Source organism: Cyprinus carpio, unplaced genomic scaffold, assembly GCF_018340385.1.
Source record: "Cyprinus carpio isolate SPL01 unplaced genomic scaffold, ASM1834038v1 S000006675, whole genome shotgun sequence".
In the NCBI taxonomy this organism is placed as follows: Eukaryota; Metazoa; Chordata; class Actinopteri; order Cypriniformes; family Cyprinidae; genus Cyprinus; species Cyprinus carpio.
This window is the reverse complement of record NW_024879293.1, coordinates 138,010-282,188: the sequence shown is the minus strand read 5'-3', so window position 1 is coordinate 282,188 and position 144,179 is coordinate 138,010. Positions and strand designations below refer to the sequence as shown.

The 144,179-nt window shown below is 38.5% G+C and overlaps 2 protein-coding genes across 2 annotated transcripts; one reads left to right on the top strand and one right to left on the bottom strand.

The window, feature by feature from the left end:
• Positions 1–15,436: 15,436 nt before the first annotated feature.
• Positions 15,437–24,194, bottom strand: LOC122144450 (gastrula zinc finger protein XlCGF49.1-like). Its single transcript, XM_042755360.1, has 2 exons — positions 24,140–24,194; positions 15,437–16,437 (listed from the first exon to the last, which is right to left on the bottom strand). Exons 1-2 carry the CDS (start codon positions 24,192–24,194, stop codon positions 15,728–15,730), a joined length of 765 nt encoding a protein of 254 aa, XP_042611294.1. The 3' UTR covers positions 15,437–15,727.
• A 14,301-nt stretch (positions 24,195–38,495) lies between these two features.
• LOC122144431 (NLR family CARD domain-containing protein 3-like) lies at positions 38,496–142,125 on the top strand. The gene is made up of 7 exons (XM_042755353.1): positions 38,496–38,670; positions 39,090–39,291; positions 114,747–116,519; positions 122,658–122,831; positions 134,912–134,940; positions 139,475–139,521; positions 141,433–142,125. The coding sequence occupies exons 1-7, from the start codon at positions 38,496–38,498 to the stop codon at positions 141,949–141,951; spliced, it is 2,919 nt and encodes a 972-aa protein (XP_042611287.1). The 3' UTR covers positions 141,952–142,125.
• The last annotated feature ends 2,054 nt before the right edge of the window (positions 142,126–144,179 follow it).

Sequence of the window (144,179 nt, the reverse complement as noted above, 5' to 3'; positions counted from 1 at the left end):
TAGTGTAATTCCAATTCAAATTCAGTTCAACATCCTGTAAGGTGAAGTCCATTCAAATTCATTAACTGAACTGAATTAAATTCTGAAATTCTTAATTTTGCACAGCCCTGGCAGGGGTCTGGAACCTCTTTTGCATCAGTAGGCTAGTATTATTATCACTACTTCCATGTCACATTAGCATGCTTGTTTACAGCAAAAATTCTTTGTGGCAAGGGAGAAACCTACAAAACGGTATTAAAACTAGGCAATTCAGAAACTAAAAAAAAACTCACCGAACACTTTAATGAAGGTCGCCTTGCAAACGTTCACCTCCACCACTTTAATGCTGCACAAAAGACTGTACTTGACTGATATGTTCCGGTCTTTTCATTTGTTTACGTCCAGGACTTTCGGACTCTGCCTTTTCACTCGTGTTATGTCCAGGAGATTAAGTACGGCCCTGTCCTGGTCAACCTTGTTTGGTCTTTCATAAAACTTGTTGAAATTCATCATCAGGTCGTCCGGTGACAGCTTCTTGGCCTGACAGAAACCGGTCGCACCTGCCTTGTATTGACATCCCACAGTGGGTATTAATGTGCCACCTGTGTGGCGAAGCTTCTTTTTTTTTTGTTGTTTTTTGTGATTTTCTTTGTCCAGTCGGCGTTTTCTACCACCAGGTGTAGGTCTCACTGGCTCATCCAGGCCATCAAAAGTGTTATTAGCACTCATTTTGAAGATAGCAACACAAACCAAGATCCCGTTTTAGAGCGCCGCCAAGATTGCGTCGAACGCTCGCCGAATTCTGATTGGTCGAGAGGATATATCGCATTAAGGCTAAAAACTGGTTTGGCGCTTATAGCGGTTTGGAAAGAAACTGCATCTTGCAGTACATTTTAAACAAGGAAATAAAGCGATTTGGCATGAAACATTGATGGAGCAGAGAATAAGTTCCAATGGCATGACGAACTAATTTTTTTTAATTTTACATTTGCCGTTTATCACGTTTTGGAAAAGAGCTCTTCAGATGCTTTTCATGAAAAAAATTCTTGTTTTCTCCATTTTTGTTGTGTTTTTGTTACTAAGAGGAAAGCGCACAGCACATATTTACATTCATATAAACATTGCTTTCATCTGATTGGGCGGCGTCAGAATGTTAGATATACCGCTGCTCATGTATTTCAAACTTTGTTTTACCCCTAAATGAAGAAAGAAAAACTTAGTTTTGAGTATATCGGGGCCTTTACAGGCAACCCCTCTTTCAGTAGCTTAGTGGGTAGTATTAAGCATACATGTTGCTGGTATTGTAAAGTATTGATGTATGTTGTTTTGTGCCTTTAAAATGTGATTAACTTGTATTGGTCACTTTCTGTTTTAGACCTGATCCTGCTGAAAGAGAAAAGTGAGGAACTAAATGAAATAAAGGACAAAGATCAGTATAAGAAACATGATTTCATGGGAGAAAATTTCTTTAGTTACTCACAAACTAAACAGACTTCACAAAAGAAAGCTCAAAAGACAGGAGAAGGAAACCATTTCAACTGCCAACAGTGTGGAAAGAGTTTCACTAAAAAAGGAAGCCTTGAAATCCATGTAAGAATTCACATTGGAGAGAAGCCTTACACCTGCCAACAATGTGGAAAAAGTTTCATTAAAAAAGGAACCCTTAAAAGACACAATAGAATTCACACTGGAGAGAAACCTTACACCTGCCCTCAATGTGGACTAAGTTTCACTCAAAAAGGAACACTTAACCGGCACATTAGAATTCACACAAGAGAAAAGCCATACACCTGCAAACTGTGTGGAAATGGTTTCATTCGAAAAGAAAGCTTAGAAATCCACATGAGAATTCACACTGGAGAGAAGCCTTACACCTGCCAACAGTGTGGAAATTTCAACTGCCAACAAGGAAATCTCAAAATCCACATGAGTGTTCACACTGGAGAGAGCTTTTTCAACTGCCAACAATGTGGAAAAAGTTTCATTAAAAAGGGAAACCTTGAAGTCCACATGAGAATTCACACTGGAGAAAAGCTGTTTGTATGCCCTAAGTGTGGAAAGAGTTTCTGTCAACAAGGAAACCTCAAAGTCCACATGAGAATTCACACTAGAAAGAAGGGTTTCATCTGCCAACTGTGTGGAAATAGTTTCAGATGCAAAACATCCCTTAACAACCACACACGGATTCACTCGAGAGAACGGTTTTGTGTAAGCAGTGTGAAAGGTGTTTCACAGAAAGGAAACACTGTAAGAATCATGTGAACTGACAGAGTGTGTCTGCCTCCCGAACAATGTTAGGTTGAGCGATCTGGTTTGTCCATTAAAGTATACCTTTTTGACATGCTTCCATGTTGTTGTTGCTCAGCAATGTCATGGATGCAATGTTGTCTGGGGGTCTGTCAAAAGGACAAAGGCCGGTGCTCGGGTTATGACTGAAGGCGGTGACTAGTAGACTTGACATGACATTTTTACGCAAGCTACTTTATCCAGGCTGTGTGCAGTTTACAGTTTTGGAACTTATATGATAGTTACATTGCCCCCAGACCTCACTTATCATAAAAAGACAGGAAATTTCAGATTTGGAAGTATGGGACCTTTAACCCAAACATTTCAAGAAAGACAAAAAAGAGCAGCAGTAAAAGTCTGCATATGTTCATACTTCTTTATACTTATTGGTTCATTATTCCTAAAGTCCTCAATAATGGTAACACATACCTCAAACGAGTTATCTTTAAGAATCCCCCAACTTCTGTTATAAAAGCCCCCAGATAGTAAATAAAAAAATAAATAATAAATAAATAATATAATAATCCTTACAAAATCAATAGTGCCCTCTGCCTAGAGGCTCGGCCCCCTAATAAACGGAGCAATTCCAAGAGGGTCCTCGCACCGTGGTCCTTGGCCCCTAATTAGTGATAAGTAATTAAATACTTTTTGGAGAGAGTATTTTACTTTTTTCGTAACTTCAGCAGTCAACCCACATCTCACATCCATCCTTAAGGGTAGCAAACAATGCCTGAATCAGACACCAGCCAGTGAACACTCCTTTCGACAACTGAAAGAACACTTTTCTACAAAACCTATTCTTCACCATCCCAACTCAGATCTTGAATTCACCATAGAAGTAGATGCTTCAAACACTGGAATCGATGCTGTACTTTCTCAACACCACGGTAATCCACCCAAACTATTCCCATGTGCCATCTACTCCCCCAAACTCAGTTCCCCTGAAAGAAACTATGGTGTTGGAGATAGGGAATTATTAGCCATAAAGAATGACTCAATCCAGTGGAAGCGGACGCCCTCTCTCAACAATTTGACCATTTACCCATAAACACCGTACAATGTACAATGGGATATTATGACTGAGATCACAGAGGCCCAGATCAACGAGCCAGTCCCTCCTGAATACCCTCCAAACCGGACCTATGTACCTCTGAATTTCCACCATAGAGTGATACAGTGGGGTCATGACTCCCCCAATGCCGGTCATCCAGGTATCAATGCCACCATTCAACTTGTCATCAACTGCTTCTGATGGGCCTCTCTACAGACATATGTGTCTAACTTCATTTCAAGACTGCAACATCTGTGGCATTTCTAAAACCTCCCATCAATGACCAGTAGGTCTTCTGCAGCTCCTTGCCATTCCTCAACACCCTCGTCACATATCACCATAGACTCAATCACTGATCTTCCCGATTCTCACAATTATACCACCATACTCACTGTCATTGATCGCTTTTCCAAGGCCTGTTGCTTGATTCCCCTGACCAAGCTCCCCACCGCTTTTGAAACATTCGAGGCATTGCTGAACCAGGTATTCTGGTTTTATGGTCTGCCAGAGGACATTGTGTACTCTGTTTTCAACCATCGGACCTACCCACAGTCAACGACTTGTTACATAGAAGTGAGGAGACTTGGAATTCAGCTCATGTGCATCTTCAACAAGGAGTCCGCAGAGTCAAGGAACAGGCTGATCACTGTTGAAGGGCAGGACCCATCTTCACTCCAGGACAGTGGGTTTGGCTATCTGCTAAAGATCTCTGCCTTCACCTTTCATGCAGGAAACTTAGTCCTAGGTACGTGGTTCCTTTCAAAATCATTAAGCAAATTACTCCTGTATCATATTGTTGGGCTTTTCCATTCAATTATCATATCTCACCCACTTTTCATGTACCCTGCTCAAGCCCACATGTAGTCCGAGAAGAGCAGCCCTCCCATCATCATTTACGGCGAGGAGGCCTATCAAGTGCGAGAGATCCTGGATTCATGACGCCGAGGCAGGGTGTTTCAAAATCTTATCGACTGGGAGGGGATCTTGAGGAGAGATCTTGGGTTAACTCCCAGGACATCCTAGATCCTACACTCACCACTGCATTTCACTGGGACCACCCCACAGACCAGCACCGAGACCCCATGGAAGGCCTCAGCATCTTGATAGTTCTCGCTTCGGGAGCCGCTCGCAGGGAGGGGGCTCTGTCACAAGTCAGGGCTCTGTGGCCCTCTCTGATCACCACCGTAGGGCACCCTTACCGGAGTATTAACTCTCATTCGGACTGCATTTCCCACACACTCCATGTCTAGGACTAATCACCTCCAGGTGTCTCTCATTTGCTTCCCTATATAAGCTGTGCTTGGACTCTCGCAAAGTATAAGCAAAGTTTTGTTCAGCGCTGTCTGGGTTTTTTGAGTGTTATTCCTCATTTGATTCTGCCGTGTATGATCTTAGACTGTTAGCTCTTGTGATTCTCTGCCGTCTGGCCCTCTTGACTGCTTTTGCTGATATTGACCCTGTTTATGCTGATTGCTGCCAGCCCCAACCATTGCCCGGTAAACGTTTATGTCTCTGGATTCTCTGTGCTATACCTGACACTGTTAATTGACCCTGCTTGTATCTGACTTTAATTTAATTAAACTGCAAATGGATCCACTCGCTTTTGACCCCTTATTACAATTAGTAACTAGTAATTAAAACTAGTAATTAATAACTTGTTTAGAGTAACTTACCCAACACTGTGTATATGTGACCCGTCACGGAAACCAGTGACACAAGTCGGCAGCACAACTTTTGAGCAAAATGAGAAAGAAGCATTTTTTTTTTCAAAATTGGTGATTTTCGTTTTTTTGCTGAATCTGTTAGTTGAGACCACGAAGAAGCCTCTCCGTGTTTGAGATAGCAGTATTGGTATATTTAAAAGCATTCATTTTGAGGTTGAAATCGGCTTGTTTTTCAGAGAGACTAGAGCACGCAGTAGGGGCGTGTCATTGTATGTGTATTTCCAAACTGGATAAGCCGGCTTTTGTTTCATTTGTTATTGCCCCCGCCCTCCAAGGGAAGCGTGGCTACTTATTATGCAGCGCTCTGGCCGGCTCTAGCTGATATCAAAATTCAATAAAGATGGACGCTGCAAAGATTATCGCAGACGAGAATGTATCGGACTGGCATCGAATGAGTTGGACCGTAAGATATCAGAGGCTATATCGATTGTAACATTTGATGGGGATAAAGCTGGATTCTTTTGAGCTGCGGAAAAAGAGTGGCAGGACATGCGAATTCTCCAGACATTGGACATTTAGAGGCAAACAGACGCACAGTGCAAACTTCTTTGATGGTAACTTATTTCATTGGAGGCAACGAGATCTGCAAGAATACTTTTTCTGTTTTCTTATGGGGTGAGTTTCCATAAACATCAAAGTTTGTCATTTTGTGTTCATTCTAAGAACACGTACATGTTATCTCATGTTTAGTGCATGTTTAGACCTTACGTTAGTTACTTGCATTTACGCGTTACGGTAAGTGTTTCCCGCGTGAGGTAATTTTTTGTTGTACGTTGCCATGATGTTCACGCATGCACAAAACTACTACGGTACCTCAGCGTTTCACAGACACACTGAAAATCTTCAGCTGGTTCCACTCACTGCAATGGATAAATGCATAGATTAGTAGTTGCACAACACCACAAAAACTATAAAAACAGTAAATTATATCCAGCATCTTTTACAGTGTGCAAAAATGCCCAAGATACATATTCAATGGTTGAAACATTAACTTTAACGTCAATCTATACAGCAACATCTAAACATTCACCCAGGGTTTTCTGCTGCATTAAAAGTAAAGCTGAATTTGAATACAGTAAGTCTATGTAAAATGTAGATGCTCAGAAACAATCATCGACAGTAAGAACTAAAGACACAAGTTTCTCTCTTTTACAGATTTAAGTTTGCTTTTGAATGAATGTGTCAGCTTTTATAAGTTTTCAAAGCTACATAAAAATACACAACTGTTTAACTGGGAGCAGTTTCATCATATGCCACGCCTAAAAAAAACTGCAGTGGCAAAACACTCTTCATAAATTCAAGCTCAAGGCCAAGGATAACCACATAGTTGCACGGTAGTTGCAATAGAGGAGTAGATGGACACCTCAAAAGTTACATCAATGGAAATCAGTTTAAAGTAAAGTTTGGTTGCATTTTAGAAACATGAGAGATTGCAACATTCTGTGACCTAAACGTGCACGATGAGGTCTCATTATAATGCCTCCTCTACTGAAAACCCTCTCCACTGGTGCAGAGGAGCCAGGGACTGACAGCACCTTCAATGCCAAATTGTGGAGTTGTGGGAATCTAGCATGGTTTTTGGCCCAGAAGACAAGTGCATTGTCAGTATCAGAGTCACGGATGGCATCAAAGTATTTGCTTATCTGTGTTACAATACTTGAATTCTGGACTGAGCCGCGCTTCTTGTGTGCCTTGTAGCGGGACAGAAGGCGAGGGCATTTGGGTGGTGGCGTATCACTGGCTGGATCCACATTCATGGCTTCTGAGGCAGTTTCATGATCATCTGTATTGACCATCATGTTCTCCACCTCTAAGATCAATGTGTCTGAAAAACACAAACACAAACACAATGAGTTAGATTTAAAAGGATATGTACATATCAGAGTTAAATGAAATACTTTTAGGACCTTTTATAAGACACATTTTTTAAATGATCAATTACATTATCTTTTTTGTTATTCAAATAAACATAGCAAGTTAATGTAAATGCTGGTTATTTCATTCAGTGCAGAGGTCAGTAATGAAATAATTTTATGAATAGTTATTTATTTAGGTTACAAGGTGATACTGTACTAAATCTAACCATTGGCCTACTGTTTTTAATAGTACTTGGAACACTCCGTACTTTGATTTCTCTCTACAGGTGAGTATGATGGGCTAGTATAAAGTGAGTTTGGTTTATGTACAATAGGCATGTTACCAGCCTAAATATAAAGAGTATCAGGTTCAGTTGGCCCAGAGTATTACAAAATATTTTTAATGACAAAAATAAACAGATGAAAGGAAGACTCTATGAATTCCACTGTAAGACTAGTTAAGGCTTTTATAGACTACTAATTTAAAACATTTAGGATTCATAGTTTTGCAAATAAGACATTTATTTTCACTGGATAAAAAATGAATACTAACCCGTCAGTGTCTTAAGTTCATCTCTGAATTTCTTCACTGATGTTGCATTTCCCCCATTGGTAACATCTAAGTCCACCCAGCTTAAGCCAAACTGTGGATCCAGCATGGTAACAAAAAAGTACACAGTGTGGTTTAAAAGGTTCCTCTTTTCCGCTATCTTTGCCCATGTTTGTTTTTGTAAAGATTCCAGAGAATCATTTCACCAGAGACAGCTGGAGGGCTCTGACCAATGGCCGGCACTGCATTCGGGTCTCCTCCATCTTGAGGAGGTGTGTATTCAAGTCCAGGACAGTTGGAACCACCATGCTAATGGTAACTGATTTCTCTCCTTCTGTCAGGTCTGTTGCCTCGGAAAATGGAGCAAGAACTGCACTCAGTTCCTTCAGCTGGTTCCACTCATGGACACTAAACACCACATCCCCGTAATCTTTGCTGCACATTTCGTTCAGGCCCAAAGCTGTGAGAGCCTGTACTTGTTCGAATGTACTGTTCCAGCGAGTAGTGTTTGCAGCTGGAACAGTCCTATTAGTGCCAAACATAGCCTCAAACTTGTCTTTGAATTGTGAGCTGCTATGTAATAGAGTTGTGAACCTTGATGTTTTGGCTATGGTGCTGGAAATGGCCCTAACCTCCTCCATGCCATCATTCACAACTAACTGCAGAGAGTGTGCAAAGCAGGAAAGACGTTCACCTGATGACCAGGGTAATTCTGTGTTTTCCACTGAAGTAATGTCCTCCCACAAGTGCTCATCATCTAGATTATCCTCCTCACTCTCACTGTCGTCAGATTGCTGTTGGGGCATATTTACTTTGAAAGCGCATTTCATATTGGCGCCATTGTCTGTTAAGATATAGCTTATTTTCTGATGGATACCATATTCTTCTGTGATCTCCTCAAAGGCAGAAGCAATATGCTCTCCAGTATGTCTGCCTACAAAACGCCTACAGTCCAGCAGGTAGGATTCAAGTGCACAGGAATCCCTTTGATTTATAGCACACATGGGCAGTCACTCCCAGGAAGGAGCGTAGCCTGCGATCAGAAAAAACATCAGTAAAAAATCACAAGTAAAACATGGTCTCAAGTTTCTTCAAAACAGTTTTCTTGACCTTCCTTACCAACTCTGGTATCCATCTCTCAGAAATAGTTTTTCTAGAGATTGGTGTGTATTTACTATCCATAATCCCAAGAAAGTGTTTAAAATGTCCATTTTCCACAAGTGACAGAGGCAGACAACACCCAATTATTAAATCTTGAACAATGGCTTCACTGATGTCTTGTTGCCTTGGCGACTGTAGACTGTAGAGCTGCACTTTTCTGTGTAAAGAATGATATAGTTGGCTGTGTGACATCTGTCTGTTGCCCTGCAAAATACCACAAGAAAAAAAAAATCAAATGAATATCAATCAGTAAAATATCATCAGTAAAATATCTTCATATGAATATCAATTACATAAAAAGAACAATCTTAAAAATAAGTAGCAACTTCATAAATGTATGTAAAATCTGTGTAATGTTACTGCATAAGAACACGTGTGGGTAAACACAATATAAATCAATGGTATTTTGGCCATCACATTTTTCAAATAGGTAAACAAAGAAATTAAATTATTGATATGGTATGAGCCAGAGAGAGCGTGCTGGTAAAAAGTTATATATTTGATCTGCAACTGTAAATTGGAACTTAAAAATTAGCTCTCTGAAAGTAACGTGCCATGTGTCATAACCTATTTAATTTAATCATTTCTCATATAAGTTGAGGCGCATTACTCAGTCTCCACTCTCTGCTCATATCTCTAGGTTAGCTCTCTCACCCAAACGAGGGAGCATTACCTTGGCATGTAGCTTTATTGTCGGGAGCTGTATGCAGCTGAGATTAGCTAAGGTCGATGTAACTTAACATTAGCTACACATCTTTATGTGGCCTGTCTCGTGACATCCCACACGATTTGTGTCAACACAGACAACATTTAATTGGATAGGTTTTTTTGTTTATTTAAAGTGTGGTTTATGTCAGCTGAATGTGCGGAACACTGTTCAGAGAACATAAAGTATTTTAGCACAATTCACACCCAATGGTAATTCAGGAAAAAAAAAATATCCAAATGCTCCACATGAAACTATGGTCTTCCGACCTTTAACCATCGTGTCGATTTATTTTGATTAATATGTGCCAGGGAGAGATAGCAAGACAGCGCTTAGGAGACGGTGAAGCCTTGTTTATACTTTCACCTGGCTCCGAAGAGAGAGAGAGTGCGCGCACGCGCGCGACCGAGGCTCTCTCTCTCTGCTCATTCTTCAGTGTGCCCTGTTACAAGCACAGCAGTTCATCTACATTTCTCACCGATCAAATAAGACTATGGCGGGACAAATATTCGCTTTGGAGCAGGAGCATCGATAAGAGGACTCATTAACATTGAGGGCATACAATACAGATGGTTCATAAAACTTAGTTCTCGAGTGGAACCGGTATCAATTCCCATCCCTATTAATATATACAGCTAATATTGAGGTTTTAAACCTCTTTGTTTGAGGGGTAAAACATTTTGGTACGAGGCAGATTGCTAACGTTAGCTAGCCAGCTTTGCTAACATCACTTACACATAACGTTAGCTTACCTTTCTTTGTGCTTCCTTTCCATGTGAGGATAAAAGTTTGACATAGTCCCCACCGTCTCTGAAAGCGAAGCACTGCAGAATTTACAAGAAGCTGTATGCTTTCTTCTGGATGTTGTTTTACAAATATATTCTTTATGATTTTTGTAGCCGAATTTTATTACTGAAGATTTTGCAGACATCTTCTCTCACTCCCAGACAACCACAGCTCACTTTCTTGGGAGTGCAAGTGAAAGGGGGCGGGGATGGGTGACAGCATAACAAAAATACATAATTAGCAATAACCAATGAGTCACGTTATTGCTTGGATTTGAATCAGTACGTTTTACATCCAATAAAAGCAAGGATGTTAACAAAAAAATTAAACAACATATACTGGCAATTTAGTGATATTTTCCACAGTTATGGTCTTGACTGGTCTTGAAAAATAATCCCGAGTCCTCAATGTCGGAGACAAGACCGAGTACACATGCGGTCGAGTCCGAGACGAGACCAAGACCATCAAAAAGTGGTCTCGAGACCAGTCTTGAGTACTACAACACTAGTCAAGATTTACTGCATCTGCTGCAGATGCTTCTCCCTGAAAATAGTTTACCCTCCACCAACTACCTGTTCAAGCGTGCTTTTGACACAACCAGCTGGCAGTTACATCACTATTGTCTGAATCCTGACTCTGGAGCTTACATTGGCATACTAGATGTCGAGAGTGTACCATGTCCAATGTGTGATACAGAATGCAAAGTATCAGAACATCTGAGTAAAGGCTATTATTTGATGTACACCCCCTTGAGAAATTTAATTAAAAATCTTTTTGAAAATCACAACCTTAATGAGAAACTATCACAGAAAAACAACTCTGATTGCATCCAAGATATCAGTGATGGTACACTGTATAAGAGAAATCCAATGCTGACAGACCAGGGCAATATATCTTTGACATGGAATACAGATGGTGTCCCAGTGTTTAACTCTTCAAGCTATTCAATGTGGCCAATTCGTGTACCATAAACACAAAGTCCCTCCTTCTGAGCGAAAAAACTTTGTGTTGGTGCCTGCACTATGGTTTGGGCAAACCAAGCCAAAAATGGAAAGCTTTCTAAAACCATTCACTGCAAAATACAAACCTTTAGAATCTGAAGGTGTTGTGTGGCACAACACTGTGACAAAAACTTATGAATGTTCAAAAGTTGCTGCGATTCTATGCACAGCTGACTCTGTTGCAAGGGCTCCAGTGCAAAATATCAACCAGTTTAATGGGGCACATGGCTGTAATTTTTGCACTCATTCTGGAGAGAGAGTGGAAAAGGGTGATGGGTTTACCAGGGTCTACCCACTCTCGGTACCCATTCCTAGTCTGAGAACACACGAGGGCATGGTCCATGATGCAGAACTGGCCTCTGTAAATAACCCAGTCAATGGTGTTAAAGTCTTTTGACCACATTACAGTGTTTTGACATGGCAGAAAGTTTTGTTCCAGACTATTTACATAGTGTACTTCTTGGAGTAGTGCGCCAAATAACAGGCTTGTGGTTTGACAACAAAGTGCCAGAAGTAAACGTCAAAAATCCAAGTGTCTTGAAAGAGATAGACAAATGTTTGAAATCAGTCCGGCCACCTAGCAAGATAACCCATCTCCCACGATCTGTAAAAGAACGGCAAAAATGGAAAGGAAGTGAGTGGAGAACATTTCTTCTAATCTCTCCGTTTATACTGGTGGGTTTAATCCCGTATTTCTACCACTGGATGCTACTAGCCTTTGCCGTTTATCTGCTAACTAGTTCACATATTTCACATGTGAACATCGACAAGGCTCATGAATACATTTCATCAGCACTTCGGGGTTAGTCCTTGTGCAAAACGTTGCACAGGTCAGTAGCTGCAATTTTTTTTGGTCATGGTCAGGTGAAGGAGCTACCAATGTCTCAGCACATCCTACTACAGGATTCTGGAATTCATACAGAACAAAATCAAGCCACCTACTTTCAGAGGTTTTTTTTGTGATGGGGACACTCTACCCCACTGATCAGTATGACTCAAAATACTCCAGATGTAATTCCTTGGGTAACCACTGGGCAACAGGTTGCAAAAATTGAACACATCATTGTTGTTCAAAACACAGGCCACCCCCAAACAACCAGTTTTAATGGTAAGGTTAACAAATCAAATTCAAGCCTTTCACAAAAAGCGAACAGAGTATGTTTGCATGGATTCTCACATACTTAATGTCACATTCTGTGCAGGCTACAAGGCAGAAAAGTACTTCCATCTGAAGTAACAAAACTAATGTATAGAAATTGTAATAAGACTAGATGGGCTTGTCATTTTGCCCCTACCAAACACATATGAAAGAGATTAAAAATAAGCAGAATCAGATTTACTGTAGTATCTCAATGGGAGGAGGAGAAAATTAATGCTTTGAGAAAAGAATGTTTATGGTTGAATCATTAGTACAAATTTAGTAAAATTGCATTGTGTATGGTCACCCATCTATTTATTAGAATAACTCAATATAAATGTACTATATTTCTTGTATTAACTGCATGTTTTAATCTCAGAATGTGACAAAATGAAATGTATATATGTTATAAAAACGTACAAAATGCAATAAAATAAACATGAATTGAAAAACCATGTGTACTGTGCTTATTTAAAATAATTTAATAACGAGATAACAAAATAACTATCCGAATCAAGATTTATTGTGACAGTATTCTCAATGTAAAAATGTGAGGGGAGGAGAGAAAATTAATGCTTTGGGACAATAATTTTGTTTGTTGAATCCTTAGTACAAATATACAAGTAGTAAAATATTGTGTATGGTTTAGTAACCCATGAATTTTTGAGAACTCCGTTAAAACGTACAGCAAAGCATTTGCATCTTATGCATGGCGTATATCACGGAGATTTTTGTGTCGTGGCTGGCTGATTTATTGATTATTTGAAAAATTGAATTTTCAGCAAGGGTCCACAGTGTCACCAAGTCTCATGCTTATAGATTAGCCAACCTAGTATTATTAACTATTATTAGTTTATTATTATTATTTAAGAATAGCTTATGGGTAAATGTTGATAGTCAGTGGTCATAGCTTTTTCTTGCTGTACAGTAGTAGCCAATGTGAATTTGGTCCATAGTCTTTTTCTTGCTTAGTACTTAAGTTATAAGATTGCATACTGGTCTATGTCGACAGGCACGACTGCTAGTCAATGTATGAAATAAGTTTATAGAAATATAAATGTACCATATTTCTTGTATTAACTGCATGTTTTAATCTCAGAATGTGACAAATGAAATGTATATATGTGTATAAAACGTACAAAATGCAATACAAATAAACATGAATTGAAAACCACGTGTACTTGCTTATTTAAAATAATTAATAACGAGATTAACAAATAATCAGAATCAGATTTATTATGACAGTATCTCAATGTAAAATGTGAGGAGGAGAAAATGAATGCTTTGGGAAAATAATTTTTATTGTTGAATCCTTAGTACAAATATAGTAAAAAATATTGTGTATGTTTACCCATGAATTTTGAGAACTCCGTATAAACGCACACAACCCATTTGCATCTTTTATGCATTGGCTATATCTTAATTTTTGTGTTGTGGCTGATTTATTGATTTTATTTGAAAAACAAAATTCCAAACAATCACCAACACTCACACCAATTATAATAACACAAATATTAATACAACTATTATTAATAATAATAATAATAATTAAAAAAAATTAAGAATAGCTTAAGGGTAAATGTTGCATAGCAGTGGTCCATAGCTTTCTCTTGCTGTACAGTAGTAGCCTACTGTTACCACAGCTGCAGTAATGTAGTATGAGTGTTAGGTTTATACATGCATTTCACTACTTCATTATATTGGAAAACTACAGTTGTACTTCATTTGACTGCAGATGTACTAAAATTTACTGTAGTTTTACTGCTGTCGTACTTCAATGTACTGCAGTTGTACTGCAAATCTATGGCTGTGCTTAATTATACTGCAGTTATACTGCTTTGTACTGCAGTTTTACTGCAGTTGTACTTCAATATACTGCAGTTGTTTTTTGTAAGGGCATTATGAACTTGTTTAATTAATTCATTAATATAATTCAGACCATATGGATAAGCTGTAGGCTATCCGTGCTTCCATGATAATGTATAACGTTAGCTACATTGTTAGCCAAACCAACCAACTAGCCTCGACAATATAAAGATACTACTTTAATAGGTAATGCAACACAGACAAAGTGAATTAGACATGTAGTGTACACATAGGTATACAGACAAATGGAAAAATTAAACTTCACTGTTAGAGGTCTATACAGCACTTTATCTGATTCAGAACTTGATAACCTTGTTGCTCATATAAAAGAAGACATGCCACATGCAGGTTATGGGCTTACTAAGGGGAGTTTGCAAACCAGAGGACATGGGGTTGAATGGGAGAGAGTAAAGGCCCTCATGTTGACAAGGCCATCATGTTGACACCATGGGCATCCTCTCCTGTTTTGAAAATGTTTGTGTTGTCCCGGAACAAAAGTAGTTGTACACATTGATACAAACCACAAACTGATCCGCTGAGTGTATGTATTGTGTCTGTCTGTCAGTTGGTGTTGCCAAGTGTAAACGCGCCATGTTCTTATTGACTGATGATCCGATCTGCTTGATTGGATCATGGTGATTGCATGTTAATGCCAAGTGTAAGTGCAGCCAATGTATATGTGTGTGTGTGTGTGTGTGTGTGTGTGTGTGTGTACTGTATTATGTGGATGACAGTCAGACATGATGTGGAATTATTCAAGTGAAGTTCTGATAGCCTCATTTTGGAATGATCTGAAGCATTTTTATATGTAAAGACAGTCTCTGTGGGTCTTAGAGAGGATTCCAGTCATGCAAGGAAAAGGTCAAAATGGAGTCTGGCTTTAGCTCTTTATCTTGAGTGAGGGAAATCCCAATTTTGTCTTATGATTTTCCCTGTGAGATTCAGAATGTATTTCCAGACCCATTTATCTTGGGTTAACTGCCTAAAGTTGCCAACGCTGGAGTTTGTGGTGTCAACTGACAGGTCTCAGTTTTATGATCATCCTAGAGGAGTAACTAGTAACTCAGACTTTGTGGTGTCAACTGACAGGTCTCAGTTTTATGATCATCCAGTGTAAGACTCGGGGCATCTTGAGAAATTCAGTTCTTTGCGTTATTTAGACACAATTGCGTTTCCCAAAAGCATCGTAAGCTTAAGTTGATCAAAGCTCCATTGGTTTCAATGGGTCTACGATGTACTTAAGCTTACGATGCTTTTGGGAAACGCTGCCCTGATCAAGTCTTTGGTGTCTGATTCGCTCCAAAATTTTACATCACATACTGACAATATATATGTGGCAAGCAGGGCGGGGCTGAGAGTCATGGGAACAGAGCAAGGAGGCGGGAACCTTCCATGAAACTCGAGGCCTCAATCCCTTCCCACAGCTCTCGGCCCCATCCTGACTGCCACAATGATGTTTGAGGTCTTTTTGATATGTGAAACACATTTTACACTGAAGACACGTAAAAGGTCTCTCTCCAGTGTAAAGCCTCATGTGCTTATTAATGGTTGCTTTTCGCCTGAAACTCTTTCCACTGTTCACATGTAAACTGCTTCTCACCAGTGTGACTGTTCATGTGATAGTTAAGATTTAGTTTTATTGTGATGTTCTTCCACACAATTTACAGGTTTAATCTTCTCTCTGTTGTGAATTCTCATGTGCCCGTTAAAGCTTGTTTGTCGTGTGAAACTGTTTCCACACAGTTTACATGTGAACAGCTTCTCTCCAGTGTGAATTCTCCTGTGCCTGTTAAAGTTTCCTTGTTGAGTGAAACTCTTTCCACACTGAGGGCATGTGTAAGGCTTCTCTCCAGTGTGAATCCTTATGTGCATGTTAAAACTTCCTTTTCCAACAAAATTATTCCCACACAGTTTGCAGGTGTAAGGCTTCTCTCCTGTGTGAATAGTCATGTGGGCATTAAAAGTGCTTTTATGAGTAAAACTCTTTCCACATTGAGAGCAGGTGAAAGGCTTTTCCTCGGTGTGAATCCTCATGTGGACTTTAAGGTTTCCATGTTCATTGAAACTCTTTCCACACTGTTGGCAGATGAAAGGCTTCTCTCCAGTGTGAATTCTCATGTGGACTTTAAGTTTTCCTTGATGGCTGAAACTCTTTCCACACTGTTGACAGATGAAATGACTTCTAGATCTAGTCTTTCGAGCTCTTTTTTGTGAGGAAGTCTTTGCTTTCTGTGAGCAACTAAATGATTTTTGTCCAGTTATGAATTCATGGTGTTTTTTGTACTGATCTTTATCTTGCATTTCTTTCAGTTCTTCACTCTCTTCTTTCAGGTCTAGAGTGAAAAGAGACAAATACAAGTTAACACCCATTTAAAAGCAACAGTAGAACATAAATCAATAATGGCTACAATCTGCCTTTCATGTCTAAAACAGGGTGTCAAACTCAGCTTGTTGAGGGTCACAGTCCCACAGAGTTCAGCTCCAACACACCTAGCTTTAGTTTTCAAGTAATGAAAACCTTGATTCAGGTGTGTTTAGTTAGAGTTGGAGCTAAACTCTGCAGGGCTATGGAGGAGAACTGAATTTGGCATCCCGTGTATAAAATATCAAAAAATACATATTGCCGGGGTGCTCGTGGACACTGGAGAAGATGGCCACCTAAACTGTGGCTCCGCTCCCAATTGCTTAATAAATTGCTACCCTCTTTGATTTAAGTTAAAGAATCTCCAAATTAAAAAGCTCAACACACGACTAACTTGTCTGAGACTCAAGATCTAAAGGACCTTCCACTTGTTGCAACCTCACGATCACAGAAAAAGAAGCAGAAATCTCCTCATCTTCAACAGAACAAACTGACCCAGTTTTAAACTAAATACGAGCACTTAGTACCCGATTGGGGAACATCGATGGTCGTTTTGACACTATCGAAAGTCGTCTCGATACTATATCGACCTCTGTTTCTGGTGTTTACAAGACTTATCCAACTTATGACAAAGAGTGTCCTTGAGTGAATCCCGCTTAATGGAAGCTGAAAACAGAATCTCTACCACAGAGGATGCTCTGCAGGCCAATGAAGGTGAACTTTCTGCTTTGACGAAAAGGGTAACTCAGGTTCAAGCTAAATTGGATGACCTAGAAAACCGAGGAAGACGTAAGAATCTGTGAATCCTTGGATTACCCGAGAAAGCTTAAGGTTCTACCCCGCTCCCCCAATTCCTGAGGGAAATGATACTGAAATGGCTTGACCTCTCTTTTGATCTCTATTAAGGGGTGTAACATTTCCGTAACAAGCTTGAGGCATTCGGCCAATCACAATGCACTGAATAGCTGGCCAATCACAGCATACTTTGCTTTTCAGACCAATGAGCTTTGTAAAAATAGATGCGTTTCAGAAGGCGGGGCATAGAGGAGAATCTATAATGTACATTATATGGAAAATAATGTGTTTTTTTTTTTTTACCTTAAACTGCATAAACACATTTCATTACACCAAATACACAAAATAATGTTCATTTTAACAGCATCATATGACCCCTTTAAGCTAAACATTCCAGAACAATAAATAACAGTATTGCATCTTTTTTTAAACAGACTGTTCAGATTAAGATTCAATAAATACAAAGCTGGGGTGATATCAAAGTTTAGTTCAAGAAGATCTTTCATTAGCCTATGTATTTTCTTACAATATGGCAACATTTTGTCACAGTACCAAGAACAACGAACGAATGTACCTTTATCTTTTTTACACTTGAAACAGTAGCATTGATAAACATCTTTTTAATATTCATCGGTGTAAGATATATCATAAAATAAATTTTTAAGTTGAGCTCATGGATCCCAAGGGAAGTATATTTAGACTACATATTATCACCTCCAACAGCCCAGTCATTCTCTTCAATGGTTTGTCCAGTGTCTTTCTCCCAGGCAGTCCAAGGCAGACGGCAATTACTAGACAAGATGTTATATGCCCTTGATATTGATCCCTTTAAACAGACTGGATTAAGTAAAAGGTCTTCAATTTCTGTTCTCAAACTCTTCTTTGTCTATCTTTAGTTTTAAAAGTGCCACAACTGAAGATATTTGTAAAAATTGGACTTTGGAACTTTAAATTCCTCCACAATCTGCTGGAAAGACTTTAGAGTGCCCTCTGAAAACGGACAAGATATTTGAGAGATTCCCAGTGTCAGCCATGCTGAAACACTGAAAATCAGGGTTAAGTATGTCTTAACATCTCTCCAGGCATGTCTTTGATATAGTAAAATGCTCTGAAATATTGTTTAGCTTTGAATAGTTCTTAACAAAAGGTAGAAATCTAATTGGTAGTGGGGCGCAAGCTGATTCTTCAATATTATACCAGACAGAATTGGTTCTCTCACTGATTTGATTTTCAAAAATAAAAGGCAAGCGTTTGTTAATTAAAATAATTGTGCCTCTTTTCCTAGGGTAAGCTGTGAATGAGGAATAATACACTTGACCCACCCAATCTTGATTCAATTTCAAATGTTCGCTATCTGATAGATGAGCTTCTTGAAGCATGGCAACTGTGACTTTTCATTTTTAAGAAATGTCAGTATTTTTTCTCTTTGACTACATGCCCTAATCCTTTGACATTCCATGTCACAAATCTAGTCGTGCTCTGCATTACAATAAAGTGTGACCAAATAAGAGACCGTTGATGTAGCGTGCGCATATAGCTCTGTTGTTTGTTTCAACGGCCTAAAATCTGTTTTTTTAATCTGCAGTGCATAAAAACTCATGCAAACATCAAGTTTTCGTAACCACGCACACAGTAATGTGACGTGAGCACGAGCATGCTGTTATTCATGCGTCTGCCTGCATCCCTGTGTAGTGCATGTAAGACTGCCGTCATTCAAATAATAAAAACGTATTGCCATAAACAATGTATTTTGCAGCACCACGAAATAAACAATAGAGCACAATATGAATCGATAGACTTTTAATTTCGTCCATCCAATTTATATCGTTATATCTCCCAGCCCTAGTTGGACTGTTCTGGAACAGTGTTGAAATAAAATTTAACCACTAATTTCAAGTCATGTCCTCTTTTTGAAGGCAAAACAAAGTTTCACTTCAATGAAACACACAGCGACTCCACAACATGGCAGCTGCGGCAACAGAGAGAATAAACGTTACGCCTTCTTTCTTTGTGTGAACATTTGGGGTGGCGTTATGCATATCTTCCCACACCATGACTTAGACTGGGGGCATGTTAGAACGAGCCGTATAAGGGTGGTATGGACGAGTCTTAACTTTTATAAAGAATATCTCTTTGGATTTGAGACTTTAGTCTTTGCAGCTTCACAGATCTTCTTTATGCACCAAGAGCTTGTAACACTCCAAAGAGAAAGGACAAATTTAAATCGCATCATATGACCCCTTTGAAGGACTATTATAAATCATACAGTGTGTGCCTGTGTTAAGGCAAAGATGCAAATTGACAGTTGCCTCTGAAATCAGTCTCCCTTGATGCGTCTGATTATGTACAGGAGATCATCCACGTTTAATTCATGTTATAATAATCTTAATAATTACATAATTATTTTTCTAGTCTAATTAATCTTTTTTGAAATTTAAACATTCACAGATTTATTCAAACATGTTAAATACAGAAAAATGGTGTATATATATATATATATATATATATATATATATATATATATATATATATATATATATATATATGGTGCGTCTATTTAGCCAATCTTCCTTCTAGAGTTATTTTTCTTGGTGGCTATTGAGTTTATCAAGTCAAGTCAAGTCTGCTTTATTGTCAATTCTTCCACATGTGCAGTACATACATACAGAGAATCGAAATTGCGTTACTCTCAGACCCCCGGTGCATACAGATAACACTAACAGTAGAGCCTAAAAATCTAGATAAAATATAAAATATAAGATAAAACTATACAATACGGGAATGTAAAAAAAGACATAATAGAAAAAATAAAATAAAAATAAAAATAAGGTTAAATAAAAGCAGCGCAAGGCACATGGCAGATAGAGTGCAAACCAGTAAACAAACAGTGCAGATAAAAAGATTTTTAGTGCATAAAAAAAAGCTTATTCAGTCTGATTAAATTGACAAAGGGCTCAAGAGCAGTTATTTTATTTAAACTGACTGATGAGGAGGTAGAATGACGTCAGTTTCATGGTGAATGAGGTAGTGAGCAGACCAATGCTGCACAAAGTGACTGGTGCATGTCATCATATGTTAGAGGGTGGGGGGGTGGAAGGACCTGGAGATGTGGGATCTGGGGGGGGGGGGGGGGTTCATAGTTCAGTGGTGCCTGGGGCAGAAGAGGGACGAGGGGGGGCGGGCAAGTTCGGGAGCGAGTTCAGCTTCCTGACAGCCTGATGGATGAAGCTGTCCTTCAGTCTGCTGGTCCTGGCCTGGAGACTCCGCAGTCTTCTCCCTGATGGCAGCAGACTGAAGAAGCTGTGTGACTGGTGAGTGGAATCACCTGCAATGCAGAGGGCTTTTCGATTGAGACGGGTTCCATAAATGTCCTGGAGGGGGGGGGGAGAGAGACACCAATGATCTTCTCAGCTGCTCTCACTATGCGTTGCAGAGTCTTCCGGCAGGACGCGTTGCAGGCGCCATACCAAATAGTGATGCAGCTCGTTAGAATGCTCTCGATGGTGCCTCTGTAGAAGGTGCACATGATGGGGGCCGGGGTCATAGCTATTCTCAGTTTGCAGAGGAAGTATAGACGCTGCTGTGATTTCTTGGCCAGTGCTGCGGTGTTGTCGGTCCAGGAGAGGTCCTCTGTGATGTAGGAACTTCAGGAAACTTGGTGCTGCTCACTCTCTCCACAGTCGCACCATTGATGGTCAGAGGAACATGCTTAGTGTGTGCTCTCCTGAAGTCAACAACAATCTCTTTCATCTTCTCCACGTTCAGAGAGAGATTGTTTTCACTGCACCACCCGGCCAGGCGGCTCACCTCGCTCCTGTAGTTTGTCTCATCTCTGTTGCTAATGAGACCCACCACAGTCGTGTCATCCGCAAACTTAATGAAGAGGTTGGAGTTGTGTGACGGTGTGCAGTCGTGGGTCAGCAGAGTGAAGAGGAGGGGGCTCAGCACACATCCTTGGGGGGCCCCAGTGTTCAGTGTGATGGTGCTGGATGTGTTGCTGCCGACACGTACTGCCTGAGGTCTTCCAGTCAGAAAGTCCAACAGCCAGTTGCACAGCGAAGTGTGTTGAGCCCCAGCTCGACCAGTTTGTGAATGAGCTGTTGAGGGATGATTGTTTTGAATGCTGAACTGAAGTCTATGAACAGCATTCTGACGTATGAGTCTTTTTTCTCTAGATGTGTGAGTGCTAAGTGGAGGGCAGTTGAGATGGCATCATCGGTCAACCAGTTGGACTGATATGCAAACTGGAATGGGTCCAGGGAGGGGGGGAGGGCAGACTTGATGTGGTGCATGACTAGCCGTTCGAAGCACTTCATAAGGATGGGAGTAAGTGCAACAGGACGGTAGTCATTGAAGCAGGATGGAGATGGCTTCTTCGGGACTGGAATGATGGTGGCAGCTTTGAAGCATGTGGGAACAACAGCCTGACTAAGTGAGATGTTGATAATGTCAGTGAAGACATCAGAGAGTTCTGCTGCACAGTCTCTCAGTACACGCCCAGGGATGTTGTCAGGACCTGGAGCTTTGCGTGCATTGATCCTGCTGAAGGATCTCCTCACGCTGTCCGAGGTCAGCATCATCACCTGGTCACTGGGAGGAGGTGGAGTCTTCTGTGCAGTGGTGCTGTTCTGTGCCTCAAAGCGAGCGAAGAAGGTGTTCAGCTCGTTCAGCAGAGAGATGTTGCTGCCACAGGTCCGCTGTGGGGGCTTGTAGTCCGTAATGGTCTGTATCCCCTGCCACAGGCTCCGAGTGTCTCTGCGGTCACTGAATTGATGGGCTGTCCTCCTGGAGTACTGTCTCTTAGCCTCTCTAATGCCGCGGGATAGGTTGGCCCTGGCTGTTCTCAGACCCCCTAATCTCCAGCTCTGAAGGCAGTGTTCCGCGTCTCCAGGAGTCTGTAGACCTCCCCTGTCATCCACGGCTTCTGGTTGGCCCGGACAGTGATGGTTTTTGTGACGGTTACATCCTCAATACACTTGTTGATGTAGGCAGTGACAGTCTCTGAGTACTTCTGGAGGTCAGTGGTGTTATTGTAAGTGGCAGCCTGCTTAAACATATTCCAGTCAGTTGTATCAAAGCAGTTTTGAATAGCGTCAGACGACCCTTCTGGCCACACTTGAATCTGTTTCTGAACTGGTTTTCACACCGCAAGGCGGCAGCAGAGCAGAAGGGCGACTTTAACGAGCGGTCTGTATGCATTAGCATGACAGTGATGTGGTCTGAGGCACCAAGGTGGGGGAGGGGGAGTGCTTTGTAAGCTCCTCTCTGTGTGGTGTAAACGTCTAAAATGTTATTACCTTTTGTTGGAAAGTTAATGTTTTGGTGTATTTTTGGAAACACAATCTTTAAGTCAGCATGGTTTGAAATCCCCAGCTATGATGAGAAAAGCATCAGGGTGGGCTGTCTGCTGCTCACTAATGTGCTGTTAAGAGTTCATTTAGTGCATCGTTCCTGTTGCTGTTGTTGTTGTTCGGGGGAATGTAAACCGAAACGAGCAGTATGGCAGTATATTCCCTCGGCAGATAGAACGCCGGGCACTTAATAATCATATTCGTCTCCAGATGATATAAACGATTTCATATAACAAAAGCATCTACACACCACGCGTCATTGATGTAAACACACAAAGCCTAACACACGTTGTATTTCCATCAAACTACCATAGCTCTGTCCGCTCGATAGCACGTCAGCTGGTCGAGCTGAATGGCGCAGTCCGGAAGGCTGTCGCTGAGCCATGTTTCCATGAACACAAAAACACAAAAGTCTCTTACAGTCCTTTGAGTTGAACGTAGTAATCGGATGAAGTCCAGTTTATTGTCCAAAGAGCGTACGTTAGCCAGTACGATGGTGGGGATAGATGGCTTGTGTGGGTTAGCCGTTAGCCTAGCCCGGATACCTCCACGCTTACCCCTCTTCTGCTTCCTCTCACGCCGCTTGTGGCGCCTCCGCTGTGGGCGAGATGCAGCAGTGGGGGTCGGCGGTGATGTAGGCCTCCGGAACAGTCCGAGATCTCGCAGTTGTTCTGCGTGCGCGGAGTTTAACTCTAAAAATGCGGCTCTGCCGACATCCAGCAGAAACTCACGACTGTATGCGCGCTTAAAGACAGGTAAACGCGATGATGACGACGTACAAAAACACTGCGACTCACAAGACAAAAAACACACGAAAACACCATTCTGTCGGGACAGAGAGAAGCCGCTGCGTGTGGACGCGCCGCCATCTTGGATATCTTTTGTTGATATCCCAGTTATGGTCACTGAATGACTTTAATGAGGTAAATGTAATATTATGTGTCATATTGTTTTATTGATGTCTTTCTAGAGTACAAACACTGATTGACTGATTACATTATACATGAAATGGATTTCTGTAAGTTACAGCCTACAGGTGTTTTCAGCATCCAGTCTGATGTTCATTCATGTTTATTTTGTGTGTCTATTTAGTCAATCTTCCTTCTAGAGTTAATCAGTAGTAAAGCAGAAGTGATGAGTGTTCACGTGCGCTTTGCTTGATCTGAGGCGGCAACAGTGGTCTGTCACAGCACAAAACGGGCAAAATCTGTAATCCTTAATTTCAAGAGTAACAACTGAAAACAGCATCTAGACCAAAATATAGACAGGATTTAAGAATGGATATCAGTTCTTAAAAATGAGAATCAATTAAAATCAAGAAATCTGTGGAAACTGTTGCATATAAAAGTTTTTCATTATAAACTTTTTTTTTGTTTTTAATTAAGCAGTACATATTGGGTTTAATGTTACACTCAATGACTGTTTTGTTTGGGCTACTTCTGTATTATTTTTCCTGGTTTCTGTAGAGCTGTACATTTTAATAAGGATCTAATCAAACTGAGTTCAGCTTTGAGAATGAAAACTAACCTGTTTGTGTCTCAGTATCTTCATGTCTGACTCTGAATGTTTCTTCAATCTTCATCTCTTCTCTCTCCTCTTTAATAAACTCCATCTTAATAACAGTGTGTGTCTCAGTCTCTTCATGTTTGACTCTGAATGTTTCTTCAGTCTTCATCTCTTCACTCTCCTCTTTAATAAATGCCATCTTAATAATAGTTGTGTAATAAACTTCAGCAGGAGTTTTTCTGTGTTTGGACAATTTTTAAAATAAATCCTGTTTAAATGAAAATTATTAAGAGATTGTAAAATAAATTAAAAGTAGATCTCTGTGTGCATCTCAATAAGTTTCCGAGTTCTGTAAAAGAGTCAGTCAGAGTGAGATTCGAATCACTGAATCATTCTGCGATGCAATTGATTCAGTTGATTAAAGATCCGTTTCTCCGTCACTACTCGCCGGTGATTGAATTAGTGTTTATGATAAACTGTTCATGTTCATTCGTGTGCGGATGCGCTTTACTCACACAAAATAACTGTAACACTGTAATTATTTATCTAATGTCAATAATTACAGTCAGTAATAATTAATTTCACATTCATATACATCATATGCAATTCTCTAAACGAGCTGTATTGATTCAAACACTTTATATGATTAAGAGCACACACCTTCAGCTGAATCACAGACCCAGAGCGCGGCGCAGACTTATGACGTCACATCACCAAAACAAAATAAAAGTCTTGTTTGCTGAAGCATAGAATTTTTACTTTAGAATACGAATATAATTGAGGCAAAGGATAAACTGAATTAATTAATAAATTGCAGAGCGATCAAAAGCCCAAACCCATTCCTACTGTTGATCTAGTCTTGTATCTGAATGTAAGCAACTGTGAAGTGCTTTCAATGTTCATCTCATTAAATCCGTTTTTCCTCAGAATATATATATATATAATATCATATAGACATTTCAGCTTTATTTGGTTAAAGTTGATTTCATTAAAGATCCATGACTAAAAGATTACATTGACTGTCTGAATGGAAATCTTTAATTAAAATGGTTTAAATAATTTCTCCTAATGTTAATAAACTGTTATTTACATAACCCCAGATTATCTTTATTAAAATCATCAGTTTTCTAAATGCTATTATAATATAAACAAGTCACCTATTAAGCTCTCAGATTTTAGCAATTGATTAACAAACATCATTTTCCTGTCTATATAAGCCCCATATGAACAACATACAGTACACACTGAACAAATCTGCCCTTAATAAGGATTGGATAGAAAGTCTTTGATTTTACTGATTTCAGTGGTAATGGTCTTTTATATGAGCAATGTTTTATAATACAGTTTTCACAGCATGAAGGAAATATATATATATGCAGCAAAAATATGTCAACATCTTCACTTATTAAGAGTGCACAGTTCATTTAATAATTACAAGATGCCATAACCAGTTTATTAGAAACTCTAGAAGTACACCATCAGAATGAATAAAGAATGTGTTGTTCTATTAGTGTTATGATTTCAGTGAAGCTACGATATCCAGAGGAGACTGTGTGAATCTTCAGCAGATTGAGATGTTTCTGTGTGGCGCTGCAGTCATCAAGACTGAATCACTGTGGTTTATACAGATTTCAGGAGGCTACTCTTACAGATGAACACAAAGAGGATCACCAGCTCAAACAGTATGAAGAGGATCAGAAATCAAATACTCACAAATTCTGGAACATTTTATCCTACATTTCTACATTTACACCAGAGTTTCAGCCTCTGAAATTGGAATGAGAAATTGCTGCTGTTACTGTTACTGGTGGAATGTGCTATAAAGCATTGAGACTGGCATGGTGTATATGAAGGATGACTCTGAACATCGCGGCTTGAACTGTGCCGTCAATTACTGGGTGAAGTGAGACTTCTGAACTGAAACCACTGTGTCCATTAGTAGCATCATTATTCACATGTTTTTATTGTTATATTTTATGACTGCTATTATTGTAGCCTTGTAGAAGAGATTGAACTTGAATCAATTTAGATTGGGGGGGAGGGAATAGGAACTTGAGGACTGTGTGGTGTGAATTGTGTGGGATAACTTTGCACTTGTAGTGATTCTTTACTTTTGGAGGTGTGTAAATTGTGAATTTTCTTTTGGAGTTTTTCTCTCCTTCCTTAAATCGCTTATCAAGGCTAGTATTGAAGTTGTAAGTGTATTCTGGTGTTAGTTTTTTTATTTTATGATTCATTTTATTGAATGCTACATGATCAGTTTTACTTGAACTGTCATCTCTTAATTCTGTAAAATAAAGACATTTCTGAGAAAGTGGTACTTCTGTAGCCTGGTAATACCAAACTCTGTACTTCGCTTTGCTTCGTAGTCAGAGTCTGGAAGGGCATAATTGACAAGTGTTTACTTTCTCGTGGGGGGCGCTTGTCTGAAGTTTAAAATCATTGGTGTACCCATAAGCCAATCACATAACGTTTGGTTATGAGGTGTGTTATGCACCAGCTCAGCTGCCTCACACTTCCACTGTAAACCAGTCTATGCTGTAAACACAGGTACGCTGTGAGGAAAAAAAGCTTTAACTTTATCACAAGCACCAGTATTCTTTCCAATGATAAGGCTTTCTGTAGTTTATTTTATCTTGGGTCAGTGTTTGATTTCTACTATTGTTGTTGGTTTTATTTGATTTTGCTTGTTTGGTCATTGTTTGTATTGTTTTGGTTTGAGAATGTCTACCACAAATATGGGTTATTCTTCATGTATGGTGTAAATGGAAATCTTTGAAGAATAGAGTCATTGACAAGTGTGGGTTTTGCATATGTTATGTTTGCATAAAAACCAAGAACTTAATTGGCAAACACATTTGAGAAAACTCTTTCTTGATGTAGCTGAGTGTATTGTGAAATAATACAGTTGATCTAATATATGTATAGCTGTTTTTTTGTTTGAAAGATAGAGAATCAGTTATAATATATACCTCACTTCTTTGAGATGTCAAGAAGGGCACTACTCTCTTTCAATTTTTTCTATCATGTCTACATTAGCTAGTTTTAAGAGTTTGATACAACATGAAGGTGAGTAAATTATATTAATAATGATAATTATCATTTTAGTTTGTGCTATTGCTTTAAGAAAAGACAAAATGTGGTTATGATAAACTTATCTCTCTTGTAAAACAGGTTGCGTTGCTTCCTGTTAAGGTCATTTGTATGTGCTTTATTAAATATAGTGCAAGGAGCTACTAAAATGAGCATAAACAATGATCATCGCTAGGGCTGGGCGATATATCTAACGATATGATCATGCGCATCTAGTCAGTAAATCTGGTTCCGTGATTACCGCTAAATCGCCATCACCTGCTTTCAAATGGAGCGGCATTTAATAGACAGAGCCGTAGATCACTGAAAAGCTACGCAATATCGCGTTCATTATCCCAGATGAATCGCCTTCGATAATTAACGCGATATTGCGTTGCTAGTCAGTGATCTACGGCTCTGTCTGTTAAATGCCGCTCCATTTGAAAGCAGGTGATGGCGATATGCATATTGATATTAAAAAGTTTTTTTTCTTCTCTCCAACATTCGGATTTTAAACTTTAAAACGGCAACAATAAAAATAACTAGATAGGTTAGCAGATTACCTTTAAGGTACACAATGTTGCACTTTTTTTGTTAAAAATTTACCTAATGTATTAAATCAGCAACTACATCATGAATCCATCTTTCAAACCATGTTTTTGTCTTATCCGGAATCACTACAGTACATTTATCACTAAAGTTGTTTATGTTCTGACTACTTTAGACAGAGCAGGATGCCAGCCTCTGCGGAGGAGCCCAGTACCTGCATGACTCGTCACTGACATAAACACAGAACTAGCTCTGGCTACAATGTTCTTCTGCGAGATGCATGCAGTTTTATGAACTGCTAGAGCACCAAAAGTGATGACAAAAAATGATGACATGACAAAAATGATGACATGGTGTACCTTTAAATACCCATAGATATTGCCGTCAGTCCCTATTGCCATCATGCTTGCCTACAAGGCCTTGCATGGTTCAGCACCAAAATACCTGTCTGAACTTTTAACGGTCTACACCCCTAGACGAAATCTCCACTCTTCTGATTCAGGCTTTTATTTTATTGTTCCTTCGACGTGTTTACATTCTGTGGGTGATCAGGCTTTTTCTTCTGTGACTCCAAAACGAATTCTCTTCCCACTGAGATCAGACATGCAGACTCTCTTAGTGTTTTTAAATCTTCACTTAAAACTTATTTTTTCAGGCTAGCATACAAGTGAATATTCAGTTTTGTTTAGTTTTGTTTAATTCATCTTTGTCTCTTAAATTTGTTTTGATGTATGTTTATATTTTTTGTCAACATATTTTATTTGTATGTTCGTTTTGAGATGCAACTTTTAAAGGCACAATATAAAATAAAGTTTATTATTAACACTTTCTCCAAAAAGCAGATGTGATGAGACATGTTCTCCAGTTATTCACTTAAAGCCTTGACAATTTTGATTTCTGGATGAACTATACCTTTTAATACTTTTGATAGAATAAACATACCTCTCCTAAAATCAACTCTCAGTTTCTTGGATTTCTTCTTGTGTTTTTTGCTTTTTATCCTCTTTCTTCGTCTTTGCTCTTCTGAAGATTCATCACTGGACTCATTCTCCTGTGATGCAGCAGTAATAATAATAATAATAATAATAATACATTTATTTTGTATAGCGCCTTTAAAAATTACTTTCTCAAGGCGCTGTCCAGGAAAACTACATAAAAGAAAAAACACAACAATAAAATACAAGATATTATACAAAGCAATAATGCAAAAGAAGATAGAGTACAAAACAATCAAATAAAAGCTTCCCTAAAAAAATAATGTTTTAAGCAAGATTTTAAAAACAGCTAAAGAATTAGCAACCCTTATGTCAGTTGGGAGAGAGTTCCACAGTGTTGGGGCATATGAAGAAAAGGCCCTGTCACTCCTGGATCGTAGCCTTGTTTTGGGGACAGCTAAGTGACCGTGCTGAGAAGAGCGTAAATTGCGAGTTGGCGTGTAAGATGTCAAAAGATCTGCCAAGTACTGTGGAGCAAGTCCATGCAGAGCCTTATATGTAAGCATTACATTTTAAAATCTATACGGTATTTAACAGGCAGCCAGTGCAATGTCTTCAAAACAGGAGTTATATGGTCGCCAGCCCTAGCCCCAGTTAAAATTCTAGCTGCTGAGTTCTGCAAGTATTGCAACTTATTAAGAGAGGATTATTGAAGTTGCATGTTCTCTTTATTATATCCAACGAAGAAGAAGAAAAAACAAAATAGAAGAATGAATAACAGAACTGTAGTGACACAACTACATGGCAAAAAAACATTCACACATATTTATCAAAAAAAAAATAACAAAAAACCCACTTAATTTTACAATAGGACTAAGCCATTTCTTAGTAAATTATATTAACCAAAAAAAAAAAAATTATGCCATGTTATACTGGTTTACACCGTAACATATTTAACACTAAACACATTCTAGCCCTTTTAAGATCAGACTAAACAGAATTAAATGAAACAAAGTCCAATCTCACTCCTAAGATACTCAAACTTCTGCCTCACCAATGGCTTGGGTCAAGATGTCAGCCTTCATGTCATCTGTGGGACAATATTGCAGTTGTATTTGTCCATTCTGCACACATTCACGAATGTAATGGTAGCGAGATGTCAATGTGCTTGGTTCTTGAATGATCAACTGGATTCTTTTTTGCGATTGCAATGGCTCCTTGGTTGTCCTCCAGGATGACCACAGGAGTAGCATCCATTCCAAGATCACTCAGTAGTCGTCTAAGCCAGGTACATTCCTGAGCTGCTTGGCTAAGTGCAACATACTCAGCCTCCGCTGTTGAAAGAGCAACAGTTGACTGTTTCTTGCTGAGCCAACTCACCGCTTCTCCACCCAGTAAGAACACATTTCCGGTTGTAGAGCGACGATCGTCCTGGTCTCCTGCCCAGTCAGCATCTGAGAAACCGACCAAAGTTCCAGACTCTGACCGCTCATACTTGAGAGCGAGATTCAGTGTACCCTTCAAGTACCGTAGAACTCTCTTCACTGCAGTCAGATGTGAAACATTTGGATTTGCATTGAACTTTGACACAACGCTCACAGCTTGTGCTATGTCCGGCCGTGTGGCACATCGCAGCATACAGTAGACTAGTACCAACCATAGACTGGTAAGTACTTGGGTTCACAGGCTTGCTGACACCATCGTCCCTTTTTAGCTTTACATTTGCATCAGCTGGAGTTGCAACAGGGTTTGCATCATGCATACCATACTTCTGAAGAACGGCTTCAATGTAATGCTTCTGATGAAGAAGCACACAGTTTTTGTCTTTGTCTTGGATGACAGAGATTCCCAAGATGTAGGACAGTTCTCTCATGTCCTTCATCTTGTAGCGCTTCTTAAGAGCAAGTTTCAGCTCTTCAATGCTTTCCATCGACTCTGTGATCAGAATTAGATCATCAACATACACAGCTAATATCTCCAGCTCCTGTCGAGATCTCACGAACACACATGGGTCTGATGTCCCTGTTTGAATCCAATGTTCTTCATGAACTCTGTGAAAGTTTGCTCCAGCAGCGAGGGGACTGCTTCAGTCCATATATTGACTTCTTCAGCTTGCACACCAAACTTTCTTCTCCTGGTCTGATGTATCCCTCTGGTTGCTCCATATAGATTTCCTCATCCAGGTGTCCATTTAAAAATGCGGTTACCACATCCATCTGATGCACATGCATGTTATTCTGGATTGCAAAGGACAGCAACGTACGTATTGAGCTAAAACGTACCACGGGTGAAAAAGTTTCATCGTAGTCAGCACCATACTTCTGTGAGTAACCCTTAGCCACAAGTCTGCACTTGTATCTCTCCACTCATCCCGTCACTATGATGCTTGACTTTAAACACCCATCTTGATCCTATGGCTTTCCGATCCTTTGGTAGTTTCACTAAAATCCCATGTCTTATTTTTTCCAGCAGTGATTCATATTCCAAGTCAGCAGCCTCCTGCCATTCCTTTGCATTTGGACTCATCATTGCCTCTTTCAGTGTGCTTGGTTCTGCAACACAACAAACAGTAGCATAATGATCAACAGTCACCAGGTCGGCAAACTCATCATAGCCATATCTCTTAGTGGTTTTTCTGATTCTGCCACCTTCTCTAGCAGTTTCATCGACAGTAGCATCGACTGGGGTTCTCTCGTCAGTTTTCATGATAACTTCATTCTCCGAACAAGAAATATCCACTTCTTGTTTCAAGTCAAAGTCTGACTCGTTGAAGATCACATCCCGACGAATTAGAATCCTTCTTTTTTCTTCGTCAAACAAGCGATAGCCCTTGGCATTGTTGGCATATCCCACGAAACGAAGCTTCACAGCCTTTTTGTCCAGTTTTCTTCTTTCAATGTCTGGGACATGTGCATAAGCTACGCAACCAAACACTTTCATGTGACTCACATTTGGCTGTTTGTCGCACCATTTCTGGTAGGGCGTCACTTGTTTCAGAACAGATGTAGGGAGTCTGTTCTGTATGTAAGCTGCGGTTGCTACAGCCTCTGCCCAGTAAGACTTTGTTAATTTAGCGTGAGAGAGCATGGTTCTCGCTGCTTCAATTAATGTCCTATTTTTTCTTTCTGCAACACCATTTTGCTGAGGTGTTCGTGTGAGGTACAGTTTGTCTCATGGTGGATACCTTGAGCCTTCAAGTATTCTTGAAACTCTTTGGATGTGTATTCCCCACCATTATCCGTTCTGAGTCTTGCTATTTTCTGTCCGCACTCATTGGATAATATTTTCTCAAATTCCTTGAATTTGCAAAGAACTTCACTCTTCTGTTTCATAAAGTACACCTTGCAACATCTAGAATAGTCATCAATAAAAGTCACAAAGTACTTTGATCCACCTATAGATTCAGTCTGCATGGGGCCGCAGACGTCACTATGAACCAACTGTAGTTTACGTTTGGAACGGATTTCTCCCACTGGCTTATGTGGCTTTCTAGACAGCTTGCCTTCCACACATGCTTCACAGAATGGAACTTCTTTCTCTGCAGGATAGTCCACTCCATTCACCAGTTTTTTAAGTTCCTTCAACTTAGTGGTGTGACCCAGTCGCTGATGCCACAAGCTGGTTGCTACTAATGCGCTTGATGCACAGTGACAGGTGGGCGAACTTCCCTCAACATCCAGCTGATACAATCCATCAGATCTTTGTGTTCCCATTCCTCTGAGATTTCCATTTTTATCACGGATGTAACAGCGAGACTTCTTGAACTGCACCGTATTTCCTTTTTTTACAGCAGCTCCCACTGAGAAGAGATTCCCGATAACTTGGGAACATACAGCACATCAAACATTGTGACATTTTTTACATCACTGATTTTTTAATGCCATTCTCAGTTTAACATTACCAAGTCCTAGAGCGTCAACCACTCTGTGCCATCACCAAGTTTCACAGACTGTGTTTTTGGAAATTTCTGGTAGTCTGGAAGAATTTCTTCATGACACGTCATGTGCTTTGAAGCTCCAGAGTCGATCAACCACTCTACCTGTTGTGTCATCTTATCCTGATTTGCCTCTCTGGCGACGAAGGCACTTTCAGACGAGTCTTCATCATGTTCACATGTTACATTTTTGGCTTTGTGAGTTTTTAGTCTGTTTTTTTTTTTCTTACTTGGACAGTCACGCTTGATATGTCCTTCTTTCCACACACTTGTAACATCTCCACAGCCGGATCTGTCAGCTCTCACTGCCTTGGAGTTAGCCTGCATATCACTACGAACTTGTGCTGACATTGCTGATGTTGCCCTCCAGACGCAGCACCACTGGACATAGCACCACCATAGTTACCATCAGCAGACACTCGTTTTTGTTCTTCATTTATTAATGCTTGCTGAACAAACTGCAGTGTTAAACTGTCCAACTTAGTTTCCAGTGCAGTAAACAATTGTAGCATAGCTTGCTGGCAAGCTACCCAGCAGTGTTACAATCTGGTCCTCCTCTTCAATCACCGCACCTATTGCACCCTAGCTGGTCAGTTAGCTCCTTCATTCGTTTTCAAATGTTCAAGTTATGTTTTCTTCCTTCCTTCATTTCACATCTGAAGTATTTTTTCTTCAGAAACAGCTTGTTTGCAAGAGTGTCTCTCTCAAAATGTCCTTTTAGCGTGTCCCACGCTTCCTTAGGGGTCTTACAGCTTGTTATCACGGTACAACTGAGACGTACTCACATTCAGCACCAACACAGAAACTGCTTTTTCTTTCCGTTTTTCAAATTCTGCTCTTGCCTGTGCCTTTGCTCCTTCTGCCACGTTGTCAGTCTCCCATCACCATGCCCCATAGTCCTTTAGCTTTCATCAAATGTTCCATTTGAAATTTCCACGTTGCCCGTTCTCTGGGCCCACTCAGCTTTTCAATAAACCAGTTTATCCTCCATTGTGATTTCCACAACACTGTCTATTTCACAAAATAATTGTGTAAAACTACCTCTTTTTTTGCTTTAGCGAAGATCTGGGCCCATAACCTATTGAAGTTGCATGTGCTCTTTATTATATCCAACGAAGAAGAAGAAAAAAAACAAAGAAGAAGAATGAATAACAGAACTGTAGTGACACAACTACATGGCAATACAACAGTGACACCTATTGGCAAATTACTATATTACAACAAGGATTTGGACACTCCAACAAGGAGAGCATTGCAATAGTCAATTCTTGAGAAAACAAAAGAATTAATCAATTTTTCAGCTACAGAAAAGGACAACATTGGCCGAATACGTACAATATTTCTAAGATGAAAAAATACGGTCTTTACCGTGTTCTGGACAAAAGGCTCGAATGACAAAGTGGCGTCAAAGATAACACCAAGATTTTTTAGTTTACTGTGTAGCTCTAGGGCAGCACCATCAACTGAAAGATCTATTGAAGCAGCATTTCGCAGTTGGTGGGGAGAGCCAAGGAGCATAACTTCAGTTTTAGAGCTGTTTAGAATGAGAAAGTTTTTAGCCATCTACATCTTAATCTCAGAAATACAGCTGGAAAGATGAGGGACATCCACAAATTGACCAGGTTGAGAATGTATATAAATCTGAGTATCGTCAGCATAGAAGTGATAGCTGAGGTTAAGGGATCTTAATAGCTGACCAAGAGGATAAATATAAATACTGAAGAGCAAGGGACCAAGAACTGAGCCCCTGTGGGACACCAGTACAGACAGGGACCACATCAGATCTGAAAACAATCCATAAAACCAAATTGAGTGCGACCTGTAAATATGACCTGAACCACTCAAGGGCAGTTCCAGATAAACCGAAGACATTTTCCAGTCTATTCATTAAAGCATATGGTCAACAGTGTCAAAGGCTGAACTAAGATCGAGTAAAATGAGAATCGAGAGAGCGCCAGAATCAGAAGCTAAGAGTAAATCATTAACAACTTTAACCAGGGCTGTTGTGCAGTTTCCTAAACCCAGATTGAAGGGGCTCAAACATATTGTTGATGGTTAGATGGTTGTGTAATTGAGACGAGACAACACCCCCCTAAAATTTTAGCAATAAATGGAAGATGAGAGAAATTGGACGAAAGTTACTAAGATTGTTTGAATCACTATTTGGCTTTTTTAACATGGGAGTGACAGCAGCAGTTTTAAGTGCTGTTGGCACAACACCAGTAGCCAGTGAGTCATTAATAATGGTAAAAACAGCAGGCACAAATAACCAAACACCGGATTTAAATAAAGTAGAAGGCAGGGGATCAAGTATGCAAGTGGAAGCTTTCATACCAGACACCTGTGCACAAAGAGACTCAAAGGTGACTAAGGAAAAATTAAAGCAGGATATACAGGAAAAAACTTGGCAGATTGACTGTAGAAGCATGATGACTAAAAGAACTAAGAATATCTTTGCGAACGTTATAAATTTTTAAATTGAAGAATTTAAGAAAATCATTGCACATCTGAACTGATGCAGATTGGGTATTCGACCCATCTACTTTCAATAGACTATTAATAATATAAAAAAAAAAAACGCTGCCCTAGGGTTATTATGATTATTATCAATAATCTGAGAAAGGTATGAAGACCTTGCAGTGTCAATTTCTGCTTTATATTGGCCCAAACTGGTTTTCCAAGCTTGATAAAAAAAACTGACAAGCCCGAACCACGCCATTTACGTTCCAGTTTGCGACATTCCACCTTCTTTGAACGTAAATTGTCATTATACCATGGAGCTGTATGTACAAAAGAGACAATGCGTGTTTTAATAGGTGCAAACATGTCCAAATTGGCAGCAAGAGCATTATTAAGTCTGAATGAATTTATGCTCAGAAGGGACAGAAGAAAAATCACCCAGACTTCCATTAATAGAAATAGCAAGAGCCACAGGGTCGAGTGATTGCCCAATTACGAAAAGAGACAGTACGTGTAACTGACCTTAAAGTGTTTGATACCTCCAAATTTAAAAGGATGGCTAGATGATCAGAGAGACCAACATCTACAGTGGAGATATTTGACCCAAAAGCATAATTTGCCATAAAAAAAACTAATCCATAACTCGAAATCAAGTGTATGGCCTTTGCAATGTGTAGGAACATTCACAAATTGTGTGTAAGTTAAAACAGTCCAACAGGAGATAAAAAATCCTTGGCCAAAGCACAGTCTTTGTGATCAACATGTATTTAAGATCACAAGAATCAGAGTTCTCTCAAACTTAAGTGACAGCATTGTCAGCAAATCAGGCAAATTCTGACAGAAATTCTGTATTTGATTTTGGAGGTCTATAGATTGTAGCAATAGCAGTAGAATGAGTAGCAGTTACAAACTGAGAACGAGGCATTCAAAAGTATGTAAACTGAGGTACAGGCACAGGGCATAATTTGCATTGGCAGGTTATAGAAACCACAATAATACCCCCCACCTCTGCGAGAAGGCCGCGGGAAGTCAAAGTGTCCAAACCCTGCTGGAGTCAGTTGGTTAAAAAAGCAGGCCCGTCATCTTGTTTGTGCCAAGTTTCAGTGAGAAACAATAAATCCAGACCTTTGTCCACGATGATATCCGACAAAAGCGAAGCCTTGTTGTTCGCAGAACGCGCATAAAATAATGCCCACATTCAGAGGGTTTGGGTTTTGATACAGCGCAGAAAATTCCGCTCCAAACAGGGCACCGTTATTAAGTTACCAAGGTGCGACACCAGTATGATAAAATCTTTGCGATCCTCCACGGCTGTTACTAAACCGAAGTGATGGAAGACGAAGATGAACATAGCCTGCGTCCTGAGCTGCGATGTACGTAGCGCTTAGCCTCAGTATGCCAGCATTACCACAACAATCATACACATCTTTAGCCCAGATATAGTTCTGCTTTAGAGAGAGAAGGTGTCGGGTGGTGTAGCGTAAAGTCATATCCAATAAAGGCCCGTCCGTAGCAGCAACCCCAAACAGGCTGAGATCCAAATCACACAAGGAAGAACTCTCAAGTCAACAACACCAACTGAGCCAAAAATGCAGCGTATGTGAATAAATTCCGCCGGCATCCACGAATAAAAACATAAAAATAAAACAAAAAAGATAGCGATGTGATAAAAAAAAAAAAAAACCTTATTAAAATAGAAATAAAATAAACAAATGGAGAGCGGAGCGGCAGCCAAAACGCGCCAGCGTACCCAGTCCCTAGTAAAAACAGATATATTTTGGATGCCGAGCTGCAGAGTTAAACTTTACATAACCAAGACTGTGGAGGGGTTATTCTGTACATGTAGTACAATATCAACAGTAGTGGATGAAGATGAAGTCAGTGCCTGTCTAGGCGGAGAGAACTGCTTCATGCCTCAGAAGTGATATGACAAAAGAACAATTAAAATGTGAGAACAAAACTACAGTTAAAGAATTTACTTTTTTTTTTTTTTTACCACAGTTAATTTAGAAAAACGTTTTTAATGTCTCAAATGCAAAAAAAGAGGGGTGACCTTAATGATCAATAACATTATTAAAACATATGCAAAATTCTTCCAGTCTAAACATTCTTTGATAGGGCATGTAAAAAAATCTGTGCTACTATAAATGTCTCACTGATTTACAGTTTAGCATAGGGGAATAGGGGCTTTCCGCGCACTAGAAAGAACCTTTTATAGTTCCTGTAACTATTGGCAGGAGTACCCGCTTTTTGGCGTGTTCGCACTGCAGGAAATGGGAATGACCCTAATAAAGAGTAGGGTCTAACCCAGCACAATAGGAACTACCAGTGACGTAAGTGTAGGCTGACTGGCTGAACTAACTACGAACATGGAAAACAATGATAGATGGACCTCTCAACCTTACACTAAGGATAAAATCCAACGCAAGTTTGAGGTGACCGAGTGAAACATGATTATCTATTTCTGCTAAGCTAGCGACACTGGACATCAACCACACGGCAAACACATACTTTTTCATATACTGATTACTTTCTTTGTATAAGAGTTCTATCTACAAACCTGATTCCAAAAAAGTTGGGACACTGTACAAATTGTGAATAAAAACAGAATGCAATGATGTGGAAATTTCAAAATTTCAATATTTTATTCAGAATACAACATAGATGACATCAAATGTTTAAACTGAGAAAATGTATCATTTTAAGGGAAAAATAAGTTGATTTTAATTTCCATGGCATCAACACATCTCCAAAAAGTTGGGACAAGGCCATGTTTACCCACTGTGGGGCATCCCCTCTTCTTTTTATAACAGTCTGCAAACGTCTGGGGACTGTGTTCATACTGCAGGAACTGGGACTGCAGGCTGACCATTTCAGTTTTCTGGAAGTATTCCTGAGCCCATGTTGTGATTTCCATTACAGTAGCATTCCTGGAGCCGGTTTCACAAAAATAGACTTTGACTATGGGCTTAGATATAGTTGATAGTCAGACTTCAGATAGACATCTAATTCAGACCGTTGCACAAAGCACTTAAGACTCTGACTATCTTAAGTAGGACTACACTGCAGTGCATTATGGGTTAAATAAGACACTTTAAAAAAAAAAAAAAAAACATGGCGGATCGAGTAAGCGCATTTAACCGGTCAGTGCAGTTTACCCCAGCAGAAAATATGTGTATGTTGGAGGATTCATAATAGTTACAGGGACATTTTACTAGGGAAATTTAGCAGAGGAGAATGTAGTAATGTTTAATTTGGAAAAAGATTGCCACGACAGTTTTAACAGCATTAATCCGACCGTTGAGCGTACAGAAAAGATACAAAAATATGGTACAAGATGCAAAAAAATAAATATTTAAGAGAAAATATCCAAAAACGACGGGAGGAGGACCCCAATGAGAAACTTAAAGACACCACTGAAATGGTGATGAATATTTATGGTGGACAGTCGCCTATGTTCTGGGGGATAAGCGGAGGACAGGAAAGTGGAGTGTGTGGCACTGTCGACATTGACATAACCGGCAGAGTTCCCTCAGCCACTGACAGCAGCACCCCGCCGCCACGTCAAGAGGAAGAGCCAGACAGTCAAGATGAGAATACAGGTAAACAGGCGGGGATTGTTGTAAATAAAATCATTTTGGTTTTTTCCTTTTGCTTTAATGCCTTCGATTTGATGCTAATAAAGTCAAGTTGATGATGTATGCCATGGTTATTCAAATCTTACCCTCGAGGGCCAGTGCACTGCAAAGTTTAGCTCCAACCCCTGATCAAAACACACCTGAGAGCATGCTAATCAGTGTCTTCAGGATCATTAGAAAATCACAGGTAGGTGAGTTTGATCAAGGTTTGGATCTAAACTTTGCAGTGCACTGGCCCTCGAGGGTAAGATTTGAATAAACCTGATGTATGCTAATATGAACCAGTAAGCTTGCTAGCCAGCAAATCAACGTGAACAACATAATGACTCAGCCTATAATATAAGGAACCTACAAGTAATAAAATGTTATGTACTTATTTTTAGTGAGCCTGTCTTTGAATTGGGACCGAGGCAGTGGTAGAGTGGTGGAGGAGGCCGTGCTGGAGAGACGTGAGGGGACGGGAGATGAAGAGTCTGAGTCAGTGTCAGCATCAGCTACAGCTGCTGGTCCCATGTTTTGCACATCGGTGTCGAGAGGAACAACCATGTCAATGGTGCTAGACAAACAATACAGAAATCTTGAACTGTAAGAGAGGAAATTGCTGCTGAGATTGAAGTTTTACAGCTTCAGAGAGATAAATTATAATTAGAGTTTCACAAACAGTCGCTGGAGTCGTGAATATCTTGAGTAGTCTACTAATCTATTGAATAATTTATTGAATGAACAGTATGTCACTTGTTTTGTGAGTTAATTGTTTGTTCTTTACAGTTTGTATAGTATTTTGTACTTTTAATAACCTTGAGGTTTTTGATATGAATGAAATGAGACTCGAGTGTAGTGTAATTTATTGAATAATTTATTGAATGAACAGTATGTCACTTGAGAAAACTTACAAAAATAAATGTATATATTTAAGTTGTATTTACAACACTGTTCCAGAACAGTTCAACCCAAATATTCAGATGTGTGCAGCACATTTTGCGGAGGATAAAGACTGTTTCCTGTGAGATTAGCCTACAATGCCGGTGTCTGTTTCTATAAAATGTGGCAATTACGACTTTGCAAGGACAGTCTGGTGCTTCTGACTCAGTCTGTAAGTACGTTTACATATTTAAAGACTGTGCCACTGATGATTCAAACGTGAGTTTTGAGCAGTGTAGAGTAGCGCTGCCTGTTTGTCATTTCTCCGTTCACAAATGCAGACATGGTTTTATGTTTACGCAGCACAATACGCAACGTGCAAAAAGACAGTATAAGTCATTATAATCAGTAATTATGTCCCCACTATGTTTTTGTGTTGTCGTGTCGGGACATGGCATCACAGTATGGTAAGGGGCGTAACATTTCAGTCACACGCTTGAGGCATTCGGCCAATCACAACGCACTGGATAGCTGGCTACTCAGAGCACACCTCGCTTTTCAGAACGATGAGCTTTGTAAAAAATCAACGCGTTTCAAAAAGGCGGGGCATAGAGGAGAAACAATAATGTACATTATATGGAAAATAATTTTTCACCTTAAACTTAAAAAACACAAACCAATACAACAAAAACAAAAAAAAAAAATAATTTTATCATTAACAACATTTTATGACCCCTTTAAACCATTTTAACGTTGGCATGAAACAGACACATTTTGATCAGCTTCATTTCCATATTGTGAAGAATAGCTTATGTCAAAAGCCAACTGTTTTCAATGCTCATAACCAGTCATTTCTTTTATGAACCCATCCCAGGAGTACTTGAATGAGCTATGAGCTAAAAAAAAAAATAGATGGGTTTTATGTAGTGTATAACATGATCGGTAGTTGGATAGGTAAACTTTGATGAGCAAGCCCATTATATTTTTTATTAAAGCCACATTATTATTTTGTATTTTGCATTTATTTTTTCACTGTAAAGTTAAAAGCCCTTAAAATAAGTTTTCATTAAAGAAAAATCTAATTCCCAGAGGAGAAAATAACTGGAGATCTGTTGCATGCACAATGATTTTTTCGCACTTCACAATTACTGTTTAAGAAACACAGTGGGTGCATCAATATGCTATTTTCACACAGAATTGTGGAACTTTTAGGGAGCAAACATTTCAGTGCAAATGGTTTTGCGATTGAAAAAGATTGATAAATCTTAAAAACGGCCGATCCCCGACCAGTGCCTTGACTAGTGAACTAGGGAGCTGACAGCTAAAAAAAAAAAAAAAAGCCTTTCTGAATTAGAAAGTGTAGACAGACTAGGTATATGCCGTTTATATCGTAACAAATTCTTTTTGCCACACCGTGCAGAATTAAAAAAAATAATTTTGACCAGTAAAATATGTTATTCAATTGGTAAATTACATCAGAGGTAATATTAGGTAGTTATCTAAATACCAGGAAACATTAATAGAGAAAGTTTCTAAAAAAAAAAAGTGTATCTAGTAAGTTACAACATAAAGCGTATTGGCAATTTACAGCATTATGTTTAAATACATAAAAAAGAATGGCATGGTTTCACAACATGGCTTAGATTAAGCCATTAGACCTTATTTCAATTTGGATTTTTAACAAACCTTTATAAACGGCCTTAGAAAAAAAAACATTACTGGTGTGCGAAACAATTGCCCTGACAGATTTTAAGATATGTCCGTGCAAGCTGTTTTCAGTTATTAAAACAGCTCAAACATGCATTTTAGTCTGAAATATTTATGTTTAAGCCCCACTGAATGATTGAAGCAGGTTCTTATTTGCACCGGAAATAGGCGAATAGGCAGTTTTTTTAATATCTCGAACAAGCCTATCAACAGACTCGTGCATTAAGTTACTCATTCACATGAGGCTGTTGTGCTGCATGGTCACGAAAGCATATCATTATCATGCTTTAAGCATTGTGGTTTAAGGGTGTGACGAGACACTTATCCCACGAGATGAGACGAGACTGGTGGGTTCACGGAGAATCTCTCTCAGACCAGACAAGATTTTTTTTGTAGGGGCATTTTGAAATCAACTTGTACTTATGAAACTCAACAAACATGTAAACTAGAGCGGCACGATTCTGGATAAATTGAGAATCATGTTTTTTTTTATATATATTTATATATTCTCTCACGATTCTGAAGAAAAAAATATTAGAAAACTAAACAAAAATATAGCTGCAAGCAGCGATGGCGGGCTCAAGCCATCAGTGCAAACGCCACCCCTGTGGCATCGGGTGTGGCAAAACTGTGCCCACCGGGCACATGCATTTACAGTAAACTCTGCTGGCAGTCTGGTTTTAAAGGATTCGGCAATTAAAGGGTTAATCCAAACCATCAAGAAAATTGAAAGACACACACACACAGAACAATATATAAAACTTTAGTAACACTTTTTTAATAAGGTTTCAGTTATTAACATGGACTCTATTAATGAACATGAACAATAATTATATAGCATGTCAATGCCAGTTAATATTTAAAAACTTAAAAAAATTAAAAAAATAATAATAATCTGTTAATATATAGTGTAATGCAAAAAACGGGTGAACTAATAAGCAACAAACATTAATAAATTTATGTGGAAAATATATATGTGTCATGTTAGTTATGTATTTAACTATTGTTAACAATGAAAAATGATTTATTATGAAGTCTTACTGAGACCTTAATTGATTTACACCCCGTGCATAATTATTAGGCATGTTGATATTGTGATTATTTTCTAAGCACATTTTACCAATTCCAAAATGACATCAATCTTAATAAGCTACCATTAACGTTGTGTTTAATCATTATGAGTGTGATATATAATTATCCTGAAGGCGGGAAGAGGGAAAAACTCCTTTATTGGGGGGGCTTTTTTACAGATGAAATGAGCCAAAAAAAGAGTTGTAACTCAGACTGAAAATGTCAAAAATTATTAAATCCCCATGAGAAAATATTCAAACTATTGCAATACAGAAATTGCAAAATTAAGACCATGACCATTGGACAAAAAATGTTAATGACTGGGACAGGGGGTTTACAGGTTTTATTTTAAGATTAGTGTATGTACTGTGAAATAACATGAATTATAATATTTTTAATGATAGGATTAACTAACATAAACAGATTGTTCATTGTTAGTTCATGTTAGTTAATGCATGTATTAATGTAAACCAAAGAGAGATTATTATAAAATGTTGCCAACACATTTCATGATCTATAACCATTTTGAAAAATAATTTTAAATGAGCTATAAACATTTGTGAAATGATTATAAAAACTATATTACCAGTAAAGCCGATGGGTGGGGCATAGCTTTTAAACATACGCATTATTTTTCTTTTGAAAGATTTTTTATAAAAGATTTAAATGATCTTTACACGTTTCTACAACCAAACAATATTTAAAAGTAATCCTAAAGCGCCATCTAGTGGTGGCCAGGATTGGTATTACACAGTGCACGGTTTGGTGTTGCTCTCTGAACCAGTCAGAATGAAGCGCGGCTAAATAGAGCGTGAGAAACAGAATACACTGGGCATATGTCTACGTAAACATCCAGGTTCCCACACTCTGTCTGTAATGCGTAGGGTGTTTTTTTTCCGAGCCCCATGTTAAAATGGATCAGAGCGTTCACACTGTACACGGTAAAAGATGTGAACAGAAAAGGTTTAGAAATAGAAAGGTGCGAAAAGAATGAATATCTAGCACATGAGCATATAGAGAGTTGTGAGCACAGCACAAAACATGATCAAACAAAACAAACTCTTAATAACTGCGCACACATCAAAAAAATCATCAATCATATCACCACGCGTCTGCTTTTATAATAAATAAAATAAGTATTTTCACACTTCCAGCCTTCAAGGACAATTATATATCACTCATAAATATTAAATAACAAATGTATAGTATTATATTAAAGATTGATGTGATTTGGAATTGGTAAAATGTGCTTGGAAAAAAATATCACCAGAATATCAGTGTGACTAATTATTATGCACTCGGTGAAAAAAGCATTTTTAACAATTTTATTGATCGTATAAGATGTGTAAAATATTTTTAACTGCATTACAGCTTAGTCTTCATCTGTGAGCTGAACTGTTTTACTATTACATCCATGAGATGATGTAAATTCAGATGAATGTCCACAGGATGTCATAGGTCAGTATCAAATGAGTTTCAAATTATTATTTGCAGCATAAAAAAAAAATCCATGTGTATAATCCATTTTTTTGTCCCTAAAACTGACTGAAAAGGATAATGCCTAAGAGATTTCTTAAGCTGTAATGATGAAAAGAAAAAAACAACACACAATTACTGATTTTTTATTTTTTTCTGGTGATTAAAGAGATGATAACTCTCTCTCTCTCTCTCTCTCTTTCAGCTAGGCCCTCAACCCCCCTACCCTCCCCCTCCCTTCCCTCACACAGAGAGAGTGGCCTCAGAGTGAGATCAGATGTCTGACAGTTTTTTAATTTTCTGTTATCCATACAGTGTTGTAAAGTCATGAAACTATGCATTTTTCCTCAGAATGATACGTTCTCTGTATGAAAAATGGGTTTGAAGTGTGTTTGGAAGCTGCACTTTAAGAAATATAAGACAATTCATGTTTACTTTTTTACTGTTATTTCAAAAAAAATCACTACGGCAAAAACCGTTTAAAGCTATCCAAAATCCATTCGCAATTTAAGTTCCTCAATGTTTTGGCATCATGTAGACAAAGTTTGGTGTGTATACTGTAATTATCCTCTGAGCAGTATGCATTAATTCACAGCTATTATTTTTCCAAAAATCCATATTCAAATCAATATAACCAACTTCCTGTTCATCGTAGCTGATGACTGTGAATTAGAAAGTTGTCCGTCCTTGATAAGAATAATTTATTGTACCGAGTTTGGTGTCTGTAGCTAAAACCTAACCCCCTCAACTTTTGACAAAAGGTGGCGCTATAGAGTGCCTCCCTCCACGCCCTTTCATGTGCTTTTTGCCATTGTCTATATATCATTAGGACTGATATGTGTTTTGAGTTTCATGTAATTCTGAGGCATTTTATCTGCCTCAAAATCACTAGAACAGAATATTCAAGATTGACACGTTGCCACGGCAACACTATATTAGATACTCAATATCCCCACAACAGATTTACATCGGCCGTGTTTTGTCATTATTCTGATGAAGTTTGAAGCAAATCGAGTGAAAACTAAGATGCTGAATTCAAAAAAGAATGACACACTTCCTGCTGCCAGTGGTGGCGCTATAATAACTTTGACTCCTAATAGTCACCATCTATGCGATCGCCATCATACATCAAACATTCCGATGAAGTTTGATCTAAAATCAGAAAATGTATGTGGATGTTATTAGACATTTCCTGTTTCTCATTTTTTTGCCCTAATTTCAACGCCTCGCCACGGACAAACCGTTCGAGATATCACAAATTAATCCCCTGGCAATTTTTCATCCCCAATGTCTTTGAGATCATGTTCTCAGAGTTTCGTGGAGAATGGGTGGAAAACCTCAGAGGAGTATTTCAAATTCCAGAGCATGCTTTTTTGAAACAGCCCTGAATAGCTCACTTCCTGTTGGGCGGAGCCTATGACATAGAGTGCGAAAGTTGTTCGGCTCAATGAGATCTATAAGTGTACAGCGTTTCATATAAATACATGCAAGTAGTGTCAGCTATGGTTCAAGATTTCTGACTGTGTTCCAGGGGGCGCCGTAGAGCCCCTGTGCCACGCCCGGGTCCCATCCTCTGCGGCGTCCGCTGATGGCCGCAGTTACCAATGTGTGTGCCAATTTTCAAGAGTTTTTTTGGAGTATGTTAAGGCCTCCAAAAACCCCCGGAAGGTTTAAAAAAAAAAATAAAAAAACCCCTTCGGGCTTGAGCTAACGTAATTTACTAGTGGTTCTGACAAAATGTTCATTGCTCAAGTAGTGTGTGTGTGTGTGTGTGTTTTCTCATACACATTAAAAAAAAAAAAAAAAAGAAATTCAATGGAGTCAGTGTCTCAATTCATAAAGGCCTGCTTCACAATTGGAATCTGAATGAACGATTCAATGACATATACTTTTTTTATAACGGGCAGTTGTCACCACTTCCTGTTAAGTGTTTATACCCAAACTATAAACTTTTATACCAGTACTTCTGATATTTAAATGTCTGTAACACAGAAATAATGATGTGTGGTTTTTAAAAATCGAGTTTGTGTTTGCTCTTTCGGGATCAGCAGCGAAGCCGCGCTAGTGATTGATTCATAAACAAGGGGACAGTGACAAAACGTTGCTTAGCACGCTCCACTGACACTCGCGAATGTTGAAACAGTCGTAATAGACCTAGCTGAATCGTTGTTATCCAGGAATAAGATTGCGTGGGGTGTTTGAATCTAGAGAACATCTTTAAATGATTAAATGCAGCACTATGTATCTTTTTGGCGCTCTAAGCGGTTAAATAAACAAATGAAACTCGCACGCATCCTCTGCGGAAGCCACTTCTCTAAGTTTGTCTATGGCGGCTCTAACATTCTCTATTTACTTTCCACACCCAGTCACGACCTAACACACAGCGGTGACGACCGAACAGCCTACAATAGTCCAAACATAAGCACTTATTATAAGTGTACCGTAGTGATTCGGGAGAAGACAAAAACATGGTTTTGAAGGTTAATTCATGATCTACCATCACATAAAACACACAAATTCAAAATACAAAAAAAAAAAAATTAACTCAGCTCTAATTTAACAGCTCAAATCTAAACACTGCAAATTGTTTTGTGAGGATGTCGTCACTCACTCAACACAAGAGACCAGTCGTGTTTGTCACGTTTTTCATCCCTGATGAGTTTGCATCCCTGCTAGTTACTAATGCAGCCCTTCAGTTGCTGATCGGAAATTGAAATTTTATAATTCCCGACTTCCCAATCAAGTTGTGATTACGAGCTCATCGCAATTCAAGTTCATCGAAAATGAAAGGGGTGGTTCCTTGCATGTGCAGTTTTATACCGCGTGGAAACTCTGGAAAACGCGTATTTACGATAATTCTGAGAGCACTTGAAGGCCGAGGCACCACTAAATAAACATAATTCATGGGCTTTTTAGTCCAAAAGTGTACCCATTAGAAACATGTTTATTTTCAAATTTCTTTAGAGAAAAGGTGGTGATGTGAGCATTCTACAGAGTGCTAAACTCTCTCATCTAATGTCAGTTTCATTTATACTGGAAGCCAGGAGGCACTCCTCTTCCTGCTGAAAGGTCCACAAACGTGAGAGTAAACTTATAAAAAAGTCATGGGACAATCCCTATTGTCAAGTCAAGTCAAGTTGCTTTATTGTCGTTCTTCCACATGTACAGCATACATACAGAGAATTGAAAGTGCACTTGCGTTACTCTCTCAGACCCATGGTGCATACAGATAACAAACTAACAGAGGAGCCTAAAAATACAGATAGATACAGATAAATATAAAAGACAATTATACAAATAAGGGCATGTAAATAAATAAGAAGAAAAAATAAAACTAAAGTTAAAGCAGCGCAAGGCACATGGCAGATAGAGTGCAAACCAGTGAAGTGAACAAACAGTGCAGATAAAAAGATTGTAGAGCAAAAAAAACTTTTTCAGTCTGATTAAAGTGACAAAGAGCTCAGAGAGCAGTTCTTACTTATTGGACAAACACACTCAGATATAACTGCAGCTCAGAGCTGTATTATTCTGAATAAATAGATTTTTTTTCTTTCTTTCTCTAAATGGACAACTAAACAAAATAACATGCAAATTACCAGAGGTTATAACAAAATATAATTTGCTGCATTCTACTTGAATTGTTTAAAAATCAGTTTAAGCAAATCATTCAATGACTCTCTAAAAAGACTTAATTTGTTTCATTACTGAATCTCTTAAATGAATAATTCAATGACTTTTTGTCACTTGTCACCATCTACTGGTGTAATGATGTCATTGATGTTTTTTGTTTGAATAATCAAGTTACATTCAAAAGATAAATTCACTGTTTTGATCACTACTGTAGACGTCAGTTTTTATATCTGAACTATAAACTTATCCCAGAGCACTTCTGTAATAAATTGAAACATTGTTACTTCTGAGGATTAGAAAAACACTATTATAAAAATTTACAGCAAATTCTAATTTTTAGGGGCCAAGCACCGAAGGTGCGTAGGCACCTATTGAAATCGTTAGATTTCTTATTAGGGGCCAAGCACCGAAGGTGCGTAGGCACCTATTGTATCCGGGTAGCGTGATTTTTTTTTCTTCCGCCCGCAAGTCTATGGCCAGACCCATAGAACCGCTTGGCGTGAAAGTTGTGAAATTTGGCACACTGATAAGAGGACAGTGTCAACATTAACAATAGCAAATATGGAGTGCTCTACACTCCAACTCTCTAGCGCCACCACTTGTCCAAAATTTCAATTGCTTTATGGCTAATAACTTTTGAACCGTAAAGCACAGAAGGAAAATTATTTTTTTCCTCTGAAATCTTATGGCTCATGCCGAGTCGAATGGACCCCAAAATTCAAAAATTGCAAGGTTTAGTTTTTTTTGCTCTTTTCAATGTTTGAAAAACCTACTTGTTCGAACTCGTCCTAGACGGTTAGTCTGATTTTCATGAAAATTGGCTCAGATCATCTTCAGATGATGCTGACAAAAAGTTATGGAATTCAAGTTGATTTGTCCAATCGTTCTCGAATACCATGCAAACAAATTCTACAAAAAGCACGCAAAAATGCTTGTGAGGCTATAACTCCACAACGGTTTTGGCATATTGAGACCAAACGTTGGTGTGTGTTATAACAATCATGACCTGAGACTACCTGCATTGCCAGTGTTTCGACGCAGCGCCACCTAGTGGTTAGGAGATATGAAAAATTCATATTTTGCTTATAACTTCCTGAATGGTTTGGCCAAAAAATCACAAAACTGGTCTCTTTAGATTCGGTGGGTCATGTCGAGTCGACATGATATCCACATTTTCCCATGTCAGCCATTTAAGGGTGTCGGCCATTTTGAATTATGATTTAAAATGCTTATTTTTTGAACGCATTATCGTATCGTTACGAAAATAACTACAAAAATCTTCGACTCAATGCCCTGAAGGTACTCAAAATGTTTGGTGGCAGCGCCACCTTGTGGTCAAAAGTTATGATGAAATTTAGAAAAATGCTAATAACTTTTGCTTACATTAGCGTATTGTAACCGGACTGATGTTGTTAGATTCCTTGGATCAGGACGAGAACAACGATACCAATTTTACCAATATTTGCTGAACTTCCTGTCCACCATTTTGATCATGTTGGACAACCTACTTTTTCGAACTCCTCCTAGACCATTGGTCCCGATTTTCACCCAAATTTGGCTTGGATCATCTTCTGACAAAGCTGGCAAAAAGTTATGGATTTTGTGTTTGCTACACACACAGACGGGTTGTCGTTTAGCGCATATAATGAACGAATTTGCTGGAAAGATGCCAAACTGCATCTGAGAGCTGTATCTCTGTAAAGGTTTTGACATATTTACACCAAACCTTGTATGTTCCATTGTCACCTTACACTGACCACAGCACATCATTTTGGTAACAGTGCCACCTATTGGGCAAAGAGTAATAAACCATTCATTAACCCTTAATTATAAAATTTCCAAAAATGCTAATAACTTTTGATTGCATTAGGCTATTGTGATGACACTGGTCTCAAAATATTCCTTGGGTCATGCCGACAACAGACATATACTTTTTTTAGTGGGAAATCTGAACTCCCTGCCCGCCATTTTGATTTATGTTAAAATCCTACTTTTTCTAACTCCTCCTCAACTGTTGGTCCGATTTTCACCAAAATTGAGTCAGATCATCTTCAGACTGTGCTGACAAAAAAGTTATGCATTTCATGTTGATTGACAAAAAAACGTTTTCATACAGCACCGTTACAGATTTTAGGCACAGTGCTAAAATGGTTCTGAGGCTATATCTCTGCAAAGCGTTGACATATTTGCACCAAACTTTGTATGTGTCATTGTCACCTCAGGTTGGCACTGACCCATGCCACATCAATTTGGTAACAGCGCCACCTATTGGTCAAGAGTAATAAACCATTCATTAACCATTAATAATTTACATTTATAAAAATTCTAATAACTTTTTATTGCATTAGCCTATTGCAATGAAACTCATCTCAAAATATTCCGAGGCTTATGCCGAAAACAAAGATACCAAATATGCCAGAGTAAGCTGAACTTCCTTTCCGCCATTTTGATTTATGTTTAAAACCTACTTTTTCGAACTCCTCATCAACCGTGGGTCCGATTTCTCACCCAAAATCGAGCCAGATGATCTTCAGACTGTGCTGACTAAAAGGTTATGGATTTTGTGTTGATAAACAACAAACCGTTTTCGCATACTACAGCAACGAATTTGAGGCATGATGCCAAAATGGCAATTGTAGCTGTATCTCTGTAGTGCTTTGGCATATTGACACTAAACTTTGTGTGTCATTGTCAACTCAGACAGAACACAACACACCACATCGATTTGATAACAGCACCACCTATTGATCACACTTAATAAGCCAATAAATCCGCTACTAGAGGTTGTATTTATGATTTTTCCACCATTACAATTACAATAATCCTAAAATTGCTTTTATTGCTCATTGTTGCATTTGGTGTGGTGCTCCATGCCATGCTTAGTTCCTCAACTTGCCTCTGGAGTGCTTGGCCCCGTAATTGCTGCTTGCAGCTATATTTATTAGGGGCCAAGCACCGAAGGTGCGGAGGCACCTATTGAAATCGTTAGATTTCTTATTATTAGGGGCCAAGCACCGAAGGTGCTTAGGCACCTATTGTATCCGTTGGCGTTATTATTAGGGGCCAAGCACCGAAGGTGCGTAGGCACCTATTGTATCCGTTGGCGTTCTTCTCTTCTTCTTCTTCTTCTCTCTTCTCTTCTTCTTCCGCCGCAAGTCTATGGCAGCCCATGAACCGATTGCGGGGAAAGTTGTATAATTTGGCACACTGATAGAGGACAGTCCCAACATTAAACTATAGCAAAATTTGAAGTCTCTAACTCCCACTCTCTAGCGCCACCACTTGTCCCAAGTTTTCAATATTTTTATGCTAATAACTTTTGAACCGTAAGCCACAAAATGAAAATTCTTTTTTCCTCGAATCCTTGGCTCAGGCCGAGTCGAATGATCCCAAAAATTCAAAAATCGCAAGGTTTAGTTTTTTCGCTATTTTCAATTGTTCGAAAAACCTACTTTTTCGAACTCGTCCTAGACGGTTAGTCTGATTTTCATGAAAATTGGCTCAGATCATCTTCAGACCATGCTGGCAAAAAGTTATGGAATTCAAGTTGATTCGTCCAACCGTTCTCGAATACCACGCAAACAAATTCTACGAAAAGCATGCAAAAATGCTTGTGAGCCTATAACTCCGCAACGGTTTGGCGTATTAAGACCAAACTTGGTGTATGTTATAACAAGCATGACCTGAGACTACCTGCAGTGTTTCGACGCAGCGCCACCTAGTGGCCAGGAGATATGAAAAGTGCATATTTTTGCTTATAACTTCTGAATGGTTTTGCCAAAAATCACAAATCTGGTCTCTGTGTATTCGGTGGGTCATGCCGAGTCGAATGATATCCAATTTTCCCGTGTCAGCCATTTTAGGTGTCGGCCATTTTGAATTTTGTTCAACATGCTGTATTTTTTGAACGCATTATCGTATCATTACGAAAAATAATTACAAAAATGTCTTGGCTCCATGCCCTGAATGTACTCAAAAAAATTGGGGGCAGCGCCACCTTGTGGTCAAAAGTTATAATGAAATATCTACAAAATGCAAATTACTTTTGAATAAATTAGACCTATTGAAATGAAAGTTGGTCTCCATATTCCTTCTTTGGGTCAATGCCGAGAACATCGATACCAAGTATGCTAAAATTGGCCATACTTCCTGTCCGCCATTTTGATTAAAAGTTGAAAACCTACTTTTTCGAACTCCTCCTAGACCCTTAGTCCGATTTTCACCCAAATTTGGTTCGGATCATCTTCAGACCAAGCTGACAAAAAGTTATGGAAATTCGTGTTGATATACGAAACGGTTTTCGTTTAGCGCATCAACAAATTTGTTCGTAGATGCCAAACATACATCTGAGGCTGTATCTCGGCAAAGCAGCTTTGACATATTTGCACCAAACTTTGTATGTGCCATTGTCACCTCAATCCTGACCACGCCACATTAATTTGGTACAGACCGCGCCACCTATTGGTCCAGAAGTAATAACACCATTCATTAACCATTAATAATGACATTTATAAAAATGCTAATAACTTTTTTATTGGCATTAGCCTATTGCAATGAAACTGGTCTCAAAATATTCCTTGGCTTAGGCCGGACAACATAGATACCAAATATGCCAGAGTACGCTTGAACTTCCTGTCCGCCATTTAGATTTATGTTGAAAACCTACTTTTTCGAACTCCTCATCAACTGTTGGTCCGATATTTTCACCCAAAATTGAATCACATTATCTTCAGACTGTGCTGACAAAATGTTATGGAATTTTGTATCGATAGACAAAACCGTTTTGCATACCATCCAGCGGCGACGAATTTCAGGCATGGGGCATCATGCCTGAAACTTCGTCTCGCCTGTGGTAAGCGCAAAAACGGTTCTTCGTCAGCCTGTATCTCTGCAATGCTTTGTGGCAATACTGACACACCAAACTTGTGTGTGCCATTGTCACCTCACACACAGAACACACCAAAAATGATCTGATTACAGCGCCACCTGTTGGTCAAAAGTGATAAGCCATTTAATCATAAGTACTAGTGCTTGTACTTTATGATTTTTCCGGTTTTTTTTTCAATTTTCAATTAATATCAATCATCCTAAAATTGCTGTAACTTGCTTCATTGTTGCAGTTGGTGTGATGCACTCCTCAATTTGCCAGTGCTTGGCCCACGCTCCTCAATTTGCCGCAAGCACTGGAGTGCTTGGACCCCAGCAATTGCTTGCTTGCAGCTATTATTTTCTTACTTCTTCTTCTTCTTCTTTACTCCGCCTTTTTTTTATTCCTGACCGCAAGTCTATGGCAGCCCATAGAACCCGATTGCGGGAAAAGTTTATGTATAATTTGGCACACTGATAGAGGACAGTCCCAGCATTAACTATAGCAAATTGGAAGTCTCTAACCTTCCACTCTCTAGCGCCACCACATGTGTCCAAATTGTCAATATTTTTTATGCTAAAACAATTTTGAACCGTAAGCCACAAAATTAACATTCTTTTTTTTTTCCTCTGAATCCTTGGCTCATGCTAAGTCGAATGAACCCCAAAAATTCATAAATCGCAGGGTTTAGTTTTTTCGCTATTTTCAATTGTTCGAAAAACCTACTAATTTTTCGAACTCGTCCTAGATGGTTAGTCCGATTTCACGAAAATTGGCTCAGATCATCTTCAGACCATGCTGGCAAAAAGTTATGGAATTCAAGTTGATTCGTCCAAAAGTTCTCGAATACCACGCGAACAAATTCTACGAAAAGCACGCAAAAATGCTTGTGAGGCTATAACTCCGCAACGGTTTGGCATATTGAGACCAAACTTGGTGTGTGTTATAACAAGCATGACCTGAGACTTCCTGCAGTGTTTCGACGCAGCGCCACCTAGTGGTCAGGAGATATGAAAAAGTGCATATTTTTGCTTATAAAACAAAGGTATTCCAAGATGGCGCCGCAGCATGGCGGCCGTGTGTTGCGAGCTCCGAGTAAAACTTTGCAGTTTTTCGTCTGTTTTACTTGTTTTTTTTGTTGTTCTACGTGTTGGATGTTGTTTGTATAACTGTCTACGATAGACACACGCTTCTGAACATTGGTTCCTACGTCGCGGAACGCAAACCGGACTTTGAGTTCTTGAACGCCGGCGCTTTGTTTACAGACACCGCATCAGAGCCCTTTGTCTGGGCTGGCGCTGCGCGGCGAGGACCGAGGAAACGCCGCCGGAAAAGAGGAAAGAGAGCCGGCGTCCTCGTCAGACTCAGACGTCGTCCCTCCCGACCTCCTCTCCCATCCATTTTGCTGGCTAACGTTCAGTCACTGGACAACAAACTTTGCGAACTGCGGGCACGTATCTCATACCAACGAGAAACAAGGGACTGCTGCTACATTATTTGCCTCACAGAAACCTGGATGTCTGCAGTGGTTTCCAGACTCAGCCATCGAGCTTACGGGGTTCTCCGTGCACCGCTCGGAGAGAACGAAAGAACTCACAGGGAAAAGCAGAGGTGGGGGCGTTTGTTTCTTTATCAACAACTCGTGGTGTGATGAAAGGAACCTACACTCTATTAAATCCTTCTGCTCCCCTGATCTGGAATTTCATATGCTTCTGTGTCGACCATTCTGGCTACCGAGGGAATTCACAGCGGTCATAATCACCGCTGTTACATTCCCCCTCAAGCCACACACAGACCAGGCACTCAAGGAACTGTATGGGAATATAAGTGAGCAGGAAACCGCGTACCCAGATGCAGCGTTTATTGTTATGGGGGCGACTTTAACAAAGCCAACTTCAGAACAATAGCTCCGAAATATTTTCAACACATCACCATCAACACGCGTGGTGATCGCTGTACTGGACCACCACTGCTACTCTCCTTTCCGGGACGCCTACAAATCTCTCCCACGCCCACCTTTCGGCAAAATCGGATCACTCTTCCATTCTGCTGCTGCCTGCTTATAGGCAGAAACTGAAACGGGAAGCACCCGCCCTCAGGACAATTCAGTGCTGGTCGGACCAATCAGACGCTATATATACAAGACTGTTTTGATCACGTGGACTGGGGACATGTTCCGGGCAGCGTCTGATGACGACATAGAGGCGTACTCAGAAACTGTAACGTGTTTCATCAGGAAGTGTGTAGAAGATGTAGTGCCGACAAAAACAATCCGCATCTACCCCAACCAAAAACCGTGCATTAATAGCGATGTTCGAGCAACCTTGCCAGTGCGGACATCTGATGATCGCAAACAAGCCAGTTACGATCTCAGGAAATCCATCAAAGCCGCAAAAAGACAATACAAAAACAAAGTTGAAGAACAATTCAACACCAGCGATGCAAGAGGCATGTGGCAGGGAATCAATAAAATCACAGACTTTAAAGGGAACAAACCAGCTACTGTGAACATTGCCGCCTCTCTACCGGACGAGCTGAATAACTTTTATGCTCGTTTCGAGGCTCACAACACCGCCCACACAGAGAGCGCTCCCGCAGCTGCTGCAGAAGAGGTGAGTGCACTCTCCGTCTCTGTCGCGGATGTAACCCGATCCTTCCGACGGGTGAATATCCGCAAGGCAGCTGGTCCTGATGGCATCCCAGGCCGTGTGCTCCGAGCATGCGCATTCCAGCTAGCCGGTGTGTTCACAGACATTTTCAACCTCTCCCTCTCTCTCTCTCTGTGGTTCCCTCGTGCTTCAAAAAATCCACCATTGTGCCCATACCAAAGAAAAATAAAATCACATGCTTGAATGACTGGAGGCCTGTTGCTCTCACACCCATCTTCAGTAAGTGTTTTGAGAGACTCGTCAGAGACTACATCTGCTCTGTGCTGCCTGCCTCACTGGATCCGCTACAATTTGCATATCGTAGCAACCGTTCTACAGACGATGCTATTGCTTTCACTCTACACACTGCTCTCTCCCCACCTGGAAAATAAGAACACCTATGTGAGAATGCTGTTTGTGGACTACAGCTCAGCATTTAACACCATAGTGCCTGCCACACTTGTTGCGAAGCTCCAGACTAAACAGATCTCTGTGCAGCTGGATCCTGGACTTCCTAACAGGCAGAAGCCAGGTGGTCAGGATGGGCAACAACACTTCATCCCCGCTGACCCTCAACACTGGTGCTCCTCAGGGCTGTGTCCTCAGCCCGCTCCTGTACTCCCTGTACACACATGACTGTACAGCCACACACAGCTCCAACGTCATCATCAAATTCGCTGATGACACAACGGTGATAGGCCTGATCACCGACAACGATGAGGACGGCCTACAGAGAGGAGGTGAGCACCCTGACTAAATGGTGTCAGGACAACCACCTCTCACTCAACATCGACAAGACCAAGGAGCTGGTGGTGGATTTCAGGAGACAGAGCAGAGAACACACACCCATCACCATCGACAAGACACCTGTGGAGCGGGTAAGCAGCTTCAAGTTCCTCGGTGTTTAACATCAGTGAAGATCTCACCTGGTCTACACACACTGATGCAGTGCTGAAGAAGGCACATCAACGCCTCTTCTTCCTGAGACGGCTGAGGAAGTTTGGAATGAGCCCCAGCATCCTCAGATCGTTCTACACCTGCACTATAGAGAGCATACTGACGGGCTGCATCACTGCCTGGTTTGGAAACAGCACCGCTGGCAACCGCAAAGCTCTGAAAAGGGTCGTGCGAACTGCCAGCCCACATTGTTGGAGGTGAGCTTCCCTCCCTCCAGGACATCTACACCAGGCGGTGTATAAGGAAATCCCGGAGGATCATCAGTGACTCCAGCCATCCTTCCCACAGACTGCTCTCTCTGCTGCCCTCAGGAAGACGTCTCCCGCAGCATCCGATCCCGCACTAGCCGACTGAGGGATAGCTTTTTCCCTCAGGCTATCCGACTTATGAACAGTCTGAACTAATACACCCTACAGCATACCCCACAATATGGTATGCCACACACTGCACTTTAACTTTGACAGTTCAACACCGAACTATTTAACACAATAATCTACCTGCTACCACTGGATTCCATCCAATGCACATCCATAACATTTCTGTATCCAGCCCACGTACACTCTGTTGCACCTTAGCATATTTTCATGCGTATATATGTCTACATAATGTAGAATGTGTACATTCTGTGTATAGTGTATAATGTGTAGTGCTAACTGTATGTATGTACATATTGCGTAAAATGTGTAGTGCTAACTGTAAGTATGTCCAATAGTACACTGTGTGTACTGACTATATGTATGTGCATATTGCATATTTTCACCTGTTGAAGTCTGTATGGTTATATGTTAACTGTTTCTGCAATTTCTGGTGCACGCTCCCAAGAATTTCACTCACCAAGGCACATGTGCTGTGGTGATGTGACAATAAAGTGACTTGACTTGACTTATAACTTCTGAATGGTTTGGCCAAAAATCACAAAACTGGTCTCATTAGATTCGGTGGGTCATGTCAAGTCGAATGATATCCAATTTTCCCGTGTCGGCCATTTTAGGTGTTGGCCATTTTGAATTATGTTTCAAAATGCTGTATTTTTTGAACGCATTATCGTATCGCTACGAAAATAATTACAAAAATGTTTGGCTCCATGCCCTGAAGCTACTCAAAAAGTTTGGTGGCAGCGCCACCTTGTGGTCAACAGTTATAATGAAATATCATAAACAATGCTAATATACTTTTTGATATAAATTAGACTATTGCTATGAAAGTCATGTCTCTTTATTCTTTGGGTCTTGCCGAGAACATCAATACCAATTATTCCAAAATTGGCTATACTTCCTGTCCGCCAATTTTATTAAAGTTGAAAACCTACTTTTTCGAACTCCTCCTAGACCGTTAGTTCCGATTTTCACCAAATTTGGTTCGGATCATCTTCAGACCAATCTGACAAAAATTTATGGATTTCGTGTTGATATACGAAAAGGGTTTTTCGTTTAGCGCATCGACGAATTTGTTCGTAAGATGTCAAAATACATCTGAGGCTGTATCTCGGCAAAGCTTTGACATATTTGCACCAAACTTTGTATGTGCCATTGTCACCTCTTACTGACCATGCCACATCAATTTGGTAACAGCACCACCTATTGGTCAAGAGTAATAAATCATTCATTAACCATTAATTATTACATTTATAAAAATGCTAATAACTTTTTATTGCATTTGCCTATTGCAATAAAACTGGTCTCAAAATATTCCTTGGCTTATGCCGACAACATAGATACCAAATATGCCAGAGTACGCTGAACTTCCTGTCCGCCATTTGATTTATGTTGAAAACCTACTTTTTCGAACTCCTCATCAACCGTTGGTCCGATTTTCACCAAAATGGATCAGATGATTCTTCAGGCACTGTGCTGACTAAATGTTATGGATTTTGTATTGATAGACAAAATCGTTTTCGCATACCACAGCGACGAATTTCAGGCATGATGCCAAAATGACACTTCAGCCTGTATCTCTGCAATGCTTTGGCATACTGACACCAAACTTTGTGTGTGGCATTATAACCTCGCACAGAACACACCAAAATGATTTGATTACAGCGCCACCTGTTGGGTCAAAAGTGATAAGCCATTAATCATAATACTAGTGCTTGTATATATGATTTTTCCGCCATTTCAAATAAAACCAAAATAAAATCACTTAATCTATTCTTCATTCATTCTGACGGTCCATGCTATGCCTTGCTTAGCTCCTCCAATTTGCCTCTGGAGTGCTTGGCCCCGTAATTGCTGCTTGCAGCTATATTTATTAGGGGCCAAGCAACCGAAGGTGCGTAGGCACCTATTGTATCTGTTTGGCGTTATTAGGGGCCAAGCACGAAGGTGCGTAGGCACCTATTGGAAACCGTTGGCGTTATTAGGGTGCCAAGCACCGAAGGTGCGTAGGCACCTATTGTATCCCGTTGGCGTATTATTATTCTTCTTCTTCTTCTTCTTCTTCTTCTTCTTCTTCCGCCGCAAGTCTATGGCAGCCCATAGAACCGATTGCTGGAAAGTTGTATAATTTGGCACACTGATAGCAGGACAGGCCCAGCATTAGCTATAGCAAATTTGAAGTCTCTAACTCCAACTCTCTAGCGCCACCACTTGTCCAAAATTTCAATATTTTTATGCTAATAAACTTTTGAACCGTAAGCCACAAAATGAAAATTTATTTTTTCCTCTGAATCCTTGGCTCAGGCCAAGGATAGACGAATGTGTCGATGAACCCCACCCCGAAATTCAAAAAATCGCAAGGTTTATTCGTTCTGAGTTTTTTCGCTATTTTCAAATTGTTTGAAAAAACACCTACTTTTACGAACTCGTCCTAGACGGTTAGTCCGATTTTCACGAAAATTGTCTCAGATCATCTTCAGGCGATGTTGTCAAAAAGTTATGGAATTCAAGTTGATTTCGTCCAACCGTTCTCGAATAACCACGCGAACAAAATTCTACGAAAAAACCGAAGCACGCAAAAAATGCTTGTGAGGCTATAACTCCGCAACAGTTTGGCGTATTGAGACCAAACTTGGTGTGGTGTTATAAAAAGCATCACCTGAGACTACCTGCAGTGTGTTTCGACGCGCGCGCACCTAGTGGTCAGGAGATATGAAAAAATGCATATTTTTGCTTATAAATTCTGAATGGTTTGGCCAAAATAAACAAAACTGGTCTCATTAGATCGGTGGGTCATGTCGAGTCGAAGGATATCCAATTTTCCCGTGTCGGCCCATTTTAGGTGTCGGCCATTTTGAATTATGTTTTCAAAATGCTATATTTTTTGAACGGCATTATCGTATCGTTACGAAAATAATTACAAAAATGTTTGGCTCCATGCCCTGAAGCTACTCAAAAAGGTTTGGTGGCAGCGCCACCTTGTGGTCAAAAGTTATAATGAAATATCATAAAAATGCTAATAACTTTTGAAATTATTTCAAACTATTAAAATGAAAATGGGTCTCCCTATTATTCTTTGGGTCATGCCGAGATCACATCGATAACCAATTATTCAAAATTGGCCCATCCTCCTGTCCGCCATTTTGATTAAAGTTGAAAACCTACTTTTTTTCGAACTCCTCCTAGACCGTTAGTCCGATTTTTCACCAAATTTGGTTCGGATCATCTTCAGTCCAAGCTGACCAAAAAGTTATGGAATTCGTGTTGATAGTATACGAAAACGGTTTTTGTTTAGACGCATCAAACAAAAATTTGTTCGTAAAGATGCCAAAATACATCTGAGGCTGTATCTCGGCAAAGCTTTGACATATTTGCACCAAACTTTGTATGTGCCATTGTCACCCTCACACTGACCACGCCACATTAATTTGGTAACAGCGCCACCTATTTGGTCAAGAATAATAAACCATTCATTAACCATTAATAATTGCATTTATAAAAATGCTAATAACTTTTTATTGCATTAGCCTATTGCAATAAAACTGGTCTCAAAATATTCCTTGGCTTAGGCCGACAACAAAGATACCAAATATGCCAGAGTACGCGGAACTTCCTGTCCGCCATTTTGATTTATGTTGAAAACTTACTTTTGTCGAACTCCTCATCAACCGTTGGTACCGATTTTCACCAAAATGATTCACATTATCTTGCAGGACTGTGCTGACAAAATGTTATGGATTTTGTATCGATAGACAAAAACCGTTTTCGCATACCACAGCGACGAATTTCAGGCATGGACATCATGCCTGAAATTCAGTCGCTGTGGTATGCGAAAGACGGTTTCTTCAGCCTGGTATCTCTGCGATGCTTTTGGCTAATACGACACCAACCTTTGTGTGTGCCATTGTCACTCACACTGAACACACCAAATGATTGGATTACAGCGGCCACCTGTTGTCAAAGTGACTAAGCCATTTAATCATAATACTAGTGCTTGTACTTATGATTTTTCCGCAATTTCAATTACAATCATCCTAAAATTGCTGTAATTGCTCATTGTTGCATTTGGTGTGATCGCACCATGCCATGCTAGCTCCGCAATTTGCCGCTGGAGTGCTTGGCCCCGCAATTGCTGCTTGCAGCTATATTTCTTCTTCTTCTTCTTCAGCCGCAAGTCTATGGGTCAGCCCATAGGAACCGATTTGCGGGAAAGTTGTATTAATTTGGCACACTGATAGAGGACAGTCCCAGCTATTAACTATAGCATAGAAATTTGAAGTCTCGCTAACTCCAACTCTCTAGCGCCACCACTTGTCCAAAAAGGTCAATATTTTTATGCTAATAACTTTTGAACCGTAAGCCCACAAAATTAAAATCGTCTTTTTTCCTCTGAATCCTTGGCTCCATGCCAAGTCGAGAATGAACCCCAAAAATCATAATCGCAAGGTTTTAGTTTAAGGTTTATTTTTGTGCGCTATTTTCAATTGTTCGAAAAACCTACTTTTTCGAACTCGTCCTAGATGGTTAGTCCGATTTTCATCGAAAAAATGGCTTCAGATCATCTTTCAGACCATGCTGGCGAAAAGTTATGGAATTCAAGTTGATTCGTCCAAAAGTTCTCGAATACCACGCGAAACAATTCTACGAAAAAAGCCACGCAAAAAGCTTGTGAGGCTATAACTCAGCAACGGTTTGGCATATTGAGACCAAACTTGGTGTTTGTTATACAAGCATGACTGAGGACTTCCTGCAGTGTTTCGGACGCAGCGCCACCTAGTGGTCAGGAGATATGAAAAATGCATATTTTTGCTTATAAAAAGGTATTCCAAGATGGCGCCGAGCATGGCGGCCGTGTTGCGAGCTCCGAGTAAACTTTGCAGTTTTTCGTCTGTTTTACTTGTTTTTTTGTTGTTCTACGTGTTGTATGTTGTTTGTATAACTGTCTACGATAGACACACGCTTCTGAACATTGGTTCCCACGTCGCGGAACGCAAACCGGACTTTGAGTTCTTGAACGCCGCGCGCTTTGTTTACAGACACCGCATCAGAGCCCTTTGTCTGGGCTGCGCGGGCCATCGCGACCGAGGAAACGCCGCCGGAAAGAGGAAAGAGAGCCGGCGTCCTCGTCAGACTCAGACGTCGTCCCCTTCCGACCTCCTCTCCATCCATTTGCTGGCTAACGTTCAGTCACTGGACAACAAACTTTGCGAACTGCGGGCACGTTCTCATACCAACGAGAAACAAGGGACTGCTGCATTATTTGCCTCACAGAAACCTGGATGTCTGCAGTGGTCCAGACTCAGCCATCGAGCTTACGGGGTTCTGGTTCCGTGCACGCTCGGACAGAACGAAAGAGCTCACAGGGAAAAGCAGAGGTGGGGGCGTTTGTTTCTTTATCAACAACTCGTGGTGTGTTGAAAGGAACCTACACTCTATTAAATCCTTCTGCTCCCCTGATCTGGATTTTCATATGCTTCTGTGTCGACCATTCTGGCTACCGAGGGAATTCACAGCGGTCATAATCACCGCTGTTTACATTCCCTCTCAAGCCAACACAGACCAGGCACTCAAGGAACTGTATGGGAATATAAGTGAGCGGAGGAAACCGCGTACCCAGATGCAGGCGTTTATGTTATGGGGGACTTTAACAAGCCAACTTCAGAACAATAGCTCCGAAATATTTTCAACACATCACCATCAACACGCGTGGTGATCGTGTACTGGACCACTGCTACTCTCCTTTCCGGGACGCCTACAAATCTCTCCCCCGCCCACCTTTCGGCAAATCGGATCACTCTTCCATTCTGCTGCTTATAGGCAGAAACTGAAACGGGAAGCACCCGCCCTCAGGACAATTCAATGCTGGTCGGACCAATCAGACGCTATACTACAAGACAAATTTGATCACGTGGACTGGGACATGTTCCGGGCAGCGTCTGATGACGACATAGAGGCGTACTCAGAAACTGTAACGTGTTTCATCAGGAAGTGTGTAGAAGATGTAGTGCCGACAAAAAACAATCCACATCTACCCCAACCAAAAACCATGGATTAATAGCGATGTTCGAGCAGCCTTGTCAGCGCGGACATCCGCTTTTAAATCGGGAAACGCTGATGATCGCAAACAAGCCAGTTACGATCTCAGGAAATCCATCAAAGCCGCAAAAAAGACAATACAAAAACAAAGTTGAAGAACAATTCAACACCAGCGATGCAAGAGGCATGTGGCAGGGAATCAATAAAATCACAGACTTTAAAGGGAACAAACCAGCTACTGTGAACATTGCCGCCTCTCTAACCGGACGAGCTGAATAACTTTTATGCTCGTTTCGAGGCTCACAACACCGCCCACACAGAGAGCGCTCCCGCAGCTGCTGCAGAAGAGGTGAGTGCACTCTCCGTCTCTGTCGCGGATGTAACCCGATCCTTCCGACGGGTGAATATCCGCAAGGCTGCGGGTCCTGATGGCATCCCACGCCGTGTGCTCCGAGCATGCACATTCCAGCTAGCCGGTGTTTTTACAGACATTTTCAACCTCTCCCTCTCTCTTTCTGTGGTTCCCTCGTGCTTCAAAAAATCCACCATTGTGCCCATACCAAAGAAAAATTAAATCACATGCTTGAATGACTGGAGGCCTGTTGCTCTCACACCCATCTTCAGTAAGTGTTTTGAGAGACTCGTCAGAGACTACATCTCTGCTCTGTGCTGCCCTGCCTCACTGGATCCGCTACAATTTGCATATCGTAGCAACCGTTCTACAGACGATGCTATTGCTTTCACCCTACACACTGCTCTCTCCCACCTGGAAAATAAGAACACCTATGTGAGAATGCTATTTGTGGACTACAGCTCAGCATTTAACACCATAGTGCCTGCCACACTTGTTGCGAAGCTCCAGACTCTGGGACTAAACAGATCTCTGTGCAGCTGGATCCTGGACTTCCTAACAGGCAGAAGCCAGGTGGTCAGAATGGGCAACAACACTTCATCCCCGCTGACCCTCAACACTGGTGCTCCTCAGGGCTGTGTCCTCAGCCCGCTCCTGTACTCCCTGTACACACATGACTGTACAGCCACACACAGCTCCAACATCATCATCAAATTCGCTGATGACACAACGGTGATAGGCCTGATCACCGACAACGATGAGATGGCCTACAGAGAGGAGGTGAACACCCTGACTAAATGGTGTCAGGACAACCACCTCTCACTCAACATCGACAAGACCAAGGAGCTGGTGGTGGATTTCAGGAGACAGAGCAGAGAACACACACCCATCAACATCGACAAGACCACCTGTGGAGCGGGTAAGCAGCTTCAAGTTCCTCGGTGTTAACATCAGCGAGGATCTCAACCTGGTCTACACACACTGATGCAGTGCTGAAGAAGGCACATCAACGCCTCTTCTTCCTGAGACGGCTGAGGAAGTTTGGAATGAGCCCCAGCATCCTCAGATCGTTCTACACCTGCACTATAGAGAGCATCCTGACGGGCTGCATCACTGCCTGGTTTGGAAACAGCACCGCTGGCAACCGCAAAGCTCTGAAAAGGGTCGTGCGAACTGCCAGCCACATTGTTGGAGGTGAGCTTCCCTCCCTCCAGGACATCTACACCAGGCGGTGTATAAGGAAATCCCGGAGGATCATCAGTGACTCCAGCCATCCTTCCCACAGACTGCTCTCTCTGCTGCCCTCAGGAAGACGTCTCCGCAGCATCCGATCCCGCACTAGCCGACTGAGGGATAGCTTTTTCCCTCAGGCTATCCGACTTATGAACAGTCCTGAACTAATACACCCTACAGCATACTCCACAATATGGTATGCCACACACTGCACTTTAACTTTGACAGTTCAACACCGAACTATTTAACACAATAATCTACTGCTACCACTGGATTCCATCCAATGCACATCCATAACATTTCTGTATCCAGCCCACGTACACTCTGTTGCACCTTAGCATATTTTCATGCGTATATATGTCTACATAATGTAGAATGTGTACATTATGTGTATAGTGTATAATGTGTAGTGCTAACTGTATGTATGTACATATTGCGTAAAATGTGTAGTGCTAACTGTAAGTATGTCCAATAGTACACTGTGTGTACTGACTATATGTATGTGCATATTGCATATTTTCACCTGTTGAAGTCTGTATGGTTATATGTTAACTGTTTCTTCTTCTTCTGCAATTTCTGGTGCAAGCGCTCCCAAGAATTTCACTCACCAAGGCACATGTGCTGTGGTGATGTGACAATAAAGTGACTTGACTTGACTTATAACTTCTGAATGGTTTGGCCAAAAATCACAAAACTGGTCTCATTAGATTCGTTGGGTCATGTCAAGTCGAATGATATCCAATTTTCCCGTGTCGGCCATTTTAGGTGTTGGCCATTTTGAATTATGTTTCAAAATGCTGTATTTTTTGAACGCATTATCGTATCGCTACGAAAATTACAAAAATGTTTGGCTCCATGCCCTTAAGCTACTCAAAAGTTTGGTGGCAGCGCCACCTTGTGGTCAAAAGTTATAATGAAATATCATAAAAATGCTAATAACTTTTGAATAAATTAGACTATTGCAATGAAAGTCATGTCTCTATATTCTTTGGGTCATGCCGAGAACATCGATACCAATTATTCCAAAATTGGCAATACTTCCTGTCCGCCATTTTTATTAAAGTTGAAAACCTACTTTTTCGAACTCCTCCTAGACCGTTAGTCCGATTTTCACCAAATTTGGTTCGGATCATCTTTAGACCAATCTGACAAAAATTTATGGATTTCGTGTTGATATACGAAACGGTTTTCGTTTAGCGCATCGACGAATTTGTTTGTAAGATGCCGAAATACATCTGAGGCTGTATCTCGCCAAAGCTTTTCCATATTTGCACCAAACTTTGTATGTGCCATTGTCACCTCTTACTGACCATGCCACATCAATTTGGTAACAGCGCCACCTATTGGTCAAGAGTAATAAATCATTCATTAACCAGTAATAATTACATTTATAAAAATGCTAATAACTTTTTTATTGCATTAGCCTATTGCAATAAAACTGGTCTCAAAATATTCCTTGGCTTTTGCCGACAACATAGATACCAAATATGCCAGAGTACGCTGAACTTCCTGTCCGCCATTTTGATTTATGTTGAAAACCTACTTTTTTGCGAACTCCTCATCACCGTTGGTCCGATTTTCACCAAAATTGAATCAGATGATCTTCAGACTGTGCTGACTAAATGTTATGGATTTTGTATTGATAGACAAAATCGTTTTCGCATACCACAGCGACGAATTTCAGGCATGATGCCAAAATGACACTTCAGCCTGTATCTCTGCAATGCTTTGGCATACTGACACCAAACTTTGTGTGTGGCATTATAACCTCGCACAGAACACACCAAAATGATTTGCTTACAGCGCCCCCCTGTTGGTCAAAAGTGATAAGCCATTTAATCATAATACTAGTGTTTTTATTTATGATTTTTCCGCAATTTCAATTACAATCATCCTAAAATGGCTTCAGTTACTCCTTTCTGCATTTGGTCTGATGGTCCATGCCTTGCTTAGCTCCTCAATTTGCCTCTGGAGTGCTTGGCCAATTAATTCCTGCATCCATATATATTTATTAGCCAACAACCGAAGGTGTTTACGTAGGCACCTATTGTATCTGTTGGCGTTATTAGGCGCCAAGCACCGAAGGTGCGTAGGCACCTATTGAAACCGTTGGCGTTATTAGGGGCCAAGCACCGAAGGTGCTTAGGCACCTATTGTATCCGTTGGCGTTATTATTATTCTTCTTCTTCTTCTTCTTCTTCTTCTTCTTCTTCTTCTTCTTCCGCCGCAAGTCTATGGCAGCCCATAGAACCGATTGCGGGAAAGTTGTATAATTTGGCACACTGATATAGGACAGTCCCAGCATCAGCTATAGCAAATTTGAAGTCTCTAACTCCAACTCTCTAGCGCCACCACTTGTCCAAAGTTTCAATATTTTTATGCTAATAACTTTTGAACCGTAAGCCACAAAATGAAAATTATTTTTTCCTCTGAATCCTTGGCTCAGTCCAAGTCGAATGAACCCCGAAATTCAAAAATCGCAAGGTTTAGTTTTTTCGCTATTTTCAATTGTTTGAAAAACCTACTTTTACGAACTCGTCCTAGACGGTTAATCCAATTTTCACGAAAATTGGCTAAGATCATCTTCAGATGATGCCGGCAAAAAGTTATGGAATTCAAGTTGATTTGTCCAACCGTTCTCGAATACCACGCGAACAAATTCTACGAAAAGCACGCAAAAATGCTTGTGAGGCTATAACTCCGCAACAGTTTGGCGTATTGAGACCAAACTTGGTGTGTGTTATAACAAGCATCACCTGAGACTACCTGCAGTGTTTCGACGCAGCGCCACCTAGTGGTCAGGAGATATGAAAAATGCATATTTTTGCTTATAACTTTCTGAATGGTTTTGCCAAAAATAACAAAGCTGGTCTCTTTAGATTGGGTGGGTCATGTCGCGAGTCGAAGGATATCCAATATTTCCCGTGTCGGCCATTTTAGGTGTCGGCCATTTTGAATTATGTTTCAAAATGCTATATTTTTTTAACGCATTATCGTATCGTTACGAAAATAATTACAAAAATGTTTGGCTCCATGCCCTGATGCTACTCAAAAAGTTTGGTGGCAGCGCCACCTTGTGGTCAAAAGTTATAATGAAATATCATAAAAATGCTAATAACTTTTGAAAAAATTAAACTATTAAAATGAAAATGGTCTCCCTATATTCTTTGGGTCATGCCGAGAACATCGATACCAATTATTCAAAAATTGGCCATACTTCCTGTCCGCCATTTTGATTAAAGTTGAAAACCTACTTTTTCGAACTTCTCCTAGACCGTTAGTCAGATTTTCACCAAATTTGGTTCAGATCATCTTCAGTCCAAGCTGAAAAAAAGTTATGGATTTCGTGTTAATATACGAAACGGTTTTTGTTTAGCGCATCAACGAATTTGTTCATAAGATGCCAAAATACATCTGAGGCTGTATCTCGGCAAAGCTTTGACATATTTGCACCAAACTTTGTATGTGCCATTGTCACCTCAGACTGACCATGCCACATCAATTTGGTAACAGCGCCACCTATTGGTCAAGAGTAATAAACCATTCATTAACCATTAATAAATACACTTATAAAAATGCTAGTAACTTCTTATAGCATTAGCCTATTGAAATGAAACTGGTCTCAAAATATTCCTTGGCTTATGCCGACAACATAGATATCAAATATGCCAGAGTACGCTGAACTTCCTGTCCGCCATTTTGATTTATGTTGAAAACCTACTTTTTCGAACTCCTCATCAACCGTTGGTCCGATTTTCACCAAAATTTAATCAGATGATCTTCAGACTGTGCTGACAAAATGTTATGGATTTTGTATCGATAGACAAAACCGTTTTCGCATACCACAGCAACGAATTTCAAGCATGATGCCAAAATGACACTTCAGCCTGTATCTCTGCAATGCTTTGGCATACTGACACCAAACTTTGTGTGTGCCATTCTCACCTCACACAGAACACACCAAAATGATTTGATCACAGCGCCACTTGTTGGTCAAAAGTAATAAGCCATTTAATCATAATACTAGTGCTTTTATTTACAATTTTTCCACCATTTCAATTACAATCATCCTAAAATTGTTGAAATTGCTCATTGTTGCATTTGGTGTGATGCTCCACGCCATGCTTAGCTCCTCAACTTGCTGCTGGAGTGCTTGGCCCCGTAATTGCTGCTTGCAGCTATATTTATTATTCTTCTTCTTCTTCTTCTTCTTCTTCCGCCGCAAGTCTATGGCAGCCCATAGAACCGATTGCGGGAAAGTTGTATAATTTGGCACACTGATAGAGGACAGTCCCAACATTAACTATAGCAAATTTGAAGTCTCTAACTCCAACTCTCTAGCGCCACCACTTGTCCAAAATTTCAATATTTTTAAGCTAATAACTATTGAACCGTAAGCCACAAAATGAAAATTCTTTTTTCCTCTGAATCCTTGGCTCAGGCCGAGTCGAATGAACCCCAAAATTCAAAAATCGCAAGGTTTAGTTTTTTCGCTATTTTCAATTGTTCGAAAAACCTACTATTTCGAACTCGTCCTAGACGGTTAGTCCGATATTCAAGAAAATTGGCTCAGTTCATCTTCTGATGATGCCGAAAAAAAGTTATGGAATTCAAAGTTGATTCGTCCAACCGTTCTCGAATACCACACGAAAAAATTCTACGAAAAGCATGCAAAAATGCTTTTGAGGCTATAACTCCACAACGGTTTGGCGTATTGAGACCAAACTTGGTGTGTTTTATAACAAGCATGACCTGAGACTTCCTGCAGTGTTTCGACGCAGCGCCACCTAGTTGTCAGGAGATATGAAAAATGCATATTTTTGCTTATAACTTCTGAATGGTTTTGCCAAAAATCACAAAACTGGTCTCATTAGATTCGGTGGGTCATGTCAAGTCGAATGATATCCAATTTTCCCGTGTCGGCCATTTTAGGTGTCGGCCATTTTGAATTATGTTTCAAAATGCTGTATTTTTTAAACGCATTATCGTATCGCTACGAAAATAATTACAAAAATGTTTGGCTCCATGCCCTGAAGCTACTCAAAAAGTTTGGTGGCAGCGCCACCTTGTGGTCAAAAGTTATAATGAAATATCATAAAAATGCTAATAACTTTTGAAAACATTAGACTATTGCAAAGAAAGTCATGTCGCTATATTCTTTAGGTCATGCCGAGAACATCGATACCAATTATTCCAAAATTGGCCATACTTCCTGTCCACCATTTTGATTAAAGTTGAAAACCTACTTTTTCGAACTCCTCCTAGACCGTTAGTCCTATTTTCACCAAATTTGGTTCGGATCATCTTCAGACTAAGCTGACAAAAAGTTATGGATTTTGTGTTGATATACTAAACGGTTTTCGTTTAGTGCATCAACGAATTTGTTCGTAAGATGCCAAAACACATCTGAGGCTGTATCTCGGCAAAGCTTTGACATATTTGCACCAAACTTTGTATGTGCCATTGTCACCTCAGACTGACCACGCCACATCAATTTGGTAACAGCGCCACCTATTGGTCAGGAGTAATAAATCATTCATTAACCATTAATAATTACAATTATAAAATTGCTAATAACGTTTTATTGCATTAGCCTATTGCAATGAAACTGGTCTCAAAATATTCCTTGGCTTATGCCGACAACATGGATACCAAATATGCCAGAGTACGCTGAACTTCCTGTCCGCCATTTTGATTTATGTTGAAAACCTACTTTTTCGAACTCCTCATCAACCTTTGGTCCGATTTTCACCAAAATTGAATCAGATGATCTTCAGACTGTGCTGACAAAATGTTATGGATTTTGTATGGATAGTCAAAACCGTTTTCGCATACTACAGCGACGAATTTCAGGCATGATGCCAAAATGACACTTCAGTCTGTATCTCTGCAATGCTTTGGCATACTGACACCAAACTTTGTGTGTGCCATTCTCACCTCACACAGAAAACACCGAAATGATTTGATTACAGCACCACCTGTTGGTCAAAAGTAATAAGCCATTTAAACATAATACTAGTGCTTCTATTTATGATTTTTCCACCATTTCAATTACAATCATCCTAAAATTGCTGAAAGTGCTCATTGTTGCATTTGGTGTGATGCTCATTGCCATGCTTAGCTCCTCAATTTGCCGCTGGAGTGCTTGGCCCCGTAATTGCTGCTTGCAACTATATTTATTAGGGGCCAAGCACCGAAGGTGCTTAGCCACCTATTGTAATCGTTAGGATTCTTTTTATTATTATTCTTCTTCTTTGTTTCTTCCCGCCGCAAGTCTATGGCAGCCCATAGAACCGCTTGCGGGAAAGTTGTGAAATTTGGCACACTGATAGAGGACAGTCTCAACATAAACCATAGCAAATTTGGAGTCTATAGCGCCACTACTTGTCAAAATTGTCTATATCTTTATGCTAATAACTTTTGACCCATAAGGTACAGAAGGAATGTTATATTTTTCTCTGAATTCTTGGCTCATGCCAAGTCGAATGAACACCAAAATTCAAAAAATCGCAAGTTTTAGTTTTTTTCGCTATATTTTATTGTTCGTAAAACCTAATTTTTCGAACTCGTCGTAGATGGTTTGTCTGATTCTCACCAAAATCGGCTCAGATCATCTTCAGACCATGCTGGCAAAAAGTTATGGAATTCAAGTTGATTCGTATAACCATTCTCGAATACCACGTGAACAAATTCTACAAAAAGCACGCAAAAATGCATGTGAGGCTATAACTCCACAACGGTTTGGTGTATCGAGACCAAGCTTGGTGTGTGTTATAACCACCATGACCTGAAACTACTTGCAGTGTTTCGACGCAGCGCCACCTAGTGGTCAGGAGATATGAAAAATGCATATTTTTGCTTATAACTTCTGAATGGTTTGGCCAAAAATCACAAAACTGGTCTCTTTAGACTCAGTGGGTCATATCAAGTTGAATGATATCCAATTTTCCCGTGTCAGCCATTTTAGGCGTCGGCCATTTTGAATTATGTTTTAAAATGCTGTATTTTTTGAATGCATTATCGTATCGTTACGAAAATAATTACAAAAATCTTCGGCTTCATGCCCTGATGGTACTCAAAAAAGTTTTCGGGGCAGCGCCACCTTGTGGTCAAAAGTTATGATGAAATATCTAAAAAATGCTAATAACTTTAGCTTACATTAACCTATTGTAATGTAACTGATGTTGATAGATTCCGTGGATCGTTCCGACAACAACTATATCAATTTTGCCATAATTGACTGAATTTCCTGTCCGCCATTTTGATTCATGTTGAAAACCTACTTTTTCGAACTCCTCCTAGACCATTAGTCCAATTTTCACCAATTTTGGCTCAGATCATCTTCAGACGAAGCTGGCAAAAAGTTATGGATTTCATGTCGATATACGAAATGGTTTTCATTTAGCGCAACAACAAATTTGATGGAAAGATACCAAAATACATCTGAGGCTGTATCTCTGCATCCCTTTGAGATATTTGCACCAAACTTTATATGTGCCATTACCACCTCACTCTGACCATGCCACATCAATTTGGTAACAGCGCCACCTATTGGTCAAGAGTAATAAGCCATTTATTAATCGTTAAAAATGACATTAATAAAAATGCTAATAACTTTTTATTACATGAGCCAATTGCAATAAAACTGGTCTCAAAATATTCTGTGGCTTATGCCGACAACATAGATACCAAATATGCCAGAGTAAGCTGAACTTCCTGTCCGCCATTTTGATTTATGTTGAAAACTTAATTTTTCGAACTCCTCATCAACCGTTGGTCCGATTTTCACCAAAATTAGAATCAGATGATCTTCAGACTGTGCTGACAAAATGTTATGGATTTTGTATCGATAGACAAAATTGTTTTCGCATACCACAGCGACGAATTTCAGGCATGATGCCAAAATGACTCTTCAGCCTGTATCTCTGCAATGCTTTGGCATACTGACACCAAACTTTGTGTGTGCCATTCTCACCTCACACAGAACACACCAAAATGATTTGATCACAGCGCCACCTGTTGGTCAAAAGTGATAAGCCATTTAATCATAATACTATTGCTTTTATTTATGAGTTTTCCGCCATTTCAATTACAGTCATTCTAAAATTGCTGAAATTGCTCATTGTTGCATTTGGTGTGATGCTCCACGCCATGCTTAGCTCCTCAATTTGCCGCTGGAGTGCTTGGCCCCGTAATTGCTGCTTGCAGCTATATTTAGGGGCCAAGCACCGAAGGTGCTTAGGCACCTATTGAAATCGTTAGATTTCTTATTATTATTATTAGGGGCCAAGCACCGAAGGTGCGTAGGCACCTATTGTATCCGTTGGCGTTATTCTTCTTCTTCTTCTTCTTCTTCTTCTTCTTCCGCCTCAAGTCTATGGCAGCCCATAGAACCGATTGCGGGAAAGTTGTATAATTTGGGCACACTGATAGAGGACAGTCCCAGCATTAACTATAGCAAATTTGAAGTCTCTATCTCCTACTCTTTAGCGCCACCACTTGTCCAAAATTTCAATATTTTTATGCTAATAACTTTTGAACCGTAAGCCACAAAATTAAAATTCTTTTTTCTTCTGAATCCTTGGCTCAGGCCAAGTCGAATGAACCCAAAAATAAAAAAATCGCAAGGTTTAGTTTTTTCGCTATTTTCAATTGTTCGAAAAACCTACTTTTTCGAACTCGTCCTAGACGGTTAGTCTGATTCTCATAAAAATTGGCTCAGATCATCTTCAGACAATGCTGGCAAAATTTATGGAATTCAAGTTGATTTGTCCAACCGTTCTCGAATACTACGCGAACAAATTCTACGAAAAGCACGCAAAAATGCTTGTGAGGCTATAACTCCGCAAAGGTTTGGCGTATTGAGACCAAACTTGGTGTGTGTTATAACAAGCATGACCTGAGACTTCCTGCAGTGCTTCGACGCAGCGCCACCTAGTGGTCAGGAGATATGAAAATTGCATATTTTTGCTTATAACTTCTGAATGGTTAGGCCAAAAATCACAAACTGGTCTCATTAGATTCGGTGGGTCATGTAAAGTCGAGTGATATCCAATTTTCCCCGTGTCAGCCATTTTTGGTGTCGGCCATTTTGAATTATGTTTCAAAATGCTGTATTTTTTAAACGCATTATCGGATCACTACGAAAATAATTACAAAAATGTTTGGCTCCATGCCCTGAAGGTACTCAAAAAGTTTGGTGGCAGCGCCACCTTGTGGTCAAAAGTAATAATGAAATATCTTAAAAACGCTAATAACTTTTGAAAAAATTAGACTATTGCAATGAAAGTCATGTCTCTATATTCTTTGGGTCATGCCGAGAACATCGATACCAATTATTCCAAAATTGACCATACTTCCTGTCCGCCATTTTTATTAAAGTTGAAAACCTACTTTTTCGAACTCCTCCTAGACCGTTAGTCCGATTTTCACCAAATTTGGTTCGGATCATCTTCAGACCAAGCTGACAAAAAGTTATGGAATTCGTGTTGATATACAAAACAGTTTTCGTTTAGCGCATCAACGAATTTGTTTGTAAGATGCAAAAATACATCTGAGGCTGTTTCTCGGCAAAGCTTTGACATATTTGTACCAAACTTTGTATGTGCCATTGTCATCTCAGACTGACCATGCCACATCAATTTTGTAACAGCGCCACCTATTGGTCAAGAGTAATAAATCATTCATTACCCATTAATAATTACACTTATAAAAATGCTAGTAACTTTTTATTGCATTAGCCTATTGCAATGAAACTGATCTCAAAATATTCCTTGGCTTATGCCGACAACATAGATAACAATTATGCCAGAGTACGCTGAACTTCCTGTCCGCCATTTTGATTTATGTTGAAAACCTACTTTTTCGAACTCCTCATCAACCGTTGGTTCGATTTTCACCAAAATTGAATCAGATGATCTTCAGACTGTGCTGGCAAAATGTTATGGATTTTGTATCGATAGACAAAACCGTTTTCGCATACCACAGTGACGAATTTCAGGCATGATGCCAAAATGACACTTCAGCCTCTATCTCTGCAATGCTTTGGCATACTGACACCAAACTTTGTGTGTGGCATTGTCACCTCACACAGAACACACCAACATGATTTGATTACAGCGCCACCTGTTGGTCAAAAGTGATAAGTCATTTAATCATAATGCTAGTGCTTGTATTTATGTTTTTCCGCTTATTCAATTACAATCATCCTAAAATTGTTGTAATTGCTCATTGTTGCATTTGGTGTGATGCTCCATGCCATGCTTAGCTCCTCAATTTGCCGCTGGAGTGCTTGGCCCCGTAATTGCTGCTTGCAGCTATATTTATTATTATTATTATCCTTCCGCTTCCGCCGCAAGTCTATGGCAGCCCATAGAACCAACTGCGGGAAAGTTGTGAAATTTGGCACACTCATAGAGGACAGTGTCAACATTAACCATCGCAAATTTAAAGTTTCTAACTCCAACTCTCTAGCGCCACCATTTGTCCAAACTTTCAAAAAATGTATGCTAATAACGATTGAACCATAAGGTACAGAAGGAACATTATATTTTTCTCTGAATCCTTGGCTCATGCCAAGTCGATTGAACCCCAAAATTCAAAAATCGCAAGGTTTAGTTTTTTTTCTATTTTTAGATATTCGAAAAAAGTACTTTTTCTATCTCTTCCTAGACGGTTAGTCCGATTCTCACCAAAATGAGCTCAGATCATCTTAAGACCATGCTGGCAAAAAGTTATGGAATTCAAGTTGACTATACAAAACGTTCTGGAATAACACGCAAACGAATTAAAGAAAAAACACGCAAAAATAGTTATGAGGCTATATCTCCGCAACGGTTTAGGGTGTTGAGACCAAACTTAGTGTATGTTGTAACAAGCATAGCCTGAGGCTAACTGCAGTGTTTCAGCGCAGTGCCCCCTAGTGGTCAGGAGATACGAAAAATGCATATTTTTGCACAGAACGTATGAATGGTTTGGCCAAAAATCACAAAACTGGTCTCTTCAGATTCGGTGCATCATGTTGAATCGAACGATACCCAGTTTTCCCATTTCAGCCATTTTGGGCGTCGGCCATTTTGAATTATTATATAAGTTGCTGTATTTCACAAACGCATTAGCGTATCGTTACGAAATTAATTACAAAAGTGTTCGACACCATGCCCTGCTGGTACTCAAAAACTTTGGGCACAGCGCCACCTTGTGGTCAAAACTTATAAAGAAATTTAACATATATGCTAATAACGTTTGAATACATTGGACTATTGGAATGAAAATGGTCTCCCTAAATTCTTTGGATCATGCCGAGAACATCGATACCAATTATGACAAAATTGGCCAAACTTCCTGTCCGCCATTTTGATTCATGTTGAAAACCTAATTTTTCAAACTCCTCCTAGACCGTTAGTCCAATTTTCATCAAATGTGACTCAAATCATCTTCAGATGATGCTAGCAAAAAGTTATGGATTTTGTGTCGATAAACGAAACAGTTTTCGTTTAGCGCACCAACAAATTTCTTGGAAGGATGCCAAAATCTATTTGAGGCTGTATCTCTGCACAGATTTGACATATTTACACCAAACTTTGCATGTGCCATTGTCACCACAAATTGATCACGACACATCAATTTGGTAACAGCGCTACCTATTGGTCTGGAGTAATAAACATTCATTAATTCTTATTTATTATCATTTTTGAAAATTTCATAACTTTTGATTGCATTGACCTATTGTAATGAAACTTGTCTCAAAATATTTCTTGGGTCATGCCGACAACAAACATGTCAATTATGTCATAATAAGCTGAACTTTCTGTCAGCCATTTTGATTTATGTTGAAAACATACTTTTTTGCTCTCCTCATCAACCTTTCGTCCGATTTTCACCAAAATCGAGGACAATTATCTTCAGACTGTGCTGACAAAAAGTTATGGATTTCGTGTCGATAGACGCAAGCGTTTTCGTACAGCTCCGCTATAAACTTTAAGCACTTTGTCAAAATGACACTAAGGCTATATCTCTTCAAAGCTTTGACATACTGACACCAAACTTTGTATGTGCAATAGTCACCTCACACTGACCATTCCACACTAATTTGATAACAGTACCACCTACTGGTCAAACATGATAAGCCAATAAATCCTATTACTAGTTGTTGTCTTTATTGTTTTCAAGCCTTTTTGCCTAAAATAATCTTAAAATGGTTTTAATTACTCATTCCTGCCGTTCGTCTGAAGCTTACTCATGTAGTGCTTGGCCCCGTAATTGCTGCTTGCAGCTATATTTATTATTATTATTCTTCCGCTTCCGCCGCAAGTCTATGGCAGCCCATAGAACCGACTGCGGGAAAGTTGTGAAATTTGGAACACTCATAGAGGACAGTGTCAACATTAACCATCGCAAATTTAAAGTCTCTAACTCCAGCTCTCTAGCGCCACCATTTGTCCAAACTTTCAAAAAATGTCTGCTAATAACGTTTGAACCATAAGGTACAGAAGGAACATTATATTTTTCTCTGAATCCTTGGCTCATGCCAAATCGACTGAACCCCAAAATTCAAAAATCGCAAGGTTTAGTTTTTTTTCTATTTTTAGATATTCGAAAAAAGTACTTTTCTATCTCTTCCTAGACGGTTAGTCCGATTCTCACCAAAATGAGCTCAGATCATCTTAAGACCATGCTGGCAAAAAGTTATGGAATTCAAGTTGATTATTCAAAACGTTCTGGAATAACACGCAAACTAATTCAAGAAAAAACACGCAAAAATAGTTATGAGGCTATATCTCCGCAAAGGTTTGGCATATTGAGACCAAACTTGGTGTATGTTGTAACAAGCATAACCTGAGGCTACCTGCAGTGTTTCGGTGCAGTGCCCCCTAGTGGTCAGGAGATACGAAAAATGAATATTTTTGCAAAGAACTTCTGAATGGTTTGGCCAAAAATCACAAAACTGGTCTCTTCAGATTTGGTGCATCATGTTGAATCAAATGATACCCAGTTTTCCCATGTCAGCCATTTTGGGCGTCGGCCATTTTGAATTATTATCTAAGTTGATGTATTATCACAAACGCATCAGCGTATCGTTACGAAACTAATTACAAAAATGTTCAACACCGTGCCCTGATGGTACTCAAAAACATTGGACACAGCGCCACCTTGTGGTCAAAAGTTATAAAGAAATTTACCATATATGCTAATAACGTTTGAATACATTGGACTATTGGAATGAAACTGAGCTCCCTATATTCCTTGGATCATGCCGAGAACATCGATACCAATTACGACAAAATTGGCCAAACTTCCTGTCCGCCATTTTGATTCATGTTGAAAACCTAATTTTTCAAACTCCTCCTAGACCGTTAGTCCAATTTTCACCAAATGTGACTCACATCATATTCAGACGATGCTGGCAAAAAGTTATGGATTTCGTGTCGATATACAAAACGGTTTTCATTTAGCGCACCAACGAATTTGCTGGAAGGATGCCAAAATGTATCTGAGGCTGTATCTCTGCACAAATTTGACATATTTACACCAAACTTTGCATGTGCCATTGTCACCACAAATTGATCACGCCACATCAATTTGGTAACAGCGCCACCTATTGGTCTGGAGTAATAAACATTCATTAATTCTTTATTATTAGCATTTTTTGAAAATTTCATAACTTTTGATTTCATTGACCTATTGTAATGAAACTGGTCTCAAAATATTCCTTGGGTCATGCCGACAACATACATATCAATTATGTCATAATAAGCCGAACTTTCTGTTGGCCATTTTGATTTATGTTGAAAACATACTTTTTTGCTCTCCTCATCAACCTTTGGTCTGATTTTCACCAAAATCGAGTACAATCATCTTCAGACTGTGCTGACAGAAAGTTATGGATTTCGTGTCGACAGACGCAAACGTTTTCATACAGCGCTGCTATAAACTTTAAGCACTGTGTCAAAATGACTCTAAAGCTATATCTCTTCAAAGCTTTGACATACTGACACCAAATTTTGTTTGTGCAATAGTAACCTCACACTGACCATTCCACACTAATTTGGTAACAGTGCCACCTATTGGTCAAACGTGATAAGCCAATAAATCCTATTACTAGTTGTTGTGTTTATTGTTTTCAAGCCATTTTGCCTAAAATAATCTTAAAACGGTTTTAATCACTCATTCCCGCTGTTTGTCTGAAGCTTGCTCCTGTAGTGCTTGGCCCCGTAATTGCTGCTTGCAGCTATATTTAATATTTTTTTTTTGTTGTTGTTCTTTAAGACACTTTTTTTCACCCTCACCCCCAAAAATTTTAAACATGAAGATATATAAAAAAAAAAAAAGAAAATTAAATGACACTATTGCAATATAAGTGGCCAGATAAAATAAAAATACAAAAGTAAATGAAACTAATTTATTTTGTTATGCTGCATTTACACCATTCAAGCTTAATATTAAATTAATAATTGTTAAAAGTAAAAGTAGGAAGCTTTGCACATGAAACAAAGACTGCATTAAAGAAAAGACTGTACAAAAACTTCTTCCTGCTTGTTGCTTTGGCAATGGGCAGAACTTCTGCAGAAGTAGTAAACACTTTTGGTTTTTGGAAAATTATTATTATTATTATTGTTTTACCACAGTTTATTAATTCTTAGTCCAGGTAAAATACTTTTGTCTGCATAACCATGTTTTGCCATTTATCACCGTCACAGGATGTGCAGACATAAAAGTTATTGAGGCAAGAAAACCAGCCGATCAGTGCGAGTAGGGTCTCTCTTTGAGAGATCAAAACTCAGCTTGTCATCTTGGCTAATATTCATTTACAGGTGAGTAGGACAGCAGAGAAGGAATAGTAAAATGGTATAATGCATTTCAAAGTTTTTTGATTGTTTTAATTTTGACAACTCTGCTTTACCTATTCTGAGTCAGCATTATGTACTTCACAGGTTCGCTCAGGGACTGCAGATCAGACAAATAGATATGATTCCAGAACACTCTCTAAGATGGCTCGTATCATGAGGAAAGTTTGCCACTGTGCCATAAAACGATTCAGATGAAGACATGGACAAATGATTGGAAGTTCTCGAGAATTTGCCGTTCTTGATGAAAGTAACGTCCGTCATAAACGAAAGGTAAATTTAGAACCTGTTAGGCAAATTCACACTGCAGTTGCCGACCACTGTTGTTGTCATCTGAATGCTTCTAATTGGCATTTATTTGGTTGTGGAATGTCTGAGACATGACGTACTGTAATCTGTTGATTGTCCCTGTTTGTCAGTGTCTATCAGTGCAGTGTGAATTGGTCTTTAGAAAATATGTGGAAATGCAGATAATAAAAAAAGATCGTAATAGCATAAAACCTGATGATCAAATGTTACTTGATTACAAACTTGGTTACGATTTCTAGTAACTTAGAAATAACGTATAACCTTAAATGGGTCATATGACGTTGCTAAAAAGAGCATTATTTAGTGTATTTAGTGTAATACAATGTGGTTTAAGGTAAAAAAAAAACATTATTTTCTACATACTGTACATTATTGTTTCTCCACTTTGCCCCGCCTTTCTAAAACGTGTCAATTTTTACAAAGCTCATCATGCTGAAAAGCAAGGTGTTCTCTGATTGGCCAGCTATCCAGTGCATTGTGATTGGCAGAATACCTTTTTTTTTGGTCATTCCAGTGTTTCTTTAAAAAAAGAAAAATGGGGGAAAAAACTAACAGTAATACTGATATGACGATAATATAATAATACGAATTCTGCTAATAAGAACGGTGTAAAACACACTGAGGATTAATGAGCTGCTGGATTCATGAATATTAATCAGGTTGTGTGCGTTCGTTCGAACTGATTAGCTGAAATCAAATCAGAGACGATAATAGGTGAGCACCAGCCAATGAGATTGCCGCTTGCGCATTTAGTTCCACTCACTAACGGAAAAACTCGGCAGTTCTTAAAAGCGGGAAAAATCCAAAGGAATTCCATTATTTTAACAGGAAAATACAACAAAAAATATCATTTACATGTAGCCGGTCAATTCTGCATGTATGTAAGACTCTCTCCCGCTCTCTGCTTTCAACAAAGTGATGACGAGTTGTGCGCCGTTACACTAAAGTTTATGGTACATCAAATACAGGTGCGCTGTGCATCCATTGAGATGAACTAAAAATAGCACCGATCATGAAACTCTGAAGCGCTTAGTCTGAGTGTTCAGCAAGTGAAAATATATTTGTGCTAAACTTGTACTTGTCCTCCAACTCACACATTGGCGAGTAAAATCTGAGAATTTAGTCACCCAGAGTGAAGATTAGTCGCAAATGCGAGTGATTTACTCACAATGTAGAGCAGGGTTATTCAAATCTTACCCTCGAGGGCCAGTGCACTGCAGAGTTTAGCTCCAACCCTGGTCAAACACACCTAAGCATGCTAATCAGTGTCTTCAGCATCATTAGAAAATCACAGGTAGGTGAGTTTGATCAGGGTTGGAGCTAAACTCTGCAGTGCACTGGGCCTCGAGGGTAAGATTTGAGGAACCCTGATGTAGAGGGTTGTTCAAATGAAAAGCCCCAATGTTTATGATGGATGGATGTGGATAGAGGTACTTTCTTCATCTTCATACTTGTTGGTCTGGCTAACTGCCATTTATAAAGCTCCCCCAGATTTTCCTTTAATTTGTCACCCATCTGTATGTGTAAACATGTTAAATAAAAAAAATAAAATAATATTGTAGTATTTCTCTTTTTAATTAAATATTTAACTTTTACAGTATGGACGAGGGAGAGCATCAACAACATGGAGGTGAAAAAAATGGGTGTTTGGCATGCTAGGTGTGAGGGATAGATGCAGACACTCAATCCTGCGGCTTGTGAAAAGAAGATCAAGACCTATCCCCATAGTTGTAAAACATGTGCGTCCAGGCACTACCATTATGTCAGATGAGTGGAGAGCCTACCTGGGGGCTTTAGCCAATGTGGGCTACAAACATTTTACAGTGAACCATTCCCAGTGGTTTGTAGACCCACACAGTGGAGCTCACTCACAACACATTGAAAGAGCTTGGCTGACATACAAAACAAGTGTATGGAGACTAAGAGAAAATAGGACAGAGAACATGTTAAAAGAACACCTCTCTCTCATAGAGTGGACTCATTGGCTTGGTGCAAAAAAAAAAAGGGGACCACTTGGTCGCCTAATAAAAGACATTCACCATCAATTTCCTGTTTAGAGGACAACACACTTAACATTTGATTGTTTTATGTAAGATTTAAGTAAAATACAGGTTAAAATAAAAGTTAACTTGTCCCTTTCATTTAAGGTGCGCTGATATTTAAAAGCTTTGTTAAATAAAATGTGTATTTTACCTTTTAATTTCCGTGCTTTAAGTGCTGTTCAATATGTATCTTGTAATCATCTTGGATATACTGGTGCAAAATAAGAATCACCTTGGTGGATGTTAATTGAGATGAATTATTTAGATAATTACTAAATCATTAACAGCTCATAGACTAACTGTCACAGTGTCTGGGTTTTGTTCCCTGGGTCAGGGTCCCTTCCTGAACTACATTCCCCACGATCCCTGTCTCCTCATTGCACTCAGCTGTCACTGGTTAGTAATCATTGCACGCAGTCAATTCCCCATTAGCGTTTGTCATGTCCCTGTGTATTTATACCGGTCTGTCTTAGTATGTGTCACGGAGTCCTTGTTTATTCTCGTCTGTCTCTAGTTGTGTCTAGCCTGGTGTTCTTGTTTGTTTATCTTTTGGATATGTTTGGTTTTGACCCCTGCCTGGACTGTTTATTCTTTGGATTGCCCCAAAATAAAGACGTACTCGCATTTGGATCTCTCACTGTGTTTCCTTGTATCCCGGACGTGACAGAAGGACTCCGTCAACTTGAGATCCAGCGGTATGTCGGCTCACGTTTCCTCCCCAGCCACAGAGCGGGAGAGGAGCAGTTTTGAGGGAGAGGAGCAGTTTTGAGGGAACTCGCCTGGTGGTCTTCCGGGGAACCAGGGGAGGTCGCCGAGGAGGGAGTGGTCGAGAGGAGGTTCAACATCGCTCTCAACCATGGCCCCCCTTCGACCTTGGGCTCAGCTGGGACGGATCAGAGCCACTGTCTCACCATGGCGGACGGAGAGGGGAGAAGAAGCGCAGGTCCGCCATGGGTGGCGCCACTGCCCATGATGGCCACAGGTGGTTTCCGAGGCCGAGGCGGTTCCCCGATGCCGAGGCCGAGGCGGTTCCCGATGCCGAGGCCGAGGTGGTGGCCGAGGCGGTTCCCGATGCTGAGGCCGAGGCGGTGCCTGATGCCGAGGCGGTGCCCGATGCCCTTCCGGAGACCGAGGCGCTGCCCGATGCCGAGGCGGTGCCCGATGCTGTTCCGGAGGCCGAGGCGGTGCCCGACGCTCTTCCGGAGGCCGAGGCGGTGCCCGACGCTCTTCCGGAGGCCCAGAGGCGGTGCCCGACGCTCTTCCGGGAGGTCGAGGCGGTGTCCGATGCGGTGCCCGAGATGGTTCCCAAGGCCGAGGCTGTTCCCGATGCGGTGCCCAAGGCCGAGGCGGTGACCGAGGCGGGGTCCGAGGCCATTTCCGAGGGCGGTGTTCAATGCAGTGCCCGAGATGGTTCCCGAGGCCGAGGCGGTTCCCGATGCGGGGCCCGAGGCCATTCCCGATGTGGTGGCCGTTCCCGATGCGGTGCCCAAGGCCGAGGCGGGGTCCGAGGCCATTCCCGAGGCGGTGCCCGAGATGGTTCCCGAAGCCAAGGCACTTCATGTCTCCACAGGCCGTCCAGAGCACCTTCACATCTCCACAGGGGCCCCGGAATTGCAGGTTCCGTCCTGGCCGCGCAAATGTCGGGTTCCTCCCTGGCCGGCTGCACAACCTGAACTACATTCCCCACGATCCCTGTCTCCTCATTGCACTCAGCTGTCACTGGTTAGTAATCATTGCATGCAGTCAATTCCCCATTAGCGTTTGTCATGTCCCTGTGTATTTATCCCTGTGTCTGTCTTAGTATGTGTCACGGAGTCCTTGTTTATTCTCGTCCGTCTCTAGTTGTGTCTAGCCTGGTGTTCTTGTTTGTTTATCTTTTGGATATGTTTGGTTTTGACCCCTGCCTGGACTGTTTATTCTTTGGATTGCCCCTAAATAAAGATGTACTTGCATTTGGATCTCTCACTGTGTTTCCTTGTATCCCGGACGTGACACTAACATGAATTTACATGGGGGGGGGGCATTATTATGATATAAAGACAGTAAACCAATCCATAACATAACAAAAGTGATCATCAGCATCTCTATGCTAACTGATTTTAATTTGGAAAATTGCATCTGCTTAATGTTATTGTAGGACAGCAGCAGTGGAATCACTCAAAACCGAATGATGAAATTGTTTTTAATTATGAATGCATCATTGTGCGTTGGATGAGTTAGGTTAAACGTAAATATTGCAATAAATCCACTGTCGTTCACTGATTTTTATGACAAGAGTTGGTGGCAAATTTATAAACAATTTTACATTGTGCCATTTTCATACATCTTGCTTCTAGAGCATGTTTGATTTAGTTTACCTCAAAGTGTTAATTAATACATTAACTAACATGCAGGAACTAACATGTAATTAAGGTAGTGTTATTCATGCAGTAGTTCATATGACTCATGTCGTAGTTAAGTTAGTTCTTCATTAGTTCTTGATTAATACATATCTTAACTCATTATTTCATAGTCAAGTAATTATTAATTCAGGTATTAGTACATGATGATTCATGTACTATTGTAAAGCGTTACCCTTTAAAATCATGCACAGACATCAACACATTCTGTATCCATAAAAAATGCCTAATTCTGTTAATTAAACTGTACATATATCGATTATTTATACTTTGCTGAGATATATTGTTGTATTAGTAAGGTCACACATAGCTTGGACAGTTACACAATATGACAATTTTGATGTTTAGATTTGAAGTAGAGGTCTTTATACACCAACTAAAGCAATAGTATGCTGTAATATCTTGTCAGAGGAACAACATAAAGATATATATTTTTAACAAATACCCATTTTTATTTATATATGACATCATGGACAGGTAGAATTGTATGTCATGTCATCCAACCATGTACTAATGTGACACATCTTTACTGCCTTTCTCATATCCTCCTGTCTATATAGATGTAGTCGAATCAGTACATATAAGCGTGTAAAGCACATCAGACTTTATGAAAAAAATATAGAGAATGCCGCGTTGCATCTTCATTTCATATTTGAAAGGCAAGTGGTAATCTGCTTAATTTTTATTTTTACTCTCACAGGGCAAAAACATGTACACTGCATGTTATTGCCACAAACACCTAGCCTACTCTCCAGTGAGTATTGAATGCATAAATCATTATATTTGACTTCTACCATTGGTACAACACAACACAAGCCACCAGCCCAGATCATTATCTGTTACCCACATAGCAAATGGACTTGGCCCAAATATGGCCTCAAGCTGGCACTGCTGGCCTTCTGTCGGCAATGGCATGTACCCTTTCAGCCAGAGCCAGGCCATGTGTGGCAATGACGGCACGGCGTGGATCATGGCAAACAATATGAGGGCCGATTGTTGGTGGGAGGAGTGTGGCCCAGATCAATCCAGTGATATGTGGCCCAAATCAGGCTAAGATCTGACAGCATATTATGTGACCCATGATAAACAAGATAAATACAATATTGCATGATAATGGTTAAATGATCAAATACATTTTTAATGAAGTGTAGTATTGTTAAAATGTAGTCTTTAAAATGGCAAGTCAAAACAGAATGAAACATCATTTCAAAATTAAGCAAATCAGTCAAGTGCATTAAACTGCACTTAATTATAATTTTATAAGATTGTATATTATTCTTGGTACAAACAATCTTAGAATCCTTACATGGAAAGAGAGAGAGAGAGAGAGAGATCATTTAACCATTATCATGTAATATTTATTTGGTTTAGACAGTGGGGGCACATCATTTTTATTAGTATGCTGTCATGCACAAGCATTAAATAAAATGATCATGAAAGTATCTTATTTTTATTTAAATCCTCTGTATCCATGTGATGCTTGGTGTGAGGAACAGATCCAAATTCAAACCATTCATCGGCGATACGTATCTCCTTTCTCTGTAGCTATACAGGTGCTGGTCATATAATTAGAATATCATCAAAAAGCTGATTTATTTCACTAATTCCATTCAAAAAGTGAAATGTGTATATTATACTCATTCATTACACACAGACTGATATATTTCAAATGTTTATTTCTTTTAATTTTGATAATTATAACTGACAACTAAGGAAAATCCCATATTCAGTATCTCAGAAAATTTGAATATTACTTAAGACCAATACAAAGAAAGGATTTTTAGAAATCTTGGCCAACTGAAAAGTATGAACATGAAAAGTATGAGCATGTAAAGCACTCGATACTTAGTTGGGGGCTCCTTTTGCCTGAATACTGCAGCAATGCGGCGTGGCATGGAGTCGATCAGTCTGTGGCACTGCTCAGGTGTTATGAGAGCCCAGGTTGCTCTGAGAGTGGCCTTCAGCTCTTCTGCATTCTTGGGTCTGGCATATCGCATCTTCCTCTTCACAATACCCCATAGATTTTCATGAAGTGCTCTAAAACTTCCTGGTATACGGCTGCGTTGACCTTGGACCTCAGAAAACACGGTGGGCCAACACCAGCAGATGACATGGCACCCCAAACCATCACTGACTGTGGAAACTTTACACTGGACCTCAAGCAACGTGGATTGTGTGCCTCTCCTATCTTCCTCCAGACTCTGAGACCCTGATTTCCAAAGGAAATGCAAAATTTACTTTCATCAGAGAACATTACTTTGGACCACTTAGCAGCAGTCCAGTCCTTTTTGAAACGAGACGTTTCTGATGCTAAACTGTAAAAAAGTTCCTGTAGAAATTACAGTAACTTACTGGCAGCAGTTTGCCAGTAACTTACTGTAAATTAAACTTACAGTAAAAATACTGTATTCATATTTACAGTACCATTTAACTTGCTGTAAATATATTTACAATATATTTTTACTGTAAAACACAATGTTATGTTCTTTTCTCCATTTATATATTTTAATACAATAAAAATATTACTTTACACTGTGAAATTTACTGTAATTTGTTGTCCACTTTTACAATTTTTTGTAAAACTGTACAAATTATTGTATTTCAACAGGTCTCAGTAGTAAAAACTATAAAAAGAAACAAAAGATTGTTTAACTTCTTTTATTGATTTAATTGTTCAATTGTAATACTTGAAATAACATTTTAATATTCTTGCAGATTGTACTTTCAGTTTTCCAAAAACTTGAAAACTTTTCATTTATGCATAAAAGTTTCATATTAGGAGCATTTTAAAACAACAGACATGAACAGATTCAGTCATAGGAACAATCTTAAAAATGTACAAATTCAGAAAACTAGAATGTATTTGCTCTTAGTAGCTTAATATTTTTCCCAGCTGAAGTCCAGAAACTCCTTAATGAAGGAGGATACATGAGGGTTTAGTCCAGAGTTCTTCCTTTGCACCATGCATCTTCCCACTTCTTTTGCTGACCTGGAACTTTGAGGAGCACTTGCTGTTGTCAGGGTTAATCCTCACAATGAACCTTTACATAACAGAAAAAAAAATGTTAGATCATTTGATGCGTAAAAATGTCTAACAACACAACCAAATACAGAAATGCGCTGCAAATGGCACAGAACACAACGGAAATATTTCCAGGGGACCCCAATAAGTGACAAACCCGGATGGGGCATGCTTTTTTTCTTATAAAACATATACAATATGTATATACAATATACAAAATTTACTGTATATACAATATACAGTGTATATATATACTGTATATACAATATACAAAATTTAAAAAGAACAGAGGGTAAGATATTAATCTATACATCAGTAACATTGTAAAAAATTGTAATAATAATAATAATGTTATGTTTAAATAAGTTCCATAGGTAAGAAATGTAAGGTAATGTAGGGTCCAAAGATGAAACAGCAATTTTTAAAGTTGAGACACTCAGATAAATAAAGCATATTATGAAAACTTTTTTGTATAAAATGTATTTATTTGCAACAGTTATGTTAACAGCAATAATAAGACTTAGATGTTCACAAAGACTGGCGAATTTGGTCGACACGAATGTACAGCCTTCAACACTGCATCTAGAATTCACATCCTGCTCTTATCATCTCTTCTTTTTTTTCGCGGCCTTTCTGTGTTTGCGGTAAATGTGAGACTGAAGGGCGGAGAGGGTTTGGAAAGTGCATGGGCATTCAGGAACTGCACACGAAAACCTGAAGTTCGTTGTGTTTTTATGCCCTTTGGCATGATTAACACCTTGTATAATGTCTCCACAGAGACGCCACAGTGTTTGCACACGAACATTGTGGGTTTTACTCTAGCACTATATGCATGACGTGCATTTATATGGGGTAATCAGTTAACGGCAAGCGATAATAGCGGAAAAAAAACCGACTGACTTTAAACTAAATCCACAAAAGCTTTGTTGTTCGGCCAACAGTTCACATGAACACTCACCAGCTCCTGACGTGGTCAAACCCAAGGCAGAGACCCCTTAATGTCCATATTTTGACGGTGAAACGTTCAGAAAAGGGAAAGAAAGGAAGGAAATATGAATGTTTGCACAGTGTTACCACAACTCTCTCTAGCTCTCTTCACAGCATAAATGTGAGGTGTCTGCGCGCCGTTAAGTGGCAGCGTTTATTTTTTATTCATTTATTTTTTTTAGTTAAACCAAAGATATAATATATGTAAAAGTAAAAGGAATAATATTTGTACACACCTTTGCATCTGACTGATTCTTCTCGCATCTGTCTGTCTTCGTTTTCTTCTTTCTCCAAGCGGGAAATAAATGCTTTTCTGTGATTGGTCAGGTTTCGCGCTCATTTTTTTTTTTTTTTTTTTTACTGTATTTAGATTTACAGTAAATCAAAAATACTGTATTTTAGTGGCGCCAAGGGGATATTTCCCAAAACGTAACTTTAAAATACAGTAACATGCTATATAACTGTCTTACAGTAAAATACAGTTCATTTTACAGTAAAATACTGTTCAATTTACAGACATTTCTAACAGTGTATCTGTTGTTCAAGAGTGGCTTGACACAAGGAATGTGACAGCTGAAACCCATGTCTTGCATACGTCTTTGCATAGTGGTTCTTGAAGTAATGACTCCAGCTGCAGTCCACTCTTTGTGAATCTCCCCCACATTTTTGAATGGGTTTTGTTTCACAATCCTCTCCAGGGTGCGGTTATCCCTATTGCTTGTACACTTTTTTCTACCACATCTTTTCCTTCCCTTCGCGTCTCTATTAATGTGCTTGGACACAGAGCTCTGTTAACAGCCAGCCTCTTTTGCAATTACCTTTTTTGTCTTGCCCTCCTTGTGTAAGGTGTCAATGGTCGTCTTTTGGACAACTGTCAAGTCAGCAGTCTTCCCCATGATTTGTAGCCTACAGAACTAGACTGAGAGACCATTTAAAGGCTTTGCAGGTGTTTTGAGTTAATTAGCTGATTAGAGGTGTCTTCAATATTGAACCTTTTCACAATATTCTAATTTTCTGAGATACTGAATTTGGGATTTTCCTTAGTTGTCAGTTATAATAATCAAAATTAAAAGAAGTAAACATTTGAAATATATCAGTCCGTGTGTAATGAATGAATATAATATACAAGTTTCACATTTTGAATGGAATTAGTGAAATCAACTTTTTGATGATATTCTAATTATATGACCAGCACCTGTAGTAACAATTAAAAAAATTGCTGTTAAGAAGTTTTACAACCAGGTTTACGGCAGCGATATCAAACGCTCATTGGCTCTCGTCGGCATCGTCATAGATGTAGTAACATGCCGTGTTTCCGGTGATGCGTGTTTTGAATGAGAAATGCACGCCTTGACGGAGTGGATCGGGATAGTTTTTTCAGCATTAAACAACTTAAATTATGCCCTGCTCCTCGCACTACTATTATATTCTGCTAGAGAGGACTGCAACTGCAGTGCATCGTCATTAAGACTAACATGTTACTACCCTTTAAAACACCCTCAAAAAATTAATACTTTACACACTTACATGTTTCTATCTGTTACATTTCTCTTATAGACTGTATACTTTATACACTCACTCTTTATTATTTGATTTGTTCTTTATAAAAATAAATAGATCTCTCCCTCATCTAATACCCCTGAAGTCATAGTTTCATTGGACGCGGAGAAAGCTTTCGATAGGGTCAAGTGGGAATACCTGTTTTTTGTGTTAGGAAAATTTGGGTTTGACCCCAAACTCATTTCTTGGATACGGCTTTTGTACGCTTTCCCGTCTGCATCGGTATATACCAACGGTGTTCGATCGCCACCTTTTTTACTTCAGCGGGGGACGCGTCAAGGCTGCCCGCTTTCGCCTTTGCTATTTAATATAGCTATTGAGCCCCTGGCCATCTGACTTCGAAGTCACAATGCATTTCAAGGCATCACACGTCATGAATTGGTCCATAAACTTTCCCTTTATGCAGACGATTTGTTATTGTACGTCTCCGACCCTATAGCTTCTCTCCCCCCTATACTATCTGTTCTAGAACAGTTTGGCCGCCTATCAGGGTACAAGTTAAACTTAAAAAAAAAGCGAGTTATTTTTTGTTAACCAATTGGCTAAATCTCTTCCTCATTCTTCTTTCCCCTTTAAATTAGCTTTGGATGGGTTTAAATATCTGGGGATATTTATCACCGGTTCATTTAAAGACTTGTTTTTTAAGAACTTCACACCACTTTTGGAAAAATGCAAGTCAGATATTGCTAGGTGGAGTTCCCTTTCCCTTTCTGAAATAGGTCATGCAAACCTTATTAAAATGGTTATTCTGCCAAAGTTTTTGTATCTTTTCCAGCATCTTCCAGTCTACATTAATAAATCCTTTTTCTCTAATTTAGATCAGCAATTGAATGGATTCCTTTGGAATAACAAACCAGCTCGCATCAGGAGGTCAGTTCTTCAGCTTCCAAAATCTGAAGGGGGTCTATTGGGCATGTAACATCCATAAATTACTATATTGGGTTGGCCTTAAAAGTTCTGCCTCTAATCCGCCCTGGGTGCATGTAGAGATATCTTCTTCTCGTTATTTACTTTCTAATATCTGCTCCCAGCTTTCCCCTGGGGTACATAAAATCTCGAGCAATCCAATAGTTATTAATACCATTAAGATTTGGCATCAATTCAGAAAACAATTTGGTTTACATAGAGCATCGATTCATATGCCAATTTCAAATAATCACTTATTTTCCCCATCTCTTTCAGATAAATTCTTTGATATTTGGGCATCTAAGGGTCTCTCTACTCTAAACGACCTGTATGAAAACGAAGTCTTCTCCTCTTTCTCTTCCTTATCAGCTAAATTTAACCTTCCTAATAGTCATCTTTTTCGTTTTTTTTCGTGTGGCATTTTATTCAAAAGCTATTTCCCCATTTTCCCAATCGTCCACCCAAATCAGAAATTGATTCAATTCTCACCTTCAACTCTTGTCAAAGACGACTGATTTCGACCATTTACGGTAAAATAATCTCCTTAACCACTTCTCCGATTGAGTCTCTTAAGCTAACCTGGAAGCATGATTTGGGCATTGACATTTCCAATGACCAGTGGAAAAACATTCTCAGTTTAGTTCACTCCTCATCTATTTGTGCTAGACATGCCCTAACACAAAGTAAAGTGCTTCACAGAGCTCATTTCACTAATGCCAGACTGGCTAAACTGGTTTCCTAACAGAAGTGACGCCTGTAACAGATGCAGACAGTCCCCAGCCGATTATCTTCACATGTTCTGGTCATGCCCGGTGCTATCAGATGATTGGTCCGACATTTTCAGAACTCTCTCACAGGCCCTCAATTACACTATTGTCCCTAATTCCTTGACTGTCCTGTTCGGCCTTTCCCCAATCTCATGTATACCAGCTACAGCGCACTGCATCATTGCCTTTACTACTTTGCTGGCCAGGCGTGCCATCCTCCTTAAATGGAAGCATGCTTCTCCTCCATCACATGACAACTGGATAAGAGAGGTATTGCAATGCATCCACCTTGAAAAAATTAGACATTCTCTTAAAGGTTCGCTGAGATTATTTCATAAAACCTGGAGCCCTGTACTGACTACTACTGAAGGCCTTATCGTGATGTCAAGACCTCCTGATTAGTCTTCTGTGGGGAGGGGGGAGACTTTTCTTTTTCTTCTTTTGTTTACTGTTTTATTACTGTTTATTTTTTATTATTATTATTATTTTTATTATTATTATTTATTATTATTATTTTTTTATAATTTAATCTACTTGTGAGTGTTACAGGTGGCCTTAGGGGTGGGGTGGGGTGGGGGGGTCGTTGGGTAGGGGTCTATATTGCTGTGTGGAACTGTTCTGTTGATTTCCTTTTTCTTTCAGACACCCAGTTTCATTTTAAATCTGTTGTAACACCTCTTATATGTCTGCAGAAAACTTAATAAAAAAAAATAAATAAATAAATAGAAAAATCAATGCAATACGTTTTTTTTATTGCACAGTTACATGATTTGTGGGTTTTAAGTATGATTTTCTATTCAGTTTAATGTACTTTACTGGCATAGTTTGTGTGTACATTCCCAGACAGCCCACATCTGGCCTGCATGGATTTCACGGATTTCATAGATTCTGTATTCCCAGACAGCAGCATAGTGTTGGCCCAGATCCGGCCCACGTGAAATCCATGCAGGCCAGATGCTTGCTGTCTGGGCTATATAAGGCTCAGATTTGGGGATTCTGGTTTACTTAACACTGAGAATTGACACCAATGATAAAACCTGTTTTGGCCCAGTTCAGGGCTAGTTAAGGGTGATTAACTGGCTGAGATTCGGGCCGGTTATGGCCCATGTGTGGCCCTTTAATCCAGTTCTGGGCCGCTTCAGGGCAGTCATTCTTTGCAGCACTTGGGCCGAGGGAAAAGTGATTGTTTGGCCCGGATCTGGCCCAGAAGACATTTGCTATGTGGGTATGTGTAAGATTTACATGGTGTAGCTCATAAGAACATAGGCCTAGTAATTATTAAACTTTGTGGTTTGGAGGGATTGTTCTTTTATGCTGGTTTTTCGGAGGGTGACTTTATCCCAAGATCATAACATAGGGCAAAGATAATGCAAATGTGAAATGGATTTTCATAACACTTTTATATGCATCCTTATATTGTAGGTACAGATGCCTCTCTTAAGAGAGAACATCCTTCAAGTCTCCCTGTATAGTAATCAAAGCCTGGTTTTGGAGATGACTAGCACAGAGACATCTTTAGGTCCACAGCTAACCCAGCTAACAAATTTATGTTCTGAGAACGTTTTCCTAACGTTCCCTTTTGGTTGTAGGAACGTTATTTTGAACGTTCCAAAAATGTGGAAATGTCCAGTTTGTTTAATGTTCCTAGAACGTTATTTTATGGTTAGCATAACGTTCCTAAAACGTTCTTGAAACCTAAATTTCATAAAAAATATAACGTTCTATGAACGTTTATTTAGAACGTTCCAAAAACGTTAAAAATGTCCAGTTTGCTTAATGTTCCCAGAACGTTATTTTATGGTTAGCATAACGTTCCTAAAACGTTCTTGAAACCTAAATTTCATAAAAAATATAACGTTCTATGAACGTTTATTTAGACCGTTCCAAAAACAACGTTAAAATGTCCAGTTTGCTTAATGTTCCCAGAACGTTATTTTATGGTTAGCATAAACGTTCCTACAATGTTCTTGAAACTTACATTTCATAAAAAATATAACATTCTATGAACGTTTATTTAGACCGTTCCAAAAACGTTAAAATGTCCAGTTTGCTTAACGTTCCCAGAATGTTATTTTATGGTCAGCATAACGTTCCTACAACGTTCTTGAAACTTACATTTCATAAAAAATATAACATTCTATGAACGTTTATCTGGAACATTCCAGGAACGTTAAAATGTCCAGTTTGCTTAATGTTGCTGGAACGTTATTTTATTGTTACCAGAATTTTCCTACAATGTTCTTTCCACTTACAATTTATTAAAAATAAAACATTCTATAAACATTCATTTGAACATTACAAAGTGTAGCTTAATAAAATGTTATTTTCAGGTTAGCACTGTTGCAACATTCTTTCAACATAATGTTTATTAACACAACATTCAAGATACGAGCAAGCATATAATTACATGTGCATTTCAACATGTATCTGAATTATTAAAGATAATCACTTTCAAAAATCTCATTAACACATTGAACAGACTGGTGAAAATTGCATATCATGTAAAAAAAATTTAAGTCCCCCGTAGTCAAATATTGTATCTAAATTCACATTAAACCACAGCTTAATGTTTTTTTTTTTTTTTTTTTTTTTTGCTTTAATGTATTTTTACTTTTGTGCTGGTATTGGTATATTTTGCATTCTAATGATAGGAATTGATTCTTTAATGTGATTGGTTATTGGACTGTAATGTAGCAATATTTAAAACCACAAAGACAAATAAACAGCATAAAAACTTGATTTTCACTACAGGGGGACTTTAATATTTAGTTTAATATTTATGACAATGAACTATAACTTCATAGCTAAATATAAACTATCATATAAACTTTTTATTATTGAAAACTTCTATATGAATTTGTGTGTGGGGTGTGGGGTGCTGAAAAACTAGCACTGTGGGAACTGTCCGGTCTCTCCACGCTCCATCTGTAAAGTAAACAGATTGGCTGATGTTACAAACTGTGTTATTACAAAATTCCTATGAAATAATAAGTCTACTGCCTAGACTTCCAATGGAAAGACAAAAATGATGAAAGATTATAAAAAAATAATAATAATTGTCTAAAGATTAATACAATTAATTCAAAATGGGTTTGAACAACATGAGGGTGAGTAAACCATGACAGAATTTTAATTTTTTAGTGGTTCAACTATGTTTCAACTTAGGGATGTTCATTTTAGTTATTTTTCCTAACCGACAACCAACGGTCGTTAACCGATTATTAACCGTTAACCGACAAGATTATTTTAAATTAGAATTTAATTAAATTAGAAAGGATCAGTGTCTGTGACCCGTTAAAAATACTAACACTTGTATTAATTTTACATGTGCAAAAAGCCGCTAACAACAGAACATGAGGATTCACATGGTCTTCAAATCACATCACACACCTGCAGCGCTTCTGCGGGAGGAGAAAAACATAATAAAGCCACTATATATATATATAAAAAAAAAAAACAAATATACCAATAAAATAAATATATTACTTAACATAATATAAAAATAAAATGAAAAATGCAGTTTCGGTTAATTTTTTTTGCTTTTTTTTGCTGCACAAAAGGAAACAGACAGCAGAAAGCGGCATCCTATTTTTCTTTAGGCTTATTTTACACAAAAAGATTTGTTTTTATTGTGAATCTACACAAATAAAGGCAAAACCGTTTACAATTCCGATTATCTTTTACGACTAAAACGAGTAGTTGCTTTCACTGTTAGAAGGAAAAACTCAAGTGATTGCACTGGAGCTGCATGCACGCTCACAGTTAAGCTTTGCTACTTTGACAATGCAGCCTGTTCATCATCATAAATAATACATTCACTCAAACATGGGGGAAAAACCAAACTGCTCAGTTTAAATATGCAGTAAAATCAGTGCTGTTAAGTGTCATCACCGTACCACCGTAATGTTATGCAAAACATATTTGATATTGGAACGCGAATGAAGTACATAATAAATAATAATTTGGCATTCAAATACATCGTGAATACGGAAACATTGGATTTGTGTTGAACGAGAGACCAAACGTTGGTTTCAATTTCGTTTTAGCCTAAATTAATTCCTTTTGGCTTGTTGTTTATATTGCTATAACTTCTGAAAGGCCTATTTCTTGTTCTTTTCTAAATACAGTTAATTGAAATGATTTGTTGTGGAGTGAGGGGTTTATTATAATGATTTTAAACATTTCGTGTCAGCATCAGACCTATTTCTGAATTAAATAATAAAATGGGACTTGTGTTTTTTTTTTCTCTAAAAAACTAAAAACATGTATGTGGAATTACTTATAGGATTTTAACTTTTATAATATTTTTCATTTGTTTTACCAGTTTTCACAATATAGACAGAGAGTGTATAAGTCTTTGGTATATATATATAAGAAATACCTATGTGCTTCAGCAAATAGCTCCCCATCTGAGAGGGTTTTTCGTGGCAGTGGGAACATAGTTTCATGCCACAGAGCTTCAAAAAAACCATAAAAAAAACAAAAAAAAGTGTTCTTAGCTAAAAAAACTATTAAAAAAATAAAATAAAAAATCTAAACCAATTTTAACCAAACTCGGCAATTCTCTTAATTTTATTATCTAAATGCAAATGCAAACATATCAAGATATATATCGAATATCATAAAAAATGTGACAATATCAAGATATAATTTTTTTTTTTCATATATCGCCCAGCCCTAGTCTGAATTACACATGACTGGTTCTTAGATGTCATGATGTTATTCTTGTGGGATGATAGTTGAGGTTTGTTATTTTTCATCTGTGTATTCACTGTGTATTTGATTAATCTAATATTCACAAAACAAAAGTATAGTATTGCTTCAGAAGACTTAACATTTGTGCTGCTTGTCATTTCTGGTCATCATTACATCTGCATTTATGGCAAATCATCAAAAAATAAAAACTGAAGAACGATGTATTTACATAACTGTTTATAACGTGACAAATAACATCTGGTACAACACTAAAGCCCATCAGTTTGTTTAATGTGAATTCTACTTACTTCATTTCAGGCCCATATTAGTATTGCAACCTTCTTGCTGCCAATGACATCACACCGCCCCTCTCTGCCTTTGCACTGAAAACACTGATTTCAAAGTATGACAACAATTTGATAATATGAATTTTAAATAAGACAACGTGAGGAGCAAATAACAGTGTAAAATGTTAAACTAAGTTTAAACCAGCCATTATAAAGCTCTTCAGCCAGTTTGTACACCGTTCGGTGGATTTAGTAAACTTGATCAGCATCACATGGACATTCTAGATGAAACTTACAGATAATCAATAAAAATTAACAAGAAAGTTTAAAGGTGTTTTAATACAGTGAATGTGTGTTGGCTTTTACCTCGCTTCAGATTTGTGGCGGGAGTGACGGTTAGAGATGACGAAGATGCTCTGTCAGCCATCTCTCTAACATAAAGCTTAAAAATACACTTTTGCGGGAAAGACTCGTTTGTCTGTGTCCGGCTGTGATAAACACCAAAAATACTTATTAATTTACCACTTACGAACTGTTGTGTATAACACTGCATATTTAACACTTGCCGTTGATAACGTTGATGTAATGGTGCGTTAGCTCCTTGCTAACTTTAGCTAAAGTTACACACATTATGATAACTAAGCTGGTTAATCTTCAGTTAAAGTTGACAGTAAAACACAAACGTTCAAAAAGTGCTTTAAATAGAAATAAAGAAGCTTGAAATGCTTAACGTTACCTGTTATTTTCCGTGACGGCGTCGCCAGTAGTCCTGCTGTGATCAGTGTGAGTGAGTGAGCGAGTGAGCGCGGTCCCGCGGGGGATGAGCGGAGTGTGGACGCGACTGACTGAAAAATGCGCGCGGTTTTTGAAAAACACCCAGATAATATTTTGTCGAGTAAAATTAACTACTTTTAACATGTTTGAAATCATGAATTATGCTCATTTTTCTTTTAATATTTTTGTGGTCAGCCATTTATACGTAAAAATCATAGATTGTATGGTAGATTAAATTAATTTATAGTAAATTTATTTAGCTTGAGTTCTGCTTAAACCTAGTTCAAATCACAAATTAAGTTGAAATAATCTTATAATTTTTTTGACTTAAATGAATTAACTTAATTTAGCAAATTTCACTTTTACAGTGATTGCCATTCACTTAATATGCCTAAGTGACTTAAATAAATTATAAAAGATATATAATTAATAATTATAAATTACATTCAGGCGATTAGCCACCACCTACTCCAGGTTGTAGTTTCATATTTAAATACATTTATTTTTCTATCATATCATATTCTATTTTATTTTATTCTATTCTATTCATAGGTTTTATATAGCCTATAAGTAAGAAGTTTCTCCCAACATTATGATAACGTTCATAAAGTAGCCTGCAACTATAAGGACATGGCTGTTATCAGAATGTTTTAGGATAACACCATAATAACATTTAGCAATTAATTAATTTAGAAATTACATTAAATAAAAATGAATGCTCTAAGAATGTTGTTCTAAAAATGTTTTCTCTCAACATTATGAGAACATTCATTGAGTACAAAAAACGTCCTAAAGACGTTCCGAGATCATTGTGCGAAGAACGTTTTCTATCAACCTTACAAGAACATTAACAACGTTATAAGAACATTCATCAAGTACAAATCACGTCCTAAAGACATTCCGAGAACGTTGTTCTAAGAACGTTTTCTATCAACCTTGTAAGAACATTCATCAAGTACAAATAACGTCCTAAAGACGTTCCGAGAACATTGTTCTAAGAACGTTTTCTATCAACCTTATAAGAACATTCATCAATTACAAATAACGTCCTAAAGACGTTCCGAGAACGTTGTGCTAAGAACGTTATCTATCAACATTACAAGAACATTCATCAATTACAAATAACGTCCTAAAGACGTTCCGAGAACGTTTGTTCTAAGAACGTTTTCTATCAACCTTGTAAGAACATTCATCAAGTACAAATAACGTCCTAAAGACGTTCCGAGAACGTTGTGCTAAGAACGTTATCTATCAACGTTACAAGAACATTCATCAATTACAAATAACGTCCTAAAGACGTTCCGAGAACGTTGTTCTAAGAACGTTTTCTATCAACCTTATAAGAACATTCATCAAGTACAAATAACGTCCTAAAGACGTTCCCAAGAAAAAATAACAAACAAAGTTTTCTGTCAACCTTATAAGAACATTCATCAAGAACAAATAACGTCCTAAAGACGTTCCGAGAACGTTGTTCTAAGAACGTTTTTCTGTCAACCTTATAAGAACATTCATCAAGTACAAATAAACGTCCTAAAGACGTTCCGAGAACGTTGTTCTAAGAACGTTTTCTGTCAACCTTATAAGAACATTCATCAAGTACAAATAACGTCCTAAAGACGTTCCGAGAACGTTGTTCTAAGAACGTTTTCTGTCAACCTTATAAGAACATTCATCAAGTACAAATAACGTCCTAAAGACGTTCCGAGAACGTTGTGCTAATAACGTTATCTGTCAACCTTGTAAGAACATTCATCAAGAACAAATAACGTCCTAAAGACGTTCCGAGAACGTTGTGCTAAGAACGTTATCTATCAACATTACAAGAACATTCATCAATTACAAATAACGTCCTAAAGACGTTCCGAGAACGTTGTTCTAAGAACGTTTTCTGTCAACCTTATAAGAACATTCATCAAGTACAAATAACGTCCTAAAGACGTTCCGAGAACGTTGTTCTAAGAACGTTTTCTATCAACCTTATAAGAACATTCATCAATTACAAATAACGTCCTAAAGACCTTCCCGAGAACGTTGTTCTAAGAACGTTTTCTAGCAACCTTACAAGAACATTAACAACGTTATAAGAACGTTCCGAAAACATTATTTTAATCACGTTTTGTACTAACATTTACAAAAATTTTAAATAACTATAGAAAATTCACAATAAACCACCCCATTTAGCTGGGAAGAAACGATTACAACGTTCCTATTGCATATAATGTTGACATATGCTCTCTACACCGTGCTAACGCTTCAATTTCCCTCAGGAGAGCTTTTCTATTTTCTTCATTTAAAGGTTGCAATAAAGTTGTACTTTATTGCTACTCATTGAGTTCTACTAATAAGATCTGAATACTAATCCTGTAACATTTCAGTCTCTGTTAGCTTGACATTCCTACAATCCTACCTAGTGGTGGTATCTATGTCTTATTGAGCGGTTTGAGACAGAGGGGATTGTGTACTAGTTTCTGAACATCTCAGTTTGTTGTTTCATTCTTGAAGTCCCTTCTTTGCCGATGGAAATAACTGACTGAACTTCATTATTTGAAGCTGAAATGGGTGGAAATTTTCAAGAGTGTATGCAATGAGCAAACCTTTTAAAAATATGTCATATAAGTTTTATCCCTCTATGGCATGGTGTTGCCCTTAGGCAACAAACTACCTTTTTGGACCTCACACTGCCCCTTTAAATTTTTTTAATTTAAAATTTTTTTATAATATCACCTGACATGTCTGTCCAATCAAATGAGGGACTAAAGTGGTTGTAGCCTTTTGTCTGGGGGTGGGGCAGTCCTTTCCGGAAGCAAGAGTCGCATGGGGACACAGTGCCACCAATTGGTAAGTCCAATTTCACTTTTTAACATGTTTAAAATTAAATAACTTTATATAAAAAAAATATATGTATGTGCATCAGTATGTAAAGAAGTATGTTTGATTGTTTAAAGACACATTTTGATTTTATTTATATACTAAAACTGTGTTTTTTTGTTTGTTGCCTCAGGGCAACACTGTGCAGTTACAGTAGGTGGACATCCAAAACGTTACTTCTACCGCCACGGCGTCTGCAAAGTGCATTTGCAGCTTTTGACCGCTGAGTGGCGCTTTAATCACAAGTTTTCAAACAAGCGCATCAAAGCACATTTTCGCAAATAGACGTCAGTTTTGCCTCGCTGATGTGTTACATTTTGACGCTTTGCTGCAGTCAGGGAAAATGAAGGAAAGTTGAAAAACAAGCGGACTATAGTTAAAATATTTAATATTCACAGATGAAAGTTTGGTAATTATGAAGTTATGTGCATTTCTTAGAATCAATTCAAGCAGGATAAATGTCAAGCCTGTGCCTGAGCCTGTGCTTATATTTTCTCTAAGCTACACAGTATTACACCATATTTTAGATTTGGACCACATTTAATAGGTGTGCAGTATTATTTTATATAATATGAATTGTGTGTTATATTATTCAAAAGAAATTTGTTTTTACTTTGCATCGAAGCATTAAAAATGTGGTAGCCTATTTTAGTGAGCTAGGCTACATTTTATATGCAAAATGTCAATATTCTCATATATTAGGCCTATATTTTAATTTATATTTTAAAATTCCTTTAATAAAACAACATGCATTTTGGTTATCATTCTTTACCTGTCCTTTATTTTTGACAGACAACTTCTTGGGAAAATATATTTGTCTGTAAGAAATTGTTGCGTGTTTTATAAATTATTTTCTTATTTAGTTTAGTAAAACATGAGGCACTGTATAATTTCGCTCCCATTATTTAGGCCTAATTAAAACAATAAACGAATAAATAAACCTGCACGATTTAGCTAAATCATTGAAACTCTAAAGAATGGACTGATTAATAAAAACATCCTCACGATTAAACTCAAGTTCTCTCATTATAATCACCAAAGTGCAAATGATGTAAAAAAAAAAAAAAGAGCTTCATTAATAGACAACTTCAGTGATTTTAAAGGGAGCCGCCGTTACTTGCTTACATAGAATTTAAGTAAAAAATTGCAGCCACATTTAAATGCAGGTGTGTAAAATGTCTGCGTGCAAGATTTGAGTGCCGCGAGTGATGCTGAGTGCACTGCGCAGCATTTATTCTTATTTGTTTTATCTACATTACAAATCTTGTTTGGTTTTATTTTGGATAATTGCATGTAAAAAATAATTTACGTTGTAATGCATATGCAAAATGTGAATTATTATTATTCATATTCAAGTGTTTGTGCGAAAATTATTAATGTGCATGCAGGACAGGGAGGCGCCCTCTAGATCACTTGAATTTTTTCTTTCCTGATAATGAATTAACTTAAAATTGTGGTGTCTCACATACATGAGAAATATATCTACAGAAAGCTTGAAATGTCTTTTAAACGAATCAATTCAGAACGAAAGCATTATGTAATCTGTTAAGGTTGTATTCTCTCTTTAAAGGCGCATTCATTGTGGAGAGAGTCAGCACTTTGAATTTCATCTTGCAGCCGACAAGAAAACATTTGTTTATTAATAAATAATTAAAATGTCTCCTTTTTTTTTTACAAATTATTAGGCTACTTCTGCCTGTGCTTTGGGGGGCAAACTTAATGCATGTGCTTGAGCGCGGAATATATTGAGGCTCATTTATGGATTATAGATGTAAATTTAATATAAACCTTGCGATTAGTTGAATAATGACAAATGAACGACTAGTAACTAGATAAAATCTTACGTGGGAGGCAGACCTATTAAATAGCCTCTAGACATCTCTGTTAAAGTTTTTAAAGCATTTTATACGCGTTTGCATAAATTCTTTGTTCAGAACGGTCTGTAATGGAGAGATGCCTTAACACTGATTTTTCCTCTGAAACACAAAAAAAGTCCTTAACACAAAATTTTCCGCTGAATAAAATTTTATATATTTTTTTTTTTTTTGAGAATGGCCAACCCCTCTGCTCCAGCGATATTGTTGCTTCTGGTTTGTGCATTTTAAATAGGCTACAAAAAAAAAAAAAAATAATAATAATTATAATATAGCTGCAAGCAGCAATTACGGGGCCAAGCACTCCAGAGGCAAATTGAGGAGCTAAGCATGGCATATAGCATCATCAGACCAACGCGGAAATTAGTAACTAAAGCCATTTTAGGATGATTGTATTTGAAATGGCTGAAAAATCATAAATACAAGCACTAGTATTATGAATAAATGGCTTATCACTTTTGACCAACAGGTGGCGCTGTTATCAAATCATTTTGGTGTGTTCTGTGTGAGGTGACAATGGCACACACAAAGTTTGGTGTCAGTATGCCAAAGCATTGCAGAGATACAAGCTGAAGTGTCATTTTGGCATCCTGCCTGAGATTCGTCGCTGTGGTATGCAAAAACGGTTTTGTCTATCGATACAAAATCCATAACATGTTGTCAGCACAGTCTGAAGATAATCTGATTCAATTTTGGTGAAAATCGGACCAACGGTTGATGAGGAGTTTCGAAAAAAGTAGGGTTTTCGACATAAATCAAAATGGCGGACAGGAAGTTCAGCGTACTCTGGCATATTTGGTATCTATGTTGTCGGAATAAGTCAAGGAATATTTTGAGACCAGTTTCATTGCAATAGGCTAATGCAATAAAAAAGTTATTAGCATTTTAATAAATGTAATTATTACTGGTTAATGAATGGTGGTTATTACTCTTGACCAATTGGTGGCGCTGTACCTAAATTGATGTGGCATGGTCAGTGTGAGGTGCCAATGGATCACAATCAAAGTTTGGTGCAAATATGTCAAAGCTTTGCAGAGATACAGCCTCAGATGTATTTTGGCATCTTACGAACAAATTCGTTGATGCGCTCAACGAAAATTGTTTTGTATGAAATCCACGAAAATCCATAACTTTTTGTCAGCTTGGTCTGAAGATGATCCCGAGGCAAATTTGGTGAAAATCGGACTAACGGTCTAGGAGGAGTTCGAAAAAGTAGGTTTTCAACTTTAATCCAAAATGGCGGACAGGAAGTATGGCCAATTTTGGCATAATTGGTATCGATGTTCTCGCCATGACCCAAAGAATATATTGAGAACAATTTCTTTTTAATAGTCTAATTTTTTCAAAAGTTATTAGCATTTTTTAGATATTTCATTATAACTTTTGACCACAAGGTGGCGCTGCCACCAAACTTTTTGAGTAGCTTCAGGGCATGGAGTCAAACATTTTTGTAATTATTAACGATACGATACTGCGTTCAAAAAATACAGCATTTTAGAACATAATTAAAAATGGCCGACACCGACAACCAAAATGGCCGACACGGGAAAATTGGATATCATTCGACTCGACATGACTCACTGAATCTAAAGAGACCAGTTTTGTGATTTTTGGCAAAACCATTCAGAAGTTATAAGCAAAAATATGCATTTTTTCATATCTCCTGACCACTAGGTGGCGCTGCGTCGAAACACTGCAGGTAGTCTCAGGTCATGCTCGTTATAACACACACCAAGTTTGGACTCAATACTCCAAACCGTTGCGGAGTTTTAGCCTTACAAGCATTTTTGAGTGTTTTTCGTAGAATTTGTTGTGTGTGGTTTTCGAGAACGGTTGGACGAATCAACTGAATTCCATAAACTTTTGCCGGCATCATCTGAAGATGATCTGAGCCAATTTTCGTGAAAATCGGACTAACCGTCTAGGACGAGTTCGAAAAAAGTAGATTTTTCGAACAATTGAAAATAGCGACGAAACAACTAAACCTTGCGATTTTTGAATTTCAGGGTTCATTCGACTCGGTCTGAGCCAAGGATTCAGAGGAAAAAAGAATTTTCATTTTGTGGCTTACGGTTCAAAAGTTATTAGCATACAAATATTGAAACTTTGGACAAGTGGTGGCGCTAGAGAGTTAGAGTTAAAGACTTCAAATTTGCTATAGTTAATGCTGGGACTGTCCTCTATCAGTGTGCCAAATTATACAACTTTCCCGGAATCGGTTCTATGGGCTGCCATAGACCTGCGGCGGAAGAAGAAGAAGAAGAAGAAGAAGAAGAAGAAGAAGAAAGAAGAAGAAGAGAAAGGATGAAGAAAGAAGAAGAAGAAGAAATATAGCTGCAAGCAGCAATTGCGGGGCCAAGCACTCCAGCTGCAAATTGAGGAGCTACACATGGCATGGAGCATCAGACCAAATGCAACAATGAGCAATTACAGCAATTTTAGGATGATTGTAATTGAAATGGCGGAAAAATCATAAATACAAGCCACTAGTATTATGATTAAATGGTTTATCACTTTTGACCAACATGGTAGCGCTGTAATCAAATCATTTTGGTGTGTGTTCTGGTGAGGTGACAATGCCACACACAAAGTTTTGGTGTCAGTATGCCAAAGCATTGCAGAGATACAGGCTGAAGTGTCATTTTCGCATCATGCCTGAATTCGTTGCTGTGGTATGCGAAAACGGTTTTGTCTATCGATACAAAATCCCATAACATTTAGTCAGCACAGTCTGAAGATCATCTGATTCAATTTTGTGAAAATCGGACCAACGGTTGCTGAGGAGTTCAAAAAAAGTAGGTTTTTCACATAAATCAAAATGGCGGACCAGGAAGTTCAGCGTACTCTGGCATATTTGGTATCTATGTTGTCGGCATAAAGCCAAGGAAATATTTTGTTACCAGTTTCATTGCAATAGGCTAATGCAATAAAAAGTTATTAGCATTTTTTATATATGTAATTATTAATGGTTAATGAATGGTTCATTACTCTTTGACCAATAGGTGGCGCTGTTACCAAATTGATGTGCATGGTCAGTGAGAGGTGACAATGGCACCTACAAAGTTTGGTGCAAAAATGTCTAAGCTTTGCAGAGATACAGCCTCAGATGTATTTTGGCATCTTACGACCAAATTTGTTGATGCGCTAAACGAAAACAGTTTTGTATATCGACTCGAAATCCATAACTTTTCGTCAGCACACTCTGAAGATGATCCGAACCAAATTTGGTGGAAAATCGGACTAACGGTCTAGGAGGAGTTCAAAAAATTAGGTTTTCAACTTTAATCAAAATGGCGGACAGGAAGTATGGCCAATTTTGGAATAATAGGTATTGATGTTCTCGGCATGACCCAAAGAATATAGAGATATGACTTTCATTGCAATAGTCTAATATTTTTTCAAAAGTTATTTAGCATTTTTATGATATTTCATTATAACTTTTGACCACAAGGTGGCGCTGCCACCAAACTTTTTGAGTAGCTTTAGGGCATGGAGCCAAACATTTTTGTCATTATTTTCGTAGCGATACGATAATGCGTTCAAAAAATACAGCATTTTGAAACGTAATTCAAAATGGCCGACACGTGAAAATTGGATATCATTCGACTCGGCATGACACACCCAATCTAAAGAGACCAGTTTTGTTATTTTTGGCCAAACCATTCAGAAGTTATAAGCAAAAATATGCATTTTTCATATCTCCTGACCACTAGGTGGCGCTGCTGAGGTCGAAACACTGCAGGTAGTCTCAGGTCATGCTTGTTATAACACACACCAAAGTTTTGTCTCAATACGCCCAACCGGTTGCAGAGTTATAGCCTCACAAGCATTTTTGCGTGCTTTTCGTAGAATTTTCTCGCGTGGTATCGAGAACGGTGGACGAATCAACTTGAATTCCATAACTTTTTGCCGGCATCGTCTGCAGATGATCTGAGCCAATTTTTTCGAAAAAAATTGGACTAACCGTCTAGGACGAGTTCGAAAAAAGTAGGTTTTTCGAACAATTGAAAATAGCGAAAAAAACAACTATATACCTTGCGATTTTTGAATTTTCGGGGTTCATTCGACCTCGGCATGAGCCAAGGATTCAGAGGAAAAAATAATTTTCATTTTGTGGCTTACGTTTCAAAAGTTATTAGCATAAAAATATTGAAATTTTGGACAAGTGGTGGCGCTAGAGAGTAGAAGATAGAGACTTCAAATTTGCTATAGTTAATGCTGGGACTGTCCTCTATCAGTGTGCCAAATTATACAACTTTTTTCCCGCCAATCGGTTCTATGGGCTGCCATAGACTTGCGGCGGAAGAAGAAGAAGAAGAAGAAGAAGAAGAATAACGCCAACGATTTCAATAGGTGCCTACGCACCTTCGGTGCTTGGCCCCTAATAACGCCAACGGATACAATAGGTGCCTAAGCACCTTCGGTGCTTGGCCCCTAATAATGTCTCCAAAAACTCCAAAATGTTTTTTTGTCATGTCTGCAACGCATGTGTATTCCCAAATCTAAAAAGCCTATAAACATCATAGACGGATCATACTGATGTCTGGACTGGTTTGGATGCCGTTTGCGAATTTATTTATTTATTTTTTTGAGTTAAGGCAACTTCCTCTGAAGTTATAAATAACTAATAAACCATATTGTGCTATACATTAGTCAACATTTGAAGTGGATCGAAACCTTCTTCAAAGTTGCCCTAAAAACCAAAATGGACGAGTCCTATCTAAACCTTGTTCTGCAAGTTTGATACATAAGACACTGTCCATATGAAAGACCAAGAGATTCACACATTTATATCAACCCCCACAAGCTATACAGAACTACCCCCAGCCCCCTCCAGCTGAACTGAATTCGGTCTGTTTGTTGGCTGTGAGGAACGGTGTGTTGTCATTTACTGGGCTGAAACATGCCTGCACTCACAGCAGCCTTACTCTTTTTATTCATTATTTTCCCGCAGCCCATATTATTGTTTTCACAAGACCATAATAATAACAAATTATCAATTGATAATTAATCATTATTTTTGAGAAAATCATGCTATTTGTGAACGTAGGCGTTTGAGGAAGGCTTTAAGACCAAGCGGAGTCCGTCCATCAGCTGCTCCCGCTTTACACAGCGCGCGGGAACTCGCGCTCACTGACCCAGCTTCCAAGTCCGAATACAACTTACTGATCATGCCCAACATTTAGCAAGACAGAAAAACATTTCAGTCTACCTAAAGGAATATGTATTTTCATTGTAAGTTAATGCTGTTAAATAGAGAGTTAAATGGAGAGAGAGGGAGAGCGAGAGAGAGAGAGAGAAATAAAAAAAACCCCGTGTAGGCTATTCTTAAACTTGGAGCTCATTATGTTGAAATACAAATCCAAACACCAGAAGCAAACTCTCAGTGCTCTTTCATTGAAAAGTATGCATTTTGTTTATTCACAGGCTATATGGTTGAAATAATATTTTAGCTTCAAAACTTTAAGTGCCATTGTTTAAAAAACTAAAAAAAAAAATGCTTTATTTGGCTAACATTTCATAAAACCTTCAGTTGTTATGCTTTAAAATCCCATACCATTTGTAAATTGCACAGTATTTTCACCTCCTAAATCACTAACCTTTAAAGTCACAATTCTATAATGGTCAAATGTTTACTCAGGCCAATGGCACTTTTTAATTACATTACTTTTTACTTTTTTTTTTTTTTTTTTTTTAGAATAATTATAGCTTACATAAAATAGGTGAAGCAAACAAATATGAATAATATTTGGATCGTCCCTTATTTTTTCCCTTATTTTCTTAAAGAATAAACACTTATTATCTACAAGAATAACATGATAACATATTATTAATTCATATAAATAATTTAAGCAATTAAAACCTTCTTTTTAAACTTGAACTTCAATACTATTAAACTGACTTTAAAATCTCAAGGAGTTTATAAGTTAAAAAGGGAAAAATGTCACAGTCCATGTTAAATAGTTCTAATTATATTGTTAACAAGTTCATTTAGACTAACAATATAATTCGATTTTTTTTTTTTTTTTAATGAACAATTCCTTTTATAAAATGGGACAGCAACCTTTATATCAAACATTTTGAAATCGTCCACAGCTGAGCAACGCGCGAGGCAGGTTGAGCGTGCGAAGTGAATGTGCTGCACAAAGTCATTTTCAGATGCAATGAAAATAAAAAAAAAAATAAAAAAAACCCTGGACAGCCTAGATTAGGCCCAGACTCTGTTCCTAAGTATATGATAATTATAATTACTGTTAACCCACAGTAACAAATTTTAATGCATAAAATGCTTTAACAGAGATGTCTAGAGGGTATTTAATAGGTCTGCCCCCCACGTAAGATTTTTCTAGTTACTAATCGTTCATTTGTCATTATTCAACTAATCGCAGGTTTATATTAAATTTACATCTATAATCCATAATGAACCTTAATATATTCTGCGCTCAAGCACATGCATTAAGTTTGCCCCAAAGCACAGGCAGAAGTAGCCTAATAATTGTAAAAAAGGAGACATTTTAATTATTTATTAATAAACAAATGTTTTATTGTCGGCTGCAAGATGAAATTCACAGTGCTGACTCTCTCCACATGGACTCGCCTTTAAAGAGAAATACAACCTTCACAGATTACATAATGCTTTCGTTCTGAATTGATTCATTTAAAAGACATTTCAAGCTTTCTGCTGATATATTTCTCATGTATGTGAGACACCACAATTATAAGTTAATTCATTATCAGGAAAAAATTCAAGTGATCTAGAGGGCGCCTCCCTGTCCTGCATGCGCATTAATAATTTTCGCACAAACACTTAAATATGAATAATAATTCACATTTTGTATATGCATTACAACGTAAATAATTTTTTACATGCAATTATCCAAAATAAAACCAAACAAGATTTGTAATGAAGATAAAACAAATAAGAATAAATGCTGCGCGTGCACTCAGCATCACTCGCGCCGCACAAATCTTGCACGCAGACAAATTTAAACACCTGCATTTAAATGCGGCTGCAATTTTATTTTTTTACTTAAATTCTATGAAAGCAAGTAAAGAAGGCTCCCTTTAAAATCACTGAAGTTGTCTATTAATGAAGCTCTTATTTACATCATTTGCACTTTGGTGATTATAATGAGAGAACTTGAGTTTAATCGTGAGGATGTTTTATTAATCCGTTCATTCTTTAGACTTTCAATGATTTAGCTAAATCGTGCACGTTTAATTTATTCGTTTCTTGTTTTAATTAGGCCTAAATAATGGGAACGAAATTATACAGTGCCTCACGTTTTACTAAGAAAATAATTTATAAAACACGCAACAATTTCTTACAGACAAATATATTTTCCCAAGAATTGTCTGTCAAAATAAAGGACAGGTAACGAATAACAAAAATGCATGTTGTTTTATTAAAGGAATTTTAAAATATAAATTAAAATATAGGCCTAATATATGAGAATATTGACATTTTGCATATTAATCCATGTAGCCTAGCTCACTAAAATAGGCTACCACCACTTTTTAATGCTCCAATGCAAAGTAAACCACAATTTCTTTTGAATAATTAACACATAATTCATATTATATAAATAATACTGCACACCTAATAAATGTGTCAAAAAATATGGTGTAATACTGTGTAGCTTAGAGAAAATATAAGCACAGGCTCATAGGCTTGACATTTATCCTGCTTGAAATCGTTCTAAGAAATGCACATAACTTCAAAAGTACCAAACTTTCATCTGTGATGTAAATATTTTAACTATAGTGTTTTTCTTTCATTTTCCCTGACTGCAGCCGTCAAATGTAACACATCGGTGAGGCAAAGCTGACGTCTATTTGCGAAAATGTGCTTTGATGCGCTTGTTTGATAACTTGTGATTAAAGTGCCACTCATCGGTCAAAGGTGCAAATGCACTTTGCAGACGCCGCGGCGGCGGTACGAGTGGCGGTAGAAGCAACGTTTTGGATTGCCACCTACTGTATGTTCAAACTTGTAAAGCAACTTCTGAGTTCAGCAACATTTCCTGAGAATCAACCTTTCATTTGAACTGACTGAATAACAAAGCAGATGAGAGTTTAGATGACTGACTGTCATTCTTCTCATTCTCACGTTTCTTCCTGGTAGAAGTGAAAGAAATTTCAGAGCTGCTGTTCAATACAACACTTCAGAGGAAGACAAAGACAGATGTTCAAACACTGAGGTGAGTGTTTCATCTTTCTCTAGTTGTTTTCATGTATGCGTGTCATCTTATGATGTGTCATTGGTCATTTTGTACTTCTTTAATGCTGTACTGAAGTTGTTTTGATGATTTTATTTAAAGCTCTTCATGTCATGATCAACCAGATGATCTAGTGTGTCTTTAGCCCTATTCGGATGGTAATTGTTTCTCAGGGGGATTTAAGTGATTTTCACCATTTACAAGGGGTAGTCAGTAATTTAATTGCCGTCCGAATCCAGGATGTCAGTGTTTTTCTCTCACCACCCCCGTAAAAATCCCCGGCCGAATTACCTACTGTTTTTGACAAACACAGAGGTCGTGTGGTTATTTAATTGCCGTCCAAATCCACATCTCTCAGTTTACAAGAAGAAATCAATTAAAAATTCAGTGATTAAACCCTTTTTGAGCACTCCCGAACACCGTAAGATACATTAACTTTTGTATTTCGGGGTAAGTTGTAAATGTATTTATTTCAGAAATGCTGGAAAGTATTTAAAAGAACAATAATTCACCTGTTCACAGCGACTGGGAGCAGAGAGAGAAGAATAGCACGCAAACATTCGAAATGGGTCATTATTATGGCAGCAGCAGGTATGCAATAGAGTTTTAAAATGAGAATTATAAATGGATATATAGGCTACATAACTATATTGCATATAATTATATACAACTATAACACATCTTTTTAAACAGGAGATTTAAATGATCAAATAATAAATAGGATTATATGTATTATAAAATATGCTTGGAATAATAAGAATATATTTTACATAAGTATTTAAATGCATTTTACACAATAATAATACATTATGTAAATAAAATTTATTTTATTTACAGCAGACAGTTAAGTGACTGGTCACATGAGCAGCGCATTCCCAAGTTCGTAGGATCACAGAACTCACTCCTCCTCTGTAAATATATCACCATCCGAATCCATGAGATTTATCACTGAGGTGATATGTAAATTTATTTTTACAGACGTCCACACGAGAAACAATTACCGTCCGAATCGGGCTTTTGTCAATGAATCACAGAAAGCTGCAGATTCCGATACTGTTGTCATATGGTGTGAAATCAGTGTTTCTCATTTTACCATCAGTGTGTATGTGATACTCAAACAGTATTTGTCACACGCTCTAAACTTTTTGAGAGAGAAACTATCACTCAGCATTAGCTTTGATGAAATATTGTGTCTATATGGTAAACTCTAACAAACTCATTCAATGAAATCAGAAGCATTTCTACTTCATTAACACTTTTACTTTAGTTCACTGTACAGTAAGTGTTAAACAGCAGACTTACAGAAATACAAGTAACTCCTAAATACAGAAAACTCCTGAAAAGTGTTCATAAATTCATATAGTTTGCTCACTTTTAAATTTAGATCTTGGAAAAGTAGGTCTGAATAGCTTTATACCATAATATTGATTTCTAATGAATTCACACATAACCTGTGTTTTCATGCTTGTGCTGATATCATCTGAAGTTTTGAGACATTTGTCTGAAGTAAAGTAACCCTGAAACATGATTCAGAGACATAAAGCTGCTTTCTGGAAACCCCTCCAGCTGTAAACAGAGCTTCAGCACAGAGTCAAACCGGTTTTATTTGTTTTCCTGAAATGGTTGTGGTTTAACTGGTTCTGAAGATAAACATCTTTCTGCAGTACTTTCAAAGTCACTAGTTATTGACTATTACAGCAAATAATTTTTCCTTCCCCACAAATAAAGTAAATAGAAATATACGAAGCAGTAAGAACATATTCATGGATCATTTCTACTCATTCTTTCCATGTTTCACTGTGTTGAGCTGCTGTACTTCACAATGAAAACCAGTTAAATGCTCTTAAACTGCAGTAGAGCTTCATCTGAGTAAAGTACACTAGTGTACAGCTGCAGCTCATAATTATCTTACACTTCACACAGACACACAAGAAAGAAAATATCTCCTCTCGGGTCAGACTCTAGCTCTATGAACTGAACACAGACTCCTAGAAACGATCTCAAACACAGAAACACACAGCTTGACACTTGATTTTCTGTAGTTCATGACACAATAAAATTGTACATTTTCTAAGCAAAATTTAAAATTAAAAAAGCAAAGCTAACAGCCATCAAAACCCTGTTGTAGTTTTATATATATATATATATATATATATATATATATAAATATATATACAGGTGCATCTCAATAAAATAGGATGTCGTGGAAAAGTTCATTTATTTCAGTAATTCAACTCAAATTGTTAAACTCGTGTATTAAATAAATTCAGTGCACACAGACTGAAGTAGTTTAAGTCTTTGGTTCTTTTAATTGTGATGATTTTGGCTCACATTTAACAAAAAAACACCAATTCAACAAATTAAAAGGGTTGGCTGATTCACCGAATCTCAACAAATTAGAATACTTCAGAAGACCAATAAAAAATAAAAATAAAACGTTTTTAGTGAATTGTTGGCCTTCTGGAAAGTATGTTAATTTACTGAACATAAATGTGTTTATGACTCAGTTTGTTTATTTATTGATCCAACAATCAGCTATCTCATATACATATGAGTGCTGTTCTTCCTGTGGTCAAAATCACTATTACATATCAATTTTTACAAAAAAAAAAATGTTCAGTGAACAAGATGAAGATTATATCTCTTCTACTGAGGAACTTAAATATAGCAGTGTTATGATTTATGCTGACCTTGATGTGTGTAATGTGTTATTATCAGTTGTTATTATGCACAACATGTAGTTTTTTGTCACAGCTCATCAAAAAAAAGGTATAGCATTCAAGCCCATTCCACATATCACCATAAATATGCTAACAGGCATGCACCAGGGGCCTCATAAATATACGTATATACGTATAAAACATATGTATATAAATATATATCTATACACTCACCTAAAGGATTATTAGGAACACCATACTAATACTGTGTTTGACGCCTTCGCCTTCAGAACTGCCTTAATTCTATTTGGCATTGATTCAACAAGGTGCTGAAAGCATTCTTTAGAAATGTTGGCCCATATTGATAGGATAACATCTTGCAGTTGATGGAGATTTGTGGGATGCACATCCAGGGCATGAAGCTCCCGTTCCACCACATCTCAAAGATGCTCTATTGGGTTGAGATCTGGTGACTGTGGGGGCCATTTTAGTACAGTGAACTCATTGTCATGTTCAAGAAACCAATTTGAAATGATTCGAGCTTTGTGACATGGTGCATTATCCTGCTGGAAGTAGCCATCAGAGGATGGGTACATGGTGGTCATAAAGGGATGGACATGGTCAGAAACAATGCTCAGGTAGCCCGTGGCATTTAAACGATGCCCAATTGGCACTAAGGGGCCTAAAGTGTGCCAAGAAAACATCCCCCACACTATTACACCACCACCACCAGCCTGCACAGTGATAACAAGGCATGATGGATCCATGTTCTCAGTCTGTTTACGCCAAATTCTGACTCTACCATCTGAATGTCTCAACAGAAATTGAGACTCATCAGACGCAGGCAATATTTTTCCAGTCTTCAACTGTCCAATTTTGGTGAGCTCGTGCAAATTGTAGCCTCTTTTTCCTATGTGTAGTGGAGATGACTGGTACCCGGTGGGGTCTTCTGTTGTAGCCCATCCGCCTCAAGGTTGTGCGTGTTGTGGCTTCACAAATGCTTTGCTGCATACCTCGGTTGTATCGAGTGGTTATTTCAGTCAAAGTTGCTCTTCTATCAGCTTGAATCAGTCGGCCCATTCTCCTCTGACCTCTAGCATCAACAAGGCATTTTCCCCCACAGGACTGCCGCATACTGGATGTTTTTCCCTTTTCAAACCATTCTTTGTAAACCCTAGAAATGGTTGTGCGTGAAAATCCCAGTAACTGAGCAGATTGTGAAATACTCTGACCGGCCCGTCTGGCACCAACAACCATGCCACGCTCAAAATTGCTTAAATCACCTTTCTTTCCCATTCTGACATTCAGTTTGGAGTTCAGGAGATTGTCTGGACCAGGACCACACCCCTAAATGCATTGAAGCAACTGCCATGTGATTGGTTGATTGGATAATTGCATTAATGAGAAATTGAACAGGTGTTCCTAATAATCCTTTAGGTGAGTGTATATGTATAAAACTTTGCATAGATTTCATCCTTAAAGTGTGCCTGTGCAGAGAAGGCAGTTTTTGCATAAGCACAAATAAATCCTGCGGAAGATTGTTTACATGCATAACCTCCTTTGAATACAATTTACATATGCATATTCCCATTTGACACTTTAGCGGTACAGAAAATATGAGACATGGATTGTAATGTCAAGTCATATTTGCTGAAGATCATTTAGTGTCCTTGTGATGAGAATGGTATAAAAGTGACTGTAAATGAGGTGGTTTAGCTAGTTTAAACAGAGAGAATAGATCATTTACAATACAGATATGTTTAAATGTTTAATAAAATGATTTACAACAATATAAGGCTGTTTAATTACTGTAGCTTTTATGATTGTTTGTCTCTTCACTTGTTTGTCAGCGGTGGAGATCAAACCATTCAGAACCATCATGGATGAACCACAAACATCTGGAGATGACCAATTTTTTCCAAGACACTGGTACTTTGCGTAACACTTTAGATATCCTTTTATATGAAAAATTATATTTATTTTGTGTATGGTTTTTATAATATTCATTGAAAACAATAAGACCGTAAAGGCTACAAAAGCGTTTTTTTTTTTATGATGATTATTTTATTATATTGAGGTGATTCTCATAATAAAGTGTTAAATCTGTTTTGTTTTAGTTCAGTTCATCAGAAGAGATCAGAAGCAGAGCCCAGCTGTGTGTCTGTGAAGAGTGACTGGTCTATGCATCAGCCAATAATGTTTAAGAGTGGAGATTCACAGCCTGATCTCAGGTATAACGTTTGTATAAAAATATAAGATTATAGCATGACATTTTACTATCAGTTCACTATTTTTGTATAAACCGTGTATGAACTGATTACAAAATGCTCTTTACATATAATCATTTGCACACAGTAATTTAAAGGATGTTATTTAATCTCTTTCTGTTTTAGTCCAGTTCATCAGAAGAGATCAGAAGCAGAGTCCAGCTGTGTGTCTGTGAAAAATGACGCATCTATGGTTTGTCAAGAACAATTCAAGAGCGGAGATACATGGCCTGCTCTCAGGTATAACATTTCTGGAAAAGATATGATTTGAAAATATGATACAGAATATATGAGATATTGGGCTTATTAACTCGTGCAATAATGTGGAATTTTTATTTTACAGCAATGAAGCCCTAAACACCTTTAGATCAAATCTGCTGAAGAAGTTTGCGTGTCTGTATGAGGGAACAGCGACGCAGAGAAACCCAAAACTGCTGAATGAGATCTACACAGAGCTGTACATCACAGAGAGTGAGAGTGGAGAGATCAGTAATGAGCATGAGGTGAGACAGATTGAGACACTATCCAGGAGAGCAGCAACAGAGGACACAGCCATCAAATGCAGTGACATCTTTAGAGCTTTACCTGGACAAGACAAAGCCATCAGAACTGTGCTGACAAAGGGAGTCGCTGGCATTGGAAAAACAGTCTCTGTGCAGAAGTTGATCCTGGACTGGGCTGAAGGGAAAGAGAATCAGGACGTCCAGCTCATATTTCCACTTCCTTTCAGAGAAATCAACTTGATGAAGAACAAAACACTCAGTCTTTCAGATCTTCTTAATTTCTTTTTTCCTGAAACTAAAGAAATGGAAATATCCAGTGATGAATATAAAGTTTTGTTCATCTTTGATGGTCTGGACGAGTGTCGTCTGTCTCTGGACTTTAAGAGTAAAGTGAAACTGTGTAATATATCTGAATCAGCCTCAGTGGACGTGCTGCTGGTGAACCTCATTGTGGGGAATCTGCTTCCCTCTGCTCTCATCTGGATCACCTCCAGACCAGCAGCAGCTGATCTCGTCCCCTCTGAGTGTGTCCATCGAGTGACAGAGGTACGAGGCTTCAATGAGCCACAGAAGGAGGAATACTTCAGGAAGAGGATCAGTGATCAGAGTCTGGCCGATAGGATCATCTCACACCTGAAGTCATCAAGGAGCCTCTTCATCATGTGCCACATCCCAGTCTTCTGCTGGATCTCAGCCGCTGTTCTGGAGAAGATGTTGAGTCGAGCAGAGAGTGGAGAGATTCCCAAGACTCTCACGCAAATGTACACACACTTCCTGATCCTTCAGACCAATATCAAACATCAGAAGGACTATGAGAAGAATGTGACAGATGAAGACATGATCCTCAAACTGGGGAAACTGGCTTTCCAGCAGCTTGTGAAAAGAAACCTGATCTTCTATGAGGAAGACCTGAGAGAGTGTGACATTGATGTGACAGAAGCATCAGTGTACTCAGGACTGTGCACTCAGATCTTCAGAGAGGAGTTGGGCTTGTATCAGGGGAAAGTCTACTGCTTTGTTCATCTGAGCCTTCAGGAACATCTAGCAGCTATATATGTGCATCACTCCTGTACAATAAAGAACAGAAATGTATTTGACCAAACCAAACAGAGTCTTTTTAATCTGAAGAAATATAATTCACTATCTGAGCTGCATCAGAGAGCATTAAAAAAGGCCTTAAAGAGTGAGAATGGATATCTGGATCTTTTCCTGCGTTTTCTTCTGGGTCTCTCAGTGGAGTCCAATCAGACTCTCTTACGAAAACTACTGACACAGACAGGAAGCTGCTCCTACAACAAAGAGAAAACAGTTCAGTCCATCAAGCAGAAGATCAGAGAGAATCGCTCTCCAGAGAAATCCATCAATCTGTTCCACTGTCTGAATGAACTGGGTGATGATACACTGATGCAGGAGATCCAAGATTATCTGAAATCTGGAGAAATAAAACAAACTAAACTCTCCTCTTCACAGTGGTCAGCTCTGATTTATGTGTTGCTGACATCAGAGCAGAAGATGGATGTGTTTGATCTCAAACAGTTTATTGGAGCACAACATACAGCAGATGAAGTTCTTCAGAATCTGTTTCCTGTGGTTAAAGAATCCAGATCAGTTCGGTGAGTAACACTGAAAACAATCACTGCACTTTCAAAACATGATCACATTTATGATTTTAGCATGTGCTTTTTTACCAAAGCAACAAAATGGGGGAAATCTCAGAGAATCCCATTTCTGGCAGTGAGCAGGAGAGTTTTTATGTTTCTGTGTGAGAGCTGATGATGTAGAGCTCAGTGTGGAAGATGAAGATTAAGATAAAAGGAATGAATCTGAGGGGGATCAAAACTGACAGCAAACAGATTTGGACAGCTTGTGCTCTAATGAAGTGTAGAAAATCTATAGCCAAGGACATTTAAATATATATATATATATATAATTATTAATCAACATGTATAATATATTCTGATCAGGACACAGAATTCAGCAGCTCTGTCCACAAGCCCTGTGGCGGATCTGTCAGAAGACAGTCCATAAATATAAGTGAAATGTGCCAGTCACGTCAACAGTCCAGCCATAGAGCCTGATGTAAGCACTTGCTACAGCCTCTTTTCACCCCACAAACACCCTTAATTTTGGTGGGGAGTTTTTTTATTATTATTATTGTTTATTTTTTTACTTCAGCACTAAGTCATACTTGAGTGGCCTACTAAGCAACCCATTCATAGGGGAGAATAATATACTTCTTCTTAGACCCTAAGAGCCTAAGGGGAGAATACATTTACATTTAATCATTTAAATATTTAGCAGATACTTTTATGTAAAGTGACTTATTAATGAGGACAATAGAAGCAATCAAACCAACAAAAGATCAACAATATGTAAGTGCTGTGACAAGTCTCTGTTAGTCTAACATAGCACATGTAGCAAGTTGGTTTTTTAAATTATAAATAAAAATAATAAAAAGTAGATAAAATAGAAAAATAAATAGAATGGAGACAGCTAGTTTTAGAGGGTCAGGTTTTTTAAATATTATAAATTAAATAAAACAAGTAGACAGAATAGAAATATAATAGAGTGCAAGTGTTAGAGAGCACTACTTAGCGTATTCTCTGAAACAATTGACAGAAAGATCTTTTGCAACACCTATTTTTTTTAACACCCTTTTCAGAGAGGAGAGAACACCAAGGAGTTGTCACCCTTTTAGTTGCCATGGACACCTTGTTTCTGTATTTTCCTGTGATCTGTTTTGTTTTAGTTCCTGTGTGCCCTTATCTCATTTAGCCTGATTAGTTTACCTCCATCACCTGTGTTTACTTTATGATCCTCATCTGTCTAAAGCCCCTTTCACACTGCACGTTGGTCCCGGAAGATTCCCGGAAAATTGCTGGGTCGCCTTCTGTGTGAACACAAACATGTCCCGGGATCGATCCTGGGATGGGGACCTAGTAACATTGCCGGGTTCAGTCCCGGAACGATCTCTGTTTGAACAAAAAGCCATAACTAATGCCCATGTTAGCGTGCGACTCTTTTACCAGGTGTTTTGAAGGCAGATCAACGTTCGCGACGAAAAAATATGTGCAAACTGTAATGAAGCAGAGATCAGTTAGCGCCTCACTATCCGTGCTGAAGCTGAGACCGTTCGCCAGCTTAAGTGAAAGTTAATGTGGCAGGCGTTTTCGACTCGTACATTACACGTCACATCATGATGTCACGTGTCTTTACGGGACCTTTATGGGTTGTGGGTGAATGCACCCTCGCAGTGTGAAAGGGGCTTATGTGTTTATGTTACTCCCTTTCAGTCACTCTCTGTTCAATCACCATTATACTAAGTTGTGTTTTCTCTTGCGTATCTGCATAAGTTTGAGTCCACTATTAAATTGAGATTTTGGGCTTTCCCTGCTGTCTCCTTTGCCTTGCTTCAACACAAGCCTGTCTTGCTTTGCATATGTCTTTGCCAATAGTCACAAGGTGGTCAGTAGAGGAGGAAAATTTAATTGATAATATCTGCCTCTACTCCGCCCACCTAGAAGCCCAGGATGGAAGCTGCCAATTGTTATTTCAACTTTAATTATTATTATTATTATTACCACCATTATTATCTCATCCCACTGGATAAAATAAAGCAGACAAATAAAGAACAGTGCTTACTATGAATGCAACGCAATGAGTGCATTCCGTGATTATCTTACATGTGCATACAAACAAGCAGCTGCAGAAGATAAAAAAGCTGAGGATGTACATTGCAGGCGCACTCTTTTATTTATGGTTATCCGCTAATGACATCATAGACTGTCGTTTTCCAATAGAATTGTGTTTGCACACATGCTTCAGACACCGGTAACGCTGATGAACTTGCCCATAGCGTCAATCCAAGTTGCCTTTCCTCCTTTCTTTGTTGTGCTTACATTTTACCCAGTTTATAATTCTAAATTATATAATAAATTAAGGAAAATGATGAAAATAATTTATAAGATAGAAAATAATCATTAAAAATAATTAAATATTAGGTTAACTGTCCAGGTGTTGTCAGGTTGCTATCCTGTTTCTGTTCTGGGACTCTTATTTCTGATTTCCTTTGTTTATTTCCTGTGTCTTTTGTTTCCTTGGTTTCTAATTATGTTTCCATGGTTGTTGATTAGTTTGTTACCTGTGTCTAGTTTGGTTCTCCATTTTCTTGTGCATTTATACATCTTGGTTTCTTTAGTTCATGGTCAGTTATTATCTATGAATGTTTGCCAGATGTTTTTTTTCCTTTGTGTTTGGACCTTTTAGGAAAATCCGATACTGAAGACTTTCTTAATAATCCAATGTAACTGCACGGCCATTGGTTTGTGCAGTGAAAATAAAAACAAACTAGTGACGAGTCAGCAGAGCTGCACAAGCCTATGACCACAAAGCCCACCAAAGTGAGTAGGGCCCTCTGGCTATATAAACGGGCATTTTGGCATAGGATCCTCAGATTACTTTGACTGAAGCGACAATACTGATACTTGTTCCTGTATCTCAGGGAACCGAGGTTACATTAGTAACGATAATACATTCTTGAGGGGCTCAGAGGGGCAAGTATAATAGGGTAAACTCTTCATGTGGCAAGGGGCTAAACTCACAAAGGTCACGCCCGGCCTAGTTAATCGTTCCAAGTAAGACTTGTACAGCCTTGGCATTAGGAGCGTACAAGAAGTAGCAGTTCTGGCGAATTTGACCGTGTCACTGCCAAACAATACGCAGAGCTAATCCTGCGCTCTGACGGGTACATGCCAATTATGCAGAAAGAACCCTGGCCTGTAAGGCAGGGACGTCCAGGTTGTAAAACCTAGCAAATGTGGATAGCGAGGCCCAGCCGGCCGCTGCACAGATTTCTGCAACAGACACACCGCCAGACCAAGCCCAAGAAGAGGCCATGCCACTGGTGGAGTGGGCTCATACTCCAATGGGGCATTGCAGGCCCAAGGAAGAGTATGCTAGCTTAATAGAATCAACTATCCACTGGGAAAGTCTCGGGAAAGTTTAAAACCGCCCCAAGGAATGATATCTATTGGTTGTGGGACAGTGCGTTCTTGGCAAAGTTGACCCTGAGTCCCAGGAATTCTATGTGGTTGAGTAGGAGGGATCTGTGAGATAACAGACTGACTGGGCTAAGACAAGCTAGTCATCAAGGTAATTTAGAATGCGAATTCTCACTGTCTCAGAGGGGAAAGAGCCGCATCCATAAAAGTAAAAAGATCACCGTAAAACCATAAAAGTGCAAGGAGGCAGGGACAGTCTGAAGGGAAAGACTGTGTATCGATAAGCCACTCCCTCAATGTCGAATCTCAAGAACCATCTGTGATGGGAGGCTATCTGGATGTGAAAATAGGTGTCATTTAGGTCCAGAGAGAAGAACTAGTCCCCTGGGCAAACTTGTGAGAGGATGTTTCATGAGGGCATTTCATGAGGGTTTGTTTAAGGTGCCTGAAAATTGGGGATGGGCCGTAAGCCGCCATCCTTTTTGGGGATGAAGAAGTAACGGCTGTAGAAGCCTGACTCACTCTGAGCTAGGGCAACCATCTTTACGGCTCCTTTTGCCAGTAAATTCACAACCACAGAGTGCAGGACGTGTGCGTCCTTGCTCTGTACCAAGGTGGGAACCATGACACTGAATCGGGGAGGTCTTCAAACAAGTGAATAACCTCATTTTATTATCCCCACAACCCAGTCTGACACTCCGGGGATGGCCTGTCAGGCCTCGGCCTACATGACGAGATTGGATTGGTTCTGAAAGGTGTGTGGGTGCTTGAATGGGCCCAGCATCCATAACAAAGACGTTTCCTTCAACACCCGGAACTGAATGGTGTGTTTGGAGGTAGAACTGAGGCTGAACTTAGCCCCCTCCTCTTCCTGTCCCACAGATCAGAACAGTGCCAGAGGTGCTGAGTCCACCGTTACCTTGGGCTGGGGTCCCTTGGCGCTTGGGAAGTGTCTAGCGAAGTGGGAGCCCTGTCGAGGCTCAGGCTTTGAAGTTTGTTGGACCACTGCAGGTGCAGGCTTCACAGGCTGCTGAGTCAGCGCGGACTTGAGGTCAACTGGAGGCAGCTGCAGTGCTGGAGCGCTTGAGTAAGAAGTGTCGCATCACTTGGGACAACTTCTGTGCAGCAGTGAGGTGCTCTGCGAAATCCTCGACTGCAGGACCGAACAGGTAAATGGGAGAAACCAGGGAGTCGAGGAAGGGGACCTTCTCCACCTCTTTGATCTCAGTATTTTCAGCCATAAGTGGAGATGAAGCAACACAATACTGGCCAAAGACTTGCCAGTCGCCTGAGTCATGGCCTTGGTGGCGCATAGAGCCAGCTCGGTCATGCTGCGCAGTTCTTTGAATGTCGCTGGGTTGGGGCCAGACTCGTCTATGCATCGGTGGAGTTTTTGCCTTTAAGACCTGGAGGACCGCCATGGAGTGAAGCACCAAGGCCGCTTGTCCAGCTGAAGAGTAAGCTTGTCCAGCAATGGGTGAAGTCATCCTACACAGCTTGGATGGGTGGGAGACCTTCGCCTTCCATCCGATGGCCGTGGACGGGCAGAGGTGCGCAGCCACAGATTCATCCAGGTGAGGCAGTCTCTCATACCGGTTTTCTTCAGCGTCATTGACAGATGTGAGTACAGAGGAAGTAGAAATACTTAGGCAAGCTGAGTGGGGGGGCATCATGACTTTGTGAGCTTATCATGGACTTCTGGAAAGAACGGAGATGTTTGCTGATGATGGGCTTGGCGACTCCCCGGCAGGAATCATTCATCCAGGCAGCTGCAGGTGGGCTCCTCCAGTGGAGACCACTTCAAACCCAACTCCTCAACAGAAAGGACATGGAGAAGCTCGGCGTCAATGCCTGCCTTGGCTTCATTGGGCTCGGCAGATGGCAGGGTCGATCGACAAACCCAACTGCTGCTAAGCATCTGAGGCCGCCAATGACATGCTGTCATCCAGGGGATCGTCCCTGCTTCCACCGAACGAGACCAAATAGCTCGCAGCAGAGAGATGCTGGTCTTGGTGGGAGAAGAGGATGGAAGAAGTCTCTCTGTGGTGAGAGAGGGAGGCACAGACTCTGAGCTGGCGTGAGCTTGCTCATCTCTGAGCGCCGAGGTCCTCTGCCATGCTGTGTTTTCCTCACAGGTTCCTGGGAAGAAGAAAATGGGAAGGCACAATGGGTGGGGTCGCTTTCTGAAAAGAAAGCTATCTGTGAATGCAGAGAGATGATACTCATGTTCCCACAGTGGAAACACTCCATCTCCAAAAGTGTGGCTTCAGTGTGGAATTTCCCTAAGCATGAAATGCACTTGTGACCACCAGCGGCCACAATATTGGCGGCACAATAACCAATGGCCATTCACACACAATTCATTTTAAAAAAGGCTTCAGTATCCAATAAAAAAGAAAAAATGACTTTTTCCCATAATGTCTAGCGACGCAGTACAAGTGTAGTATCAAAAAGGAACTTGCTGCAACTAGACCCACTCTTCCATTTCTGCTTTGCTGTGATGTGTTTTATGAAGAACCGAAATACTGAAACATACGTTTGAAATCTAATGGAAGCCATTTAAATTTGTGTTATACCCTTATGTTCTTTCTTAAAGCTAAAACCATCAGATTATTCACAGCTTACTAAGTTTACTTCAACTGTATCACCACAGTCAAATGTTTCTGGAAGTCATCTGTGCTCCAGATTACAAATCCTACCAGATAAACAAGTAAACACATTATATTGTTGTTTGTTTTGTTCTTTACACAGGCTATGTGGATGTAATCTCACTTCTCGGTCCTGTGAAAGTTTGTCTTCAGCTCTACTATCCTCAAACTCTGTCCTGAGAGAACTGGACCTGAGTAACAATGACCTGAAGGATTCTGGAGTGAAGCTTCTTTCTGATGGACTGAAGAGTCCAAACTGTCAGCTGGAGATTCTGAGGTAAATGGTTTTCGATCAAATAAATTAACAAAAAATTCAGTCCTTTATGAAATTGTAAACCTTGTGGTATAATTTCATATAAAGATTTCAGCGCATCACTGTGTTAATTGATACTAGCAGCTAATAATCCAGTGTTTTCAGTGTTTCGGAGTGGCCGGTTTACATTACATTCTGCTCCACACAAACTCCATCTCATGCAAGTGCTGAGAATTTGGGTCACAGGGGCATTCTGTCCATATAAGCTGTGCATATCCAAGCCATTTGAGAGAGTCATGGACAGGCAAATTAATATAAACATGATTATAAATCAATCCCTTGTCATTTGATTTTAAGTGTAACTTAAAATTTACATAATAAAAAGTTGTGAATAAGTATGTAAAATTATTTATTTGCCAAATGGCAATACATTTTGTAAATCTGTTTTTGTTACGGAAGCTTCCGGGCAATTGGATTCACAGCAGCTTCGGTGCCAGCTGCTCTATTGCTATGACTCGTCAGTATTGTTACACGTTCTTGTTAGTTTGCTGGTATGCTGCTGGTTTCATGCGCGAGGTAAGCTGTCAGCACTCGCCCAATATGAAAAAAAAATGCACTGCTGATGCCAAATCGTGATTGCCGAAAATCATATTGTGTTTAATGCAAAACTATCTAGAATAAATCAAATGATGAAACATTTGAAAGTCCATTAAAAACCTATCTTCTTATGTCATAGATAATGTATGTTGAAGATATACGTTAATTGGTAACATGCTTGAGTAAACTAATAGAGTGATTTTTAATAAAAAAATTATGAGGATTTTGTTTACTTTGTTTTCCTTATGCTTGTGTTGCTTATAGTTAAAAGTCAGTTTCTGATTTTATTGTTGTTTGCACTATCACGTTGCAGCATTTTATTTAGCAATATTTATTTACAATTTTTTTGCCATTTTACATGGTCTGTTGTTGTAGCATCATCCGATGAGAGATTTTAATCCTATTCTCTGAGAATAAAATAATTCATTAGAGCTCTATATCTATAGATGGGGAATTCCTATGAAAAGGTCACAAAGAAGGACTAGAGAATGATTTTGATTTACAAATAAAGTAGCAAATGAGCATTTTGTGCAAGTTAATTTTTTGGTGGGAGTATGGAGTGGTGGACTCAGGATACCCAGTTAAAAAAAAGTCACTGCTCGCCACTGTTATAACATGGAAATGAAAAAGCAGCATGCATTAAACCTCAGCCCTTTTATTTTATTGGCCATCTTAATTTTGACCTTGATAAGCACAGTTAGCTGAGACAGAAAAGCCTATTAAATGAACATTTAAGTGTTTTGTTATCTGAACAAAAAGCCAAAAGGTGCATTATGGAGTGTAGCAGAGCAGCATGAAGAATATCAAACATGGGGGGGGGGCAATTTGCCCATACAATTGATGGGGATGTGTCCTGTTTAGTGTCGGTTCTGGTTACACAAAAGACATCAAATCAATATCCAGAAGTTACAAAGTTACTGTAAACTCTAGTGTTTAGGTGCCGATTTGCCATCACTTAGCTGAGAGCACTGTATTTCTCTCACACAGTTTTTGTCATACAGTAGGTGGCCAACCAGAATGAGCTTTTTGCTGCCACCATGTCTGCAAAGTGCATTTGCAGCTTTTGACCACTAAGTGGCGCTTTAACCACAAGTTATCAAATAAGCGCATCAAAGCACTTTTCACAAATAGCCGTCAGCTTTGTCTCACTGATGTGTTACATTTGACGGCTGCAGTCGGGGAAAATGAAAGAAACACTGTAGTTAAAATATTTAATATTGACAAATGAAAGTTTAGTACTTATGACGTTATGTGCGTTTCTTAGAAAGAATTCAAGAAGGGATAAATGTCAAGCCTATGAGTCTGTGCTTACATTTTCTCTAAGCTACACAGTATTACACCATATTTTAGATTTGACACATTTAATAGGTGTGCAGTATTATTTATATAATATGAATTATGTGTTATACTATCCTAAGGAAATGGTGTTTTACTTTGCATCGGAGCATTAAAAGTGGTAGCCTATTTTAGTTGAGCTAGGCTACATGGATTTATATGCAAAATGTCAATATTCTCATATATTAGGCCTATATTTTAATTTATATTTTAAAATTCCTTTAATAAAACAGCATGAATTTTTGTCAAGCACATACTTTGTTATTCGTTAACTGTCCTTTATTTTGACAGATAACTTCTTGGGAAAAAGATCTGTACACTGATTAAGAAACTGTTGCGTGTTTTAAAAATTTTTTCCCTTTATTTTAGTAAAACCTGAGACACTGTATAATTTTGCTCCAATTATTTAGGCCTAATTGAAACAAGAAACGAATAAATGAAACCTGCACGATTTAGGCAAGTCAAGTTTATTTATGTAGCACATTTCATACACAATGGTAATTCAAAGTGCTTTACATAAAAGAAAGTAAAATAATCATGAAAGAAAAAAAAATTGTAATAAAGTAAAACAAGTCATTTAAAAAGAAAACAATTCAACCCGGCGCTCCGGTGAGATAAGAACTCGTAGTAGGTGCTCTGGGAATGGGGAAGCGGAATAGGATGAAAAAACACAGGTCCCAGGCACTCAAAAAGAATTCAGGTGGAGAAGGTAAACGTTAAAAAGCCTTTATTGTGGTATGGCCAATATCAAAATTAAAAAGCCGATATGTTTCGACCGCAATGGTCTTCCTCAGGGCAAAGTGATAATCACAATTAGTGTGCTCACACATAAAAATACTCCCATCATCAATAAGCAAATAGTGGACTAATTAAGTACGATATCAACATACGGGTAATCAGGTGTATGAGATCAGGAAACTAAAAGTAAAGGACAAAAAATATATATATATAAATACATATATACACATATATACATACATATACCCATACATATACATAAACAGATACATACATATGATAATATTAAAGTAACACAAAACAATGATAAATGTAGTTAATACAAATTAATGTAACCCCAGACTATATCATAAAAAACATTTGAACTCTATATCCTCATTCAACCCTGGGTAATTAAGTGCATCCAAACGATGGATCCAAAATGACTCACGTTGACTCAGTTTACGAATCCTATCGCCACCTCTATTTAAAGGTCTAACATGTTCTAAAACCTCAATTTTTAGTAAAGAATCATTTTTGTTATGTTTATGTAAGAAATGTGTGGCCATATGGTAATCTGGATTATTGGTACGAATAGCATACTTATGTTCAGCTAATCGATCACGCAAACGTCTCTTGGTTCTGCCTACATAAAATACATTCTTACATGGGCAAGATAAACGATATATAATAAAGGTGGTGTTGCAGTTAATAAAATCTCTGATTTTGTATATTTTATTGGACTTAAAATCCACAAAGTTTTTTGATGGGATAATGTTACTGCAATGAGGACAATTCATACATAAATATAAACCAATGGGTCTCTTGAGCCAATTTTCTTTTATCGCAGGAGGAAGATAACTATGAACCAATTTATCATGAAGTGTTGGAGCTCTACGATACGACACCAATGGAGGTTGCGGAAAAATCTGTTGAAGTACAGGATCAGACTTGATAATGGCCCAGTTATCTAAAATAAGCCGTTTGATATGTCTAGCCTCCATGCTATATTGTGTGACAAAAAAAGGGTGAGATTGAGTGTCTGTTTTGTGTACCGTCTTAATAAGGGTGTCAGCACGTTTTAATAATTGAGCTCTAGACCGTGCATGAGCAACAGTATCTGATTTGTAAGCTCTTTTTATCAACCGTTCTGACATATTGTCCGCTTGTCTCTCAAAATCAGCATTATCATCACAAATACGGCGTAAACGTTGGAATTGGCCAAATGGTATGTTCTCAATAAGATGTGGTGGATGAAACGAATCAGCTCTAAGAATAGTATTTTTAGAGGTCTTTTTCCTAAAGATCGTGGTGTGTAACATACCATCTACATCAATAGAGATGGTCAAATCTAAGAAGTCAATTTTGTGTTTAGAATATTCAATAGATAATTTGATATTACTATTAATAGAGTTAAGGTATTGTGAAACTCCAATACCTGAGTCTCAGTTCCATTGAAAATAAAGAGTAAATCATCTATATAACGACCATACCAGTAATACAATGATGAAAAAGGATTAATCGGATTGAGTACATGTAATTTCTCCCCATAATCCCAAATAGAGACAAGCATAATTTGGTGAAAAACAGCAACCCATGGGTACTCCAATTTTTTGTCTGTACAATTTATCAGTAAATATAAATACATTGTTGTGAATAATAAATTCAGTAAGTTGTACAATAAAATGAGATGGAGGTTTTGTATCAGTTCTCTCAGATATAAAGTGTCTTAAAGCATGCAGACCCTCCTCATGATCAATATTGGTATATAAACGATTCCACATCCATAGTAATTAAGTATTGAGAACCCACATTACCCAACTTAGACAGACTGTTTAGGACATCAACAGTATCCTCCAGTATCCTTTTTAGTTTCCTGATCTCATACACCTGATTACCCGTATGTTGATATCGTACTTAATTAGTCCACTAATTGCTTATTGATGATGGGAGTGGTTTGGAGTATTTTTATGTGTGAGCACACTAATTGTGATTATCACTTTGCCCTGAGGAAGACCATTGTGGTCGAAACATGTCGGCTTTTTAATTTTGATATTGGCCATACCAAAATAAAGGCTTTTTAACGTTTACCTTCTCCCCATTTAAAACAAGAAATAACATATAACCTATACATTTAAAACATCCAAGTCATTTAAAAACTTTGAAAATTATTGAAACATTGATTTAAAATTAATTTAAAACAGTTAAAAATAGAAAATGATTTTACATAAAAATTTAGTGAATACATAAAATACAGTGCAATCAGTTTGGACATCGCACAGTGCTCATTCAATAAATGCACAACTAAACAGATGAGTTTTGAGTCTAGATTTAAAAGTGGCTAATGTTTTAGCACATCTGATCTTTTCTGGAAGCTGATTCCAACTGCGGGTGGCATAGTAACTAAAACCGGACTCCCCTTGTTTTGTGTGAACCCTTGGTATTTCTAACTGACTAAATCCTAATGATCTGAGTGGTCTGTTAGGTTTATATTCAGTGAGCATATCTGCAATGTATTTCGGTCCTAGGTCATTGAGTGATTTATAAACGAGTAAAAATACTTTAAAATCAATCCTAAATGTAACTGGAAGCCAGTGTAAGGACCTGAGGACTGGTGTGATATGCTCAGATTTTCTGGTTTTAGTCAGAATTCTGGCAGCAGCGTTCTGGATTAGCTGCAGCTGTCTATAGATGGTGAGCCGAGGGGAGATTTCGTGTTTTCAAACGATCTGTGGTGAGGGATAACCCAGTTTTTTATATGTAACCGCTACGCTTTTCAACAAAGCAAATAAAAAAGATTGTTGCCACTCACACACTTTGTCCATTACTATAATATCAGTAACTTTCTCCAGGTAATTTTCCCGGTGAATAGAGCAAGCAGCTACATGCGGGGTCCGACCTGCATGACGTATTTGTTGCCTTCATCCAATAGCATGCGTGGAAAGTGTCGGTGTTGGTGATGCGTTTGTGAACACTGGTGCGCTTCGCGCCCAGGATTTAAGATTGTACTATTTAAGATAAGAACTATTTTACCTAATTTTGCTAAATATTCAGTTTGACACAAAATGAGAACGTAGAGGTAACGTTATCCATTTGTACTGTTTTTATTTTATGTAACCACCTTTTGTCATACGATGTCCTGTCATTTCTTTGTAATCTTTAATAAATACACCCTTCTGATTTAACACATTTGACGTAATGGTATTGCTTGGAAACTCAACGTCATAAAAAAACGAGACAGAAAATACTCTTTTTCACGCCAATGTTTACTTGGATGAAATGGCAAAACATGAAGTGCTGTATGCATATATTTGAGGGAAGGGGTGGACCCACCATTCCCTTCACAGACATAAGTTTGGAGAAATTTATTAAATCAGTGTTTCTGTGGAAAGACCTTGATGGCAGAGAAGGTATCATTGCAGAAGAGGCAGTACAGGCATACAAGTTACACAGCCAGGAACCTACAAACCAGTTAGTCAAACCAGCTAACACTGGCTACCACAAGGAGTGCTACAGCCATTTCACAAATATCACGAAGATAAAATGAGCACAAAGGAGAAGAGAGAAGGCAGTATTACTTGAAGAAACTGCAAAGGAAGGTTGGTATTATATTGTATAGACAGGCGGTGCAGTATTAGACATCCAGTACAGGTCAAAAGTTTGGAAACATTACTATTTTTAATGTTTTTAAAAGAAGTTTCTTCTGCTCATCAAGCCTGCATTGATTTGATCAAAAATACAGAAAAAAAATTAATATATTGTGATATATTATTACAATTTAAAATAATTGATTTTCAATTTATTAAATTATCATTTATTTCTGTGATGCAAAGCTGAATTTTTAGGATCATTATCACATGATCCTTTAGAAATCATTCTAATATGATGATTCATTATCAAAGTTGGAAACAGTTCTGCTGCTTAATATTTTCTCATAACATGTGATACTTTTTTTAGGATACTTTGATGAATAAATGCAGTTCTTTTTAACCTTTTATTCATCAAATATATTAGACAGCAGAACTGTTTCCAACACTCATAATAAATCAGAATATTAGAATGATTCCAGAATATTAGAATGATTTCTAAATGATCATGTGATAGACTGGATGTCACATGTGACACTTAAGACTGAAGTAATGATGCTGAAAATTCAGCTTTGCATCACAGGAATAAATTATTTTTTAAAGTATATTCAAATAGAAAACTATTATTTTAATTTGCAATAATATTTCACAATATTACTGTTTTTTCTGTATTTTTGATCAAATAAATGCAGACTTGATGATGAGCAGAAGAGACTTCTTTCAAAAACATTAAAAATAGTAATGTTTCCAAACTTTTGACCTGTACTGTACAGTGCAGTATGGACAGTAGTATACAGTTAAGAAAGTAGTATGGTTTACAGTAATATAAATTAAATATTATATAAGAGCAGAATAGATATACAGTATGAACAACATATACAGATACGTGCAGTGTAGTTGCAGTAACAATATAAGATTAGTACAAAAAACTAGATGAAATTTGTTGGCAAACTTTTAAGTTGGCTTGAAAAAGCCTAGCCCGAAAGTTAAGGCAATACAGTTCGATAGATAGGTAGAAAGAAAGAAAAATCTGTCAGCTGACGAGATTGTGCATGAAGTCATAGCTCTCGATGGCGCCGCAGATGGCTGCTTCAGTGCTTGGCTCTCCAGTGTTTGTACTGTTTTTGTTCGTTTTTCCTGTTTTTTGTTTAACAAACACGATCAGTTTCACCAGGGAAGAACTGCTGAACATTCGGCAGAACACACCACAAGATCTTTTACCGGATTTCAATTATTCAGACGTTTTACTGAACGTTGTTGTCGGCGGAGCAGCGGCGCTGATCAAACGCTTCAGGACACGCAAACGGGGGAAGCGAGCTGGTGCACTCGTTAGACTCAGGAAGCGCGGATTTCGAACGCCGTTTGCCTAGCATCCATCTGGCAAATCTCCGCTCTCTCTACCCAACAAAAAGGGACGAAATCCTTCTGCTCTCTCGGACAAATAAGGATTTCTCACACTCTGCTGCTCTGTGTTTCACGGAAAGCTGGCTCAATAACGCCATACCGGACAGCGCGCTCCATCTGCCGGGCTTTCAGCTGTTCAGAGCGGATCGCGACGCAGAATCAACGGTAAAAACGCAACTGGTGGCGGGACATGCTTTTACATCAATGAACGGTGGTGTACAGATGTAACTTTGTTAAAGAAGATGTGCTGCTCAGATCTCGAAACACTCTTCATTAACTGCAAGCCGTTCTATTCGCCGCGGTAGTTTCACTCGTTCATTCTGGTGAGTGTTTATATATCCCTCCGCAAGCGCGCAACGTAAGCCTGGCTTTACAGAAACTCGCTGACCAGATCACAGAGACAGAACAACAAAACCCGGACTCTGTTTTAATCATTCTTGGGGACTTTAATAAAGCCAATCTCTCCCGTGAACTGCCAAAATACAGACAGCATGTTACATGTCCTACCAGAGACAGTAATATATTGGATCACTGTTACACCACAATAAAGGATGCATATCACTCTGTTCCACGAGCAGCTTTGGGACTGTCTGATCACTGTCTGGTTCATCTTATACCAACCTACAGGCAGAAACCTTAAATCTGCTAAACCTGTAGTAAAGACTGTAAAGAGATGGACCAACGAAACAGAGCAGGATTTAAAAGCCTGTTTTGACCTCATTGATTGGAGTGTTTTTTTTGAAGCTGCTACCACCGATCTGGACGAACTCACAGAGACCGTAACATCATATATTAGTTTTTGTGAGGATATATGCATTCCTACCAGGACTTATTTAACATTCAACAATGATAAGCCATGGTTTACAGCAAAACTCAGACATCTTCGTCAGGCCAAAGAGGATGCCTACAGAAATGGGGACAGAGTCTTGTACAATCAGGCCAGGAACACACTGAACAAAGAGATAAGAGCGGCTAAAAAGACATATGCTAAAAAGTTGGAAGACCAGTTTACTTCCAACGACTCAACTTCAGTGTGGAGTGGACTGAGAGCCATCACTAACTACAAGACACCATCCCCCTGCACTGAGGCTAATCAACAACTTGCTAACGACCTGAATGAGTTTTATTGTAGATTTGAAACCCCCAACACCCATTCTGACCATCTCTCTACACAACCGTTAACACCTCCTGCAATCCCCCCCTCTCCACACCACCTGCTCTTCAAATCTGTGAAGATGATGTGCGCCAGGTCTTCAGGAAGAACAAAAGAAGAAAATCACCAGGCCCAGATGGTGTTACACCAGCCTGTTTGAAAAACCTGTGCTGACCAGCTGGCCCCCATCTTATCACAGATCTTCAACAGATCTCTGGAGTTGTGTGAAGTGCCTTCCTGCTTCAAACGCTCCACCATCATCCCCATTCCAAAGAAACCCAAGATACAGGGACTAAACGACTACAGACCTGTGGCTCTAACATCTGTCGTCATGAAGTCGTTTGAAAAACTGGTTCTGGCTTATCTGAAGGACATCACTGGACCCTTACTGGACCCCCTGCAGTTTGCTTACCGAGCAAACAGGTCCGTGGATGATGCAATCAACATGGGATTGCACTTCATCCTGCAACATCTGGACAAAACAGGGACTTATGTGAGGATCCTGTTTGTGGACTTCAGTTCGGCTTTCAACACCATCATCCCAACAGTCCTCCAGACCAAACTGACCCAGCTCTCTGTTCCTAGCTCTATCTGTCAGTGGATCACCAGCTTTCTGACAGATAGGCAACAGCTAGTGAGACTGGAGAAATTCATGTCAAACAGCTGCTCCACCAACACTGGTGCCCCTCAGGGATGTGTTCTCTCCCCACTGCTCTTCTCGCTGTACACCAACGACTGCACCTCAAAAGACCCCTCTGTCAAGCTCCATGAAGTTTGCAGACGACACCACAATCATCCAGGACGGTGACGAGTCTGCTTACAGACAAGAGGTTGAGCAGCTGGCTGTCTGGTGCAGTCTTAACAACCTGGAGCTGAACACGCTCAAAACAGTGGAGATGATCGTGGACTTCAGAAGAAACCCCCTGCACTCCCCCCACTCACCATCATGAACAGCACTGTGGCTGCAGTGGAGTCATTCAGATTCCTGGGAACCACCATCTCTCAGGACCTGAAGTGGGACAATCACATTGACTCCATTGTTAAAAAGGCCCAACAAAGGATGTACTTCCTTCGCCAGCTTAGGAAGTTTAACCTGCCACAGGAGCTGCTGAAACAGTTCTACTCAGCCATCATTGAGTCTGTCCTGTGCACTTCAATAATTGTCTGGTTTGGTTCAGCTACAAAATCAGACATCAGAAGACTACAGAGAACTGTTCCGGACTGCTGAAAGGATTATTGGTACTCCCCTGCCCACCCTTCAAGAACTGTACACATCCAGAGTGAGGAAAAGAGCTCAGAAAATCACTCTGGATCCCTCACACCCAAGTTACCTCATCTTTGAACTTTTGCCATCTGGCCGGCGCTTCAGAGCCGCAAATACCAAGACAGCCAGGCACAAGAACAGATTCTTCCCCCAGGCAATCTACCTCATGAACAGTTAAATGTTCCCCACTTACACAATAAAAAAGTGCAATAACCTTATATTTATTTGTTACCCCTTCATCCTAGTACATCCCTGCATCTTACTCAATCCAATTCCATTATCATTTATAGCACAATTGTTTATACACTTATTTATCTGCAAAAGGGTTTTTATTTTGTTTTTTTTTTTTTTTTTTTTTTTTTTTTTAACTGTGTGTTGTTGTTTCTGTGTACTGGAAGCTTATGTCACTAAAACAAATTCCTTGTATGCGCAAGCATACTTGGCAATAAAGCTCTTTCTGATTCTGATTCTGATGAAGTTGCCGTCTCCTCTGCTTTTTCCTCATCTGAAGAAAGTGAAGGAGAAATGACAAGTGAAGGAGGTATTGAAAATGCCACCATCAACACGGATGATTCTCGGGTGTTATATCATGCAGCAATGACACTTAAAAAAATCATTCAAAAGACATCAAAAACATACCCAAAGCTTCCATAGCCTTCCACAGCAGGTGACTTCACACTGGAAAATGGCATGAGTATAATGCCTCACCAACTTTTTAACTTCATTGCATGGATATCAGGAATGTCATCACAACCATCAGATGAACGTGTTGATGTCATTTCAGAGGACAGCAGAAAGATAGTGTCCACTTGTCAGGACATTATTACCCTGGCAACCAGAGGATGGTGGCTCATGCCAAAACAAGATGAAGATGACTAGGGCACATGTGTGTATGTATGTACACATGTGGAATGTGGTGTGTTTGTGTGTTTGCTACTCCTGCAGAAGTAAATCTGTATGACATGTTTATGTACATTATAACTCTGCTCTGTTTGATAGCCAATGTTCTTTGATAGTTATACTTATAATCTTGTTTCTTTTACATGCAGTTTATGTTCTTTGATAGTTATAATCATATTTCTATTACATACAGTTCTAACTAACGTTAGAGCTCTTAGCTCTCCGGTTTGAATATTGGTTAGAATATTAGAATACGGACCCTTTAACGTTATGTCAGATGTAACTGATAATTAAATATATTTCTTAAACATCAACAGGTTCATGTTCATGTTTGCCTTGAGTTTTTGGCAAACGTTTGCAAAACGGTCTGAGGTAATTATCCGCCAACATACAGTGGAGCTGTAGTCTATGTGAGTTGGACGAAGTGTTACCGTTAGAATGGAATGTTTAAACCAAATCAAATATGTAATCGCATGATGCTAGCTACTGCCAGAGCCATTAAATATGATATTCTCAGCGGCTCTGGCTACTGCTAGTTCGCCAGCTGAAACGTTACCCTACTTAAAACGACACTAACGAGACGCTTACACACGTTTGAACGACACAGTGTACAAAACAAACATTTTATATAAATATCATATTCTAATTAAATGAATACTTACAATCACACAAAGAATGTCCTTGATGATGATCAATGCGCTGCTGCTGCTCATGTCTGATAGCTAAATCATCTGTGTAACAGCTGTTCTAAATAAGATACATCTGATTGGTTAATAATAATCCCATGTCAGTATCTTGCCGCACTATTGGCTCAACTAATATAGTTTTAAGAGTCATGAATCCATTTAATCTTGATCAAGAACAACTTGTACACTCTCTAAGTGTTATTTCAATGAAAAGTATGCATTTTATTTATTCACAGGCTATATGGTTGAAATAATATTTTAGTTCAAAACTTTAAGTGGCATTCTTAATTCTTGCAGCTAATGCCACGGCCCTGCCATTCTAACCATTCTGAGGGAGAAGTTTATTTTTAACACAAAGTAAAAATTAAGACATGACCATATAAGGAATAATTACTGGCTGAAATGTGTATAAATGTGTGTAAGAGATGTCTGATTGTCACATGAACTATTCCTGTTTGTAGATTGTCTGGCTGTATGGTGACAGAGAAAGGCTGCTCTTAGAAAAACTGGATGATCCAAACTGCTCATTGGACAAACTGAAGTATGTCAAGCAGAAAGTTTTTATTTATTTCATATTATTATAAATATATTAAGCTATTCTTAATTTAAGTTCAATATTCTTTATTTTTAGGTCACAGTTAAACTGTCTCTAACTAAAACCTTGTTCATAAAATTACCCATTAAGAAACCAAAATGATTTTTGCTTATGTTTAATTGCATTGAAAAGTTCCTTATAGGAAAATATATTAAAATACTATATATTCCATATTTAGATGCACTAACCATTTATAAATATATTAATTTTAAAAGTAAATTATTACTTAACCTGATTTTTTTGCACTACATGAAAAAGTGTGTTTCCGGACTGCTCATGTCAACGCATTTCCGGCAGTTTCCGTGTATGGGCCCTGGCGTTTCTGGTTTCTTGACACGGACAGAAACTTACTCTAATGTGTGCAGTAGTTTTTTCACTCTGCTCACTAACAAAATAAACTTCCAGACACAGACAGAAATGTTTACTCACTCACTGGTAAATCCACGTATCGTCCTGTGCACGAGAAGTAAAGTCTCCACAATATTTAGGGTAAAAGCAGTTAATTCTCTGTAGATGGCCACTCATGTTTCAGTAAATGTCTATAAATTATTTTACACTCAATATGTTTTTCAATGCTATGGGGCTTCTACACAACAATGCATCATATGCACTTATAAAATCTGTAAACAAAGCCACAAACAGCAAAGCATCAACAAAACTCTTTTTTTTTCAGCAAATGCAGGACTGCAAACATTTAACAGGACTGCAAATATTATTCATTAAACACAACAGGACTGCAACATCATTTAGATTGAGAAAAAGATTTCAAATATTTAGCAAATACAGACACTTCAAGTAAATCATTAAACTGATTAAAAAAGTAAAATAATTTTAAAAAGAAACAATAAAATATGTATACTAATCAAAAACAAACACAACAATGAATACACTTGCAATGAACACTGCGAAGTCATGACAGTGATAATGGCTCCATCTCAATCAGACAGTCACACACACACACATATTCTCCAACTCTAATGGCACCATCATGCCCATGCATATTTTTTCATTTAATTCTGCCCTTCAGAAGCTACAGAAGATATTGTTATGCTCATAAATTTACATACCCCTAGCACAGAGATGGGCAAACTGGATCCTGGAGAGCTGCTGTCCTGCAGCCTCCAACCCTGATCAAACTCACCTGCCTGTAGCCTTCTAGTTATCCTGTAACCTTGATTAGCTTCAGGTCTGTTTAATAAGGGCTGGATTGAAAATTTTGAAGGACAGCGGCTCTCCAGGACCGAGTTTGCCCATCTCTGTGCTAGCAAAATATGCAATCATTTTGACAAATTCAAAAACATTGCATGTTTTTTTTTTTATTTAGTACTGTCCTGAATAAGCAATTTTGCATAACATATATTTACAAATACTGAATTAATAAAAATTAAAACTGAATTTATAAATCTGAAACTGAATTTATATAAATGAAAATTTATAATTTATAAAAATTTTCAATAGTTTACATACACTGGATGACCCACAGCTGTTTTTATGTTTTGTGATAGTTTTTCATGATTTTGAGATCCATCTTTTCACTCTGAGGAAAACTGAAAGACTCATATACAATTATTATAAAAGGTGAAAACATTCACTGATGCTCCTGAATGAAACCATGCATTAAGAGCTGGGACTGTATATTTTGAACAGGACGATGAGTACATTTTTCTGGGTTTGTTTAAAGATTATATTTGTTAATTTAGTACTGCCCTTAAGAAGCTACATAAAATACATATTTTATTCTTATTTTCAGACAAAATGAGTACAGTTTACCCTGATCATCCAATTCAAATAATTTACTCCCTGCATCTCTTAATGCATTGTGTTGCTTTCTTGAGCATCAGTAAATGTTTAACTTTTGAACTAGTTGTGTATGAGTGCCTCAGTTGCCCTCAGTATGAAAAGATGGATCTGAAATCATACATTCATTGCTGGAAAGGGTTCAAATATGCATAATATTCTGGAAAAAAATGAGAATTGCAGGAACTAGAGGATTGTTCTAAAGAAAACAGGCAATTGAACTGCTCAGGACAAACAAAGGATTCACAAAACAAACCACTATTACTTTTTTTGAACAGTTATAATTCTGACTTGCAGATTAAACATAAACATCTGTTAAATGAAAAAGCTTCATCAGGCCAGTCCTGAATAATAATAAATGAATAAATAAACATAAATATTGTTTTGTTTAATGACATTAATCATATTCAGCCATGTGATGTACACTTTTGACCACAACCATATGTGAGAAATAAAAAAATAATAAACGTCTCGAAACAACGTCATGCTAAAAATACAGTTTAAAAATATTACAACATCAAACAACTTTTAACATTATGTTCTTGTAAGCATGTTATTCAAAATGGTTTTATGTACTGACACTTACCTTCGTCTGACTTAAATCTCTCAGAAATTAGCCGACACTGTTAGCGCTCGATCTGATATCAAATGTATTCATTTATTACGGATGAGAAAATAAATTAACAGGTGTCGATTTAAAAGTAAGGCTTTACCCAGCTTTTTCCAAACGAGTCTACTGTGTTTAGATTATGAGAAGCTCTTCCACTCAAAAAGACTGAAACAAATAATTTCAAATTATAAATCATCTTTATTTATCAGTTTGACTGAATGAGCTGTTCTTTCATGTTCAGACGTCAGGAGAATAACGTAATACGTAATACTTGGTATTTTAATATCACACCTTATTACAGGAATATCTAGAGAATGTGAAGCTGACGTCATGCTGCGTTGAGTTCTGGGAAACTGCTTTGTTTATCCACCATACTGGGAGGATCACGCTGCCTTTACACTATTGAGTTTATTTTTTGTCATGATTGTGAAAAATGTCACCATTGTATGTCATCGAGAATTGCAATAGTAACTCAGATCATCGTTCTGAGAGCACACTGGGCATTGCACTGAGTTTTTCCCTTCTTTTCTATGTGTAAAAACACCAAAGGAAGCAGGTTATGGAGATGATGAGAACACTCCGGATAGTAAATCTATTAATAATGTCACTGATTAAACCCACTGCCTATCACTCCATAAAATAATCAAATTGCTGCATGTTTTTGAAATATTTGATTTGGTTTGGTTTAATAATTAACATTAACTTTGCGAGTGTGACTTTCACTCGCTTGTGCAGAACTTGAACAGGGCCTTTCTAAAACGCTGAACACGAATAACACTTAATGTGGCTTAATGAACCAGGACAGTGATAAAGACCAAACTGTAAAGCATACTATGTGCAAAAAAGCATATGAGCCCAAAATATGAACGGAACACGTTTATTTACATGTTAAATGTTTTCCTCTTATATAAAGAAAACACTTAATGCACAGAGACAGTGACATTAAAAGAGCATATTTTACAATATAAAAATACAATATCAGTTATCTGTCAAAATAATGGAAAATTATGAACATTTCTGATTCATATGTATTTTTGATAGTACAGACAAATTTTTCTGTATTGATTTCATGGTCTGGTTTGAGACTCAAACACACGTCTCACCGCTACATTTCTTCAAGCTCTTGTGAAGTTCAGGAAGAGATTTTATTGCTGCAGAATCTCTGAGCTTTAAACCAGTTCAGTATCTGAGAAACAATACTGTAATATAATAAGAAAAAAATGAAAGAAAAAGATTAAAAGCCATCAAAATCCCACAGATTTACATTGAATGGTCTTGGCTCATCTGAACATTCCGTCAATCTCCAACTGACAAAATTTAAATCTAAACTCCCAGAATCCCTTGAGACTCAATCAAGCATAGAACTTGTTAAATCCTTCCAAAACATGCTAGCAATGTGATGATAATTCGGTTTTTAAGTGGTGACGTAAGAAGCGCTGTTTCCGGGTCCAAGCCTCAACTCAAGCCTCAACTTGAATACTACCTCAGCAGCCGTTTATTAGCACTGGTTATTCATATTAAACATTCAAACTAAACGTTTTCAAACTTACGGTGTACACTACAGTCTCCATGCTCACATCGTCCCAAACACAAATAATTTGTATATTTATTTGTTTATATTTATATTTTCATTGTCTGGCTATCTGGAATTTCAGTATGGAGTTAAAGGTTAGGATTATACATTTTTTTGGTAGTATTATATCACATTGTGAGTGTATATTAGCACCTTTTGTTGTTTTCTCGTGGTATCTGATAGAGCGTTTGGACACGGAAATGGTGACGTGTGACGTCAGACTTAACAAGCAGATACTAGCAACTGCATAGCGAGACCCTAGCAACCACCCCGTGTGCCCTAGCAACAGCCTAGCAACCACCCAGAACATCTTATCAACAGCATAGCAACTACCCCAAGTACCCTAGCAACCACTCATTTAAGATTCATTTCTGTCTAATATTTTTTAAAACTGTCGATCTAAAACTTTGTGTTCACTGACTGAATGCAACTCTGTGTGTGTTTTCTAGTGTGGATCATGGAGGAGAATCCAGGATTACAGCAGGACCAAAGAAATGTACGGCTACAAACAACATTCACGTGCACACACACACAAACAGCTGTAGTGATTGTTGTTGTTATTAACCCTCTGGAGTCTAAGGGTATTTTTGGGGCCTGGAGAAGTTTTGTCATGCCCTGACATTTGTGCTTTTTTCAGTTTCTTATAAATATCTAAATGGCTAAAGTCTAATCTCACTGTAATCAGCACAAACTAGGCTATAATAATATGTGAGGCAGCATGTATGTACATGATTGTGTTTTTGAGAAAAAAAATGTTATGCGTGGTTAGTGTGAAAAAACTAAAAAATGTTAAATCACTTGAATAAAGAAATAAAAACACATACAGAACAGTGGTTCCCGGGACTTTTGAGAACTGGAGCTTGTAGCCTAGAATTTATTTTTTTCTAAATGATGTGAAAATCATCTTTGTTTACTCACTTACAGAAAACAATATATTGATTTAAATTTTTCTAAGACACTTTTTGTTGGTAAAAGTCATATGCGAGTAGGCGTCAACTATCATGAATTCACACCTGAGAAGACAAAGGCCTGCATAATGAGCTGCATAATGAGCCATTCAGTCAGCTGTGTCACTGAGAGGGATGAGTTACAAGAAAGAATGTGAGGACAAAATAAATTTATATAATTTTATGTTTGTAGTTTATTTAGAATATATTTAATTATCCCACAACATAATTTAATATTCACTTGTGAATGCAGTTAAACAGTTTATTAGGAACAATCAAAGCTGACTTTCAAACTGAATTTTTTGCATCATTACTCCAGTCACACAATCCTTCAGAAATCCTTTTAACAATCTTATTTTCTACAAAAAAAACATTTATTGTTATTATTATCATTATTATTATCATTATTATTATCATTATTAATGTTGAAAAGAGCTGAGAATATTTTTTTCAGGTTTTTTAGGGGGGATAAATTGAAAAGAAGAACAGCATTATTTATTACATTTGTTACAGTTACATTATTGGTACATTTATATTATTTACATCAAGCTTTTGAATGGTATAGTAGTGTATATTGTTATTGAAAACTTCATAATATTTCACTTGATTATACATTTAGTCAGGAATTATAGTTTTGGAAAAAGTCTAACTAGTAAAATGTTTACACGTTATGTGAAAAACTAGTACAAGTATATAAATAAATAAAAAGAGACTTACTCATGTTTATGATCTCTGCTGAATAAAGTGCTTCATTCTTTTTTTCTGAGGAAATCCAAATCTCAAATCCGCAACCACATCACATCTTTTTGGGGTGAATTATGTCTTATTCCTCTCATCGCGAAGCAAACAGTTTAAAATAAAAAAAAACTTGAAGAACAGTCTCGCTGCGTTGTCTTCTGTTGTGTGGGCGTATTCAAAAGCCGCGCGCTTCAGTGAAACATTTGAATCTCAAAAGCGCGTTCAGCGCGGCGGCGTGGTCGCATTAGAAGATAATGAAGGGAGACGTGAAAAAACGGACATCGCGTTGTTTTCATATGGATTACTTTATCACAGAATATTTGTTTTCTGCAGCACTTGTTTAGTTTAAAAGTAGACATGTCAGGCTTTCTATAGATATCTCTCTCATGTCTCTGTGTTGAGTATTCACTCAGTTACAGTTCATTTTAATGACGCATTTGTAACTGAAGATCAGCGCAGACAAAGGCTGCAGACAGCACTCCTTGTGTGTTATCTTTATTTTATAAGTGCACAAAGTTTTGTTGTTATTATGTCTGTATACAAAAAAAAGTAGACCCTTTACAGATTCGATTGATGTATTGCTCTTATACCTACGATCAAAACTGAAAGTGTAATTTAAGTTCTTTTCGGGGTTATCAGGGGAAAATACCCCAAAACGCGTATACGCGTTAATCAACTTCAGAGGGTTAATGTCTCTGTTCTTGTGTTCAGGGGTCTGTTTTCTCACACTGGATCCAAACACAGCAAACACTGAACTCAGTCTGTTTGAAGAGAACAGAAAGGTGACACACATGGAAGATTCTCAGCTGTATCCTGATCATCCAGACAGATTTGATTATTATTATCAGGTGTTGTGTATAGAGAGTTTGTGTGGACGCTGTTACTGGGAGACTGAGTGGAGTGGACATGATGGTGTGGATATATCAGTATCATATAAGAACATCAGCAGGAAGGGAGCGGGTGATGAGTGTGTGTTTGGATGTAATGATCTCTCCTGGAGTTTGATCTGCACTCACTCCACTTACTCATTCAGACACAATAACAAAGAGACTCGAATCCCTGTGAAGCCCATCAGCAGGAGAATAGGAGTGTATGTGGATCACAGAGCAGGAACTCTGTCCTTCTACACCGTCTCCAGAAACACAATGAGACATATACACACAGTCCAGACCACATTCACTCAGCCGCTCTATCCTGGGTTTAGGGTTTATTATTATGGATCTTCAGTGAAACTGTGTTGATGAATCAGAAGAGACTGACGGGAGATTCTACCCATAATGCTTTGAGCTGCATGATAAATCAGTGACAGTGAGATGTTATAGAGTCTCTTCATGACATTAATACTGCAGCTGAACTTCTGTCACTGAAATAACAGTCAGAATAAATGTCAGTAATCCTCATATAGACAGTGAGATTTGTCTTATTTAAATTATGATGAAATTTTATATTGAAATTATATAAATCAATAAATAAATGTTACAATTGCAATAATCCTAATGCACTTTAAAATACAAAGTATTTCATATTAACAAAAATAATGAATATACTTATTGTATTAGTTCTAATTGTATTATTTAGACTATACACCTTTAAAAAAAAAAACCATCAAAACACTATTGCAATAATATAGCTTTTAGATATATTGCTATACTATTATATATAATTTATTATATTTTTATTATTATTATTATATAATAATAATATAGTGCTATACTACTATACTAGTGCTATATTATTTTATACATATCGTTGGCTCTTTTGTTGATTTGATTGCTTCTATTGTCCTCATTTCTAAGTTGTGTTGGATAAAAGCATCTGCTAAATGCCTAAATATAAATGTAATATTATTGCACTGGCAAATAAACATTCAGTATTTTTAATAATATTAATAACCAAAACATACATTTTATTATTACAAAAATAACTCATCTATAAAGAAATATAATTGCAATAATATTATTTTACTGTAAAATAAAAACTCAGTATTTATCATTAATAATAATAAATATTTATTTTACAATACAATAGGATTGCTCATTTGTTAAAATTAAGATGATAATAATGTTATAATATAAAAAAACTATTAAATACTTTGGTTATTATTATTATTAATTATACTGACCTTTTATTTTACAGTACAATATGATTATTGCAGTAGTAAGTAACTTTGTTGATTTGTTAAATTTATGTAATTAAAAAAATAAAGTAATATTAATAATAATTATAAAGATATAAGAATGAATGTTGTGGCTGATTAAGTTCATCCAAGTATTATAGTACAGTATAGTATATTCAAATGTTTTATAATATATGTATATTATAATAGACTGTATAATTATATGTAATTGTGAATAATTAGGTAGCAATATAATGTTATTTTGAAGGGTGATTTAAACTTGTTTTATTTTGATAATGCTGATGAATTGCAGGAAGTCCCTACTTACCATTATGGATGGATTTCAGTTTATTATTTTATATATCTGTCTGGGCTTTAAGCCAATTCTCTTCATTTCAAAAGAGCAAAAGAATGGGTTTTTGCAAAGTTGATGAAGAAAGATGACTAACCTCTATGATTTTTTTTTTAATTAAAAGTATTTTGTTCACATTATCTACACAAGAAATATCTCACTTCAGAACTGGGAGATTGGACTTGCCTATCCAATAAACACGGCGAGCATGCATGCAACCTCACAGCACAGCACCAAATCAGCCGTTGTGAACTGCAGAGCAACAGCCGAACCGCCGCTATACACAGAGGACTCCGGTTAGTACTGGCACCCCAATTCTGAAGGGAAACACACACACACACACACACCAGATGATCATCTCAATCAGTAAACGCTTATCACATGCTGCCAAGAGGAATCAGGCAGTCAAACGATACACACATGCTTTTGGCCCGACAGTGGAAACGCAGCTATTGCCTCCTGTAGCAGGACAATGGCATGTTTGCACAGGTGATTAAGAAAACGTTTTTAGAAAGGTCTTTATATTGTCATATGTTATTGTAACAATGACTTAAGTGAAAAAAAAAAAATCAATATATATCCTTAAAGGGATAGTTCACCCAAAAATGAAAATTATGTCATTAATGATTCACCCTCATGTCGTTCCAAACCCGTGAGACCTCCATTCATCTTCGGAACACAGTTTAAGATATTTTAGATTTAGTCCGAGAGCTTTCTGTTCCTCCATTGAGAATGTATGTACGGTATACTGTCCACATCCCAGAAAAGGTAATAAAAACATCTTCAAAGTAGTCCATGTGACATCAGAGGGTCCGGTAGAATTTTTGAGCATCGAAAATACATTTTGCTCCAAAAATATCAAACACTACGACTTTATTCAGCATTGACTTCTCTCCCGGGTCTGTTATGAGCGCGTTCACACAACACTCGCAGTTTAGTGGATATCCGGTTCGCGAACGAATCACTCGATGTAACCGGATCTTCTTGAACCAGTTCACCAA

Bases quoted from the DNA above. Each gene is read 5' to 3' on its own strand.
- LOC122144450 (XM_042755360.1), bottom strand. From the start codon at position 24,194: ATGAAGATTGAAGAAACATTCAGAGTCAGACATGAAGATACTGAGACA. The intron at 16,438-24,139 runs GTTAGTTTTCAT...TTTTCACTCTAG, and splicing joins AGATACTGAGACACAAACAG to ACCTGAAAGAAGAGAGTGAA.
- LOC122144431 (XM_042755353.1), top strand. From the start codon at position 38,496: ATGAATATTTATGGTGGACAGTCGCCTATGTTCTGGGGGATAAGCGGA. The intron at 38,671-39,089 runs GTAAACAGGCGG...ACTTATTTTTAG, and splicing joins CAGTCAAGATGAGAATACAG to TGAGCCTGTCTTTGAATTGG. The intron at 139,522-141,432 runs GTACGGCTACAA...GGGGTCTGTTTT, and splicing joins TACAGCAGGACCAAAGAAAT to CTCACACTGGATCCAAACAC.